Source organism: Prionailurus viverrinus, chromosome D3 (assembly GCF_022837055.1).
Source record: "Prionailurus viverrinus isolate Anna chromosome D3, UM_Priviv_1.0, whole genome shotgun sequence".
NCBI classification, from domain to species: Eukaryota; Metazoa; Chordata; class Mammalia; order Carnivora; family Felidae; genus Prionailurus; species Prionailurus viverrinus.
Genome location: NC_062572.1, coordinates 22,090,907 through 22,206,508, shown reverse-complemented (window position 1 = coordinate 22,206,508; position 115,602 = coordinate 22,090,907). Strand labels below are relative to the sequence as shown.

At 39.9% G+C, this 115,602-nt stretch overlaps 2 protein-coding genes across 3 annotated transcripts; both read left to right on the top strand.

Annotated features, from left to right (window-relative positions):
* The first annotated feature begins 17,306 nt into the window (after positions 1 to 17,306).
* Positions 17,307 to 91,866, top strand: SLC5A1 (solute carrier family 5 member 1). Of its 2 annotated transcripts, none has more exons than XM_047828784.1 (15): positions 17,307 to 17,606; positions 26,249 to 26,320; positions 44,970 to 45,074; positions 46,068 to 46,127; positions 46,747 to 46,851; positions 56,405 to 56,510; positions 59,108 to 59,188; positions 60,587 to 60,807; positions 61,049 to 61,184; positions 62,572 to 62,679; positions 67,876 to 68,026; positions 70,266 to 70,434; positions 76,810 to 77,025; positions 78,717 to 78,822; positions 89,634 to 91,866. In XM_047828784.1, exons 1-15 carry the CDS (start codon positions 17,475 to 17,477, stop codon positions 89,846 to 89,848), a joined length of 1,983 nt encoding a protein of 660 aa, XP_047684740.1. In that variant the 5' UTR covers positions 17,307 to 17,474; the 3' UTR covers positions 89,849 to 91,866. The 2 variants fall into 2 exon arrangements, with proteins under 2 accessions (XP_047684740.1, XP_047684739.1); XM_047828783.1 differs by having other exon boundaries at positions 89,631 to 91,866.
* LOC125149643 (non-histone chromosomal protein HMG-14-like) lies at positions 57,235 to 57,680 on the top strand. The gene has a single exon (XM_047828785.1). It carries the CDS (start codon positions 57,328 to 57,330, stop codon positions 57,619 to 57,621), a length of 294 nt encoding a protein of 97 aa, XP_047684741.1. The 5' UTR covers positions 57,235 to 57,327; the 3' UTR covers positions 57,622 to 57,680.
* Positions 91,867 to 115,602: the final 23,736 nt, after the last annotated feature.

The following is a 115,602-nucleotide window of genomic DNA, read 5'->3' as shown; positions in this document are numbered from 1 at the left end:
AGTCTGTTCTCTGTATCTATAGAGTCTTCTTTTTACATTCCACATATAAATGAGATCATATGGTATTTGTCTTTCTCTGTCTGACTTTTAAATAGGTATTTTTATGTTGCCTTCTCTGTAAAGCCTTTCTTGATTCCTCAAAGATACTAATAGATCTGTGTTAAACTCAGAATTGAAAATCACCTGGTAGGATCATCTTTTGCCACACCTGTACTTATGTAGACGTACTTATGTTAAACCTTTCTCTATATAAGGCATTATAAAAAAGAGGTGAGAAAGTGCTCTGTAAATAGGAAAGAGTGATATACATATACATATAACGGCTTGTTTTTCCCTTTTTTAATTAACTCTTTTAAGGTACAATTTACATACAATGAAATACACAGATTTTAAGTATACAAATTTGATGAATTTAAAAAATATATAATTTTTATCTAAATATAATTAACACAATGTTATACTAGTTTCAGGTGTATAATACATTGAGTCAACAATTCTATACATTACTTAATGCTTACCATGCCAAGTGTAGTCATCATCTGTAACCATAGTTTGGTGAATTTTGACAAATGTTTATACCCATGTAACTACCATCTCAATCAAGTTATGGAACATTGACAATACCCCCAAAGTTCTCTCATACCCCTCTGCAGCCGTTCATCCCTTTCCTGTCCCAGACAACTATGTACTATTTTCTTTTTTTTTAATGATTAGCTTTAAAATGTTTTATTTATTTTTGAGAGAGAGAGAGAGAGAGAGAGAGAGAGAGAGAGAGAGAGAGAAAAGATATGAAGTAGGCTCCAGGCTCCTGCTCAAGCCCAATGCAGGGCTTGAACTCATGAACTGTGAGAACACGACCTGAGCTGAAGTCAGTTGCTTAACTGACTGAGCCACCCAGGTGCCCCTGTTCTATTTTCTATCACCGTAGAGCATGCTCTAGAACTATGTACAAATGGAATAATACAATAGGTAATTTTATGTTCGTCCTCTTTTCTCAATTCATTGTCTATGAGATTCATCTATGTTGCTCTCTGGATTGGTAGTTTGTTTCTTTTTATTGATGAGTAGCATTTCATTGAATAAATATACCACAAATTGTTTATCCATTTACCTCTTTTTTAAAGTTAAAAGATTTTTTTTAATGTTTATTTTTTTTTGAGAGAGACAGCAGAGTGCAAGCAGGGGAGGGGAAGAGAGAGAGGGAGCCAGAATCTGAAGCAGACTCCAGGCTCAGAGTTGTCAGCACAGAGCCTGATGCGGGGCTCAAACTCACAAACCATGATATCATGACCTGAGCCAAGGTCAGTTGCTCAACTAACTGTGCCACCCAGGTACCCCTCTGTTTTAAAGTTTTTTTTTAAGTTTATTTATTTGTTTTGAGAGAGACAGAGATAGCACAAATGGGGGAGGGGCAGAGAAAGAGAGAGAGAGAGAGAGACAGAGAGAGAGAGAGAGAGAGAGAGAGAGAGAGAGACAGAGAGAAAGCGAAAGCGAAAGCGAAAGCGAAAGCGAATCCCAAGCAGGCTCCACACTGCCAACGCAGAGCCTGGTGCTGGGCTCAAATTCATGAAACTGCGAGATCATGACCTGAGCTGAAATTAAGAGTCAGATGCTTAACTGACTGAGCCACCCAGGTGCTGCCATTTACCTTTTAATGGATTTTTGGGTTGTTTCTACTTTCTGGCTATTATAGATAAAGCTGCTGTGAACATTCATATACTAGACTTCTTGTGGATATATGTTGCCTTAGTTGGACCAGGCTGCTATAACACAACACCACTGATGTTGTAGCTTATAAACAGCAGAAATTTATTTCTTATGGTTTCAGAGATGAGAATGTTCAACACCAAAGAGCCAGCATGGTCAAGTTTTGGTGAGTGCCCTCATCTGGGTTCATAGCTCATGACTTCTCACTGTGTCTTCACCTGGTAGAAGGGGCTAGAGAGCTCTTTGGGGCCTCTTTTTTAGGGCAATAATCTCATTTGTGAGGCTCCACCCTCATGACCTAATCACCTCCCAAAGACTCCACTTTCAATACTATTGCCTTTGGGTTTTAGGAGTCAACATATGAACTTTGGTGGGGACACATTCAGAGCATAGCATATGCTTTCACTTCTCTTGAATAAATATTTAAAAGTGAAATTACAAGGTATGGCTTTAACTTTATAAGAAATTATAAGTTTGTTTTGAACAATGTTTTTGGAGAAGACAGAGCATTGGATTAGGAATTCAGAGACCATGCTGTGGCTTTGGACAATAACCTTCCTCTTTGGGTCTCAATTTCCACTATAGAATGAGGGGGTCAGTTGAATGCTCTTAACTCTTTTCAGTCAAAGAGTCTATCATTTAAATTGAAAACCTGACACATGACTGATTCAGGCATTACAAAACTGGCTCTTCAGGCTACTCACCAGCAGAATCCTATGCTCCAGAAGGCACAAAGAGTCTTCCCATATCAGGGTTATGTGGGTGTAATCATGTTAATGACAGTTGTATTCAAAGAGGTCTTTGTCCCAAAGAGCTCACAGCTCTTCCACATGGGGCCATGACTTTGGTGAATACTTAAGGAAGCCCTCCCAGCCCAGGTGCTTTCCCAAGGAGTGGAAGTGGGAAACAAGTAGGGTGTGACTCAGAATGAGTCAAAGTAAGACACTAACACTGGGACCTGGAATGACAACTACTTGCCAGAGAGCAGCGCAAATGGACTTTATAGTGGCTCTCCATTAAAAATGAGGCCCTGTGCTTGGGTCCACAGCCTACATTAGGATATTCAGTGATTCTAGTGTAGTATTTATTCTCTTCCTCTCTCTCGTCTTCCTTCCCTCCCTTCCTTCCTCCTGCTATCTATTGATTTAGTAAACAATACCTTTCCATGGTTCATAAAGTACATAAGTGTATATAGAGAAAGCTTCCCTGCCATCGAAATTTTCTTCCTGAAGCCAACCAATTTTTCCAGTTTCCTGTGTATACAAGAGATTTTTTTTTTAAAGTTTGTTTGTTTGTTTGTTTATTTTCGAGGGGGGCAGAGAGCCAGAGGGAGAGAGAGCAAAACCAAAGCAGGCTCCACATTGTCAGTGCAGGGCCTTCCTTGGGGCTCAAACTCATGAACTGTGAGATCATGACCTGAGCCAAAGTCAAACATTCAACTGACTGAACCACCTAGGCACCCCCAAGAGATTTTTAATGTACACATAAGCAGACCTGTGTGTATATTCTTTTCCTACCCCCCATTTTACACTAATGGTAGCATACTATATATTGTTCTGCACATTTTGATTTTTTTTTCACAGTTTATTTATTTTTGAAAGAGAGAGTGAAGGAGGGGCAGAGAGAGAGGGAGAGGAAGAGAATCTCAAGCAGGCTCTGCACTATCAGTGCGGAGCCCAATGCAGGGCTTATACTCTCGAACTGTGAGATCATGACCTGAGCCAAAACCAAGAGTCTGATGCTTAAATTGAGCCACCCAGGTGTCCCACTTTGATTTTTTAACCTAACAAAATCACCTTGAGATCAACCCATATTTATACTCAAGAGTTTTCTTTTCTTTTTTTTTAATGGCTGCATTAAGTGGATAAAACATAATATATTTAACCAGTTGTTTATGAATGGGCTTTTAGGTTGCTTCTAGTCTTTTTCTATTATAAATAGTGCTGCAATAAATAACTTTGAACATAGATCATTTACCTTTATGTAAGTCTATTTGTAGCATAAATCCTTAGAAGTAAAATTATTGGGTCAAAAGTTATAATGTGTATAACTTTATATATATATATTATATTTATGTGTATTTGGACTGTTTATATTTTTTGTTCATTTTTCTGTTGGGGTTGGCTCCTACAGTTGTTATTAATGGTGAGATTATGGATGAGCAAATCCTGTAGGCCAGTTCAGAGCAGTGTTAGGTTACAGAAAAACTGAATAGATTTCCCATATTACCACCCACTACCCCTATTCTCATCCTCTGTCACCATCAATATCCTCCACAAGAGTGGTACGTTTGTTATAATTGATGGATATACCTCATTATCATCCAAAGTCTATAATTTACATTAGGGTTCACTCTTGGTGTTGTACGTTCTATGAGTTTTGACCAATGTATAATGGACACAAATATTTCCATCATTATAATATCATACAGAATAATTTCACTACTCTAAACATTCTCTGTGTTCATGTATTCATCTCCTTTTCCTCTCTAACTCCTGGCAACCATGAATCATTTTACTGCTTCCATAGTTTTGCCTTTTATGAAATGTCTTATAGTTAGAATTATACAGTATATAGCTTTTTCAGATTGGCTTTTTTCACTTACTAATGTCTCTTTAACATTCCTCCATGTCTTTTCATGACTTGATAGCTTACTTCCTTTCATCATCAAATAATATTCCATTTTCTGCATGTACACAGTTTATTTATTCATTCACCTACCGGTGGATATCTTGGTTGCTTCCAAGTTTTGGCAATTATGAATAAAGCTGCTATAGACATCTGTATGCATGTTTTTGTGCAAACATGGTTTCAACTCCTTTGAGTAAATACTATAGAGCACGACTGCTGGATCATATGGTAGGAAGGAATATGTTTAATTTCATAAGAAACTGCCTGTCTTCCAAAGTGGCTGTACTTTTTGTTTGCATCGGCAATGAATGGGAGTCCCTATTGTTCCACATCCTTGCCAGCATCTGGTGTTGTCAGTGCTTTGGATTTTGGTTATTCTAATAGGTATGTAGTGACATCTTGTTGTTGTTTTAATTTGTAATTCTCTAATGGCATATGATGTGGAATATCTTTTCATATGCTTATTTGCATATCTTTTGCATATCAAAAGATATCTGTATGTCTTTGATGAGGTGTCTGTTCAGATCTTGTGCCTACTTTTTAGTTGGATTACTCATTTTCTTATTGTTGAGTTTTAAGAGTTCTTTGATAGTTTGGTTAACAGTCCTTTATCAGATTTGTCTTTTGTAAGTATTTTCTCTCATTCTGCAGCTTGTCTTCTCATTCTCTTGATATAATTTTGATGGATGTTCTCAAATTACTCTCTTAGAGGTGGTACCAATTTATGCTTCCACCAGTAATGTGTGAGTACCTGTTTTCTCTTATAACATGATATATTATCAATTTGTGATCTTTTCCAGTCTGATAGGTAAAAAAATAGTATCTCACTGTAGTTTTGCATTTGCCATATTAGAGAGAGATTGGACATCTTTTAATATGTTTATATGTCATTAGTATTTCCTTTTATATAGACTGTTTATAATAATTATATTTATATATATTTGGACTATCTATTTTTTTTGTTCATTTTTTTCTTGGGGTTGTTTCTTACAGTTGCCATGGATGGTGAGATCATGGATGAGCAAATCCTGTGGGCCAGTTCAGAGCAGAGCTCAATATCTTCAAAATCTCCTCTCTCTGTACCTTTCATTTATACACATTTCTTTGGCATTTGAATCTGTTTGCTGCCAGTATCTTTTGGCTCAAGGTCCTGAATTTTTGGTGACTCTGATTTTGCTGTTTTGACTCATGTTATGCTTGTTTCATATTTGATACTAAATGTGATTTTTTACCCAGCTGGAATCACTACCTTTCTTCTCAGGGTTACCACTCTGGGAAACCCCATTCTTCATAGTCTGTAACACCTTTAAATCTAGTACATAATCCTTTTACTGACGCATTACAACTGTGATCATGAAATAGCACAGAGTTACTCATCTTTATGAATATTTTGAAATTCCCGTTAATACTGCTGCCATTGTTACAATGGGCATAAGTGTTACTTCATAGTATCCCTGATGTCTGGTGTGTCATGTAGATGGGAAATGTCATAGTTAGGACAGTAAACAGATCTCCTGACTCTCAGTTCAGGTGTTTTAATGTATCTATCCATCCACCCATCCATCCATCCATCCATCCATCCATCATTATCCATTCATCCACTCACCCATCCTGTGACTACTCTTATTTCAAAAAGGACTAAGAAAATACATACACATCATGTTCATAACAGCATTATTCACAATGGCTAAAAGGTGGAAACAATCTAAGTGTCCATCACTGAGTGAATGAATGAACAAAATATGATATACAAAGTGGAATTGTTTAGCCTTAAAAAGGAAATTATAAGACATATTACAACATGGATGAACTTTGAGGACATTATGCTAAGTGAAATAAGCCAGTCACAAAAGGACACCGATTCTATGATTCCACTTATATTAGGTACCTGGAGTAGTCAATGTCATAGGGACAGAAAGTAGAATGATGGTTGCCAGGGGCTGAGGAGTTATTATTTAATGGGTATAAAGAGTTTTAGTTTTGCAAGGTGAAAGGAATTCTGTAGATGGATGGGGGTGATGGCTGTACAACAATGTGAATGTATTTAATGCCACTAAACCACACACTTAAAAATAGTTAAGATGGTAAATTTTATATTATGTTTATATTATATATTATATATTGTTTTACCACAGTTAAAAAAACACCTACAGTTAGATTTACTTAGTCAACAGATATTTATTGAGCTATCTATGTTCCAGGCCATGTATGATAGGCACTGGAGATAGAACCTTGAACAATACAAATTCCCTGCTCTGTCAGAGGAGAAATAGGCAGTAAGCAAGTAGCAAAGAAATTAACAAGATACTTACATTTTGTTATAACTACTATGAAAGTCAGTAAACTGGGGTGGGGGTACGGGGGCTGTTTTAGTTAGGGTGGTCAGGGAAGGTGGTGGTTCTTAAACTTTTTTGGAGTCATGGATCTTTCCGAGAATCTGATGAAAACTGAAATCACAAATCTGACCACAATTGTACATACAATTTTAGAATCCTTGGATGTTCAAAACCCACCTCTGAGGGGCCTATGAGTCTAAGGTCAGGAACCCCTGTTTACTGGCTTTCCAGTGTTCTATGGGATGAATTCCAGGATGCTTAGTATGTCACACAAGATCTCCTGTGGGCTAATTTCTGCCCACATCTCTGGTCTTATCTCCTGCTGTTCCATCCAGTCATGCAGACCACAACCACTTACTGTCTCTGAATATGCATACTGTGTGCTCTCATATCTCAAAAGCTCATCTCAGCTGTGTTACCTCAGGAACTTGTATTAACCCTAAAGATTCAGTGCAAATATCCCCTCTTAATGATTATTTCTTTTGCCCCTCTCTCTCTATTCCTCAGAGAGATGAAGTAAGGCATGTTTTGTCTCATCTTCCCTCACTGTTAGAGCATCTATCACATCATAATTGTTTGTGTTCATTATTTAAATTTTTTAAAATGTATATTTTAGAGAGAGAGAGAGAGAGACAGAGCATGAGCAGGGGAGGGGTAGAAAGAGAGACACACACAAAATCCGAAACAGACTCCAGGCTCTGAGCTGTCAGCATGGGGGCTGAACTAATGAACCACGAGATCATTACCTGAGCTGAAGTCGGATGCTTAACCAACTGAGCCACCCACGCGTCCCTGTGTTCATTATTTTGATTCATTTATGCACCCATATAATATTTATTGAGCATCTACTATATGCCAGCCTCAGTACTAGGCATAGTGATGGCCAAGAGACACTGGCACTTCTCTCATGATGCTTATAGTCCAGTGGGGTCCATAGGCATTAAATATAACTATGCAACTAGATGTGAATTAAAAAACGAGACAGGAAAGGAGTTGGGTGCAGTTCAGAAATCTTCTTGGAAAAAATTAAGTTGACAGGATTATGATAGTTAGCCAGGCAAAGAGCAGGGGAGAAAGTGTCCTTGCATAGGGAACAGCACGTGCATATCAGATGTAAACTTTCCTTGATGAACTGGAAGGGCCCCAAGGCAGAGAATGTGTCTTTTTTTTTTTGGCTAGTGTGTATTTTATTCTTTCCTCCCCTTTTGCTTTATTGATATATAATTGACAAAATTACATGTATTTAAGGTATATAATGTGATGATTATATATATATATATTTAATATATATGATATATATTAAAATGACTACTACAGTCAAGTTAATACATTCATCAATTCACATAGTTACCTTTTTTTAATATACAAAAAATATAAGGAACTCATACAATATATGAAAAGTCAACAGATACACAAAGAGTGATTGACATCACTAATCATTGTAGAAATCAGAAGAACACAATGAAATATTATCTCATGCTTTTTAAAATGGCTATTATCACAAAGACAAGAGAGAAGTGTTGGTGAGGATATGAAAAAAAAGGAACCTTGGGAACTGTTGGTGGGAATGTAAATTGGTGCAACCACTATGAAAGACATGGAGTTTCCTCAAAAAATTAAGAATAGATTACACACACACACACACACACACACACAGGAAGCATAGATTCCACACATGAGTGAAATAATATAGTATTTATCCTTCTCAGTTTGGCTTATTTCACTTAGCATAATACTCTCTAGGTCCATCCATGTTGTTGCAAATGGCAAGATCTCATCCTTTTTTTATGGCTGTGTAATATTCCTCTCTCTCTCTCTCTCTCTCTCTGTGTGTGTGTGTGTGTGTGTGTGTGTGTGTGCGTGTACGTGCGTACCACATATTCCTTATCTATTTGTCTATCTATGGACATTTAGGTTGTTTCCATATCTAAGAAACAAAACAAATGAATAAACAAACAAACAAAAAGCAGAATCAGATCTACAAACTGATGGTTGCCAGGGGGAAGGAGGGTGGGAAGGTGGCAAAATGAGTGATGAAGAGTTGGAGGTACAGGCTTCCATTTATGGAACGAGTAAGTCACAAGAATAAAAATCACAGCATAGGGTATACAGTCAATAATATTGTAACATATCAGGACAGATGATAGCTACACTGTGGTAAGCATAGCATAAGGAATAGAGATACTGAATCACTATGTTGTACACCTGAAACTGTGTTAACTATACCCAAATGGAAGTATTTTTAAAAAGATAAAAAATAATAAAAGTAGAACTATATGATCTGGCAATCCCACTTTTGAGTATATATACCAAGGAATTGAAATCTTGAAGTATCTTGAAGAGATAGCTGCACTTTTATATTCATTGCAAAGATTGTGTCTTATTCAAGTTTGTAACCCCAGTACCTGGTGTAGAATGGATACTCTAAATGAATGAACGAGTGACATTTCTTAATATAGAATTATCAGGACCAGCCATTACATGGGAGAAGATATTCTTTTGATGGTGAAACAAATTCACCTTTTCATTCTCCTCAAATGATTAGTTGAACAAATGAATGAAACTCATGAAATTTTAAGATCAGTCAACAAGTTGGGAAGAAATCATCTGGGTGAGAATTAAATTTTTATTGTCTCCAGGCCTGATGCCTTATGCATGGTTATGGTTTTTATTTTTTATTTTTTTAATTGAGGTGAAATTCACATAATATAAATTAATCATTTTAAAGTGAACAATTTCGTGGGATTAAGTGCATGCAACTGTTACTTCTATTTAGTTCCAAAACATTGTCATCATCCCAAAAGGAAACCCCATACCCATTAAGCACATGCATGAGTTTTAGGTTCCTCAAAGAAAGGGGCTACATTTATCTTGTTCACTTTGTACCCCTAAAGCCTTGACAGATGCACAACTGATATTTGTTGAATATATGAATGACTTGCCATTCCCACTGTTACCTTCATGGGTTTTTCAGTTGCCCAAGGATTTTTGAGCTTGGTTTTCTCAGTGTGGGTTGATGGATTGGTGGCATTGGCTATGTGGGGATAAGATTCACAGGTGAGAGCTCTGATGAGTTCCTTAGCCAATCCCAGCAGGCCTCTGGCTACTTCCTGTCAGGAACTGCTTCTCTGTCTCATCTCACAGAGGGAGTTAGAACACATGGGGTGACAGTTACAATGTCAGGACTTGAGTGACAGTTAACTTTGCTACTTCACCTACTCTAATCCTGAGCTGTGGGTTATCAAAAAACCAGGGTGTTTGGCAGAAGATAGTAATGCTGCGGACTCTTGCCTGCATCTGTTATAATTAGTGACTCAGTGAAATGTCTCACACCTACAGGTAGCTGGGCCCAAATGCCAACCCAGGGATGAGGCAGGGGAGGAATACAGGGATGCTGGCTGGGGAGTAGGCTTAGAATCAGGGCTAGAGCTTCACTCTTTCTTCATCTCTCCTTCTCTCCCTACCCTCTTTTCAGTAGTTAAAATACAGGCTTTGGTATTAGACATGCATGACTTTGAGCGCCAGCATGGCCATTTACCAGTTTGGACAAGTTACTTAACAACTGTTTCAGTGATCCATCCATAAAATGGAAAAACAATAGGACCATTGTGAAGATTAAAGTTGTACCATTTGTCTCAACACACAGTATAGGTTTTCTTTTTCATATCTGTCTTCTGCTGTTTGAGGGCAGGGCCCCAGGCCCCATGACTTTGAGTCTAGATAGGAGATGAAGATGAAGATTAAAGTTAACATTTTATTGAAAACTGAATATGTGCTTGGCAGTGTGCTGAAGTGTTTTACATATGAGGCACAATTCCAACCAGGTCTGCTTCCCACACTGCTTTAGAGCTGCTGAGCTCATTGGGTGAGGACTGTGTAGGGAGGGTCATAGGCACCCTTTCCAATTTTAGAAATGGTGGTGAGCAGTAGAAAATGTGAGCCCTGGGGCCAGCAGACATAGTGAGGGGTGAGATTTAGGATGAAGTGGAATTGACATGCTTGTGACATGCAACTGTCCAGGGCTTAATGTCCCCAGTTTATAAATGAGAGATAGAGGATCAGGGAAATTCAGGGACCTGATTAGAGTCATAGAATTGGTACCAGCATCTTTCTTAAGGGACCAGTTGGTCAAATTCTGCCAATTTGGTAGGTGAGAAAACAGTATTAAAAGGGAAAAGTGACTTATCTAAGGCCACTTGGCAGAGTAACCAGTACCTGAACTCAGGTCTCTTGATTCTGGGCCATCCATCATCCATGTGTTATTCCTGTTGCCCCAGCCTAAGGCCTGGGGCTGAGGCAATACCCTGTGAAGAGCTCTAGGGGAGGTAGGCTAAGACATCTTGCAGCATCTCACCCTGAAGCTTCTTCCTGAAGCCTGTCTGGGATTTGGAATGTAGAGGAAAGAGCTACAGCCTACCATTAAGCAACCTGGGTTTTGGTCCCAGCCCAAAACTGATATGCATGGTGGGTACTCAGCAAGTCTTTGTTAGTTCAAATTCAATCCCCACTGTAGAGGTGGTTCTCAGTGAACATAAGGGGCTTGCCCAAGGTGACCCAGGATGACAGAGGCCTAGCTAGGGTTCAGATGATTGCATAGAGACCACCAAGGGTCAACTACTATTGACTTCAGCTTTAGAGGGAGGGCCAGGAGCATTTTGCTCTTCTTAGCTTTCTGTCCTTTCCTTTACTCCTTTCATGCCCAGATACCAGCTTGGGGCTTGGGGAGGAAGGGCAGGCAGCCTGGGGCCAACTCATTGTTTCCCTCTCCTGGCCCTTCTCACTTATTCTCACTTCCTCTTTGCCTGGGAGCTTTTGGGCTTTTACCCAAAAAAAGCCCAGGGGCCTAGGGGCCTAGACTCACCCCCTCCAGCAGTGTCTTATTCCCCATTCCACCTTTCCCAAAGCCGCTCCAATCCTGATTCTTCCAACAAATCCTTCCATATTCGGACTCCTTCACCATCACTGCAGTAGCTGAATAATGGCCATCTGATATCAGGTCCTAATTGTTGGAACCTGTAAGTGCTACCTTATTTATAAGAAGGGTCTTTGCACATGTTATTAAGTTAAGGATCTTAAGATGACGATAGATGATCCTGGATTATCCTGGTGGACCCTAAATACCATCACAAATGTCCTTAGTGACAGAGGAAGATTTGACAGACAGAAGAGAAAGCATTGTGAAGACAGAGTAGATTGTATGATTCCTCTTGGCTAAAGGTACCTAGAATAGTCAAATTCATATAGATGGAAAGCTGAATGATGGTTTCCAGGGGAACATAAGAAGTTAGTGTTTCAGGGATAGAGAGTGTGTGGGATGATGAAAAAGTCTTGGGATATAGATAGTAGTGATGGTAGCACAATATTGTGAATATATTAATGCCACTGAATTGTGCACTTAAAAATAATTAATATGGGAACTTTTATGTTATGTATATTTTACCATACACACACAGAAAGATAGAGGCAGAGATTGGAGTGATGTGACCACAAGCCAAGGACTGTTGGCACCACCAGAAGCTGGAAGAGGCAGGGAAGGATCCTGCTTAAAACTGGAGCAATGCAGCCCTGCTGAAACCTGGATTTCAGCCCATTGAAACCAATTTTGGACTTCTGCCTTCCAGAACCACGAGAGGATACATTTATGTTCTTTTGAGTTGTCAAATTTGTGATAATTTGTTAATAGCACCCTCAGGAAACAAATACACTGATCAACAGTCTGCTTCCCACAACTGAGCTTGCAACAAGGGAAAGGAAAAAAGAGAAAATCATAGCAGTACCTCACCTTTGCCTTTTTTATTGTCAGTGAGGCTCCTTTGCATTTTCATCTCATTTGGACCTCACAGGTTGACAAGACAGTCCTTGTCTATGCCATTTTACAGATGTTCAAATGGAGGATCACGGATGTCAAATGAACTATCCACGGTCTGCTGCTGGATGATGGCTGTGCTATGATTCAAACTAGTTATGTGGTTTCCCCTCCCCAGACAACTTCCCAAACTCACAGCCTCTGCACCTAGGCTGTTTAATTTCACGGTGTGACAAGAGTTTAGGAGCACAGTTTGGCCAGTAAGAGGTGGACACTGCACATTCGAGGCCTGCTGGGGAAGAGCTCCTGGGCTGGTAGAAGCAGGTAGGACTCCTGTGGGACCTAGACAACTGAGTAGTGTGGAAGGAAGGCAGAGAAGAGGCAACAGGAGAATTCCCACATAGTGGTGAGGCATTACACTCCAAATCTGGGTTCCTCCCCTGCCATCTGTAGATATTAGCTTAGTGACTTCAGAGTTATTTGAATAGTATTCTCTGAACAGTCAGGTTTAGCTGTGAATCTGTGGGCATCTGGGTTTTCAAACTTAGGATCCCAATCTGACCTGAGATTGTGAACTCAGATGGGGTCTGCTTCTTGGTTTTATGTCTGTCTTTCCTCATCAGCCCCATCTTCCCCCTGGTCTGGCTGTTTGGGCAGCTTTTTTATTTCCCTTGGGGTTCTGGTAAGAAGATTCTTTTTTGTGACCAGAGCCTGATTTTGGTTGGCACCAGGGAGGGCAGGAGAGAGGCCAACAGGATCTTTACCAATGAGCAGTGGTCCAGCAGCTCTGGCCAGCTGTGGGGGGCAGGTGGTGTATCATACTGTGTTTCCTGGAAGCATCTGTGTAGAGAAAATAATTCTTTTTTTAAAAAACCTGGGTTGTACAGCATGATTTTTTAGAAGGTGTACAATGTGATGATTTAATTAATATATGCATACAGTGGGATTGAATTACCACAATTGAGTTAACTAACACATCCAGCACCCAGCACCTTACATAGTTACCATTGTGTGTGTGTGTGTGTGTGTGTGTGTGTGTGTGTGTGTGTGTGTTTGTGGTGAGAACACTTAAAATCTAATCTCTTAGCAACTTTCAAGTATAAATACAATGTTGTTTACTATAGTCATTATATACTGCATTAGATCTAGTCATCATACACTGCATCTTATAACTTGAAGTTTGTAACCTTTGCCCAACATTTCCCCATTTCTCCCACCCCCTCCCTAGCCCTTGGAAATCATCATTCTGTTTTCTGGTTCTATGAGTTTGGCTTTTTTATTTTTTTATTTTTAATTTTCTAAAATTCACATCCAAATTAGTTAGCATATAGTGCAACAATGATTTCAGGAATATATTTTTTAGTGCCCCTTACCCATTAGCCCATCCTCCCTCCCACAACCCCTCCAGCAACCCTCAGTTTGTTCTCCATATTTATGAGTCTCTTCTGTTTTGTCCCCCTCCTTGTTTTTATATTATTTTTGTTTCCCTTCCCTTATGTTCATCTGTTTTGTCTCTTAAGTCCTCATATGAGTGAAGTCATATGATTTTTCTCTTTCTCTGACTCACTAATTTCACTTAGCATAATAGCCTCCAGTTCCATCCACGTAGTTGCAAATGGCAAGATTTCATTCTTTTTGATTGCCAACTAATACTCCATTGTATATATATATACCACATCTTCTTTATCCATTCATCCATTGATGGACATTTGGGCTCCTTCCATACTTTGGCTATTGTTGATAGTGCTGCTATAAACATGGGGGTGCATATGTCCCTTCAAAATAGCACCCCTGTATCCTGTGGATAAATGCCTAGTAGTTCAATTGCTGGGTCATAGGGTAGTTCTATTTTTAGTTTTTTGAGGAACCTCCATACTGTTTTCCAGAGTGGCTGCACCAGCTTGCATTCCCACCAACAATGCAAAAGTGTTCCTCTTTCTCCACATCCTCACCAACATCTGTTGTTACCTGAGTTGTTAATGTTAGCCATTCTGACTGGTGTGAGGTGGTATCTCATTGTGGTTTTGATTTGTATTTCCCTGATGATGAGTAAAGTTGGGCATTTTTTCATGTGTCAGTTGGCCATCTGGATGTCTTCTTTGGAGAAGTGTCTATTCATGTCTTTTGCCCATTTCTTCACCGGATTGTTTTTCAGTTGTTGAGTTTGATAAGTTCTTTATAGATTTTGGATACTAACCCTTTATCTGATATGTCATTTGCAAATATCTTCTCCCATTCTGTTGGCTGTCTTTTAGTTTTGCTGATTGTTTCCTTCACTGTGCAGAAGCTTTTTATTTTGATGAGGTCCCAGTAATTCATTTTGAGTTTGACTTTTTTAGACTGTGCATATAGATGAGATAAAACAGTATTTGTCTTTATCTGTCTGCATAATGTCCTTTAGATTCATCCATGGTGGTGCAAAGGGCAGGATTTCCTTTTTTACGGCTGAATAATACTCCATCACATAGACATATACATAAATGTGGTATGTATATATATACACCACATTTCCTTTATCCATTCATCTGCTCATGGACACTTTAAACTGTTTCCAACTTGGATATTGTGAATAATGCTTTAATGATCATGGGAGTGCTGATATCTCTTCAAGATACTGATTTCATTGTCTTTGGATATATAATCCAGAAATGGGATTCTTGGATCACAGAGTAATTCTATTTTTAATTTTTTGAGGAATCTCTGTGCTGTTTTCTTGGGTATAAATTGTCCTTTTAGAGGAGACCAGTGAGGAACAGAAATTGCAAAAGGGCCTCAGGTATCCTGGACTCTGCCTGCCACCCTGCCATGGTAGGGGGATACTTGGTACTGACATGTTTTTTAATTTATTTTTTATTTTTAGCCCCAGCTTGCCCTCTCCTGCTACATCCCTCACTCCCATCTTACCTTGCTTGTTCTTCTTTTAAGGTCCTGTTCAAACCAGACCTTCCGAGGCCTTCCCCCAGCTTTACCTCATCTCCATGTTAAAATCCTTGCTACACATTTGGAGCATTACTATGTCTCTTTCAAAGCACATATCACAATGCTAATTTTATAGGTATTTGTCTCATTTTTGATGATGGTCTATCTCTCCCACTGGGCTGGAAGCCTTGTGAGGGCAAGAACCCTGTGAATCTTGTGTACAGCTATATCCCCAGGGTTGGCACACATGACCTGGCACATAGAAGTAGTTCTTGTGTTGCAAGAATGAATGAATGTATAATGAATGAATGAATGAATGAATGAATGCATTTTCTGGTCTCTTCCAGGCTGCCATCCTTTCCTTCTCTAGCCATCCATGTTTTGCTATTTGAGAAAGATCAAAGAATGGTTTATTCCCTCCATTGAGGTCCTATAGTACTTCAGGTCCTTCCTCCTGCTCACTTTTCGGATTTGCTCATTGCCAGTCTTCACTTTTGGAAATTGGCACGGGCTGGATGCCTGCAGCTGGGGGTTCAGGGCTGAACTTTTGCTGTGGATGAGCTCATTTCCAGATCAGACTGGAAGTTTCCGGAGGGCAGGGGCTCTGCTTGGGCGGAGCCAGGTGAAAATGCTCTGCTGAATTTGGGAACAGATGGATATAGATGAAAGGTCAATTGCTCCAAGCTGTGGCTGATGGCTCAGCTTGAAATTTTGGAGGACATCCATGTTGAAGATCCCCTGCTTCTGGGTTCCCCAGAAGAGGAATTCCTGTTCCTGGTGGCCAGGCATTATGTTGGGCCCTGGGCATAACCTTAGTTTAGGGGAGTGGGTGGGGGGGAATGGGGAAGACCTACATGGATGCAGTCCAAATAATGATTCTTTGACTGCAACCTCAGTAGGAAGAGCAAGTGCTGATGAGGGAGGATGGGAGTGGACCTCAGAGACAGTGAGGTGCAAAGAAATCAGTTGTTGGCATTTGGGCAGTGGATGGTTGTCTGGTGGTGGGCAGGGAGGACCTGAGGCAGAACAGAGTCCGGGCAGGGTTTATGTGGTCCTTCCCCCTCCCTGTACCTCATCACTCCAGCAAAGCTCCCTAGTGCTATCACCTGAGAGCATCTCCAACCTTCCTCTGAACTAGGCCTACCCTGGTCTAGGTTGTAGGACCAGCTCTGTCATTAGCTCACTGTGTGACCTTGGGTGAGTCATGCCTCTTTTCTCAATCATCTCTGTGCTGAGCCCTGACTTTCAACTTAGACATGTGTCTCCAGATGGGCAGGCTGAATCCCCAGGAAGGGTCAACATATGATGAGCTCCATGGAAGGGATTCTCTAGTATCCTCGCTTCTATCTGCCCCAGAAGGGCCCCAGATCAATTACTGGGTGAGGCACAGGGCAAAGAAAAACTCCCAGTGGGATTCCTTCTCCTAGTCTCTCTTTTTTCCTCCTTACAGTGGCAGTAACAGTGCCTCTGGGGGCTGCAGGGGCGCCAGAAATGTAGGTAGGTGGGTGGCTGTCCCCATGGCCAAGAAATTGTTCTGAATTTCTTGCCAGCAATACCCAACAAGTGGTCTTCCCCAGAATTTTCTCCACAGAGACCAAGAACTTGGCTGAATCCTGGGAACAGTCTTGTACCGGTTTTACACATGGAGAACCGGAGTCTGTAGAAGCCTCAGTACTGGTCCAAGGGCAGGTGGCAGGCGACCTGAAGCCTCTAGGCCCCTGGCCTCAGGCAGCCTGGTTCCTCAATGGAGCCGCACCCTCTCTGCCCCTGGCAGAGCAGGCGAGGCTACCCTGCCGGGAACACAGCCGGCCTTTGTGCCAGGCGGGCACCACCCCCTGGATGGCCCCTCCCCACTCACGGAACAGCCCTTACCTGCCAGCCTGCCACCCTTTCTGCCAACAGCTCCACCTGGTCCTCCTTCAGCGCTCTCTGCGTCCAAAGCTGCTCCCCGACGGTGCAGCGCAGGAGCTGCACCGCTCGACTTCGCGGGCGCCCTCCCTCGGGCTGATTATTAACCCGGAGGCGGTATAAGGAGCGAGTGGCCTGGGCGGGAGGGACGCATCGCCACCGCCGCCATGGACACTACCACCTGGAGCCCCACGACCGACACTACCTCACCCCTTGCGCCACATGAGCGCATCCGCAATGCGGCCGACATCTCTGTCATCGTTGTCTACTTTGTGGTGGTGATGGCCGTCGGGCTGTGGGTATGTGAGGGCTCTGAGACGTGGGCTGAAGGGGCAAGAGCCACCAGCAGGGACAAGGGGGGCGGGGCTGCACAGGGGAGCCACTGCATCCGTGAGCTGTGAGGAGGAAAGGGTGGGTTTAAAGGTCTGTGGAGCCGAATGGAAATAACTTGGAAGCCCTTGAGAGGAATTCAGGGGGGCACAGTGTGAAGTGAGGGGGGCAAGCAAGGATGAGCAGAAGGGAGGGGGGTTCTGAGGGGAGCTGGCCAGGAAGGTCCAAGGAAAATACCCCTGCCTGTGAGCAGAGAAGGAGGCAGAGATTGGAGAGGCTGGAGGCTAGTGTGAGGGGCAGGAGAGGGACAGCTTAGGGCTTCAGGGAAGATCTCTGGGCTTGAAGATAAGCCCCAAGGAGGCTAGGACTGTCCTGTTTCTTCTTAGTCATACAGTTTTGGATGGAAAAGAAACAATTTAGAGCAGGAAGGACACAAAGCCTCTGCCAGGTGCAGGGGCTGTGGGGCAGCCCCAAATGGAGGGGTGCTGCTGGTGTCCCCCTGGGAAAGGCTGACCTGGAAGCCCAGGGACTGGAATGAGTGAGAGCTGAAAAAGCTTGGGTGGAGGAGGAGGAGGAGGAAGCCTTGGAGGGTGGCCTGGTGCTGGGGAAATGCACGTGGCTCCCCTTGGGGACTGGGGACACACCAAACCAGAGAAACTTGTTCTTCGCAGGCTTGGAACTTGGAACTTGGAAATTTCACTATGACAGACTCTGGCACACCCAGCAACTAGAAGATGAGGTGTTTTAAATGTGCACATATTGCAGACATTCTCAAAAGCTTTGGTTGTGGGTAGGGTTGGGCCAGGAGGCTGTGATGGCAGCAGGTGGTTGAACTCTTTCTTGATTTAGAGGGGAGTGTGTGTGTGTGGGGGGCAGGGTGGATATTAACCCTTCCATGGCCACAGAGTTTTTTATTTTGTTTTGTTTTGTTTTTTAGGGATAGAAGGAAGCTTTTTTTTTTTTTTTTTTTTTTTTTTTTGGTTTGTTAAGTAATCATAGAAACTAGATGTGACTGAAAGCTTTTCCAAGTGTCACAAGGGGTCAGTGTTACTAACTCTTCCCCAATATGCTCACCTTCCCAGAAGTGTCCAACCAGGGGCCAGGATTCTCAGGTTTACTACTGGCTTTGACATGGTTCTAGCTATGCAACCTCAGGCAACCTGTCTCAGCCTCAGTTTACTCAAGTGTGCACAGGTACAATCTTACCTATTCTTATGACTCCCGAAGATTGTTGTGAGGATCCGCAGACATGAATCTGAAAATTCTTTATGGAGTCTAGGAGTCTTTTTAAATAATATCGTCATTTGCCCTCCAAGGTATGAGCCATGCCCTGAATTGTTTTTGTCCTTTTAAGTAAAATGGGAAAATGCGGTCAACTGGATAGGGCATCTTCACAAAATGCCTCAACATAAGGAGGGCAGGAATACTAATCCCTATTTTACAGAAAAGGAAACTGAAGCCCCATGTTGTTGTGGTTTACCTAAGGTTGCAGTACATGAAATTTTCCTTGAACTCAGATCTTTTGACTCTTGGTTTTCCAGAGTACCAGGGGCTTTGCCACTTTGCCTGCCTTCCTCCCCACACCCTTCCCCAGCTTCTAAGTGCCTAGCACTTGGATGTGAATTCATCATTTGCTAGCTATGCCATACTGCTTATTTCCCAGAAAATCACCGATAATCTCTGTTCCCCTAACCAATCTTATTTTAGCCCCTGCCAGTCCTGCTGATTATGGTGTTTATGCTTTTCAAATATCTGTGAATCAGTATCACTTGTCCTGTTAAATGCTACTTAATGAGCCTGCTAATATTTGTCTACATTTAATTTTCCCCATTAGTCAGTGCCTCTGGACCCTGATTATTTAACGTGCTGGATTTCTTCCAGTTTACATTCCTTTTTTTTCTACTGGAGCATCAAGAGTGGCTTGGTTTGGGGATAGACATCCTGACTCCTGAGTGATCTCTGGGCTGCACAGACAGAGTGATCCTGGCTTATGGTGCTTCTTCATCTTAGAAAAGACACCCATAGCCAATGTCCCTCTATCACCATCCACATCTCTTCCAACATTATTTTGTTCTGTTTTACCCTCTTCCAATCATGTTTGGGTTTGAGCTTATTCTTCACTGTATATTTCCATTTTTCTTTCACCACCTCTCTGTTTCTTGGGGGATTTTGTATCATTTTAGGCTAAATCTCTAACTTTATTTTTTCTGGAAGATTTCATTTAAGCTATCCTGAACCCCCTTATGCTAGGGGTTGTTAAACTATAGTTCACAGGGCAAATATGGCCCACCGCCTGTTTTTGTATGGCCCACAAGTTACAAATGTGTTTTTACCCTTTTTTTTTTTTTTTTTTTTTTTTTTTTTAAATTTTTTTTTTCAACGTTTATTTATTTTTGGGACAGAGAGAGACAGAGCATGAGCAGGGGAGGGGCAGAGAGAGAGGGAGACACAGAATCGGAAACAGGCTCCAGGCTCTGAGCCATCAGCCCAGAGCCCGACGCGGGGCTCGAACTCACGGACCGCGAGATCGTGACCTGGCTGAAGTCGGACGCTTAACCGACTGCGCCACCCAGGCGCCCCTGTGTTTTTACACTTTTAAGGAGTTGTAAAAAATAAAAGAGGAAGAATGTCCAGTGGAGATCATGTGTGTCCCACAAAACCTAAATAACTTATGATATGGACATTTTTCTTTACAGGAAAAATTTACTGATCCCTGCCTTATGCAATCATTTACACTAATAGCATCATTGGATGCCTGAGTAGCAATTGCCCCTGGGGAAGCTCAGCCTTTCAATTTTACAGGTGAGGGTCAGATGGTGACAAGAAGTCAGTCAGATGAATCTGTGCCAGAGCTGGGATTAGATACCAAAGGCATGTTTTTTCTACTGTCTCACCTTCCCTTCCCTAAGACAACATCCTTTCTGGCAATACTCTCTCCATGATCCTTACCACCATTTGCATTGCTGTGACAGTGTCCTGGTGGTGTGGAATTCCTTCTTTCCTGACATATTTTCATAAAGTGAAGGCCTAAAGTTTATTCAGTTTTAACCCTCTTCATCCTGTGCTAGAGTCTATTCTTAAACCACTTGACCAAAATATCTTGAACAATTGTCCACCCTTCACTTGAATATTTCTGGCCAAGACTCTCCCCAGTGGCACCACTTCCATCTCTACACAGCTCTGATAGTGAGGAAAATCTTCCTGGTATGGAGCCCAGATCTGATGTCCTGGAGCTTCTCCATTGTATTTGGTTGTGCCTTATGCAGACCATGCTGTCTCACTTTACCTCAGAAGATGGTAGGCCACACTGGAGTCTTCTCTACTCCAGGCCCAACATCCCCAGTTTCTTAAGCTTTAAGCAAAGGTCTGAAGCGCCTTCCGTTTGTTCAGTGATATTTTTAATCCATTAAGAAAAAAAAATATGGGTCAGTACTTGTGTTTCTTTTGCTCCTCTGGCTTGCACTTGTGAAATCATTCTCTTCTAGTTGCAGGGTGGACAGGCAAATTTAATGCCATGTTTTACAAAGTGGTGTTAGAACCTTAGAGCTTTCCTTTGAGCATCCTTTGCTCATGGAGACAATGTCTTTCCATTGTAGGGAATAAACAGCAGGGAAGAAGGAGGCAGGGTACACGAGTTATAGTAATAACACCTACTGGTAGCACCTACTGAATGTTGCTGGCAGTCTGCAAAATGCCTGCCTGGAAGGGCGTTGCTCATTTCCAGAAGGAGTGTTCGGGGGTGGGATATGGGGGAAGAGTGGAGGCAGAAGGCACTGAGAAACCCCTTTATCCAACATTTTATTGAATGTGTACCATGCACTAGGCATTATACTAAGCATTACAGGGGATTAAAAACTTGTAAAATGGTTACCACAATCAAGTTAATGAACATATCCATTATCTCACACAGTTACAATGTTTTTTGTGTGTGGTGAGAGCACTTAAGATCTACTTTTTCAGCAAACTTAACTATACAATACAGTATTATGGGCTATGGTCACCATGATGTAAATTAGATCTCCAGAAATCATCTTACAATTTTACCCTTGTACCTTTTGAGCAGCATCTCTCCATTTCTCCCACCAGGCAGCCCTTGGCAATGAATATGTATTTCAAAATATCACATTGTATCCCCTAAATATAAACAATTTTTAATTTGTCCATATACCTCAATAAAGCTGGAAAAAAATTATAATATGGCAACATAAAGGAAAAAAGTGTAAGGGCTGTGAATGAGGTATAGAAACATAGAACATCTATAGAAAATCTCTAGATGTTCACAGGAGAGAGAGATTATTTTTTGTTTGTGAAGGGGAGAGGCCATAGTAGAGAAGGAAGTTTCTGTGGTGGAGTGTCAGGTAAAGTTTCATGGGGAAAATAACATTTGAGGAGCCTTGAAGGATGGGTCTGCTGGGTCTGGGCTTGTGGAGATGAGGGGATAAACATTCCAGAGAAGAGAAGGCCTGGTGTAGATACACCTGTCCTTGCCTTTTATCCATTCCCAACATCTTTCCTCAATTATCCAGTTCCCCACTCTAGTCTTGACTGTCACATCCTTCCTCTAAGCTCTTCGTTTCTGAGACCAACTTGGAAATGTTGTATCTGGGCCCCAAACCCACTTTTTGTCCCTCCAATACCAACTGGGGCATATCAACCTGCTTTGACATCGGAATCACTTTCAGAATGGCCTTTCCCTGGAAAACTACTAGAATCTGCGTCCTTGGACCATAGTTTTGTTCAGCCCTGACTACCTTCTTTGCTCCTTGTGTTTGTTAGTCCTCTTGCTATTCCTAGAAAAAACCACCACAGAATCCCTAAGAGTATGTCCTATGGGAGGGAGGACCCTGCCACGAGTCCAGAAAGATCTGAGCTGTGCTCTCCCTGGAACTGCCTGGCACACAACAATCAATTTATGTTGATTGTTGGATGTATGAATGACACTGCTTCCTAAAGGACTGAGTCTGGTCAGTCTCTGGATTCTGAGCACTTAGCAATATGCTATCAATAGTAGGCATGTTTGCTGAATAAACTGAATTTCTAAGCGTCTGAAATGTCACCATCTGAGGTTAATTCCTTTGCACCAGTGATGCTCTTAAGCCTCAGGGGTCACGATGCAACAAGCTTTAACAGGGCTCAGTCATTATCAGTTATCAGTATTTTCAGAGACATTAGCAAGCCATCAGCTAAGGGAAGGCCATTGACATAGAGGGAGGGAGGAGGAGAACACTAGCAGAGACACTGTCCCAGTTTTGAGCTGGAGGACTGGACCTGGGCCTGAGCTGGACCAGGAATCAGCTGAAGGTTCAGAGGCAACATTCCAAGGGTTCTGTAAGAAGGAGGGTCTGGTGGTCATTTACTGAAAATGCACTCATAAACCTTCAGTGGCTCCCTACTGCCTATGGAATAAAGCCTATATGTTTTAGCTTGGCATTTGATGGTCTGCAGTCTGTTCCCACTTCTCACCATTCTCCTCATTGATATGCCTCAGCCAGGTTCTCCAGGTAATGCTATTCACCGTTCCCTTCCTCCCCACACTGCAGTTCTATCTCTGGGTTATTGCTCATGTTGTTCCCACAGTCTGAAATGTCCTTTCCTTCTTTTCTTTCACTAATAAATCCCACTCTATCTTCAAGACTTGCTGAAGTGCTGCTCCCTCTGTGAAGCCTTTCCTGACACCCCAGTCAGAAGGAATCTCCTCCTTCTGTATTCATAACAATAATCATTCTGCAGTACTCATAATATGTTGAAAAGTAATGTTTCCAGCAAGCTTCTACCTACATCTCAGAAAGTTTTGAACTGAGTTTGAATGGTCCATCTTTAATGTATTTAATAAGAACACCATGCATTCCTCTAGCATTTTTCATTTTTTTGTTTTGATAATAACATTACTGAAATATAATTCAAATACTGTATAGTGCTTATTATGTATGTATATTTGTATGTATGTTTGTATGTATGTATTTACTTATTTTAATTTACATCCAAGTTAGTTAGCATATAGTGCAATAATGATTTCAGGAATAGAATCCAGTGATTCATCTCCTACATAGAACACCCAGTGCTCATCCCAACAAGTGTCCTCCTTAATGCCCCTTGTATAGTGCTTTCATTTATTTAGTAATTTTTTTTGAGTTTATTTATTTATTTATTTATTTATAGCACAAGCAGAGGAGGGGCAGAGAGAAGGAGAGACAGAATCCTAAGTAGGCTCCGCACCATTAGCACAGAGCCCAATGTGGGGCTCGAACTTACCAACTGCAAGGTCATGACCTGAGCTGAGATTAAGAGTCTGACTCTTGGGGCGCCTGGGTGGCTCAGTTGGTTAAGCATTCGGCTCAGGTCATGATCTCATGGTTCGTGAGTTCCAACCCTGCGTCAGGCTGTGTGCTGACAGCTCAGAGCCTGGAGCCTGCTTCAGATTCTGTGTCTCCTCTCTCTCTGCCCCTCCCCAGCTTGCTCTCTCTCTCTCTCTCTCTCTCAAAAATAAATAAATATTAAAAAAAAAAGAGTCTGACACTTAATAAACTGAGTCACCCAGGTGCACCACTGTATAATGCTTTTATTTTTTATTTTTTTTAAATTTCTTATTTATTTATTTATTTATTTTTTTTTTTATATATATATATGAAATTTATTGACCAATTGGTTTCCATACAACACCCAGTGCTCATCCCAAAAGGTGCCCTCCTCAATACCCATCACCCACCCTCCCCTCCCTCCCACCCCCCATCAACCCTCAGTTTGTTCTCAGTTTTTAACAGTCTCTTATGCTTTGGCTCTCTCCCACTCTAACCTCTTTTTTTTTTTTTCCCTTCCCCTCCCCCATGGATTCCTGTTAAGTTTCTCAGGATCCACATAAGAGTGAAACCATATGGTATCTGTCTTTCTCTGTATGGCTTATTTCACTTAGCATCACACTCTCCAGTTCCATCCACGTTGCTACAAAAGGCCATATTTCATTTTTTCTCCTTGCCACATAATATTCCATTGTGTATATAAACCACAATTTCTTTATCCATTCATCAGTTGATGGACATTTAGGCTCTTTCCATAATTTGGCTATTGTTGAGAGTGCTGCTATGAACATTGGGGTACAAGTGCCCCTATGCATCAGTACTCTTGTATCCCTTGGATAAATTCCTAGCAGTGCTATTGCTGGGTCATAGGGTAGGTCTATTTTTAATTTTCTGAGGAACCTCCACACTGCTTTCCAGAGTGGCTGCACCAATTTGCATTCCCACCAACAGTGCAAGAGGGTTCCCGTTTCTCCACATCCTCTCCAGCATCTATAGTCTCCTGATTTGTTCATTTTGGCCACTCTGACTGGCATGAGGTGATACCTGAGTGTGGTTTTGATTTGTATTTCCCTGATAAGGAGCGACGCTGAACATCTTTTCATGTGCCTGTTGGCCATCTGGATGTCTTCTTTAGAGAAGTGCCTATTCATGTTTTCTGCCCATTTCTTCACTGGATTATTTGTTTTTCGGGTGTGGAGTTTGGTGGGCTCTTTATAGATTTTAGATACTAGCCCTTTGTCTGATATGTCATTTGCAAATATCTTTTCCCATTCCATTGGTTGCCTTTTAGTTTTGCTGGTTGTTTCCTTTGCTGTGCAGAAGCTTTTTATCTTCATAAGGTCCCAGTAATTCACTTTTGCTTTTAATTCCCTTGCCTTTGGGGATGTGTCAAGTAAGAGATTGCTACGGCTGAGGTCAGAGAGGTCTTTTCCTGCTTTCTCCTCTAAGGTTTTGATGGTTTCCTGTCTCACATTTAGGTCCTTGATCCATTTTGAGTTTATTTTTGTGAATGGTGTGAGAAAGTGGTCTATTTTCAACCTTCTGCATGTTGCTGTCCAGTTCTCCCAGCACCATTTGTTAAAGAGGCTGTCTTTTTTCCATTGGATGTTCTTTCCTGCTTTGTCAAAGATGAGTTGGCCATACGTTTGTGGGTCTAGTTCTGGGGTTTCTATTCTATTCCATTGGTCTATGTGTCTGTTTTTGTGCCATGTATAATGCTTTTAAAAAGAATATTTCTTAAAATTTTTTTAAGTTTATTTACTTATTTGAAGAGAGAAAGAGTGAGCACGTGTGCAGGGGAGGAGCACAGAGAGAATCCTGAGCAGGCTCTGTGCTGTCAGCACACAGACTGGTGCAGGGCTTGAATTCACGAACTGTGAGATCATGACCTGAGCTGAAACCAAGAGCCAGATGCTTATCCTACTGATCCAGCCAGGCATCCCAAAAAGAATGATATTTCATTAGGCACCTTGAGTATGCTTGTAAAAATGGCATGAAAAGTTCCATTTTCCTTATTTAACAAACATTCAGGTGGAGTGACTTGCTTGAAGCCACACTGTGAACTCATTGCAGAGCTGCACCAGGGAAAGGTTTTTAAACCTGAGCTTCAGTCTTCTTGTCTGTCATATGTAGGTCCCTGCCTCCTTCATCTAAGTACAGTGGAGTTCTAGGGGAGTAAGGAATGTGGAAGTGCCTCAGAAATAAAGACAGTAAAAGAAAGTACAAGTATATGGGAGTGGGAGAGGTATGTCCTTTTGGCAGGCAAAGTTGCTCTGTTCTAGTTTTATACTAAATTTTTGACCTTTCCTCTTCAGGCTATGTTTTCCACTAATCGTGGGACTGTTGGAGGCTTCTTCCTGGCAGGACGAAGTATGGTGTGGTGGCCGGTAAGTTTTGTCTGAAAACTATTTGCTTAACTACAAAATTCCCCATAGAAGGCCCTATTCTTCTTGGCTTTGGGTGGCAGTGATTCTTCCTTCCTGCCTTTCTCTGATAATGGGTCTTCTGCTCACCAGGTCTTAATCTGGATAAACTTAATCTCTTGTGGTAAGGGAATAGCCTTTAAAGAAATGTGCTTGAAATCCTTTACTGTATAAGTAGAGGAAGAGACTACACAAGCAGACGGTGTGGAGAAGCAGAAAGAACACACAGACTGAAGTGATCTTGGGAAAACCTGCACTTCTACCTTTGTATCTATAAAATGGGGATGATAGTATTTATCTTCCAGGAGTGTTATGAGAAATGGGTACCTCTTATGGGGTGGAAGCTCAATAAATAATAACTCTTTTACTACCTTTTTGTTATGTTAAGTCCCATGAAAGAGAGACTTTATTTGTCTTACCTTGGGAGCTGAAAGCAATGCCTGATACACAAAGGAACCTCAATAAGTACTCATAGAACAGATGGAGAGGAGCCCCTACTCTTCCTAGTTTTTTTCAACTCTTGGAGGATTTTGTATGTTGTATATTTGTTGTATATTTGAGAGGTATTTTTCCTGATATTCGTACATGGGTGGAACTATCCCAGTTAAAGGACACGTGTGTGGGTGGAAGAGAAACTAGGAGGACCCTTCCATCCTATCAGCACAGGGCTCTGGCTGTCTTATCAGTTAAGTCCAATGACCATCTCAACCCAGAGTTCTCACCAAAATGACTGGTTGACTAAATTAGCCAAGTTGTGCAGGTTTTTTTTGGACTAAAGATATAAGCAAGACTAGCTGGTGAAAGAGGTGGCTAATGAAGCATAGAAACAATGAAAAGAAAGTGACAGCACTGAGTTGATTGGAGGAAGAGAAACAAGAAAGTAAAAATTGTCACTGTCATATGCAGAGCATAAGAGAAATTGCAAGGAAATCACATCACACCCTGAAGTTGGCCTTTGATCAGCTATTTTGGGATGGATTTTAATGACTGGCATCTTCACAGTTGCTTGGGCTATCCCTGAAGTCATTTCAGCCTTACCCCTAAGGTGGCTAAAAATATTGGGCAGATGCTGATTTCTGTGGTGGCCCCATCATGGTGCTCCCTCCTGACATATTTTATCTTCTGGAGCATTGTACTTTGGTGCTTTCCTAAAAGCTGGTGTTGAATAGGCAGCTCTGATCACAAAGTTCAAGATGAGGCTGGGTCAGTCCCTCTAGAACTGCACTGCCTAGTATGGTAGCCACTAATAACATGGGCTATTTTTAATTTTTATTTATTTTTGTTTTTTTATTGTTTATTATTTTTGAGAGAGAGAAAGACAGCAAGCAGGGAAGGGGCAGAGAGAGAAGGAGACACAGAATTGGAAGCAGGCTCCAGGCTCTGAGCTCTCAGGACAGAGCCTGACACGGGGCTCAAACTCACAGACCGCAAGATCATGACCTGAGCTGTAGTTGGTCGCCCAACTGACTGAGCCACCCAGGCACCCTCACATGGGCTATTTAAATTGAAATTAAAGTTAGATAAAATTTAAAAATTAAAAATTTCTTCCCTTAGCCACACTAGCCATATTCCAAGTGCTTAATAGCTACATGTGGATAGTGTCTGCCATATTACATAGTATAGATCTAGAATGTTTCTCCCATTGTAGAAAGTTCTATTGGACAGTGTGCTGTACAGATTTCAGAGCCAAGACTGGATGAAATCTTAGTGGACTTGAGATTTGTTGAATTAGAGAGCTGAATAGGAGGTTTATTTATTTTGGAAGCAGTGCACCTTCCACCCCATCTAATGCTTCACTGCTCCCTACAGTATGCCTGCCAAGTGCTTATTTGCCTTCGGTTTGCATCCAGACCTCCTCCCCCTACTATGATAGGAAATTCTCATACCTCTTCATGTAAAATTTCTAGGGATGCTTTATTGAGGATAAGACCTCAACTTCTAATCTCTGGGTCATGGAGAAGCCAATGAGAGTAGTGAGGGGGTGGTTTGGGGAAGAACCATTCTTACGAGATATTCATTTTGGGCTAGGCCTGGGAACACATCACATCCTAACTAGCAATGATGTCTTTCTTCCTGATAGCACCTGGGAGTGGGTCTGGGCTGAGATTTGGTTGGTAAAAGGATTTAGCCCACCCAAAACATGTAGGGTTCAATGGTTCATGTGGAGTTTCCTGTGGGTATTGTTTACCTTACTCATGTCTCGGTGTTGGATTATTCTAACCAATAGAGAAGCATGGCATCGTTCTTCTTTTGTGCAGAAGTCACTACTTCCTTGATGGGGCTGATATTCAACTTCTTCTCCCAACAATGGTTTCTACCTAAGACTTTGTGAGATTATATTAATGGTTTGTAAACTTGCTTCATCAGAATCACCTGGATATGCTTTCCAAACATACAGATTTCTAGGCCTCACTCAAGACCTCTTAAAGAAAAAAAACCTTGGAAGAGAGTCCCAGGAACTTGCTTTTAATTTATTTTTATTTTTATTTGGAGAGAGAGAGAGAGAGAGAGAGAGAGAGAGGCAGGGAGAGGGGCGGAGGGCGAAAGAATCTCAAGCAGGCTCCACACTCAGCACAGAGCCTGATGTGGGGCTTGATCCCATGACCCTGGAATCATGGCCTGAGCTGAAATCGAGAGTCATATGCTCAACTGACTGAGCCAGTCAGGTGCTCCAGGAATTTGCATTTATAAAAAGCTTCCCAGATGCTTTTGATTATCAGGCAGGTTTGATAATTACTGGCTTGGATAGATGCTTATCTATCTGGTCAGATATATTGAAACTATCACTATCTGTTAGGGATGCTGGAGAAGGAGATTCTTGAATGGAGGAGCAATGACTTCTAAGTCCCTTTCAACTTTGAGAATGCTTTTATGCTAGAACATTCTAGCTTTGAAGTCAGCATATCTGATCTGCCACATTTACTAATTGTGTGACTTTGGTCAAGTCACTGAACCTCCCAGAGCTTCAATTTCTACCTCTATAAGTTGGAGAATAGTACCTGCTTTGGAGTGTTCTTGACAGGATTCAATGAGATTATTCATGTACTGCACTCAGCACTTGGGAAGTACTCAGTAAATGAAAATATTAAGAAGTATAAGGAAGATAGGAGTGACAAGGCAACCTCCCAGTTGACACTTGTCTGGGGCATAGGACTTAGTAGCGCCTAGTAAATGAAAACTAATATTTATGTGAAGCTAGTACTGCCACTTCACTTAAATTTAACTTCCAGATCAACCATGTGAATAAATGAACATGGTTTATATGTATATTTATTTATACTGCTATAAATCATCAATGATTTATAGGACCACAATGACCACATTTTAACAACTCTGAGATTGGCTTATGTGTTATAATCAATCAGTGGCATGCCACAGTTTAAATGCTAATGTTTTTTCTTTCTTTGTGCTACATGGTATGTCTTACAGTAGTTGGTGTCTTAGATTCAATAAAGTATGGTTATATTCTAAAATAGTGAGTTTTAAAAATATGTTGACTGTAGGGGCACGTGGGTGGCTCAGTCGGTTAAGTGTCCAACTTCAACTCAGGCCATGATTTTACTGCTTGTGGGTTAGAGCCCCGTGTCAGGCTCTGTGCTGACAGCTCAGAGCCTGGACCTGCTTCAGATTCTGTCTCCATCTCTTTGCCCCTTCCCTGCTCACGCACACACTCTCTCTCAAATATAAAATAAAACATAAAAAAAAGTTAAAAAAAATATTTTCACTGTAGAAATACCTCAGTGTCTGCCCTCCCATTCCTTCCCAGCAACCTTTTATTTATTTTATATAAGAGGAATCTGCTATGATTTTGTTTGAGAACAAATTTCTGTTTTTTTATAAAATTTAAAAACTATTAATTTAGAAGAAAAATAGGCATGATAATTTTTATTATAAAATTTAAAATAGTTTGTTTTTATTTTTATTTTGAGAGAGAGAGAGAGAGAGAGAGAGAGAGAGAGAGCGCACAGGGGAGGGGCAGGGAGAAGGGGAGGGAGAGAATCCCAAGCAGGCTCCATAATGTCAGTGTGCAGAGCCTGATGTAGGGTTCTATCTTATGAACTATGAGATCATGACCTGAACCGAAATCAAGAGTCAGACGTTTAACTGTGTCACCCAGGTGCCCTTAAAATGGTTTTAAAGCACTATTGCAATACACACTTGAAAGAAGGAGTAAAGGAAAATATAGCATGTGAGAAAATGCAAATCTAAGTATTTTTCCTCCAAAACTGAAAAAGAGTTTAAACTATATTAAACCTATACATCTAAATTTCTCTTTGTATTAAAATACAAAGCCAATTTAATCCTGTCTTTCGGGCCTGGAAGTTCATAATTGGAATATCGATTCTCAAATGTGCAGGCCCAAGGAGAACATCACAGGGCTACAGTCTTTCTGGAGCTCACATCTCTGTCAGAAACCCCCTAATGGGACACTTTTGCCTCTCCATCTGCCTTTAGCCCTGTCGCTTTGTGCTGTAGGAGGAGTGAGCAACAAGAGAAGCTCTGGGAAGAGTCCTCGGGTATTTTAGGAGGAAGGACCTTGGATCAATACATCAGAGACTTGGGGGACTTGAGTATTCACCCTCAAAAAAAATAGGAGGAAACTGGATCTTGAAAAGTCCAAAAGGAGATTGAACAGAGAGGCCAGTTGGGGACATTCCTGGGTCTTAGGGGACTTTGAAAGGAGCAGTTATGACCTGTAACAGGTGAAAATTTAGGAGCCCTGGTAAACGACTCCATTCCTAAAAAGTTAATGAGGCTGAGAGAGAGAGAAATCATATGCACCTTGGCCTGGATGTAGAAGTGACAGATAATTAAAAAGGAAGAGCAAGGATTCCAGGGCTGGGTTACAGAGGAGACAGATTACACAGGGAGCCAGGCAGGGAGGCCCCCAGAAGTCTGAGTCATGGGTGAGCAAGCCAAGCCAACTGAGTAACATGAAACCATGATATTACCTTTTGTAACTGTGGGTTGGTTCGTGGCCCAGGATTCCCTTCTGTATTTGGAAGCTTTAACAAACAGCTGTGTGCTATGTTGTAATGGTTTGTGGGTGTGTGGGAGATGGGAAAGCAGGAATGTGAGCATTGAAGGGGAAACTCCCCACTCCTTGTCTATTGGTAGCAGAAATTACTCAGAGAGGCTGGGCCCCAGATACACAGCCCAGTGGAGAATTCTTTTTTGGAGGAGAGTTTGGTCACACTTACTGGAGTCAGCTCCAAGAAAATGGGTGGGGTACAATGGGGTTGAGTCAACCCTTTGAAAACCCCCTTAAATGAAGAAGTAAACATTCCAGAGGGAATAGGAACCTCACAAAGAACCAAAGGACTTGGGTTGTCCCAGGTTTGTGACATTGGGCAAATCATTAACTTCTCTGGGTCTCAGTCTCCTCTGTAATGAGGAACAGTCAGATTGAGCATCTCAAAGGTCTTCCAGGACTAAAATTTCTTCCACAGAGGAAACAAGAATGGGTGTGGGCATGCTAGCCAGTCTATTGCCAACGAGGGTCTTGAAAGTTGAATGGCTGTGTGTCTGTCAATAGCCACAGTTCCTTTCCTTCTTTTATTATTAGAGAATCATCAGAGAGGTGTATGTCACAGTGACTTAGGGCAAGGGTTGACAAAATTTCTCTTTACAGGGCAAGATAGCAAATATTTTTGCTTTGTAGGCTATATGATCTCTGTCACAACTACTCAACTCTGCTGTTGTATCATGAAATCAGCCATGGGCAGTACATAAATGGATGGGCCTGGCTGTATTCCAATAAAACTTTATTTACTAAAAGAGGCTGAGGACCAGATTTGGTTTGTAGGTCCTAGTTCACTGACACCTTGTTCAGGCCTAGGCTCTGGAGTCAGGCTGCTTGGGTTCAAATCCAGCTTCTGCCCATTACTAGCTGTGTGAGTTACTAAACATCTCTGTGTCTTACCTTTGTTATCTCTATAATGGGGATAACAGTACTTCCTTGAGATTGTTGTGTGGACATATGCACAGTCTCAGAACAGTGCCTGGCACTCAGCAAATTCTCAGGTTTAGCTCTTGTTTTTCTTTTTTCAGCTGAAAACTTTTGAAGGACTATTATATCCTGTATTTGATTGGATCCTTAGTGATCCAGCAAAAATGGAGATTAACCCCATGGGTTGCCCAACTTCACACAAGATAATGACAGAGCTAGGACTCTCTCTATTTTTCTGTTATTCAGGTCTCTTTCTTCTTATCTTTTGAGATGGAAATTTGTGAGATCAATAGATGTAGTCTAGAGGTTTACCTGACAACCAAGAAATTCTTTCAGTTAGGGCTAACCAGAGACCCCTTTGAATATTTTCCCCAAGGAAAGAAGATAGCTCTTCATACTTACTAAACTTTCTTGAGTAAACTATATCTGATTTGATATTTAAGTCTGTAAATCCCAATGATCAAATCAAAGTTCATCCACTAAGGATACTACTGGGGTGCATCCTGGAAGAGTCTGGTAGATCTAAGACCTGGGAACATAAGACCTGAGAGAGAAAGAGCATGAACTAGGGGAATGGACACAGAAGAGGTAGAAAGGTCACCAAGGGAACAAAGCTCAGGAAAATGTGAGATGAAGGACCAACAAGTACTTGACTTTCATAAGGTTGAGTGGAAGTGACTGCCAAGTTCAGTTGACCCTTTATTCCTGCTGGTTGTCTTCTACTTGCATATGGCTATGTGTGCTTTCATTTATCCCAGGGCAGAGCCTATGTTTTTCTTAATCTTTTTTTTCTTCCAATACCTAGTCCAGGACCTTGCATCTACTGGGCATTTGAGAAATACGTGCTAAATTAAAGAAAAGGGAGGGAGGAAAGGGATATGTCCTCAGACTCTCATGCTGGATCCCCTTGTTGATGTCACCTAAGACCTCAGCCTGCATTCTGCTCTCTGGAGCAGTGGCCACAGAATGTAGGCAGTGGTAAGAATTCAGGAGGTTAGGAAGGTGCTGGGTCCAAGTCAAAGCCTTTCTCTAGCAGTGTTCCACATTTCTGTTTCTATGTACAGAGAACTTTTTTTTTTCCTTTAGACTTCTTTTTTTTAAGGTTCATGGTAATAAAACTGGAAAAGCAATCCTGGCCCCAATCAGAGTGCCTGATTTTAGCGCTCATTGGATCCCTTGGGGGAAAAAAAGGCTGGTGTGACTATGCTTCCTTACTATCTAAAACATTTTTTTTAAAGGCTGAGACAAGATTTTGCAAAACTTGGCTATTCCCATAGATATGTATCTCTTTTGTGGTGAGAGTTTTTTGCTTAACATGCCAGTTGCTGCCTTGCTCTTGAATGTCCTCTCCTCTCTCTTCTCCTTTTCCTCTTCCTCTATCACCACCTCCTCCTTCCCCTATTTCTTCTCTTCCTTCCCTCACCCTCTCTCCCTTGTCCTTCTTGCCCTCTCTCTTTTTGTCAGGGCTATTTCCCTGCCACTCTTCATGGCTTAGTCTCCTCTGAAGAGTTTCATTGATTAATGCACAGCCACTCACCACCCCATGTATTCTTTGTGTTCTTAGGCATAAGTTGATGGGTGTGTAGCCAATTTCCTGTCATCTACTTGGTGTATAAGCTCCTGCTTTCTTCTTTCACTCTGGATACCTTCCCAATATTTTCTAACATGTTAGCGCTTCCCCAGACAGAGAAAGGAAAAAGTAAACTATAATCAACATTTCTAGTTGGTTGAAGTCAGAAGAATGCTGAAACTATCAGCTATGATGAAGTCTTTGGATTATTCATGTTAGAAATGTATCTGGGTTGGGGCACCTGGGTGGCATCTGACTTCGGCTCAGGTCATGATCTCACGGTATGTGGGTTCGAGCTCTGCATCGGGCTCTGTGCTGACAGCTCAGAGCCTGGAATCTGCTTCAGATTCTGTGTCACCTTCTCTCTCTGTCCCTCCCCAACTTGCACTCTGTCTGTCTCTCTCTCAAAAAGAAATAAGCATTACCAAAAAAACCCTAAAAAAGTAAATGTGTCTGGGCTTTTCCTTTCTATGATTTGCGTGGCACATTTTGAGTCACTGAGACCTATATGTTTTAGTTTGGGTAAATTTTATATTAGGGAGCTGATTTAGAGTTAGGGTTAAGACCAGAGACTCTGAAGTCACTCTGCCTTGTTTAGAACCCCAGGTCCCCCTTCCTAGCTTTGTGGCCTTGGGTGAGTTATTCAACCTTTCTGTGTTTCAGTTTCCTCAACTCTATCATAGCACCTATCTCTATCATAGCACCTATCTTTTTTTAAATTTTGTTTTAAGTTTATTTATTTTTGACAGAGACAGAGTGCGAGCATGATCTGGGAAGGGGCAGAGAGAGAGGGAGACACAGAATCCAAAGCAGGCTCCAGGCTCGGAGCTGTCAGCACAGAGCCTGACATGGGGCTCAAACTCACAAACCATGAGATCATGACCTGGGCGGAAGTTGGCCGCTTAACTGACTGAGCCACCCAGGCGTCCCCATAGCACCTATCTTAGAGAGTTGTTTTGAGGATTCAATTAGATAAATATGTAAGTCATTTACAATAGTATGTAATTAGTCCTATCCAAACTGGCTATTCTTAATATCATTATCATCATCATCATCATCACTTTTTTATTAAAGTAATCTCTACACTCAATGTAGGGCTCAAACTCATGACCCTGTGATCAAGAGTCTTATGCTCTACTGACTGAGTCAGCCAGGTGCTCCCATCATCATCATTATTATTGTATCTCATCTTTAGCTCCTCCTTCTTAAACTGTGAATTCAATCATTTATCCATTGATGCATTGCTATTACTTTATTCTACATTTACATGTTGATTACTTATTATATGCCACATTCTGTGTTAGGTGCTGGCATATATTAGTGTGTGTGTATGTGTCTGAGAGAGAGACACACACACATTCTTACAAAATTATATAATCCAAAATTATATATATATATCCAAAATTACAAATAGTGGTCTTAAGAAAGTGTATTTGAGTCAAGGGTGGGAGGGAAGAAAAGGGGTGTTTCTCAAACTACATAAGAGAATCAGGAAAGATCTTTCTGAGAATTGAGCATTTAGGCTGAGATGTGAGGAATCAGAAAGAGGCAGCCATTTGAAGATTGGGGGAAGAGCAATCCAAGCAGAAGGGACAGAATAGTCAAAGGCCTGAGGAGGGAAGGATCTTGGGATATTTGAGGAACTGAAAGGAGGCCAGTGTAGGGGTAGATAATGCACTTCACTCAGCCCCTGAGTGAGGGACTGCAAGTTGATGATCCCAAGGATGAACCTATCTGAATTGGTGAGAGGGTTGGTTGGTCTCTAACCTCCTTGACCTATAAATGCCAAGAGAAGACCTCACCTGTGTTTTGTGCCAACAACCTGTGGGAAAATGCCAGCCTTGGCAGTGGTTTCCTGATTTCCTGCCCTTTTGGCTCTTGGAGCAAGGAGAGAGATTTGTGAAGATAATGAGTGAAAGGCCACCATTGTTTATGGAGTACACGAGCTAATGTAAACAGAGATTATGATGGCTCTGGAGCAAGATCTGTGTCTAAACATTTACCAGAATCTCAGAAATAAAATGGTCTGAATATATGAGTCCCACCTTCTTTTCTGTCCCAGTCCAGGAATTGTGATCTTCAAGAGATGGCAAAAGTCAAAGGTTAAATCTCTCCAAATCTCCCCTATGAAAAGATATCTTACGAATGAAATCAAAATAGTAATTCAGGTTAAAGACCAGTTCCTCAGAGGATGAGGGAAGAATCTGAAATACAAACATGATGCAGATATATACATGCTGTTCCTAAGTTTACAATGAGATGGGTAGGGAGGCCTGACCCGACTGTGCCCCTTCAGGGAAGTTGAGAAAGAAATGTCTGAGGAAGGAGGAAGAAAGTCAGAGTGGCACTGTGGCCTCCCTTTCTGTCCCTTGGACATTGGTCATGTTAGACTGTAGGACTGTAGGCAAATCACTGCTCTGGTCTTCAGTCTTCTTACCTGTAAAATGAAAATGAGAATAATCCCTACCTCACAGACTGTAGTAAGCACGATGTAAGATGAAGTGAATGAAGTGCCTGTCCTGACACTTGGCCAACAGGAGGCACTGTAAAAGTCATCCCCTCTCCCTTTCTTATTTTCCCAGGACAGGCCTCTCAAAGTGTACCCACCCAGCAGCACCAGCAAGACCTGGGCTCTAGTTAGAAAGGCAAAATTTCCAGCCTCAACCCAAACATATTGAATCAGAAAGTTGAAGGAATGCGGTTCAAACATCTGTGGTTTAACAAATCTAGGTGATTGTAATTAGTGTTGCCAGATTCAGCAAATAAAAATAAAGGATGGCCAGTTAAATCTGAATTTCAGACAAACAATGAATACTTTTGTATTGTTTGTATGTTTCATGCAATATTTGAACATAATTTTATTAAAACTGAATGTGTTTATCATTCAGATTTTGCTGGTTTTTGTGTATTTTTACTGTAGATTCTGATGCATGCTATAGTTTGAGAACCATTGTCTGAGGAAGACATACACAGGTAGTTGTCCACTGCCTTAGGCAATTCTTGACTCTTGGGTTAATGGTTCAGAGTGTACGCATACTATTTTACTTTCCTAAGGGTGTGGAAGTAAAGATAGAATTAATATATAAATTTGAATCACTTTCTTCCTTTGGGCTATAATTTTGTTTTCATTTGAAAATGACAAGGTCAACCTTAATCATTTCCAAGTTAATTCTAGCTCCAATATCAGATGACTGGATATTGGTAAATAAATAGGCTGTACCATATATTTCCTATTTCCTTTTTCCTGTCACACAAAACATAATTTTTAGGTAGCATTCAATGACATTTCATGTCTTTTTCTATATTGCCCCCAACAAACACATGACTTCCTTACATACTTTGTTCTTAGGCTCTGCAAGTGAATCTGAGACAGCTCTGGAATGATTTCCCTTTATTGTTAAAGGTTTTGATGAATTGTGTTCTGCCTATAAAGTTACACAAATTCATTGTGGGAATATTGGAAAGGTATGAAAACATGCTCATTGTTTTCTCTTTCAAAGATAACCACTGTTAAATTTGGAGATATAACTCTATGTCTATGTCTATGTCTATAAAAAACTGTATATTATTTTTTTATTTGGGATTTTATCACTATCACCTTCCCACCATAACATATTTTTCAAAGCTATGATTTTAATGGCTGCATAATATTCGATCACAAGTATGTACCTTAATTTATCCAGTTGTCTTCCTGTGGTTGGGCACTTATGTTGATTCCAACTTTCCTGTATTGTAAATAACATGGCAATGAACATACTAATGAAACTCATGTATAAGACTTTGCATTTCTTTAAAAAAATTTTTTTTAACGTGTATTTATTTTTGAGACAGGGAGAGACAGAGCATGAACGGGGGAGGGTCAGAGAGAGAGGGAGACACAGAATCTGAAACAGGCTCCAGGCTCTGAGCAGTCAGCACAGAGCCCGACGTGGGGCTTGAACTCACAGACCACGAGATCATGACCTGAGCCGAAGTCGGCTGCTTAACCAACTGAGCCACCCAGGCGCCCCTGTCTGCATTTCTGATGATTTTCTTAAGGTACTAAAAAGTAGGATCATATGGTAGAAGGAGATGAGATTTTGATATGTACCAACAACTGCTTTCCAGAATTGCATTTCTATCAGAAATATATGGGAGAACGTATTTACTTGCCTGATGGACTAACCCAGGAGGTCAGATTCCACTTGAGGTCTTGTTCTTACTAACACTGATCTTTTAGGTCACCATATTAACATCTCAGAGTAGTGCATAATCCTAGCACACCCCATTATTCTGCTGGGCCCCATCTAGGCCTAGCAGGCCAAGTTTATTGGCCTCTTCCTCAAGAGAGAGCCATCCTTGACATGTCCCTGGGAAGAGTCTTAACTCTATGTAACCAGTGGAAATAAGTACAGCTCGAAGGCATTCAGTTGCTACCATCCAAGGATTTGATACACCAGCCCACTCACTCACTCAGCAGACTTTTACTGCATGCTTGTCATGTGCCAGAAAGGTCCTATGCTCAGCAGAAACAGAAATCCTCTTTGAGGGCTAGAAGGTTTGTGGGGAATAACACTGGGACAGAAGCAGTGTCATGCCCCTGGAGAGTACAACAGATGAGGATTGGAGGTGAGAGACCAGAAGGGTAAGAGATCAGCTCTGAATGGTGTCAGTGGAGAGATGAGACTGGGATTCCTTTTGAAGACTGGGTCAGTGTTTTAGGGGCATAAGAGTTGATGGAGAGGAGGTTCAAGCAGAGGGAAATGGCATAAATAAATTCAGAAGGCAGGAATGCCCAGAGCATATCTAGGAGACTGAGTTAGTATAATTTAGCTGGAGTGCAGGGGATGTGAAAGGGTATGGAGAGGCTGCTGGGAGTGGAGAAAGAGGAGGGGGCTGTATTGCAGAAAGCCTTGAAAGCCTGTAATTCCTCTTCCCAGTGTCATATCATGGCAGAGGAGTCTTCCAATCAGCAATGTTTGTTGCTTCTGGTGGTGGAGATTACCCTCTGGGAATTCTTATAACCCAATCTCTTGAGGAGAAAAATTGTAGGATTTCCCACAAAGCTTTTGAGTGGTATCTGTGGATTTCCATTTGAAATGTCTTGATAATTTTGCTGCAGTGTGAGGATATTCTGGAAATCTTTATTTGACTTAACCAGCTAGTTCTGAAGTTTTACCTGTGAGATTGGTAAAAATTCTTTCAGTCCAAATGCTTGTGTTGGCATGTGGTTGAAGAGACAGTGTCTCCCACTGGGAAGCATGAGTACCATGGTAACAGACCTTTGAAACTCTGGAGGTTAAGTAGAGAATTTTGGACAAAGTCCGTTTCACCCCAAAGTTTTTGTCCTTTACACCTTAGCATCCTAATTTTGTAGTTAGTCCCTGTGCTCTTGTTCCTGAAGAGAGGTCAAACAAGTTTGTGGAGATAACAGTGACATTTAGTACAGTGTAGGTAGGTTTCTCAAACTTTATTGTACATGTGAATCACTTGAAGAGCTTACTACTCTGATTCAATAGGTCTGGGGTGGGGGGCAGAGGATTTGTTGTTCTCATAAGCTCACAGGTGAAGCTGATGCTCCTGGCCCGTGGAACACTCTGTGAGTAGCATGGGTTCAGGAAGTCCATTTGTAGGGCTGTGATAAGAACTGAAGAAGTGATCATTGAAGAGACTAATGTCTGCCTTTTTTCGAGGAATAGATGCAATCCCTGCTAGCTTCCAACTTCTGACATTAATAGTTGGTAGGGAGAAATTAATTTGGTTAGATTATTTTCCTTTGTAGTTTAAGTGGTTTTCTCTTTAGGTAAGGCTTATGGGAGAACATCATATTTGTGCCAAACCCTGGAAGAATCGAAGTGAAAAAATTTTAAGTGTTAGAGCCACTGTATTGTTGAGGTAAACCAAACTGGTATTATCAGGAATCTAAACTGCAGTGAGAGGGAATCTGTTCTTGTTAAATGGTCCAAATAATTTAGAGGCAGGTTTTCTGACAGTGATGAGAATTAGAGGGACTGGCTTAGTCCTTACTACCACCAGGCACTCATGGCTGAGTGACAGATTTAAAAAAGGATTTGAAGCCATATAATGTTAAAACCGTATGGGAAGTCAGGAAGGGCAGCCTGTTTCACTCTGCATGGCCCATGTCTAAAGTGGTTCATTTGGGCCTGAGGCGCATCTGTGGACACTGTTAAAACTGAGGGCAGCAGATAGTAACACAGATGGTGAGATTCAATTCCATGGCCAGTGAGGAGCAGACACATGAGAAGGGGAAGCTTAGCCTGGAGAAGATTTGAGGGTGGGCACAATCCCTTTCCTTAGACCTTGGAAGAGCTAGCTTGTGGGAGAGAGATTTGACTTGTTCTGTATCACTCCAGAAGGCAGAAGTAGACCAATGTGCAGATTTCAGCTCAAGGTAAAGAAGGACTTTTTAACCATTAGAATTGTTCCTCAATGGATTCAGCTGCCTTGTAAATTGGGCAAGTTCTCTGTCACTAGAAGCATGGCATCCAGAAACCAACCATCACTTGGGGGGGGGGGTGGTATTGCAGAGGGGATTCAAACTGTGACATTTGTGGGTCCATATAACTCTTTAAGACTCTGTGATTCTATAATTTCTCCAAATATTTCCCATCCTGCCAACTTTCTAGGGTAAGAAGTTTAGGTAGTAAAGTGTGATTATGAATTCCTCCAAATTCAAAGGAAAATATAGTGGTTTTTTTTTTTTCCATTTGTGATGTCACATTATGTTATTTCCCTGATTACCATGCTATCAAACCTGTTGGGTGTTGTCTGACCCAGCTCATCTTGCACAGTTACAGTAAAGCCATCTAAATACTTATAATAGCTTCCTGAGCCCCATCAGGGGATAAGGAAGGCTTGGAAAGAAGTTAGTCAAAAGCAAGGTCAAGCTGGGGAAATTTTAGATGAAGTCTAAAACCCTGAACTCAGAGGGAATGTCGGAGGAGATTACAGAGAAGGACATGATGATTCATGTCACTGGATCACTCCCTGGATGGGGCATGATTCCCAAATGGGCATGAATGTGGGTGAGGGGTAGACAGAGGGAGTGTTTGGGAAATTAGAATGAGGAAAGCGTTGTTAATGAGCTTCAGTGAGAGGAAGGGCAGAATGAAAACCTGGCAGGGGAATGGAGGTGATAAAGCAATGGTGTCTGTATTAGCTTGCTTGGGCTTCCATAACACAATACCATAGACTGGGAGCCTTAAACAAGAGAGATTTATTTTTTCACAGTTCTGGAGGCTGGAAGCTCAAGATCAAGGTGCTGTCAGAGTTGGTTTCTGTCTCTCTTTCTGGATGGTAGATGACTGCCTTTTGTCTGTGCATTCATATGGTCTCTTTTCTGAGTAAAAAATGAGAGTGAGAGAGAGAGAATGAGAGAGGATGAGAGAGACGATGTCTTTTTCTTTTTCTTATAAGGAGCAGTCCTATCAAATAGATTAGGGCCCCACCCTTATGACCTAATTTAACCTTAATTACCTCCCTAAATACCCTATCTCCAAATAAGGTCACATTAGGAAGTTAGGACCACCACACATGAATTTTGGGGGCACACAATTCAGACTCCAACTGTGTCCATTGTAGCTCTTGTGAATTGTCTTTGAGGATGAAGTGATTATCCTCTTGGAGGAGAGAAAGGACTCTGTTTGAGGGTCAGTAAAATGTCAATCATTACTGATTCATAATCTCATTTGACTTCTGAACAACCTGTCATGAGGGAAGATTGAGGCTCACAGATGTTATGATCACCCAGATAGTAAGAGGTTAAAAAGTATTCAAACTCTAATTTTTATTTTCATACTTCCTTATCACTGGAGGGGACTCTAACCTGAAATCTTTCTGAATTCTTAGGACTATGTCTTTAAACCTGGAACTTCCAGGAAGACTACTTGGCAGCCCCATTTGGATGTTGAGGAGGTTCTCTGAATAGGGAAGTGGCTTGATCAGAGTTGTGCTTTGGGGAACTGGCCATGTGTGTAGGGGGAGACTGGAAATTATCTAGAAGCCTGTTGAGAGATAATCACAGCCTGTACAAGGGCAGTATAAGAAGTGCTAGATGCCTTTGACATTGTGGAGGCAGAGTCAGCGTTTTGGTAAATGATTGAGTGAAGGCCATGGGGTGAAGGGAGGGAGTCCAGAATGAGGCCAAGGCAAGTGACTTGGAGAAGAGTAGTGACTATGACAGAAATTAAGTAAATCTGTGCAAGGCAAAGCTCTCCTGGCCCCTATTCCATCAGACAGTAAAGGGGTACCTCAGGAAAGCCAGCAACTTCTTAAAGTTCAATGTTTCCCTTTGGAGGGATGTTGGAGAGGACTTCTTGAACTTAAGGTTAATCTAATGCAGTTAATCATTACTGGTAATTATGCCCTTAATAGTACAACATTAGGCTTAATAATTTATCAAGTGAGAGATGATAAATGGAAAGATAATGGATCATGGCAGGCAGGCTACATGACAAAGGTAATTCTGATTAAAAGTGGACTGTTATCTCCATCCAACTTTGAGGAGAAAGAGGTGAATATCTCTGAACAGCCTGCTTTCCTCCCAATTTCCCCTTCTTCTTTTTTTAAAATTTAAGTATAATTAACATACAGTGTTATATTAATTTTAGGTGTACAATATGATTCAACAATTATGTACAATTCTCAGTGCTCATCAGGATAAGTGTACTCTTAATCCCTTTTATCTATTTCACACCCCCCCTGCAACCTCCCCTCTGGTGATCACCAGTTTATTCTCTGCATTTGAGAGGTTTTTTTTATCTCTTTTTTCTTTGTTTGTTTTGTTTTGTTACTTAAATTCCACAGATGAGTGATATTGTATGGTATTTGTCTTTCTCTGATTGACCTACTTCACTTAGCATCATACCCTCTAGGTCTATTGTTGTTGCAAATGGCAAGATTTCATTCTTTTGTATGGCTAAGTAATATATGCCATTGTATATATATTACTGCATATTCTTTATTCACCCATCTTTGGATCCATTTCCCCCTTTTTAATAAGTGGCATCCACCTACTCAAGTCCTGAATCTAGGAGTTACCCTTGATTACTCTTTCTCTCATTTCCCACATCTGATCCTTCAAGGGTAACTCTTAGATTCAGGACTCCTGTCAACTTGCTTCTAAAACACACTCCAATCTCTACACTTGCCCTTGTCTTGACTGCTACCACCAGAGACCGAGCCACTGTCTTCTTATGTAGATACAGCAATAGCCTCCTCTACGTTTTTGTTTTCTCCCTTGCCCCCAACACTATCTTCTCCATGTACTTGAGAACAATCTTTAAAAAGCAAATTAAGTCCTTTCTCTCCACTGATTAACTGCCCCCCACTCCCAACTGTGTTTTCCCACACTTAGAATAAAATTCAAACCTCCTATCCTCCTTGCCTGCTAGGACCTTCCTGATATATCCCTGCCCAGCTTCCCAGCCTCATCTCATACCACCCTTCTCCTTGCCTACAACACTCCAGCCAGTCTGCCCTTCTTTTTGCTTCTTAACTACAACTACTTTCCTTCTGACTTGACACAGTGGACTTCTTTTATCACTTCAATCTTAACGTAGAGGGCATCTACACAGAGGGACCTTTCTTGACTCTCCAATTGGAACTAGTCACTCTATCACACCCTCTCTGTTCTCTTTACAGCACTGACCATTCTCTGATCTCTCTTTTAAAAAAAATTATTTATGTTTATTTATGTTGGTTAGAATATAAGATTCTGGAGAGTAGGGATTTTGTCTGTGCTATTCACATTGGAGTCCCCAGGGTCTAGAATAGTGCATGTTACATTGAGTTGATGCTAAATTAATATTCACTGAGTGAATGAATGAGTGTACTTTTATATCATTATTGCATCATTCCAGAGACTTTCTGACCTGGCCTTCAGGGAACTCCCTCCTCTCTGACTTAACTATTTGGTACTAAGCAACCATTACCTTATATTGGAGGTAGGAACTGATGTAGCTAGGACAGTTTCTTGGAGTAATTTGTCTTTTGTGAAATAATGTTCTTTGTTTTGTTCCAGATCTGGACAATCTTAGGGATAATAGACAAATAACTACCAGCTTTCCCCCATTGCTAAGCAATAATGGGGATAATTATACTAGTTTGATAATTATCAAATGGTGCTATGCCTCTCCTCCTGGGTACAGAAGGACTCTAAAACTTCCTGGGGTTCTCATGGAGCTTAGATGCAATTGAGTTGATGGCACAGTATTATGATTAGTTAGTGCAAGATCCTTCTCTTGTTTTACCTGATGTTTTGTCTTCCATCTCCCATTCACAGTCTCATTCTCCTTTTTCCTTCCAGGCTTCCAATCTTGGGTTTTTAATATATATCCTTCCAATCTGTCTTCTACCTATGTATTTAGACATATGTATGTCCTTGAAAAATGCATGTGTTTTGTGTACGTGCCATGGGGTCTATGAGACCTTTGTAAAAAATAAAAAATAAAAATACTATATTGATTTAGGGAGTTATTATTAGTAGCATCTCATGTTTCTTGGGAGCACATGGGATCATAGAATTTAATAGTTAAGAATCATTGGGAAGTATAGGCTCTACCCCCTGACTTCTCTGGTAAGTGAGAGGGCTGATGCCCAGAGGCTTCCTTTAAATGATTCCTTTTATCAAAACTGTCTGCATTTACTGAGAGCCAGTATTGGTCAAGGTCCTTGGTCAAGGTATTGGTCAACTGTTGGAGGACACAGGGATGAATGGCACAGGCCCTGCTTTTCAGCTGACAGCCTTTTGGAAGACTTATAAGGGAGGCTCAGTGAACTGTGGGGTTGCCCATATTTTCTTCACTCTTTGGCATTGGGCTGACCAAAAAACCCACAGGTTTGGATCAGATTTGATCTGATTTGGGGATACACATTGCCTTTTCTCCCATCCTCTCCTTTTCATCTTCACTATTACCCAAGACCCCACATCCATCTTGTGAACCTGTGGTCCCAACGAACACACAGTCAAGTTCCCAGCCTGCCTCTTCTATTTCTTGTCCTTCTCTTGGGTGACATGTCTCTTCTCTCTTTGGTCTACCTCTGAGTGTCCTGGACCACAGAGTTCTTACCAGATTTTCTCTTTGTGTTTCCAGGTTGGAGCATCTCTCTTTGCCAGTAACATTGGAAGTGGCCACTTTGTGGGGCTGGCGGGGACAGGAGCTGCAGCAGGCATCGCCACTGGGGGCTTTGAATGGAATGTGAGTAACATCAGAGACACTGTGTCCTGGAGCTGGAAGGAGTTTTAGCAGTCAGCCAGTCAGCCACTTCAGTCTATGTTTAGAGATGCTCTGAGTGTTAGGGAACCAACCAGGGCCACCCTTGGATGCAGATGGAAGAGGGGCACAGCTTCAGGACCCCCAGGGTCCTGCTGCTCTTCTACCAGAGCAACATGAGACAACTACAGATATGATGGCAGTAGTGTTTTTTTCTTTAAAAATCCAAGCCCTCCTATTAGGCTAAGCACAATTATTCAGAGAAAGGCAAATATCATATGACTTCACTCGTATGAGGAATTTAAGATACTAAACAGATGAACATAAGGAAAGGGAAGCAAAAAGAGTATAAAAACAGGGAGGGGGACAAAACAAAAGAGACTCTTAAATATAGAGAACAAAGAGAGGGTTGCTGGAGGGGTTGTAGGAGGGGGGATGGGCTAAAGGGACAAGAAGCATTAAGGAATCTACTCCTGAAATCATTGTTGTACTATATGCTAACTAACTTGGATGTAAATTAAACAATAAATAAATTTTAAAAAATTGTTTAAAAATTAAAAAAAAATCCAAGCCCTCCTGTACCCTTTTGGCCATATTGAAGGTTTGGAAATTCTTACCACCAGATTCCCATTATTTATTATTATTATTGTTATTATTAATTATTATTACTTAAAAGTTCTCTAAATGGTATTTTACTCCTTGTAATCAGAGAAGAGGCAAGAGGAGCTGGGATGTCTGTGGGCAGCCCCCTGGTGTCTCCTCCACTAATGCCCTACTGCTGTTCCCATGGGCCAACTGAGCAGCAAAAGCCTCTTTCAGTTTCTGATGGCCACTTAAGGGAGTTGTCCCCAGAACCCCAGGAGAAAATGCTTGCTGATTGTCCCATAGTAGTTGAGGGCCCTGCAGGCAGCAGGGTGAGCTAAGGTTCCTCCTGGTTTGACTTTACGTGCTTTTTTTTTTTTTTTTTGTCTGTTTCAGGCCCTGATTTGGGTGGTTGTCTTAGGCTGGGTGTTTGTTCCCATTTACATTAAGGCTGGGGTAAGTATCTGCTCTGTTATTCCATGTCTTGCTGATAATGTATATTTATATATGTTTACATATGTATACACATATATGCACACACACACATATATAATATGAGCTCCATCCTCCTGAAAGCAGAGGAGGCTTTATGGAATAAGTGGCAGAGAATGACTTGTGTTTTGGCTTTCTTTTCCAGGTTATAAACTTGTGACTACTTTTTAAAAAAATTTTTGACTACCTAAAAGCAATTTTTTTAATGTTTATTTATTTTGTTATAGTGTCTTGTTCATAGTAGGTATGTTATATAGGGATATATATCTATCACTTCCTCTTCCAGGGCAAAGATCTGCTTTCTTGGTTATGTACAGTCATGTGTTCATTTAAAAAAGTATTTATTGGGCACCTTAAATGTTCTGGGACAATACCCAGCTACCCCTGCAGTGGTAGGGCATGTGGGAAAGAGATGAGCAAATGGCTGGAGAATAGGGGCCATCTGGCTACATCACAGACCTCTCTGACCCACAAGGGTTAACTTTTGAGCATATATCTGATGCCATGTGGATGCCACTGCTCTGCTTGCTCTGGATCTTCTGGTCACTCTGACTGATGGCGACCTCCATTACATCCCATGCAGGTGGTGACAATGCCAGAGTACCTGAGGAAGCGATTTGGAGGCAAGAGGATCCAGATCTACCTCTCTATTCTGTCCCTGTTACTCTACATTTTCACCAAGATCTCGGTGAGTCTACTGCCCCGGGGACGGGCATTGGCTATCTTAGAACCCGCCCGCTCCCTCTTCTTAGTACATCCTGGCCCACCAAGGGACAACAATATTTGTTTCTATTAATTTGGTCCCTTAGTCTTCTTATTCTAAGGAGTAAAGTCCTATTTCATGCATCAAGAGCCAACACATGGAATTCCTTACCCTTCACCATGTGGAAGGTTAAAAACATAAACAGATTCAAGAAGTTTCAGTGAAAACTGTTCTTAATAGAAGACTGAAAGGAACTTCAGAATATCTAAGGGCTAGTTCTAACCTTAGAGTTAGCTGTGAGTCTTTGTGCCTGGAGGGATCAGAATTTGGCTCTAGGTGATGTTTCTAATACACTTAAACATGGGCAGTCAGTGGCAACTCTTTAAGTGACCTCAGAAATTCTCCCTCTTCTTTTATGGACAGGGAAGTGAAAACTGGGATTAGAGAAAACTTGCTCAGGATCCTGAATCAAAAGTAGAACCCAGACCTCTGGCTCCATCTCACTGTTCTTTTCATTGCATGAGGCTTCTTGTCTGTTTTTTTAGATCTGTTTTTTCTTATGTTGCTCATATTTTTGTGTCATTTCTAAGAATCCATTGCTAAATCCGGAGGTAGAGAGAGAAGTGGCATTTTCTGAGACCACATAGGGAGTGGCTGTAGCTTTTCCTGTTGGTCAGCAGTTACAAAGTGCTCACTGCTCTATCAGAGGAGTTTTCTCATTGGGTATGATCAGTTTTCCTCCTTTTTCTTGTCCTTCCCTATCCAGCACCAAAGGTAAGATTAGACCAATCTCAGCATCTTGCAAAAGACTTGTTGAAATTTGAGTCAGGTTGCATCTGAAATAAGCCTTCTGCTCTAGCTAGGTGGGGTGCTAAAAAAATAGCTGCTAGAGCTTTTATTTTCCTGGTTTCTTAAAGCCAAGATGACTACAATATTAAATCACATTTGTACTTTTTTTTTTTATTTTGGAAAATTTCAAACATACATACCCAGAGAAAGAATAGTACAATGAGCATTTGTGGAACTAAATCTCATCACTGTGCTTTAACAATGATAATAATTTTGCCATTCTTGTTCACCTATCTCTTCTAACTTTTTTTTCCAGAAGTATTTTAAGTCAAATCCTAGATATTATGTCATTTAACTGTGAATTCTTCAGAATATACCTTTGACTTTAAAAAATGTATTTATTTATTTATTTGTTTTTGAGACACGCACAGAGAAACAGAGAGAGAGAGAGGGAGGAGATAGAGAGATAGAGAGAGAGTGAGAGAGAGAGAGAGAGAGAGAGAGAGAGAGAGAGAGAGAATCCCAAGCAGGCTCTATTCTGTCAGCATAGAGCCTGACTCAGGGCTTAAACTTACGAACTGTGAGATCATGACCTGAACTGAAATCAAGAGTGGGAGGCTTAACTGATTGAGCAACCCAGGTGGCTCATCTTTGACTTAAAACAGACAAACAAACAAACAAACAAACAAAAACATAACCCTTGTGCTATTATCACACAAAAAATCCATAGGAATTTGTTAATTTAGGTAGTTTAATACCTGTCCATATTCAGATTTTCCTGATTATATAAAAATTTTCTTCTTACAGTTGATTTGTTTGAATCAGAATCCAAATGAAGTCTATACATTGTATTTGACTATACTTTCTTTAAAGGAAATACCTATATCTATATCTTCAGCTTACTGTAATTATTTTTCAGTTTTATATCATTACCCTCCAGCCCTAGTCCTGGCCTACATGAACACACTTTTTTTAAAAAATTGGATTGTTTGTCTTTTTCTTTTGTTGAGTTGAAAGAGTTCTTCAGAGGTTCTAGACCTTTATCAGATATAGGATTTGCAAATATCCCCCTTTCTGTAGGTTGTCTTTTCCTTTTCTTGATAATGTCCTTTGAGGCACAAAAGTTTTAAATCTTGATGAAGTTCAGTTTATCTATTTTTAGTTTATTTATTTGCTTATGCTTTTGCTGTAATTTCTAAGAATCCATTGTCAAATCCAAGATCATGAAGATTGATCCCTATGTTTTCTCTGAAGGATTTTATATTTTTAGCTCTTACATTAAGGTTTTTGATCCATTTTGAGTTATGTTTTTGTATATGATGTGAGGTGGGGGTTCAGCTTCACTTTTCTGCATGTGTATGTCCAAATCTTTCAGCACCATTTGTTGTAGAGACTATTATTTCCTAATTGAATGGTCTTGCACATACATTTTTATACAACTCAATGAAAACATGCTGTTGCCTATAGGGCTGATAGGGCTTGGTCTTGGAGTTAAGACTGATGCCCAGAACACTGTTCTTTCCCTGCCCAGCTTCCTGGCTCAAACTGCTATTGCCTTTGACTGGTCTCTTTGTGTTTTGCCACCATTGTGATGATTTCACCACCTTCACATTCTCCTCCTCTCCTCAGGGTTAGTTTTTAGTTATAAGATGAAGACCCTGGGCTTTTCAATCCTACATCGTTAGATATCAGTGCAGAGCCTAGACTGGAAATGCTGGGAGGGGTGGAGAAATCAGGCTTCCTAAGGGAGGGAAGAGCAGATATAGGAGGAGAAAAAGGAATATAAGCAGGGAGGGAAAGGAGGTCACCCTGGAGCTGGGGGCGGGGTTGACAAAGGAACTGCTCCTTAGTTTAGCTTGTGAGGTGGCACCTGTCTAATGAGCATTGAGAGGAGGGCACTGGGATTCTCCATCTTGGAACCAAACCTTCAAGTCCACAGTTCAAGCGGGTAAAAGTCTGTTGACTGTGGTTGCCATGGAAAGGGTACTCTTTGCCCTTGGAGCTGGTGTGCGGTAGTCAAATAAATAAACTAGATGCCCAACCTCTCTCCTTGCCTTCCAAACACTTACTGTTCAGGTTACTGATTAAACTCTTTTGACTTGGGAGCCCCCGGGTAGCTGAGGGGCAGTCTAACTCAGCTCAAGTCCTGATGGAACCTATTCCCCAGCAGTCAGCTTTTTCTGATTTTTGCTTTTGAATAGTACTTGGTATAGGCTGCTCCCTCTCTGTATGATTTCTGGGGCTTCTTGCTGGAGGCCTTGCCCAACATCCTACCTGCTCCTCCTGCTGCCCAGAGGCAGTAATTCCTTGAATAATATGTAGGAAGGATGAGGGTTGCCCTTTATTTAGTGTCAGTCTCTTGCTTAGATTCCAATAGGGGCTTTACTTATTCCATCTCCAGTTCACATAACAGTGCTGCATGGGTAAGGATTTCTGTTTTATTTTCCACTTTGTAGGAGTGATAACCGAGTTTCAGAGAAGTTAGGTAATTTATCTCAAATCACATAGGAAGTGTATGGCAAAACCAAGATTGGCACCCAGGTCTCTCTAGTTTCAGAGTCTGTGTTCTCACAGTTCTACTCTGTGCTGGGATGGAATGAAAGCATAGTGTGATGGAATGGGATAGATCATCTAGTTCTATGTCCTATGCTCTCATTTTATAGATGGGGGAACAGTTCTCAAGAAGGGAAGGGACTCTGTGGAGTTAAAAAGTAGCAGAATTTTAGGATGAGCAATAGGATCCCTGTTATTGAATCCAAACCTTTGGCATTATGTAGTTCCTGCCTTTTTTTTTTAAGTTTATTTATTTATTTTGAGAGAGAGAGAGAGAGAGAGAGAGAGAGAGAGAGAGAGAGAGAGAGAATCCCAAGCAGACTCTGCTGACAGTGCAGAGCCCGATGTAGGGCTCTGTCTCACGACTGTGAGCCAAAATCAAGAGTTGGATGCTTAACTGACTGAGCCACCCAGGCACCCCTGGTCCCTGCCTTCTAAGTCTTTCATTTCTTCTGTACAGAGTCAGCTAAAATTCAAAACCTTGGGAAAAATTAAGATAGCCTGTTAAATAACTATGAACAAGTTTCCAAGAGTAGGATTTCAGAGGACTATGAGGAGAGAACATTGACTACACACTGGTACGAAGGGTCTGAAGGAAGGACATTTAGGCAGAGTGGAGGGGCGGGGAAGGGTCAGACAGATGAGACTTTGTCTCTATACATTTGGCTGACTTCAGGTTCACCATGAATCATAGAACATGAAATCATTAAAATAATTATGCTGATGTTGAATGTACCTTCTAGGAGTTCACATTAAGATACACATGAGTTTCAAGTTCATGGACAAAAGAAAAGAATTGTTAGTTAATAAAGTAAGATAGGTGTTTATTTACATTACACACAAAGATTAATCAATTTTGTTGTGTGTGTGTAGAGGCATTTTGTGTGATGGGTGAGAAGAGAAGGGGTCTTGTGAGATCCAAGTCCACATAGAGAACAACTAGGGACATGCCAGGAAGGCTTGGGGAGGACATAGGGATCCAGTGAGTATGTAATTGATAGGAGAGAAAAAGCATTTCAGGTGCAGGGTCCAGTTGTGATCCAGGCCACTGAGTAGCAGTAGTGTGGAATCTTGACTATGGCTACTGTCTTGTGGCCAGATTTTGGGCTTTGAGACCCGGATTTGATTATTCCTCCATGCACTCCACTGAATTGTATTGGCTCCCCGCTGTCCCCCTCCCGAGCACCCTGACTTATCAAGTTCTGAGAAGTGTTCTGCTCTGTAAAATTTCCTAGTATCACATACCTTATTCACGTGTGTGCAATCATTTGAGATAAGCCTCAGACTTTATGCATTACATATGATGACTGAATGTCCCTATTTATGTTTCCTGGGGCTATTAACATGACTGCAGTAAACTTTTACAGCAACTCCACTGGCCACTTTGGATCCTTGAGTGAAAATAAGAGCTTTGGCTTTTGCTTAAAGTTTGAATACTTACTACCTGAGCCATTCACTTTCACAAATGAAAAGAGAAATTTGAGCAATGGGGCTTTTGATCTCAAATGTCGTTGCCAGGCAGGATTTATTGGGGGCTCAGATACAACTCGGACCAGAATGGGCAGCAAAAGCACACATATAGAATCACAGGATCTCAAAGCATCTGAGCTGAGATGAAGTAATATGCCCAAGGCTCATGGTCAGAGACTCATAGGTTTTCCTATGAAAAAACTCCTATGAAAAAAACTCAAGAGGTTTTCCCAACTGAATCTGTAATTTTATTATTCCCCATGAATCCCATGGATGTGGTTCAGTCAAATTTTCAAAGCGACAGGAACAAAGCTTTTGAGCTGAATCTAACTACTTGTTTTTGTAAATATAGTTTTATTGGATCATGGCTAATATTGTGTTGTCCATAGCTGCTTTCATGCTTTGACTGCAGAGTTGAGCAGGTTAGACAGATACTGTATGGCCTACAAAACATGAAACACTTATTACCTGATCCTTTACAGAAAAAGTTTGCTGACCCCTGGTCTAGAGTGTGATAGTTTTTTATTTTACTTCAATTTGGTTTTGCTTAGCAGCATTGGGGAAATTTGCTTTTTTCCTTCCTTTCTTCTATTTTCTCCCCCCCTTTATTAAGGGCTAAGAGTAGTTTAGAGAAGGAGCAATCTGGGAAGAGCTGAGAAACAAATGATCCCATAGGATTACAGGAGAGTTCTTTTCTATTAGTGCTGGTGGTATATTTACCTATTCATTCCCCTACTTTTATAAATTAAAAAAGTATGTTTGAAATACTTCAAACATACAAAAGAGTAAAAAGACTAATATAGCAAAGACCACCACTCAGATTCTATAGATCTCAAAAAATCAGTCATTTTTACAGAAAAGAAATAAAACCCAGATATTATGGAAGTCTTATCTCTATCTTTCTTGACTCTGTTTTCTTCCTTCTGAAAAGTTGTATATGTTTTAAACTTGGTATGTTTTCTTTTGGTCTGTTTTAATATTTTTACTACATATATATGTACATTTATATATCCCATAAAGAATATAATGTGTTTTTAAATTTCTGCTCCCCCTACTTTTGAACTGTAAGAAAAATGAAACAATGGTATTTAAGAAAATCTGGAGGAGAAAGCACCCATAATCCCATGGCTTTAATACAGATATTTCATATTGTGGCCTCACCCATATGTGTGCTATCCTTTACAGAATTGCAGTTGGAATGTGCATAGCATTTTGTCATCTTTCTTCTCCATCTTATTATCAAACTGTATACATTTTTCATGTTTCAATCCTCATAATTATTATTAAAAAATTTTTTAACATTTATTTATTTTTGAGACAGAGAGAGACAGAGCATGAACGGGGGAGGGTCAGAGAGAGGGAGACACAGAATCTGAAACAGGCTCCAGGCTCTGAGCTGTCAGCACAGAGCCCGACGCAGGGCTTGAACTCACGGACCATGAAATCATGATCCGAGCCGAAGCCGGCCGCCTAACCGACTGAGCCACCCAGGTGCCCCATTCATAATTATTATTTTGGGGACTGTGGAACATAACTGTTGACATATAGTTTTCAGCAAGCTATTTGGAAATCCTCTGGTGGACCAAAAGCTCTTGACAGTGGTCACCTTTGGTCCAAATCATGGAAGTAGGGACATTTTTACTTTTCAGTGTATAGCTTTCTGTGCTGTTTTTTCCCAACCATACCCATAAATTATTTTACCTTAAAAGTAGGTAAAACCATTTTTTAAATGATAAAATATCTTGCTCTCTGCAGAAAATAATCTAGAAAAAAGAGCCCTTACCTTTTAATGTTGTGGCAAAGTCACTGAACTTGGAGACAGAAAACTGGATTTTAGCTCTTGAGCATGTCATAAATTTGGTCTCTCTTATCTATAAAGTGGAGCCAATATATTGTCCTATTACCTTGTTTTGGAGATTAAAACAATGAATGTATCTGAAAGCACTTGGTAAACTATAAAATTCCCTAGATATGGAGAAAAAAAAACCCTAGTAAAGCACATAAAATTTGGGTACCTAGGATTCAAAGACTAATGTCAGAGTGCCTGGACTAACGTGAGCTCAGGTATGGCATGGCATCTGGAGGCACTCCTGCTGGCTTTCAGGGTTCAAAGGGCAGAATTCATTTCTGAAATTAGGAGTGACTCATGGGAGATAGAATTTGTCTTAGGTTTCTTCAATTCATGAGGAATGTGTTCTTGGAATTCTTTATCTGCCCTGTTAGCTGGAAATAGAGTATCATAAAGACAAGATTTCCATTAGCCTAACACTTCCCATAAGTCTTTGTAGACTTTAGTTATAGCATTATCTTAGGAGTTGTGTGTTACTTATTTGTGACTGAAGATAGGAAGGCACATATTAATGAGGGTAACACAGTCTTCTATGGCATGTTGTCATAAAGCATTACAAATGAACTACTCTGAAAAACAAACCAACCAAAGGCATTTTTAAGGCAGTAACAGCCTTGGAATCTTTTTATTGCTCACGTATGCTTATTAGCTAATTCACCAAACAAAAATGTATGCACTTACTAGCACTCCTATGTAATCAATGAATGGGGCCCCTTCAACTGGTATAACTTTGTGTAATGATATAGAGGCATGGGAGGGGAGGGTCCAGCATTATGAATACTCATCATAATTCCAGTGGGTTAATGTGTAGGGTCAGGAAGAAGTGGCCGTTTCACCTTTAGCTAGGCTGACGTGCAGCCAGGGGCTCTTTCTTCCTCTTTGGCATTAGAGGACCGGGTGGAACAGGTCCAGGACCTGGGAGGGGAATGCTTTCTTTGGTTGCAGGACTTTCCCACTTCCAGCCACTGTGAATCATAAACCTTCAGAGTCAGAGCTTACTTTAAAAATGAGAACACAGAGACATGGAGAGGTGAAATGTTTTATCCAAAGTCACTCAGGCCTACAATGGCAGCACTGGTGTTAAAACCCAGGTCCTCTGACCACCAGCCTTTGTTTATGTGGGATTTCTGACTCTACTTCTCCTCATCCACCAGGAATGACAATGATATTAGGTCCCCTGGGGCTAGAGAATCTGCAGGGGAGCTAAGGCACCAGTACTCAGGAGACCCATCTTGGGAGGGAGAGTTGCACATAAGCTTGGAGTTGGTGTGAGACAAGCTCTCTGCCAAGTAATAGAGGCAGGGACTAGGAGATTTGGTTGGCAGGGAGATGAACTGCTGGAGCTGTGAGGAGGTGGAAGTGGGGAAACCAAGAATGGAGAGGAGACGTAAGGGCACCATTTCCAGGGTTGTGACTGGGTGGCCCTTTACACACCCTGAAATACATCAGGTTTTATGCAATGAAACAGCTCATGCATTGCTTCTAAGGGAGGTCTAATTTCATTCACACCGAGGGATTTGAAAAAAAGGTTCACTAAGAAATCCCTTAATCCTACCCTTCCTGGTAGTATTTTGGAGCTGCCATGAAAAATTCATTTTGGGTGACTCCAGTGCTCTCTGTTGGTTAAAATTAGGAATTGCACCATACAGCCAGGTAGAAGATTCTTTATGGGGCTAAATGAGGCAGGGAGGAGAAAGAGAACAGCATCAAGAACATAACTGGTGAATTTGGGGGTGAAGAGGGAACACTTTTCCCTAAAGCTACATGAGATAATCTAGATAAAACCACCTAGAAGCAAGCCTGCCATGCAAGAGATTCTTGGTGATGTTCTGGTTGTGTTTGAGTCAAGGTGGACTCCATCTGGGTTGAGAAGATAAAATTATGATATTGCTAAAGTTTCTCTCTGCTCCAGAGTGTGGGTGGGGTTTCCCTCTCATGGACTCTCTAGCACTCAAACTTGCTTTTGGGAATAGATTTGATAAGCCTTTGCACACTGAGGTGTAAATGATGGATAATAGCTTAGAGCAGCAGTCCACAGGTGGGTTAGGCGAACCTCAAGGTGTTAATAGTTATTCCTTGGCAAACAGAGTTCCATAGTTAATTAAGTTTGTGAAGGGTCATTTCCCATGGTCCTCTCCTGGGGATTCACAGTACATGCTGTATTTTAAAGGCTTAGAGAAATTGTGTAGTAAAGAAACTGCCTTAATTTGTTTAATCCAGCATTTCATAGACTTTTTTGACCAGGGAATCTTTTCTTCCCGTGGGATATCTACTATCATCTTGAATAAAGCTTGTCGAGAAACCTAGAAATATAGTATGATCCTGAAGTGTTAATATTTTTTTATTTTTTATTTTGTTGTGTTAAGAACACTTAACATGCCATCTATCTTTTTGACAAATTTTAAGTGTAAAATACATTATTGTTGACTATAGGCACAATGTTGTATGGCAGATCTCTAGAACTTATTCATCTTACTTAACTGAAACTTTGTGCCCATTGATTAATAACTCCCCATTTCCCTGTCCCCCAACCCCCCTTCGTGGTAATCACTATTCTAGTCTTTGATTTTATAAATTTGCATATTTTAGATATCGTATATATGTGGAAATGTGCAGTACTTGTCTTTTATATTCTGAACCAGGGATAAAAACATGAACCTCTAATTGGGGGATTTTAGCCAAAGGGCAAGGGATATGTGGTCTAACATTGGGCTGCAGAAATCACAAGCATTGACATTACTAAGGAAACACTTTCTGCTACCCCTTTCAAGTTTGCCTCTCTGTCCCTGCAGCTGAAGTGCCTCAGTCAGACCCTGGGTGCAACTTGCGGCCAGCTGGCTTCCCTCATTCCTAACTCTGTCTCTCCTCTCCTTCCAGGCAGACATCTTCTCTGGGGCCATATTCATCAACATGGCCTTGGGTCTGGATTTGTATTTGGCCATCTTTCTTTTATTGGCAATCACTGGTCTTTATACGATCACAGGTGAGTCCTACAAATGACTCAACTGAAGCCCAGGAAAGGAGGAGGACCTAGGAGACATAACTTCTTCTCTCAATAAAGAGAGATACACCCAGGAAACAGTTTTAGGATGGAGTGTTTGCTTAGTCCCCACTCTCAGGCCCTAACAAGTTATACGGGGCCCCCAGAAAACTCCAGTGTTGGGTGGAATAGTCAGGACAGCTTCTAGGAAATGGGGCAGGGCCTGGCCTTCCAGGTTGTGGATAGAAGTTGGGAGAATTAGAGAGGGAGTGCCAGGTGCAGGGATAGGGGAGAGCAGGGAATGGAGTCAGGAATGGGCATGGCATGGGTTTGGACCAGTGTGAGCAAGTAGATGTGTTTGGCTGGAGATGGGTGGTCAATGGGAGGTACCTGGGGTATGTGTGTGGGTGATAAGTCCTGATAGTTCAAATGAGGCCACAGTGCAAGGGTCCTGGAAGCCAGAAGGAGGCTTTGGGTTTGATGTGACAGCCACTGGGAGGCACTGTAGGCAGGAAGGGAGGGAGTGACACATACAGAGATTTTAGAAGAAGACTCAAGAGATGAATGGAGAAGCTAGTGACAGGAAGAGCAATTGGGGACACCTTTTCGGAAGTGTTACTCTGTTCTAGGTTGGGGAGGGGGCTGGGTCAGTAATGAAGTTTGCTGTGTAGCTGGAGTCCCACAGCTTTTGGGACAAGAAATTACTTAGAGCAGCTCGGGCGGCGGGAGGAGTGGTAGCGGCCAGGCAGGCCAGCTTCGCGAAGGCTCTCGGTGCGCGGAGGCCCCCAGGCAGCCGGCACGTGCCCGCCCCGCCGCCACGATGCCCAAGAGGAAGGTCAGCTCCGCCGAGGGGGCGGCGAAGAAGGAGCCCAAGAGGAGGTCAGCTAAACCTGCTCTTGCAAAAGTGGAAGCGAAGCCAAAAAAGGCGGCGGGAAAGGAGAAATCTTCAGACAAAAGAGTGCAAACAAAGGGGAAAAGGGGAGCAAAGGGAAAACAGACTGAAGTGGCTAACCAAGAAACAAAAGAAGACTTACCTGCAGAAGACGGAGAAACTAAAAACGAGGAGAGTCCAGCCTCTGATGAAGTAGGAGAGAAAGAAGCCAAGTCTGATTAGTATCATATCCCATGTCTTACCAGTGGTCCCTGTCTCCCTTCTTGTACAATCCAGAGGAATATTTTTATCAACTATTTTGTAAATGCAAGGTTTTTAGTAGCTCTAGAAACATTTTTAAGAAGGAGGAAATCCCACCTCATCCCATTTTTTAAGTGTAAATGCTTTTTTTTTTAAGAGGTGAAATCATTTGCCGCTGTTTATTTTTTGGCACAACCAGAAAATAGTGGGATATTGAATATGGGAGGCTTTGATCGTCTTGGGTGTCAGCTTAACATTCATAGATGGGGTAGTTTTTATATCCTATAATACCAAGCATACTAAATGGCAACTTGGAGTCAGTTGTGCATTTAATATGTCTTGGACATTTTAAATTACTTCTATTCCCATGTTGTTTATGCTAGAATTGTTTCCTAAAGAAAACCACTCCTTGATCTTGCTTGGCTCTCCCTGTCAGAATTTTGTGCATTCTGTAACATGTTGGTTGTGGTAGTCCAGTTTCCTAGTAACCTTGTTAATGTCTTGTGCAAGATTGAAAATTTGAGTATGTAGTGTATATGACATTAAATAGTGAATTAATGGGACTTAACAGTGTAACAGCATATCAACATTTGAAGATACCAGTACTTGATATACTGTTAAGGGAAATTTGCCTCCAATTTTAAGCTGGAAATTCACTGTAATAACTTTGAGAAAAGAACCACAGCTACATGGTTTTTTTTAGGTTTTCGGTACGTACGTTAAGAATTGTGTACAAATTGAATTGTCTGTACTAATCCTCAGAACAACAAATAAAAACTCAATTATGAAAGAAAAAAAAAGTTACTTAGATGGTCTGAGTAAAGAGAGAGCAGACATGCTAGTGGCCCTTTGAAATGTGTTGATTCAGTAAAGTCCCCAGATACCTTGTAGAGATGTCTACTCCTTGCTCTTCCCTGTCTTCGTTTGTGGAAGACATGTTTTTTTAATGTTTATTTATTTTTCAGAGACAGAGAGAGCACAAGCGGGGATGGGCAGAGAGAGAGGGAGACACAGAATCCAAAGCAGGCTCCAGGCTCTGAGCTGTCAGCACAGAGCCCGATAAAGGGTCTGAACTCAGGAGTGGTGAGATCATGACCTGAGCTGAAGTCAGACACTTAATGGACTGAGCCACCCAGGCGCCCCTGTGGAAGACGCTTCTTACCACAACCATCTCCTTTGAGCCATCTCCTACCTTCAAATGGTTGCATCAAACTCTTCCTCCTCAAGCAGGGAGAAATATTCAATTTCCAAGGCCTTCCCAGCGTTGTGAAAAGTGGAGGTGTGGGAACATGCTGGGTAGCAGACTACTGTAAAAGAACAAGAGAGGGAAGGAAAGTTAGGCAGGTGACTGAGGGGTGTGCTCAGAGGGTGTGCAGAGGGAGAGGGGCAGGCAGTGGGCAAAGGAGGTAGGCTGACAGGTTGTCCTCCTATATGAGGTCCAGACATATTGTCTCCTTTGCCTGCTTAGGGGGCCTGGCAGCTGTGATTTACACGGACACCTTGCAGACAGTGATCATGCTGGTGGGGTCTTTTATCTTGACCGGGTTTGGTAAGTGGGGCTGGGGCAGACTGGGGAGGTGGGGTGGCAGAGTAAGAGGCCCAGGGAAAGAAAAGCAAGCCTAGCCTCCCAGCCTGTTGCTGGTCCGGGAAGTAAGCCTGATACCCTCTGCCCTCTCTAGGGGAGTGGTCCAGCCTAGATTGGCCATCACTGTGGGTGTACAGGGGGCACCTTCCTCAGCCCTGGAGATCTCAGACTAGGCCTGGCCCAGACAATACCTGGATTCCCTACTGCTCTCTCTAGATGGACTGAGCCAGTGGTTCCCAATGTGGGCCTCTGATGTCATGGTCTGCTCTCCACAGAAAAACTGGACAAAAAAAAAAAAAAAAAAAAAAAAAAGGATAAGGCTAAATATCCAGCAGGCTAAATATATTCAAATGTTAAATATCCTTTCTTTTATGAATTAATGACAATAAGTGATCATTTTCTTATGTCCTTATTTGATAAAATTTTAAAAATTAGCCATTGTGTGTTGTCCCCTGACTCCAATTTTGAAATTTTATTTGTCTGTGAAATCCTAAAGACAAAACTGGAGACCCTAGATACAGAGGTACTTGTTATGGGAGAATATACATGCATTTTGTTTTTAAGAGGGCCTGTACTCTCTGTGTGTCCTGTGAAGCCTCTTATCCACTCTCTGTTCTCTTCTTTCCAAGAGCTTCTATTTGGTTTCCCCCCAGTGGTCCATGGGGTTCAGCAGGGAAGAGGCTGGAATACCTTATTCAAGGACACACAGCCAAGAGGTGGTAGGGCTCCTTACCCTTTCTCCATACTCCTTACCCTTTCTCTGTCTGTCTTACCACATTGCTGTGACCAGGAGTGGTATGACTGAGTCTGTGTGTCTCTAGGTCTCTGTGCAGGATTTTAAAGGCTGCTGCTGACAGCAAAAGGGAGGGGAAAAGAGGCCTTGAATCTTCAAAACCAAGGTCTTTCTTTTAATAATTCAAGTCTTTTCCCTTTTTTAATTAAAAAAAATTTTAATGTTTATTTATTTATATTTGAGAGACAGAGAGAGAGAGGCAGAGAAAGAGGTAGACAGAGAATCCCAGGCAGGCTCTGCACTAGCAAAACTCATGAGCCATGAGATCATGACCTGAGCCGAAATTAAGAGTCAGACGTTTAACCCAGGTGCCCCAAATCCTTTCTCTTTTTAAAAAGGTTTATGGTTGAAATACTTTTACAGGTTATTGTTTTGGACCCTCAGAGTAGCCCCGCAAGGAGGTTGGGCAGGGTTAATAATCCCATTCTGTGGATGAGAAGGTTGAGGCCCAGGTTGGGGAAATGACTTGCCCAAGACCACACTGCGAGGGTGATTTCTCAGGCATTCACAGGAAGAAACTTGAATTAAGAGTTGAGAGTTTCAGGATGTTTGTTGCTGATGTTTTCCAGCTTTTCACGAAGTGGGAGGGTATGATACCTTCATGATAAAGTACATGAAAGCCATTCCAACTGTGATTTCTGATGGAAACATCACCATCAAGAAAGAATGTTATACACCGAGAGCTGACTCTTTCCACATCTTCCGAGACCCCCTCACTGGAGACCTGCCATGGCCTGGGCTCACCTTTGGGTTGTCCATCCTTGCCCTGTGGTACTGGTGCACAGATCAGGTACCTATGCTGGATGTGTGGAGTGGACGGGGTGTTCCCAGGTCTCTACAGGGACTCCTGTCTGTGGCTTGTGGTAGTGGGTAAGGTAGAACAGGGCTCATGTGGTCTGGGGTCACTGAGCCTTACTGACAAGGAGGTGCCAGGCCAAGGGCCGAGGACATGTAAGAGTGTTGCTAGGAGTAGCCAGAGGGCATTGAGGGGTCTCTGGCCTGCACCCCACTCTCACTGCTTTCTCTGTCAGGTCATTGTGCAACGCTGCCTCTCAGCCAAAAACATGTCTCATGTGAAGGCCGGCTGTGTCATGTGTGGGTACCTGAAGCTGCTGCCTATGTTCCTCATGGTGATGCCGGGAATGATCAGCCGCATCCTGTACACAGGTGATGCCTTTTGCTAGACTCAGCAGCCACTCTCTTCCATTTTCCAGGCTCTGTGTAACTTCTAAAGCCCTGTAGCTCTCTGCTCTTTCTTTTCTGCCATCTTCTGTTTTTTCTTGCCACAATTACCAGGTATTATTATTCCCCCTTTAGATAGTAAACAACTTAAGGTCACAGAGCCTGTGGGGTTGTCTTTCTGGTTCCTTACATTGACAATTACTTTCTTCCCTTTTCCAAATTCTCTGAAGTCATGATACACCTCTAGCTGTAGCTTCTTCCAGCTAATATTTGCTGACTTTTTGCTCAGTCTTACTCAGGCCGTGGTGGTGTGTCTTTAATGGCAAAGAACCCTGCCCAGTCTCTAATTGCTTGGTGCTCAGAGCCCTGTTTCTTGGACCATTTCCTTGAAGAGCCCCGAGTCTTGTACTTTGCTATCTAGGGTGATAGAGTCTTTCTTGGCCCTTTTGAGGCTTCTCCAGATTTCCATTTGCTTTTTCGGGTCAGCCATAATAGGTCAAAACTGTTTCCTGGAATATGAAATAATGGCAAAAAAGAGGGCACCATGGAGCGAAACTTTGGTAAGCTCTCTCCAAAATGAAGACAGGACAGTCTGGGGGTACTTGCTGCAATTGGCTGTTAATCATGCTCCTAATAGTGATCTCATACTCCTATACTAGCTCACCTGTCATGAGAGTAATATTCTTAACTGAATAATTTATGATATAATAGATATAACACACTTAATATTTGAGGCAGTGCTATAATGAATCAGTGCTCTACGGAACAGCACTAAAGGATATACCTATAGTAGGTACATAATAAATGTTTGTTGTTTTAATTTTAAAGAAGTTACTAAAATTTTCCCTAAGCCTCTAAATCATGTCCCCTTCCCTTTCCAGACTACCTCCTGTCTCTCTCCACTCCAGATTTTTCACATCTTAGAAGTACTACCCAACAGCATTCCTAGTGGGGAATTCCCTCAGTCATCTGGTGTTCAATCCTACTTGTAAAAGCTACTTCAAATAAACTTCAAAATTAGGAGCCATAGTTTCATTGTGATTTTCAGGAGAAACAAGACAATAGTTACTGCTAAGCTGTAGAGAGTTCCAAGCTAAAGATTGTGCCCCTTCCCTTCCTACTCTGAGCATTGCTTTGCTTCCCCCTTCCTCTGCCTAAGAACCTTTTTCTCCCCAGTAAGATCTTAGAGACAGGCATACCAGCGGGGCAGGGGCATGGCATAGAAGGGCTCAATTTGGAGCTGCACTCTCTGTGGAACCAATTCAGGACCATGGGCAGGAATGTCTTGTTTGAAGCCTTGTTTTAAGAAAGCGAATCTTGGAAGTATTTCCCCAATGTCTACTTACTGACCTGGCTTTTCATCTTTCTCCAGAAAAAGTTGCCTGCACCGTCCCCTCAGAATGTAAGAAATATTGTGGCACTGAAGTTGGCTGTACCAACATGGCTTACCCGACCTTGGTGGTGGAGCTCATGCCCAATGGTGAGAGTCACCTTGCTGTCAGGGTATTTCTTTGGAGGCTGATTGGACTTATACTTTATGTAGATTTCTGCAGCCCTCTGGGGAAAAGCCATTTCTGAGCCTTGGGGCTGAGTAGGGAAAACCTCCCTCTGGGTGTCCTCAGGTTTTGAACATGTCTTCCCTCAGTGGAAGTCAGCTTATGACTTGGTTGAGCTCTATGAGACCTGGCATGTGTCCATCAGTCAATCTTGGAAAAGAGGTGACCTGAAAATGGGCTAGCGAAAATCACGACTTTTCCATGCTATCTAGAAGGTCTTTCTAGCTCTCCAACAGACATTAACATGAAAGCTTGAACTAAGTGGAGTTTTTCCTGTGGAATGAATTGATGTTCTAAGAAAAAACCTGGAAAGAAATGCAGAGTGATTTTTAGCTTTAAATGAGGAAGTTGGAGGCAGTAGATGGATGCGCCACCAGGGGGCTTCTCACTACAGAGAAATGTGTTATACTAAAAGATTGAGTACTTGGAGTCCAGAATAGTTAGAGTTTTGGTGTAGACCTGTAGGACTACTGTTCATATTTCATGTTAAGAAAAATATATTTCTGGCTCAAGGGATGCAAATCTTGTTAGGTTAGCGGGTTTCAGGAGACCAGAAATTCAAAGGTATTGATCAGGTTTTAGAAGAAACTTAAAAATTTTGTTACTGAGAGGAAACCTAGAGACTATTTAGTCAAACCTTTTCATTTTATAGTTGAGGAAACTGAGGCCTACAGAAGGAAAATGATTTTTTCCAAGGCCACACAGCAACTCAGTGTCTGGCTTGCTTAACTCTGCTCAAGGCTTGAATTGAATAATTTTTTTAAATCACATACTGGATGTATGATTGGGTAAACCATTTGCATTAAAATTATAAAAAAATGGGGGTAATCATTAACTATTCAACTGAGCCAGGCTGCTTATTAATTAAGGTTGCAATTAGAAGAGTCACATGGCTGGCTCTTTTAGAGTTCTGATTTGGATTACATTGGCCTATGTGGGGGGTGTTTATGTTATTTCTTTTCTTTTTTTTAAGGCTAAAAAACTTTTTTTTAAAAGTAATCTCTACACCCAATGTGCTTGAACTCCCAACCCTGAGATCAAGAGTCACATGTTCCACCAACAGAGACAGCCAGGCACCCCTGTTTATGTTATTTCTTTAGATTGGCAGATCCTTGGTGAGGACTGTAGGTATTTCTGAACACTGTGTTCGAATGAATTGTACATGACAGAAAGATGCATGGCATGCAAGACAACAAAATTCTGTGTTTACATGTATCATTGCCATTCCTTCACCTTCAGCTGGAATCTGGCTTCTGTAAACACCGAAATCGACAATGACCTCCCTGTACTAGATTAAATAGATATTTTTCATTCTTTATCTTATTTGACCCCTGAGTAGCATTCAGCATTATTGATCACTCATCTTTCTTATGTTATTCTCTTCTCTTGGATGCCATAATACTATGTTCTCCTATTTGTCTTTTTACCCCTATCCTTTAGGCTGCAACTTTTTGTCTCATTTGAAGATTCAGTCTCCTCCACTTGGCCAGTAAATGTTGTCCCACCAGTCTGTCACTAAATTCTATCCATTTTGCTGCCTAAATATCTCTTATATTCATCTATCTCTTTCCAGTGTAGTATCACCCTACACTGATATACCATTATTTCATGCCCAGACCACTGTAAAATTATGTTCAACAAATATTTATTGAGTGAAAAAGAGTACAAAGGGGAGAGCTCTATCCCAGCTTAACAATTAACTGGTGAAGAAACCCTGAACAAATGGCAGAACTAGGCTTGAAACCCTACCTACTAACTCCTTGAAAGGGACCTTTGTTTAAATGTTTTTACTTATGTCTTTTGAGAGACACAGAGAGAGAAAACGTGTGTGCACATGTGCATGCAAATGGGGGAAGAGCAGAGAGAGAGGGAGAGAGAATCCCAAGCAGACTTCACACTGTCAGCATGGAGCCTGATGTGAGGCTCTATCCCACAAACTGTAAAATCATGACCTGAGCTGAAATTAAGCATCAGATGCTTAACTGACTGAGCCACCCAGGTGCCCCGAAATGCACTTTTGTTTTACCAACTGAAAAGTGAGGGAATTAGACTAGACGATCTTTATAACTCCTTCTATAGCTCCAATAGTCTGTGGTCTATGTGGTACAAACTCAGGAAGGACGATTAAAAAATTCCCAACAAATGACAAAATAATTGAAGGAGATAGCCTTTATTTAAAATTATTTATAGAGGGGCGCCTGGGTGGCGCAGTCGGTTAAGCGTCTGACTTCAGCCAGGTCACGATCTCGCGGTCTGTGAGTTCGAGCCCCGCGTCGGGCTCTGGGCTGATGGCTCAGAGCCTGGAGCCTGTTTCCGATTCTGTGTCTCCCTCTCTCTCTGACCCTCCCCCGTTCATGCTCTGTCTCTCTCTGTCCCCCAAAAAATAAATAAACGTTAAAATTATTTATAGATACAAATCTAGAGGAATGGTAGAATCATTTCCAAAAAGATCTCAAGAGGCAGGGATGTTGACTCAAATGTAATAAGCTAAAGTTTAATAGAGGTAATATGTCAAGTTCTGTATATTTGGGTCCCCCAAAACCAATTATAAAGAGTATTATAAGAAACTGAGGATCTTTAGTGTGGAGAAGAGAGAGTTCAAGAAGATACGAGTTATCTTTGAATATATGAAAGATGGTAAAGTGGATGAAAGATAAGACCTCTCTGGTTGGGTAGCATAAGGACTGTGTTTAAGGCCACAAAGAGGCAGATAACAGCCTGGTTAGGACTGCCCAAGAGGGAGCAGACTCCCTGTGGGGTAGTAGATCTCCTAATGCTAGAGAGTTTGGGCAGATAGAATGTAGAAGGGATTCTACCAATGGATGATAGGCCTAGGTGACCTCTAAGGTTACTTTTACTTCTAAGACTGTACTCTTTATGCTCTCCTTGGTATGGAAGTAGTAATAGAGATTATAGCCAACCATGCTTGCCATGATTGGGAAAAATTTAAGAACAATCTCTTATTCTGATTTGGGCAAGTGTAGTATTATCCCCATTTAACATATTAGGAGATGAGGCCTAGAGGTTGGCATAACTTGCTTGGGGTCAGAGTTGGAAACACACCCTTGTCTTTTTTTTTTTGATGACAGTTTTACTGAATATTTACAGTTTTACTGGTATAATTCACATACCACATAATTAACCACTTAAGGTATACAATTCAGTGGTTTTTTTAGTATATTCACAGAGTTGTACAACCATCACCACAATTACAGACAATTTTTATCATCTCTAAAAGAAATCCTGTACCTATTAGCAATCATTCCATATTTCACCCCAAACTCCTTAGCCCTAGGCAATCACTGGTATACTCCCTGTCTCTATGAATTTGCTTACTCTGAGCATTTCATATAAGTGGGATTATACAATAGTTGTCCTTTTTGTCTTGCTTCTGTCACTTAGCATAATGTTTTCAAGGTTCATCCATGTCATAGCATGTGTAAATACTTCATTCCTTTTTATTGATAAATAATATTCCATTGCATGGACATATAACATTTTGTTTATCCATTTATCAGTTGATGGACATTGTATTGTTTCTACTTGGCTATTATAAATAATACCACTATGAACATTCATGTTCAAGTTTTTATGTGGACATATGTTTTTATTTCTTTTGGGCAGACACCTAGGAGTGAAATTAATGAGTCATATGGTAACTGCATGTTTATTTTGAGAAACTGCAAGATTATTTGCACAGTGGCTATGCCCTTTTACCTTACTGCCAACAATGTATGAGGCTCCTATTTCTTCATATCTCCACCCACACTTGTTATTATCTGTCCTTTTTAAAAATTATTATTACAGCCACCCTAGTAGATACAGAGTAGTATCTTATTGTGGTTTTGATTTGAACTTCCCTGATGTTGAGCATCTTTTCATGTGATTATTAGCTACTTGTTTATCTTCTTTGGAGAAATTTCTTTCTTTCTTTTTTTAAAATATAATTTATTGTCAAATTGGCTAACATACAGTGTATACAGTGTGCTCTTGGTTTGGGGGGTAGATTCCCATGATTCATCGCTTACATACAACACCCAGTGTTCATCGCAACAAGTGCCCTCCTCAATGCCCATCACCCATTTCCCCCCTCTTTCCCACCCCCCTCCCTATCAACCCTCTGTTTGTTCTCTGTATTTAGGAGTCTCTTATGGTTTGCCTCCCTCTCTGTTTGAAACTATTTTTTCCCCTTCCCTTCTCCCATGGTCTTCTGTTAAGTTTCTCAAGTTCCACATATGAGTGAAAACATATGATATCTGTCTTTCTCTGACTGACTTATTTCACTTTGCATAATACCCTTCAGTTCCATCCACATTGCTGCAAATGGCCAGATTTCATTCTTTCTTGTTGCCAAGTAGTATTCCATTGTATATATAGACCACATCTTCTTTATCCATTCAGCAGTTGGTGGACATTTAGGCTCTTTCCATAATTTGGCTATTGTTGAAAGTGCTGTTATAAACATTGGGGTACATGTGTCCCTATGAATCAGTACTCCTGTATCCTTTGGATAAATTCCTAGTAGTGCTATTGCTGGTCATAAGATAGTTCTATTTTTAATTTTTTGAGAAACTCTTTGGAGAAATTTCTATTCAAGTCCTTTGCCCATTTTTAATTGGATTTTTTGTCTTTTTATTATTCAGTTACACATTTTATGCATATATTCTGCATACTAGACCCTTATTAGATATATGAATTGCAATATTTCCTTCTATTCTACGTGCTTTTCACTTTCTCAAAAACCTCATTTTTGGAATCCTAGTTTGAATCTTTCTGCCATGCCATGAATTTTTTGAGTAAAAGACCTTATAAAAGTCCTCTTAGATGGAAACACACACACATACCATCATCATCATCACCGTTAACCACTATCATCATCATTCATTTGCAAACTATTTACCTCATATATATTTTGCCCCTATCTCTTTGTTGATTGCTTTGGGCTAACAATATAATTTAAAGCCATTGTCCATTCCTTAAAATGTCTAGCCTTTCTGGAGAGATAAATCAAAGAATATGGCATGGTTTCAGAAGGCAAACAAATCTTGAGTCCTCACAATTTCCAAGTACAAAAGAGCTGAGGTACTGTGTGTACCACTCAGAACCTCCTTCTCTTCCAGGACTGCGAGGCCTGATGCTGTCAGTCATGTTGGCTTCTCTCATGAGCTCCCTAACTTCCATCTTCAATAGTGCCAGCACCCTCTTTACCATGGACATCTACACCAAGATCCGAAAACGAGCATCTGAAAAAGAACTCATGATTGCAGGAAGGTAAGTGCAGCTTCTTCTTGTCACCCACCATGAAAGCTTGAATGTACCCGCCCCCCGCCTCCCATGCTAGGGAAGATTGGTAGATATCTGGGTAGAATGAGAGTAACCTCTGTAGCTAGTTATATTTGCATGTCAGTGGGATTTAATTTTAAATTGAAGATCATCAAACAATGCCTGTTTGGAGTAAGATGTGGCATCAGAAATCATCTAGTCTAACCCTCAGTTTATCAACAAAAAAATGAGGCTCATCTTGCCTAAATCCAGGCAGTCTGGACAGTGGCAGAGCCAGGATTGGAACTCAGACCAACTGAGTCCTTGTCCAAGGCTCATTATCCGTTCCCATGTGACCCCCCCCTCAGTCCTACACTATAGCTTTTCATATGGGCCATCTCTGAGGCCCAGATGCCTCTGATGCCTTGACTCTTTGCTGCAACATTTTGCTAGACCATTATGAAGGTCAAGTGATAGTATGCTTGAGAACATGCTCTGTAAAGTCTAAAGCACAATACTATGTGTACATTTGTTATTGCCAAATGGGATAATGGACACAATAGGATACTGAAAGCCAGAAGAGTTGGTACATGGGTTGGAGGTGCTCATAATTCATAGAGTGATGAATAGAGTAATTTATAGAGTGGATGCTCTGGATAGAGTACTAACCAAACCTCTGCAATGCCTCTTTGTGGGGCTATGGCAGGTCAACTTCTTCAGATCAGGAGGATCAAGTCTGTGTGATATCAGTCAAGGGAAAGTTTCACAGTGAGTGCAGAAGGGGTATGGGCTGCCACCTCATAGGTCTCATCAGTAAGATTAGGGCAAAGGAAGGAAAGGGAAAATGACAGGCCACTCTCAGGTGATGAAATACCTGGCACCCAGGGGAGATCTGACCAGGCCAGAGTCTACTACTTTGCTTCACAGAAGGCAGCACCATCACCCTGAATGGTTTTTCCCTTAGAAACGACTTCATAATTTTTTTCCTGTTATCTATAAGGCTCAAGATGAACATGGAAAGAGAACCTTTTTTTTTGTTTTGTTTTGTTTTGGGTTTGCTCAGGGCTGGCCTGCTTGGCTCTGAGATTGTTGGAGCTCACATTTTTGTGTATTCTATGAATGCTGCCCTGGGGCTTATCCTTGCCCTAGACAGGTTTACAGGAAACAATCCCAAACTTTGCTATGGGGACTGTAAGAGCAATCAAGAGCTCAGAGAAGGGAGAGGTAAGCATGGCATGCAGTACTTGAGGAAATCTCCTGGAGGAGGGAGACCTGAACTAAGTCCAAAATGGTGGGTAGTGGGTAAATGGGGGGCAGTGGAAGGACATTCCAGAGGGAGAAATATATGAGTGAAAACACTGCTTTACGAAGGTTAGTTTAAGACTCTTGCCTTAAATTCATGTAAGTAAGAGAAGGGAATCATAGCCCTCTTTCTAATTAAATCAAGAGCACAAGTAAGAGGAGCTTTTAAGGGAATCCTTCAATCTCTTCAAGACTTGAAGTGAAACTCAAGGAGAGGAGAATCGGAAATACTTGGTAGCGTCCATTCCTTTATAAAATTCTTTTTGGCTTGTGGTTTTCACTTTATTACAAAGAAGAGGAGGAAAAGGAGAAGGAGGAGAAGAAGAAAATAAAAATTATAGTCTTTACTATTTATTGAGTGGTTACTGTTTGCTAGGTGTTTTACTATAGTTGATCCTTATTCCAAAATAGCAAGGTCAGTCATATTATTCCAAATTCACAAATGGAGAAATTGAGACTCAGAGAGGTTAAGCAAGGTGTCCTTTGTTGCAGAGAGAAAAACATGTGAATCCAGGATTGTCTGGCTCCAAAATCCATACATTTATTCCTATACACTACTACTTGTCGAAGTGTGATTCTTTTATGTCAGTGACTGGTTTAGGTTACTATTGAAAGTCAAGTACATTTCAGTTATTCATAGGCACAGATGACTTTCCCAAGGAGGCAGCATACAGAGGAAAAAAGCCTCAAGAATGAATTTGCTAATTATTTTTCCTTGCCATGGTCATATTACACACACACACACACACACACACACACACCATGTATATATGATATATAATAAATGAAATTACATATACACACATATAAATATATACATTTATCTATCTATCTGTCTCCCTATATATCTGTGTATACACACACACACACACCTGATACATAGAGATATATATTTATTCACACAGAGCCATTTATTGACATTCTGTTGTGGGGGCTTTGATTTCAGGTTGTTCATCTTGGTGCTGACTGGCATCAGCATTGCCTGGGTGCCCATTGTGCAGTCAGCGCAAAGTGGGCAGCTCTTTGATTACATCCAGTCCATTACCAGTTACTTGGGACCGCCCATTGCAGCTGTCTTCCTGCTTGCTATTTTCTGCAAGAGAGTCAATGAACAGGTAGGTATCATTTATGCATGCCCCGAAAAACCACTCTGACACAGAAATTCCCACCCAGATCGATATATTCTCTGTGAGAGGGATTCTATTTCCCACAGATCTCAAGCAGGAAGATGTGCTGCTGAGGGTTTGTATGGGAAAGGCTTCAGGGACTCTCCTAGGTTCACATTCTTTTGGACTCCCACTCCTCCTTGCTGCAGCTTCCAAACTCATTCCCAACTAATGATGTACATTTTCCATGTAATCTTGGTGATTTTGACCTGACAACATGACACTCCCTAGGAAGTTTGTAGCCCCTGGGTAAGCAGCTCAGGAGCAAGTCTTAACATAGGCTACCTTCAGTGGTTCTTCAGTGAGCTTGGCTTTCCAGCTGGTAATTCTCAGGGCCCAGTGAAGGATGAAGTCCTGGTGCTCAAGCAGTTTATATGCAAAATAGCATAAGGTAGATAGTAATTGAGGGATAAAATATGGCATAGAACATAAGAAAGGATTCTCAGGCTGTATCAACATGAACTGAAACTGAGAGGGAAGAGAGGGCATTCAAAGCAGAGAGAACAGCACCTTCCTGAGGCTCAGAGGTGGAAGTGCAAAGGTAAGAGTGAGGGTCAGGGGCTTGAAAGGAATCTCACCTGGCTTGAGAGAAAGTTTGTGTGTATGGATAATGGAAGACATGCTAGAAAGACAGGTTAGAGTTAAATTAGGAATGGCTCCTTTGAGTACCCAAATAAATTCACAAATGAAAGAGGAGAGATCACAACAAACACCATAGAAATACAAGCAGTTATAAGAGAATATTATGAAAAATTATATGCCAGCAAACTGGGCAATCTGGAAAAAATGGACAAATTCCTAGAAACATACAAACTACCAAAACTGAAACAGGAAGAAATGGAAAATTGAACAGACCCATAACCAGCAAAGAAATGAATCAGTAATTAAAAGTCTCCAACAAACAAAAGTCCAGGGTCAGATGGCTTCCTAAGGGAATTTGACCAGACATTTAAGGAAGAGTTAATACCTATTCTTCTCAAACTGTTCCAAAAAAAAAAAAAAAAATAGAAATGGAAGGAAAACCTCCAGACTTATTCTATGAGGCCAACATCACCTTGATTCCAAAGCCAGGCAAAGTCCCACTAAAATGGAAAATTATAGGCCAATATCCCTGATGAACATGGATGCAAAAATTCTTAACAGGATACTAGCAAATCTAATCCAAAAGTACATTATTCATGATGATCAAGTGGGTTTTATTCTTGGGCTGCAGGGGTGGTTCAATATTTGCAAATCAGTCAACATGATATACCACATTAATAAAACAAAGGGTAAGAACCATATGATCCTCTCAATAGATGCAGAAAAGGATTTGACAAAAATTAAAATTATTGATAAAACCCTCAACAAAGTAGGGATAGATGGAACATACCTCAACATCATTAGGGCCATATATGAAAGACCCACAGCTAATATAATCCTCAATGGGGGAAAACTGAGAGCTTTTCCTTTATGATCAGGAACCAGACAGGGATGCCCACTCTCACTATTACTATTTAACAGTGTTGGAAGTCCTAGCTTCAGCAATCAGACAACAAAAAGAAATAAAAGATATCCAAATTGGTAAGGAAGAAGTCAAACTTTCACTATTTGCAAATGACATGATACTCTATGTAGAAAATTGTAAAGACCCCACCAAAAAATTGCTAGAACTAATACATGAATTCAGAAAAATCACAAGATATAGCATCAATGTACAGAAATCTGTTGAATTTCTATATACCAATAATGAAGCAGCAGAAAATAGAAATCAATAAATCAATCCCATTTACAATTGCACCACAAACAGTGAGATACCTAGGAATAAACCTAACCAAAGAGGTAAAAGATCTGTACTCTGAAAACTATAGAACACTTATGAAAGAAATTGAAGAAGACACACACAAAAAAATGGGAAAAAATTCCATGCTCATGCACTGGAAGAACAAATGTTAAAATGTTTAAACTACCCAAATAAATCTACATATTCAATACAATACCTATCAAAATGCCACCAGCATTTTTCACAGAGCTAAACAAACAATCCTAAAATTTGTATGGAACCACAATAGCCAAAGTAATGTTGAAAAAGAAGATCAATGCTGGAGGCATCACAATTCTGGACTTCAAGCTATGTTACAGATCTGTAGTCATCAAGACAGTATGGTACTGGCACAAAAACAGACACACAGATCAATGGAACAAAACAGAAAACCCATAAATGGACCCACAACTATATGGTAAACTAATCTCTGAAAAGCAGGAAAGAATATGCAATGGGAAAAAGACAGTCCTTTCAACAAATGGTTTTGGGAAAACTGGACAGCAACATGGAGAATGAACATGGACCACTTTCTTGCACCATACACAAAAATAAATTCAAAATGGATGAAAGACCTAAATGTGAAACAGGAAACCATCAAAATCCTACAGGAGAAAAAAGCAGCAACCTCTTTGACCTCGGCTGCAGCAACTTCTTACTAGACATGTTGCCAGAGACAAGGGAAATGAAAGCAAAAATGAACTACTGGGACTTCATCAAGATAAAAAGCTTATGCACAAAACTGAAGGTAGCCTGTGGAATGGGAGAAGATATTTGCAAATGACATATCTGATAAAGAGTTAGTATCCAAAATCTATAAAGAACTTATCAGACTCAACACTCAAAAACCAAACAACCCAGTTAAGAAAAGGGGCAAAAGACATGAATAGTCACTTTTCCAAAGAAGACATCCAGATAGCTAACAGACACATGAAAAGATGCTCAACATCATACATCATCAGGAAATACAAATAAAAACCATGACGAGATTCTACTGCACACCTGTCAGAATGGCTAAAATTAACAACACAAGAAACAACAGTTGTTGGTGAGGATGTGGAGAAATGGGAACCTTCCTACACTGTTGATGGGAATGAAACTAGTTGCAAACACTCTAGAAAACAGTATGGAGGTTCCTTAAAAATCCCAACATAGAAATTCCCTGTGACTCAGCAATTACATTACTAGGTATTTACCCAAAGGATACAAAAATACAGATATGAAGGAGTACATGTAACCAAATGTTTATAACAGCATTATCAACAATATCCAAACTATAAAAAGAGCAGAGCCCAGGTGTCCATTGACTGAAGAATATATATATATATATATATATATATATATATATATATGTAGTATATATACACACACAATGAAATATTAGTTAGCTATAAAAAATAGTGAAATCTTGCCATTTGTAACAATGTGGATGGAGCTAGAGTGTATTATGCTAAATGAAATAAGTCAATCAGATAAAGACAAATACCATGTAATTTCACTCATGTGGAATTTAGGAAACAAAACAGATGAACATATGGGAAGGAAAAAAAGAGGGAAGCAAACCATAACAGATGCTTAATGATAGAGAACAAACTGAGGGTTGATGGAGGCAGGTGAGTGGGGATGGTGGTGAGTGATGAGTATTAAGGAGGGCACTTGTTATGAGCACTGGGTGTTGTATGTAAGTGATGAATCACTGAATTCTATTCCTGAAACCGATATTATACTATATGTTAACTAACTAGAATTTAAGTAAAAATTTGGGGGGTGCCTGGATGGCTCCAGTTGGTTAAACATTCAATTCGTGGTTTCAGTTCAGGTCATGATCTCATAATTTGAGCCCTGTGTCAGGCTCTGTGCTGGACAGCATGGAGCCTGCTTGGGATTCGCCCTCTCTCTCTCTCTCTCTCTGCCTCTTCCCTGCTCAAACACGCACTCTCTCTCTCTCTCTCTCTCTCTCTCTCTCTCTCTCTTTCTCTCTCTCTGTCTCTCTCTCTCTCTCTCTCTCTCTCAAAAAAAAAAAAAAAGAACAACCTTTAAATAAAAGTTTTTGGGGAAAAAAGGAATGGCTCCTTTGAAAGCCAGGCTAAAGAGTTTGGATTTTCAGTGGAGTGCTGTCACAGGTATTCAACCATGAAAAGGATGTCTTTGGATATGCCTTCTGACTGAAGTGTTGCTCAGCTCTCTCTGTATCAAACCACCTACATGTCTGAGGAAGGCTGGGATGGAATGGGGTGTTGACTATGTAGCTTATTGTCTGAAGCAGTATAAATGATGATATATTTTTGGTTAGAGATAAATTCTTTCTCCCAATAGGACAGAAACAAATACCTCACTGGAGTGACCCAGATATGAAGTATAAAATTACCACATGTGCCTCTCTTCCTTCAACATTTGCCATTAGGAACATAGTCCAGATTTGCTGGTATCACAAAACTGCATGCACAGATAAACACCCTTGAAAAATAAGAAAAAAACCTGCAAGTTATGACAGGTTAGAAAAATGGGTACAATCTTAGGATATATTTCAATAGATATTGGCAGAAGCTGAGAGATTTCTAAAATGTAAGTTAGTAAAGTATGGCTAAAAGCCCAGTTGGGTATTGCCACGAACCAAAAACAGATTCAATTCAACAAAGGACTGGGGCATTCAAAAAAGAAGGCTAAGAATTGGGATACAGTGTAATGGTTCTCAACTGGGGGTGATTTTGCCCTTTCCCCAGGGGATATTTGGCAATGTCTGGCAACAGTTTTGATTGCTATGATTTGGGTGGATTGCTATGATTTGGGTTGCTGTCTAGTGAGTGGAGGCCAGGGATGCCGCTAAACTTTCTACAGTGAACAACACAGCTTCTCCCAGGCTCACCTCCCACCCCCAAAAGAATTTTCAAGCCCAAATGTCACAGTGATGAGGGTGAAAAACCCTTGCCTAGAGTCTCTGGAGAGTAACATGTAGAGACTGCAAAGTGATTCTCAGGACAGGTCAGAGATTGTGTTTGATGAGGGTGACTCTAAATCTTGAGGAAAATGTCAAAGATTTCCAAGATTTTTCAAGGGCCTCTTGCAAATAAGACTAAAAGAACAGGAACAGGCAAATTGCCAAGAGAGAAGGAAAGCTCTAGAGCAGATTTTATCAATATTATTTATACAAACTAAAGTAAAAACATATTTTTTGAATGAATAAGTGTATGGGGGGTTAATGGGGAATGCCTTTTTCTTTTTCCTTATCATCTATCTATTATCTATCTATCTATCTATCTATCTATCTATCTATCTATCAGATACTTCCAGATGCCAGACATAGAAATAGGCACTAGCAACACAAAGGGAATAAGTTCTGTTTCCTTCTCTGGGCAACTTCCCATTCAGATGGGGAGAAAGAGAAGTAAGTGAATGAATGATTCCATAGCAGTGGGATCAGTGTTGGCATGGAGGTGTGCCTGCAGTGCAGTCACAGCAAGGAGGATGGGCCTGCCCAATTCTGTCTTGGGAGGGTGAGAGGGGACATTTAAGTGAGAACAAGGTTACTAGGAAGGGAAGAGCCTGTGCTTTCCCAGATATAATGACCTGTGCAAAGACCCAGGACGTAAATACTCATGACATGATAATGCAGAACATCTGGGATATAAAGTGCAGGGGTACCTGTGGCTAGCAGAGTTCAAGAATCAACATTTGACATGAAGTCTCTTTCTTCCCACCCTTCTATGAATTCACTCTACTTTGTCACTGCTCCTTTTAAAATGTGGGTCTCTAGATTCAGACTTGGTTCTCTAGGTGAGGACTGACCAAAAAAAAGGGGGAGTGGGTAGAGGGAAGGAAGGAAGGTAAGAGAGAAGGAAGGAAGGAAGGGTGGAAAGGGTTAAAAAAAACCCTGAGAAATTGTCCCCCAATAATTCTAGTCTCTTAAAGTTTTCCATATTTCTAATATGAAAACCCAAAGCTTAATGTAAAAACACATAGTATAGTTTTATGTTCTCAAATTAAAAACAGTGACTTTGGATCTTAAAAGAGGTTAATGAAGAAAGTAGTATTTATATCTTGATGGAAACATTCCTTTCTCTTCCATCTTCAAAAGACCCATTTTTTTTTTCAGTGTATTCAAGGAATACGTATTACTTCACAAGTAATTACATTGCATCTGAACATGGCTAAATCTGGAAGCTGATGGTGGTAGTAGCTACAGGGAAAGAGATTCAAATTACTTTTAAAATTAAAGGGAATTTTTGGAATTAAATCTTTGGATTGACATTCAACACCAGTTATTAGACACTGTACCCCATTATATTATGAATCCTCATTTTAAGACCCAGGTAAAATCACATCACTGAAACATGATAAACACACCTGCTGAAGGCTTAGGCCTGACATCACACTCCTAGCCATATTCTGAACTCCAGTGTTCTGGCTTCAGATGGCCTGAAGATATCATTTGTTTCATTTTTGTTCCTTTGCCTCTGTCCCCCTAGGAATGCCCAGCTGTTTTGTGTGTTCGGTATTGGTTAACCCAGGGTTTTCTTTCACAGGGAGCCTTTTGGGGACTGATCATAGGATTTCTGATTGGGGTGTCCCGTATGGTGGCTGAATTTTCCTATGGAACTGGGAGCTGCATGAAGCCTAGCAACTGTCCCAAAATTATCTGTGGTGTGCACTACCTGTATTTTGCCATCATCCTTTTTGTCATTTCTATCATCATCATTGTGGTTGTGTCTCTCTTCACCAAGCCCATTCCAGATGTGCATGTGAGTATCCATTTTGGGGAGGTGTCCTGCCCTTGTTTCATGTTCATGCTGCAACACCCACCTTGGTTGCTCTTTGCTCAGTTAGACATTTGCACTCATATGACTAAAATAGCCCATGCTTGCAATTTGTTTTACGTAGAAAGACACAGAACAGAAAACATGGTGTGCCAGCAAAGCAGTATCAAGCATGTGTCTTTGGCAGAAGTTTTCATAGTAGTTCAAATTTCAGTTGAAAGGGTATTCTCTGGATCCTTCACCCTGAGTTACAGCACAACACAAGGGCATGAGATCACATGGGTGAGCACAGGGGCTACCCTGGCTGAGATGCTCATATCTCAAATAGGAACTTAGATTTTTTCTAATAGTCCCATGGCATGACTTCCAGGGGTCCCAGCAAGGGATATACTTAGTTACAAAAATCACCACACTCAGGGAAATTTGAAGTACGGTATTCCCTTAATTTTTGTCCAATTAAGCTTCCAAACAATTACCCGTATAGTTTGAGAAATTTCAAACAATATCAAAGTCCAATTGATTCAAGACTCCAAAAATAGTAAATACTCTCCTTTAACTCTAGATGTCACCCTTGGTTTAAGATTTATTCACAGCCCTCCCAATGCAGATGAAGATTTCCCATTATGGGTCATTTTTACCATAAGCAATATAGTCTGGTAGCTCAGTACAGCTGACATTTTACCTTTTTAAGGTTTCTTAGGAACAGAGCTAGAGAGTTAGCCAAGGTCATTTTTGCCCATAGAGAAAGAGAAAGTGACTTTTTAGTCACAGGGACTTACGGAATCCCTAAGAGACCTTCAACCTCATTATGAATTTTTCAAAGCTGTGACCAATCTTGATGTAAAACAAAGTGCCTTTATAGCAGAAGAACTGCCATTATGTTTTTTTGCTGAATCTGTCAACTGGCTTTCTTTGTGTTGTTTTTAATGCTTCCTGATGTCTCAGTGTTTGCAAGTATTGCAGCCCCAAGCACATTTAGCTCCATGATTCCTCTTGAAGTAGAGAAAGGAAGGTAGTTACCAAAAGAGGTCATGGGTGGAATGAACACATTAAATTGATTTTCAGACTTCTACGAGTTTCTGGTTTCATGTCCATAGAAGCTGTGTCTCCAGCTCTATTCTATTCTAATATGGCTCATAATTCTACAGATTATGTCCTTATAAGGTAACAAACACATAGTATAAAACTCTACTCTTATACTGTTGGTCTAGACAAATAAGTGTAAAGGAACAAATTTGGTTATCATGTGTGAGAAGAGTTCATTCATTCAACAAAAATTTCTTTATTCAAGGCAGTCTCTTAGTCTCTGAATATAATATCACACAATGTGAATTCATGTGTATAATTCACATTGAAGTATCCATATTTAGAAATAATGTTGTAGACGGAACTGTTAATCTATGTTTTTGTTGGTACTGAGAGACTACGATACCTCTTTTTTTGTTGTTGTTTTCATTTTTTATTGAGTTTCATTGAGCAAACACTGGCAAAGTGAATGTCTCACTGTGAGTGCCTCCAATGCCCACTGTATTCTAGAGCAATGGCTAGCTATCCACTGACACCTTTCAGGAAGTGATGTACCTTTTCCTTTCTTGAGCACATATCTTTGTTCTCCAACTTCTTGACCCAAGACACTATTTGGATCTTTCTGCTAACCTGTTTTGCTTTCTCCATAGCTCTATCGTCTGTGTTGGAGCCTGCGCAACAGCAAAGAGGAACGTATTGACTTGGATGCAGGAGAGGAGGACATCCAAGAAACCCCAGAGGAGACCATTGAAATAGGTGATTTGTGATTCAGAACCTAGTTCCAAGCCCTAAAAAGTTACTCCTCCAATAGCAAGGCCACTGTACTGAAGCATTTATGAAATGTCTTCATCAAAGCTCAGATCTCTCTTCTGGAAGGGAGTAGGGAGTGAGGTGGGGAATGAGATGGAATGGATGGGAAATTCACTCTGAGGCCTGGTCAAGGGGAAGAGAGAGGTGCAGAACAATCCCAGCCTCATTATGTCTCATAGTTCACAGTGTGAACTATGTAAGTATGAGTTGGGTATTTGCCACCCTGACTTGATTTGAGGCATGGCCAAGGACAAGGGAAGAATCAGAGCTTGTGAACTGAAAGCAGTTGCAACCTAAGCTATGGTTAGTTCTAGTGACATCAGGAAGATGGGTGAGAGGCTCTTGGGGTCTTATGTCTCATCAGCTTACCACATCAGATTTAGAAAATCAAATTTCCCTGAAGTCCAGTAAGATAATGCATAGTCAGTGTTTAGAGACTTATCCTGATCATGGGGAAATGCTTTCCTCAGCTTATATATTGGAGTTTTTTCTCCCTACTCGGGAGTGGTGCACACATTTAGGATGGTTGTGGAGATGTATTGTATGTAGAGGTGTGGGAGTGCAAGATCATATGTGCTTTATCTGGTGCTGGACTGGAAGTCACATCACTCCATCTGAAGGGGAGCACAGATGCAGCAGAATAAGTTCTGAATATGCATCAGAAATATATAACCCTAGCTCTGGAAAGGGCTCTAGATATCATTTGGTCTTATGGCCTTATTTTATGGACATGTGAATTGGGAGTCAGGAAGGAAGTGGCTTTGCCTATTATCCCAGCTCTGATACAATCTTCTCTTGGTCTCTAAAGACCTTTTAGTTTTGAAACCTGTGACTCTGCATGTACTGGAAAGAATCTAGAGCCACAAGCAGTTGACCATGTTGTTGAAAAAGGTAGACATTTTCTGCTTCCTTGGAGCAGGGAGACATGGACATGCTACCTGCTTCTCCCACTTCCAAAAATGTCTCCACACTGAGTGAGAATATCATAGATTTAAAAGGGACATGGATGAGAAGTCTTTTGCATGTTTTAATGTAGAAGAAGAGGTTAGTTATGTACCAGAGGGCAAATTTAAGACTGATGAGTGGAATCTTATTTTATTTTATTTTATTTTTATTTTTATTTTTTATATGATTATCCAGTTGCCCTAGCACCATTTTATTTTTATTTTTTATTTTAATCCCAGTGTGGTTAGCATACAGTGTTACATTAGTTTCATGTGTATAATATAGTGATTTAACAATTCTATACTTTATTCAGTGCTCCTTCAGGTAAGTGTGCTCTTAATCCCCGTCACCTAATTTATTATCACCCCACCTCTCCTCTGGTAACCATCAGTGTATTCTATATAATTAAGAGTCTTTTTTTGTCTGTTTGTTTTGTTGCTTAAATTCCACATATGAGTGAAATCATATGGTATTTGTCTTTCTCTGACCGACTTATTCACTTAGAAGTACCTCTAGGTCCATCCCTGTTGTTGCAAATGGCAAGATTTTATTCTTTTTTATGGCTAAGTAATATTCTATTGTATCTATATACCACATCTTCTTTATCCATTCATCTATTGATGGACACTTGGGCTACTTCAATAAATTGGCTATTGTAAGTAATGCTGCAATAAACATAAGGGTCATATATCTTTATGAATTAGTGTTTTCTTTCTTAAAATTTTTAAATGTTTATTTATTTTTGAGAGATAGAGAGAGACAGAGTGTGTGCAGGGGAGGGGCAGAGAAAGAGGGAGACACAGAATCCAAAGCAGGCTCCAGGCTCTGAGCTGTCAGCACAGAGCCTAATGTAAGGCCTGAGCCCATGACACATGAGATCATGACATGAGCTGAAGTCGGATGCCTAGCTGACTGAGCTACCCAGGTACCCCTATGAATTAGTGTTTTCATATTTTGGGGTAGATACCCAGTAGTGCGATTACTGTATCATATGGTAATTTGATTTTTAATTTTTTGAGGAGCCTCTGTACTGTTTTTCACAGTGGCTGCACCAGTTTGCATTCCCACCAACAGTGCACAAGAGTTCCTTTTTTTCCACATCTTCACCAATGCTATTTGTTTCTCGTGTTTTTGATTTTAGCCACTGTTACAAGTGTTAAGGAGTCATTGTAGTTTTGATATGCATTTCCCTGACGACGAATGATATTGAACATCTTCTCATGTCTGTTGGCCATCTGGATGTCTTCTTTGGAGAAATGTCTGTTCATGTCTTCTGTCTGTTTTTAAATTGGATTATTTGGGGTTTTTTTTGTGTGTGTGTGTTCAGTTGTATAAATTTTTAGTATATTCTAGATACTAACCCTTTATCAGATATGTCATTTGCAAATATCTTCTCCCATTCCATAGGTTGCCTTTTAGTTTCATTGATTGTTTCCTTTGCTGTGCAGAAGTTTTTATTTTGATGAAGTCCCAATAGTTTATTTTTGCTTTTGTTTTCCTTGTCTCAGGAGACGTAATCTAGAAAAATATTGGTATGGCTGATGTCAGAGAAATGACTGCCTGTACTTTCCTAGGATTTTTATAGTTTCAGGTCTCACAGTTAGGTCCTTAATCCGTTTTGAGTTTATTTTTGTGTATGGTGTAAGAAAGTAATCTAGTTTCATTCTTTTGCTCAGTTTTCCCAACACCATTTTTTGAAGAGACTCTTTCCCATTGCATATTCTTGTATTTTTGTGTCAATACCATGTTTTGATTACGACAGCTTTGTAGTATATCTTAAAATATGGGGTTGTGATGCCTTCAGTTTTATTCTTTTTCAAAATTGCTTTGGCTATTTGAGGTCTTTTGTGGTTCCATACAAATTTTAAGATTATTTTTTCTAGTTCTGTGAAACATGCTGTTGGTATTTTTGATAGGGATTGCATTAAATCTGTGGATTGCTTTAGGTAGTATGGATGAGTTTAGACTGTCTTTACATTTCTTTGTGTTGTCTTCAATTTCTTTCATCAATGTTTTATAGTTTTCAGAGTACAGGTCTTTCACCTCCTTGGTTAGGTTTATTCCTAGTATTTTATTACTTTTGGTGAAATTGAAATGTTTTCTTGATTTCTCTTTTTGCTACTTCATTATTAGTGTATAGAAATGCAATGGATTTCTGTATATTGATTTTACATCCCACAACTTTACTGAATTCATTTATCAGTTCTAGTAGTTTTTTGGTGGAGTCTTTTAGGGTTTTCTGTATATAGTACCATGTAATCTGTGAATAGTAAACGTTTTACTTCTTCCTTACCAATTTGGATGCCTTTTTAATCTTTTCATGATCTAATTTCTGTGACTAGGACTTCCTGTACCATGTTGAATAAAAGTGGTGAGAGTGGACATCCTGTCTTGTTCCTGACCTTAGGGGGAAAGGTCTCAGTTTTTCCCCACTGAGTGTGATGTCCACTGTGGGGGTTTTTCATATATGGCTTTTATTCTGTTGAGGTATGTTCCCTCTAAACCTACTTTATTGAGGTTTTTTTGTTGTTGTTTTTTGTTTTTTTTAATTAAAGAATGGATGCTGTACTTTGTCAAATGCTTTTTCTGTATCTATTGATATATTGAAATGATCATATGGTTTTTGTGTTTTCTCTTATTGATATGATGTATTATGTTGATTGATTTGTGAATAATGAACCACCCTTGCACCCCAGGAATAAATCCCACTTGATTGTGTTGAATGCTTTTTTTCATGTATTGTTGGATTTGGTTTGCTAATATTTTGTTGAGGATTTTTGCATCTGTGTTCATCAGGGATATTGCCCTGTAGTTCTCTTTTTTTTTTGTATTTTTTTTTAATGTTTTTGGTGTCAGGATGAGTGGTCTCATAGAATGAGTTTGGACGCTTTCCTTCCTCTTTTATATATTTGGGAATAGTTTGAGAAGAATAGGTATTAACTCTTTAAATGTTTGGTAGAATTCATCTGTGAAGAAATATGTTCCTCAACTTTTGTTTGTTGGCAGTTTTTAAAAATTTTTTTTTTAATTTTATTTTTTCTTTTTAAATTTTACATCCAAATTAGTTAGCATATAGTGCAACAATGATTTCAGGAGTAGATTCCTTAGTGCCCCTTACCCATTTTGCCCACCCCCCCCTCCCACAACCCCTCCAGTAACCTTCAGTTTGTTCTCCATATTTATGAGTCTCTTCTGTTTTGTCCCCCTCCCTGTTTTTACATTATTTTTGTTTCCCTTCCCTTATGTTCATCTGTTTTGTCTCTTAAAGTCCTCATATGAGTGAAGTCATATGATTTTTGTCTTTCTCTGACTAATTTCACTTAGCATAATACCCTCCAGTTCCATCCACCTAGTTGCAAATGGCAAGATTTCATTCTTTTTGATTGCCAACTAATACTCCATTGTATATATATGCCACATCTTCTTTATCCATTCATTCATCATTGGACATTTGGGCTCTTTCCATACTTTGGCCATTGTTGATAGTGCTTCTATAAACATGGGGGTGCATATGTCCCTTCGAAACAGCACCCCTGTATCCTGTGGATAAATGCCTAGTAGTGCAATTGCCGGGGTGTAGGGTAGTTCTATTTTTAGTTTTTTGAGGAACCTCCATACTGTTTTCCAGAGTAGCCGCACCAGCTTGCATTCCCAGGGAGGTTTTTTTTTTTTTTTATTATTACTAATTCAGTTTCATTACTGGTCATTGGTCTGTTCAAATTTTCTATTTCTCCTTGATTCAGTTTTGGAAATTTATGTTTCTAGAAATTTATCCACTTCTTATAGGTTGTTCAATTTGCTGGCATAGATTTTTTCATAATATTCTTTTATAATTCTTTGTATTTCTGTGGTGTTGGTTGTTATTTTTCCTCTTTTATTTCTGATTTTCTTTACTTGAGTCTTCTCTCTAACTCTTTCCCTCTTTTTGATGAGTCTGGCTAAAGGAATTTGGTCTTTTCAACAAACCTCATTTCAACAAACCTGGCTCCTGGTTTCATTGATCTGTTCCACTGTGTGTGTGTGTGTATGTGTGTGTGTGTGTGTGTGTGTGTGTGTGTGTGTGTTTAGTATTTATTTTGTTTGTTTCTTCTCTAATCATTTTTCTTTCCTTCTGCTGGTTTTGGGTTTTGTTTGTTCTTTTTCTAGTTCCTTTAGGTGCATGGTTAGGTTGTTTATTTGAGATTTTTCTTGCTTCTTGAGGTAGGACTATATTGCTATATAATTCCATCTTAGAACAACTGTTGCTACATCACAAAGCTTTTGGACCATTGTATTTTTTGTTTGTTTGTTTGTTTGTCTCCATTTATTTTTTGATTTCCTCCTTGATTTCTTGGTTGACCCACTCATTGTTTAGTAGCATGTTATTTAACCTCCATGTATTTGTGTTTTATCTAGATTTTTTCTTATGATTGATTTCCAGTTTCATAGCATTGTGTTTAAAAAGATGCAGAATATGACTTGGATCTTTTAGAATTTGTTGAGGCTTGTTTTGTGGCTTAATATGTGAATCTATTCTGTAGAATGTTCAATTGTACTTGAGAAGAATGTGTATTCTGCTGTTTTAGGATGAATATTTTGAATATATCTGTTAGGTCCATTTGGTCTAATGTGTCTTCAAAGCCACTGTTTATTTGTTGATTTTTCTGTTTAAGTGATCTATACATTGATGTAAATGGGGTGTTAAAGTCCTCTACTATTATTGTATTACTATTGATTACTTCCTTTATGTTTGTTATTAGCTGCTTTATGTATTTGGGTGTCTCCAAGTTGGGGGCATAAATATAACTCTTATATCTTCTTGTTTGTGCCCTTTATGATTATATAGTGTCCTTCTTTGTCTCTTGTTACAAGTATTTATTTATTTATTTATTTATTTATTTATTATCTATCTATGGTCTTTGGTTTAAAGTCAGTTTTGTCTGATTGCTACCCTGGCTTTCTTTTTACTTCCATTTGCATGATAAATCTTTTCCATCCCTTTACTTTTTTTTTCTTCAAATTTTTGTTAAATTCTGGTTAGTTAACATATAGTGTAGTATTGGTTTCAGGAGTAGAATTTAGTGATTCATCACTTACATATAACACGCTGTGCTCAGCCCAAGTGCCCTCCTTAAAACTCATCACCCATTTAGCTCATCCCCCCCATCCACTTCCCCAGCAACCTTCAGTTTGTTCTCTATAATTAAGACTCTATAATTAAGACTTTGCTTCCCTCTCTTTTTTCCCATTCCCTATGTTCATTTGTTTTGTTTCTTTTTTTTTTATTAAAAAAAATTTTTTTAACGTTTATTTATTTTTGAGACAGAGAGAGACAGAGCATGAACGGGGGAGGGGCAGAGAGAGAGGGAGACACAGAATCCGAAGCAGGCTCCAGGCTCTGAGCCATCAGCCCAAAGCCCGACGCAGGGCTTGAACTCACGGCCCGCGAGATCGTGACCTGAGTTGAAGTCGGACACTTAACTGACTGAGCCATGCAGGCGCCCCTGTTTTGTTTCTTAAATATCACATATGAGTGAAATCATATGGTATTTGTCTTTTTCTAATTTATTTCCATTATATATATATAATGCTTATTTCCACTATATATATATATATATATATATATATATATATACATATATATGTATATGTATATGTGTATGTATATGTATATATATATATATATATATATATATATTACTTAACTGGGTCGCTTATATATCTTTTTTATCCATTCATCAGTTGCCCACTTCACTTTCAATCTGCATGTGTCTTTAGGTCTGAAATAAGTCTCTTGTAGGCAGTGTATAGATGGGTCTTGCTTTTTTTTGGGGGGGGGGTCTTGCCTTTTAATCCATTATGTCACCCTATGTCTTTTTATTGGAACACTTAATCCATTTACATTCAGAGTAATTATTGATAAGAATGTACTTATTGCCATTTTGTTATTTATTTTATGGTTGTTTTTGTAGTTCTTCTGTTTCTTCTCTTGCTCTCTTCTTCCATGGTTTTCTTTAGTGATATATTTGGATTCCTTTCTCTTATTTTTTGCATATCTATTACTGGTTTTTCATTCACGGTTACCATTAGGTTTATATATAATATCTTATGCATATAGCAGTCTATATTAAGTGATGGTCGCTTAAACTTGAACCCATTCCTTACTCCTCTCTCCTCATGTTTTAGGTAAATGGTGTCATACTTTACATCCTTTTATTTTGTGACTCTCTTGACTAATATTCATAAATATATTTGTTTTTTACTGCTTTCGTGTTTCTTATTTTTCTTACTCCTACTTTCCTTTCCACTCAAGGAGTCCCCTTTAACAGCTTTAACCAGCTTGTAGGGCTGGTTTCATGGACATTAATTCCTTTAATTTTTGTTTGTCTGGGAAACTCTTTATCCCTCCTTATATTCTGAATGATGGCCTTGCTGAATAGAATAGTCTTGGCTTCAGGTTTGTTTGTTTGTTTGTTTGTTTGTTTTTCCTTTCAGCACTTTGAGTATATCATGCCACTCCCTTTTGGCCTGCAAAGTTTCTGCTGAAAATCAGCTGATAGCCTTATGCGGTTTCCCTTGTATGTAACCATTTTCTTTTCTTTTTCTTTCTGCTTTAAAAATTCTTTATCACTACTTTTTGCCATTTTATAATTTTGTAAAAGGTTTATTTATTTATTTGAGAGAGACAGAGACAGTGCCAGTGGGGGAGAGGCAGAAAGAGAGGGAGAGAGAGAATCTCAAGTGAGCTCTGTGCTGCCACTGCAAAGCCTGATGCAGGGCTTGAACTCATGAAACTTCAAGATCATGAACTGAACTGAAAACAAGAGTTGGACGCTTAACCTACGGAGCCACCCAGGTGCCACTTTTTTTACCATCTTAAGTACTATGTGTCTTGATGTGGACCTCCTTGGGTTGATTTTTGGGGGCTTGCTGTGTCTCCTGGATCTAAATTTCTGTTTCCTTCCCCAGATTTGGGGACTCTCAGTTATTATTTCTTTGAATATTTTTTCTTTTTTTAATATTGCAGAAATATATTTATTATTTTTAAAAATATAATTTATTGTCAAATTGGCTTACATACAACATGCAGTGCTCATACCAACAAGTGCTGAATAAATTTTCTGCCCCATTTCCTTTCTTCCCCTTCTGGGATCCTTATAATGCAAATGTTATTATGCTTGAGAGTATTGCTGAGTTTCCTAAGTCTATTTTCATTTATAATTATTATTTTTCCTCTCTCCTGTTCAGTTTGATTGCTTTCCATTACACTGTCCTCCAGGTTGCTGATCTGTTCTTCTGCTTTCTCTAGTCTACTATTTATTCCATCCAGGGTACTTTTAACTTCAGTTATTGAGTTCTTCATTTCTGATTGGCTCTTTTTCATTTTTTCTGTCTCTTTGTTAAGGGTCTTACTGAGGTCCTCCACTTTTTTCTTAAGTCCAGTGAGTATCTTTATGACCATTACCTTAAATTCTCTATCAGGCATATTACTTGTCTCTTTTGCTTAGACCTCTTGCTGTTTTTTTTTTTTTTGTCTTTTTTGGGACATATTCCTCTGTCTCCTCATTTTGTCTCTCTGTCTCAAAATGTTTTAAATGCTTATTTATTTATTTTGAGTGAGGGAGAGAGAGAGAGAGAGACAGAGAGAACAAGTGGGGCAGAGAGAAGGAGAGACAGAATCCCAAGCAGGCTCTGCATCATTAGTGCAGAGTCTAGTGCAGGGCTTGAACACAAGAACTGCAAGATCACAACCTGAGCTGAGATCAAGAGTCGGATGTTTAACCAAATGAGCCATGCAGGCACTCCTCTGTCTGTTTCTATGTGTTAGGAAAGTCAGCTACGTCTCCTGTTCTTGAAAGTATGAAGAAGAGGTCCTGTAGTGCCCTGCAGTGCAATGTCCCCTGTTCACCAGAGTAGAACTCATCCAATTTTAACTCAAAGTGAGGAGGCCGTATAGTGCAGAGACATAGTGTGGGCTTTGGATTCAATAAGAACTGGGGTTGAATTCTTACCTCTCTACTTACTCCTTGTGCAAGTGATTACATTTTTTCTAAAGCTTATATTCTTTATATAAAAGTATTCTAAATGATAGACTATACCTTATATCATTGTTGGAAACACTGAATGAGATAATGCTCCATTATAAGAATTGGCTATAGGTATCACCATCTTGATTTCTGCTAAGGAAGAATTTTCTAACTGAATTGGTCTAGAAAGGGGTAAGCAGAAAGTGTGCATCTATCAAGAATTCCATAGTGGAGACTCCCACACTGCCTAGAGAATTGGCTTAATGACTTCTAAGGTTCATGGCAACCTTGAATTCTGTTCTTTCTTGAAGAACTCGTGGTGAAAACACATGACCCTGACTTATTGTAATAAAATAAATTAAGATCTCTTGAGGGCTTTTATAGATAATATATATCACTGTCACCATTCTCTGAGCAACAGCAGCATGAACCTATCTTGTCATCATCACCATTATTGTCATCATGACTGATAATATGATCATGACATATTTAAATTATGAATACCTTACTCTAGATTCATTTTAGCACCATATCATACTTTTAATAAGATAATAAAAATATAATTCTTCCAACTTTACAGATAAGGAAAATGAGATATAGAGATTTTCTCAAGGCTGCCCAACTTTTTATTGATCCAGATCACCATGAATTTCTTACTTGGGCTGGTCAGTGAGCCCAACTTTTGTTACTCCCTCTCCATTCTCCTATTTTGGTGGAGTGAACCAAAGAATGGGTGCAAGGAGACTGGAATCTTTCTTATACGCATGAGAGAAAAGAATAGAAGGAGACTATTACTTCTTGATATCAACTACACTCTGGGCATTCTCTTATAAAATCTTATAATGAAGGTGTTATTTATCCAATTTTACATGCACTTGAAGATAAGACAGGTGAATTAGCAAAACCATAAACCCGAGTTTTGGTTCCAGTTCTGACACATGTATGTGCTTAATCACTAAGGTTATTTGCAATTCTAAAAGTTTGTAACTCTTAAAAAATGAGAGAGTGGAGAGGAGTAGTCTCTGACCATCATGTTGAAAACACAGTGTGCTTGATTTCATATCTAGTGAGCCATGGATCTGGGATTCTAATCCAGGTCTGTATATCTTCAGTGTCACACACTGGCTCAGAGGAGAGAATCAGTTCCCTTGGTGGGCATCTGCTTTGAATGACAGGGCCAGTTGGGTGGTTTGATTCAGCAGTGTTTATATGCAAGAGCAGACATTAAGCCCTGGAAGTGTTGATTGTTGCTGCCCTGTATCACGGAGTATTCAGACCAATTATTACCACATGGCTGGATATGTTGTAAAACTTTGGAACTTTCAGGTGTAGCCAATATGCTCCTGACTCATGCCAGTCTCACTGCTTTCCAGTGATGTGGTAAACAGATATGAGCTTATGTGTTTCAGAGGTGGGTTTTCCATGTTGTTCATATGTCATATTTCCAAGCCCATTGTTAACACTTTTTCTCGCAAAGTATTATTTCCTGCTTGATTATGACTTACCTAAATCAAAATTTATTTTAATTGGCCTGATAGAGATAAAACATAATTTATTTGATCATAAAGATGTAGAATTCATCTATTACCATCATCTTATAATTAATAAGTTCACTTAAACATTTGTACCATTTCCTTTCCTGCAAACAAGAAAATTGGGAAATGTCTGTAGAATGGTAGATGTTCCATTTCATGACATCTCCCCTGAAACCTTTCCCTGTGCCTCCTGCTTCTATATCCAATCATCTCTCTCTCTCTCTCTCTCTCTCTCTCTTTCTCTCTCTTTATCTTTCCCCTGACACAGAAGTTCCTGAGGAGAAAAAAGGATGTTTCAGGCGAGCCTATGACCTGTTTTGTGGCCTGGACCAACAGAAGGGCCCCAAGATGACAAAGGAAGAGGAGGCGGCAATGAAGCTGAAGATGACAGACACCTCTGAGAAGCCTTTGTGGAGAACAATAGTTAATATCAATGGCATCATCCTGCTTGCCGTGGCTGTTTTCTGCCATGCATTTTTTGCCTGAGCCTTGCCTTCTGCTATAGGCTGTGTTTGGGAAGGCCAGACTTTTACTCTGCCTCCTTTAGTACCATTCTGTGGTATTAAAGTAAACCAGCCAGTTGTAAATTTTGCCCAAATGATAAATGTGTACAGGTGTAATTGCAGGTTAGCTGAAGAAAAATCATTAATTTGCTCTCATCTTATGTATTTGAGGCCAGTGTGATATTGTCAGCTGTACATATTAGAGCTGCAGAAGGAAAGTCCAACTCAGTCATGTCCAGGAAAAGATGGACTAAGAAAGAGAAGCTCTGCAATGTCTGATGCAAATTTGTCTCAGGTAGATTCAGTGTGTCAATGTTGTAATCCTTGAATATTATTACTTTAAGAGCTGTGGTCTCCCTGGTTCATGCCACTTTCCCTATATGACCTTCCCCTCATTTTTTTTCCTTTTTTTTCCCCTCATTTTTTTTAAGAGAAAAATTTGCCCTCTCACATCCCTGTCAAGTTTTTTCTTGGCACAAGGAAATCAATCTGATAAACTGATGAATGCATGGAAGGTGAAGCTGGGAGCTTGATCAAGTCCCTGCCCTTGGTGTTTTCTCTTTGAAGGGAAAGCTTAGGGATGGCAGGACTTACCCCAAAGGGAAGGACCCAGGAACTAGTCTCAGACATGTGGGGAAAGTGGATAATCTTGAGTCAAGGGATTTTCTGTTTTTTTTTTTTTTTTTTTAAGATGTCCATTGCAAGTTCCTCATGTTTGAGATTTGACTTATTTTGTCATTTCCTGTATCTGGAATGTCTTAGACACTCAGTAATGCTTATGGACTGAATGGATGATTTGGGAATTTATTTATAAACACTTGCTTTATTTTTACGTAAGCCTGGCCCTTGGTTAAACATTGTGTGTGTGTGTGTGTGTGTGTGTGTGTGTGTGTGGCTGCACAAAGTACACACTCTGATGACTTTCATCAATTAGAATGCATTTTCCAGAGGCCACTCTTCCTTATGGTGCAGATGTTGACATATGAGCTTAGAAGCTGATCTATGTCACAGAATAGAGCAATTATACCTTTTGGGACATCCGTCATCTCAAATAAGCCACAGTCTCTTGAAACATGTAAACAATTAACCCAATATTCTCTTCCCCATGAGTAAATGTGACCACAGCCCTTCTTTTTTGGGGTGTCTTGGTTGGTGATCATCCACTGACCAAAGTTAGGGTAGGTGGTCTCTGTCCTGAGTGGTAGCACTCAACACTTTTAGCTGACAGGAGTGTATTTCTTGTTGAACCTGTTTCCTAGGGAGAAGTGTTTAAAATGTAATTTAAATATAATTAATTAAATTTAATTCTTTTAGTCTCACCTGTGAAATCTCAATTATGTTGTAGTATGTACTCTTTGAAGTTAAGAAAAAGTCATGATGTTAGTATTGCCTGATTTCAAACTAGCTTAGGAAAGAGCTGGGATCTGAGGTGCTGTGGAACTGAGGTGCTGTGGAACAGCTCCTAGGTGTAAAAATGGTTCAACAGGCAAAGGGATATCTTGTTCTTGTGGAAGGAAGGGCACTATTTGATACACCCTCATATTGCCTTTAAGTGAGGCAGAGAAGAGGGGAACTTGGGGAATTTCACATGTCTGGCATTACTCAGCAGACTCAGTTTCATATGGAGTTTGTGGTATGATGATAAAGGGATGATAAAGGGAGAGGATTGGGATGATAAAGGGAGAGGATTGAAAGCTAGTGGATGAAGTGGGTACAACGTATCTAGTTTGTCCTAGATTCAGTTTCTGGCATTGTCAATGATTCACTGTGTATATTGTGATAAATTATTTTGTCTTAACTGTGTATTTTTCTGTTTGAAAAATGGGGACCTTGGTGCTTATAGCATCTACCTACTTCCTCTGGGTGTGACTAGGTCACTTTGTAAAGGGGATGACAGATACATACATGAAAGATAACAAGCAGATGTTATATTAAACAGCATTTGTCCCATAAATTAAAATGTATTACTTTGATAATAATAAAAACATAAAAAAACTGTAACATCAGGTTTTCTGCTTTCTAGATATTCTAAAGAAATACTACGTGGAGAGCTTTAGTTGGCACAAGATGTGGATTAGGAAAAAGGAGCCAAGACAGTTGAAAATAGAATCTAGCAACTTGAATAAAAGGTAGCAAAGGAGATGATTTCAACTTCAAAACATCTAGTAAACATGAGGTAACTACTTTCAATACATAATGTCTTTTTAGGACAGACTAAATCGTGTGGGTAACGAAGGGCCAGTAAGTGATAAATTGTGCTAGAATAATTTCAGGAGTATAGACAACTATTTTTTATTTCAATTGAAAGATGAGTATTTGGGGACAGAGTGACTTCTTGTTATGGTCAGTTTATAGAACTGGAAAATCAGGTCCAACCAGGCAAAAAAAGATTCTTTAAATTTAGATCACTATTTTAAAAAGAATATCCCCAAATGAAATGACAGGCCTCCTTCCCTGCAGAGTGAATTTAGGCTGGGGTCCTTTGATTTACCTGGGAGCATTGCTTACTTTTATGTAATTGAGTCAGGCATTGGTGTTCACTTAGAGAAATTTCTACCTTTGGAAGTCACTGGAACCTACTCTTCCCTGATGTGGGAATCACCATCTCCTAAAAGATGCATTGCAGCTTGTCCTTCTTTACAAAAGAAAACCATGGGAGAGAAACATGTGCAGTTAGTTGGTGAAGAGAAGTTTCTTAACTTTCCTCCCAGTCTAGCCCCAAGAAAACTCCTTCTAACCTTCGAATTGAATTTTGGTAAATGAAATTATTTGAACGAGGTACCATTGCCTTAATGTATTGGTAATATGGAATTAGATAGCTGTGGATGAGGTTAATGGCACTATTGTTGCTTGGCTGGCACTGGGAGGTTCAGGTGAGTGTTGCTTAGTTTCAGAGCTCCATATTGAATTCCTGACCAAGTCAGCTTTTGTAATCCTAAGAGCAATTCAAAGAATATGTAATTTATACAATTCATCCCCTGCTTGAAAAACTGGTGGCAATTGCCCACCTGATATAAGTTCTGGCAGCATGTACATAGGCATTTAGGAATCAGATAAAGAGTTTAGAGCAGTGATTATCAAAATAGCTTATATAAGAATCCCCGGGAGGGTTCGTTAAAACACAGATTATTGGGGCTACTTCCAGAGTTTCTGATTTAGTAGGTCTGAAGTGGGGCCTGAGAATTTGCATTTCTAACAAGTTCCCAGATGATTTTGATGCTACTGGTCTGTGGACCACATTTTGAAAACAGTTTACTTAGAGTTAATTCCAACTTAGAGTTAATTTCTAAAGGGGATTCATTTCATCAGCAAGGTAGAACTGAAAAAGCCTCTTTCCCAGGCTTTATTTTGAGATTTTTATTGATGTATTAGGGCAAAAACTCTTTTCTGAAACCAAAGTTGTGTGGGTATGGCTGAGGCACATTACAATGCCAAGGTACAGAAACCACTCTTTCTTACCTTTAAGACCTACCTGCTTAATTCTTGTCTCCTCCCTAGGTGCCAAGGCTTGACGCTTTACCAGCTTGATTTTTATTTTATTTTATATTTCACACTCATCATGTACCATATACATGTTGTCCCTGAAACTTATTTTCACAGGTAGAATATTTTGCAGATGGTGGGGAGAGGCATGAGGGGAAAAAGCACTAACATTTATTGGGCATCTTGTATGGGCCAGACCTTGCAGGTAGTATCAAATGACCCCACCTAATCTTTACAACAGTTCCATGAAGTAATTTGAAGGAAACTGCAGTTTAGAGACTTAGGGACTTATCCAGGGACCTTCAATGGACCTTGGTGGTCACGGCTTAGGGGTTGACAGTCTCCTCTCCCTGCCACAGAATTTCCCAAGGCAACCTTCCAATGGTAATACTATTTTTCTCCTTGAATTCTGAATATCCTGGAATGGGGTGGGATGTGGACAAGTCAGGGCACCAACATCTATTGAGCACATACTTATTTATATTAACAAATGTTATAAATTTATAACACTTGAACCTGTGAGTTAAGCATTTCTATTTCTGTTTTCAGATGAACAGTGAAGGTTCAGGGAAGTTGATTGTTTTGTTCATGATGGGTCTGTCTCTAGAACCTGTACTCCTAGTTTTGGTTTAGATGGATATCTCCTCCTGACCAAATAGTGACAGGAATATATCTTTTCTGTCAAAGTGGCTTCTGTTCTTCCATGAGGGCTCTTTCAAGACTCTCAGGATATGGATAATGATGTTTTCTAGTTGTTAGGCACCAAGTAAAGTAGAGAGTGTGTATAAAGGGATTAATAGTCAGGCTGGTTTAAGAAGCAGATCCAGAGTTCCTGTTATCTCAAAAATTCAAAATTAAGAGAAATATGGAATGCTATGTCTAAAAACCCCTTATCTAAAGCTCAGCATCTTGGTTAGAAACTGAAGCTGCTTCTCTGTCAGTGAACCACATGACTCAGAGCATCCAGGGATGAGTGAGATATTTTATTCTCACTTATATAATTTCAAATAGCCAAGTTTCTCAGTCTATAATTATAAAAAAGGCATTTTCAGCACCATATCCTTGATGTGAGTTAACACAAGCTCTTTTTACAGGTTCACACTCCTTGTCTCTCATTTTCATATGCCAACTCTGACCACTTAAGGGCCAGTGTCCTCACTCCAGAGTTCTAGTTCTTAAATACTGCACTATACTGTCTACCCAAAGATGTTGAAAAGGAAATTTTAACCTGTGGAAATAGAATACTTGGAGGATGGGCTAAATGGCAGAATGGGCAGAACTGAACTTAGTGGATAGAAATATGAAGCCCAGGAATTATCCTAAAATGTATTAAAAAGAGGCAAAGTGATAGAAACAGTGAAATAAAACTTGAAAGATATGACCTGGGCAGTCTAACATCCATCTCATCAAAGGGCCAGAAAAAGAGAAAGGTAGAACATGAAGAGAGAAAGTGATACAAAGAAAGCCAGAAATTGATAGTCAGACTATTCAAGGGATTTATGTGAATCAACAGAAAAAGACAGGAGGAAACCATTAGGAGAAAGATGGACAAAGAATATAAAAAGTCTTCAAAGAGAAATAAATCAGGATGACATCATAAAAATGGTGACACCAGCAAAATTGTGGAGTGGGTCACTCTAAGCTTTCACCTCCATTGAACAATGAACAGAAACTGTCAGAACCAATTTTTGGAGAACTCAGGAAAATAGTCAAAAGTTTATAGCAACCAAACAAGCACTGAATCAAGAAAAAGACATTACCAAATGTTGACTATAAACAAAATAATGACTGTCGCTCTCTCTCTTGTGTGGTGACAGTCTTAAAGGAGCAGCAGTCATAAAGTGTCACTCTTAAAGTGGGGGCAGCTGTGTTCCCCGTGTAAAACCATTTTCTTGGTTCCAGGGGAGCAGAGAAGACCACATTCACAAATAATTGTGTATGCCTGTTCTAACCTGTCTGGGGGATACCTGAAGAACTGACACAATGTGCTCCCCTCTATTTCACCTAACTCTGAACTCAGACTGGAAAAGCTTGAAAACACTGCAAGCCAAATTAACAAGCTTCAGACACCTAAGATTATAGTCAAAACCTACAATAGACTGCCTTAGACAAAATCTAGAGTAAGTGTCTTTGGGAAATCAGAACATCTGAAAGCAACTATATATACTGGGGAATTTGGAAAGTGATGTGCATGACCAGGTCAAGACACATGCTCAGAAAAGACCTGAGAAGACTCTGGGCTTTCATCTTGGTCTGATTCCCAGGCTTAGTGCAAATCTAGCTAGGTGTTAAAGGAGGGCCCCAGGACAGAGTTAGTTTGCAAAGACTGAGAGCGCTTCTGGAATTCAAGGAAATTTCTATCAAAACAGCAGCTGAACAAAAGCTAAGGATTAGAGACTCCTGTGACTACATTGACAATGTAGTCTTTCCAGTTATAGTTCAGAAAGGTCACTACTACAACCTTTAACAACCAATAAATGAGCAAAGCCAGGGAAGGGGAAGAATCTGATTTCCAGAGTTACCATATTATAGTAGTCAAATGTTTAGTTTTCGCAAAAGAAGCCATAAGACATACAAAAGAACCTTGGAAAGTGTGACCCATTCAAAGGAAAAAAATAAATGCCTTCTGTGAGGAAGTCCAGATGTCAGAATTATATCATCTATAAGCTTTAAAACAACTGCCTTAAATATACTCAAAGAACTAAAGGAAGACATGAACAACAACAAAAAATACCTAAAGGAAATCAGGAAAACAATGTGTGAACAAAATAAGAAGATCAATTAAGGAATAGGAATTATAAAAAGAAACTAAATGGAAATTCTGAAAATCACAGTAGCCAAACCGAAATCTTTTCCAGCCTTTGGGGCACTGCGTGAAGGACCCATTTTGGTTTCATCCTATCTAAAGACCCACAAAACTGAGAGGTGTAGAGATAGCTAAGAACAAGGAACAAAAGCAAAAGCTGCCAGTATCAAGCATGCTGTTGTAGCAACCGTGGTACCCAGTGACCTTGCTGCATAGAACCTCAGCAGCTTTTCCCATTGCATGGCCAGCACAGCTACCATGGACTTCCTGCAGATTTCACCAGTTTTTGCCCTGCTGGTATTCATGTTTGCTGATGCCAGCCACCCGGGTCTCTCCTGGCTCCCTCCACCCACCCACCTCACCCCCACTGGAGTCCAGGACTCACACTGGGCAGCCAGCATAGTCCTCTGTGACTCCATACAAGTGCAAGCTGTCAGTCTAGACCCTTTCAGATGATCCTTACTACCATGTGTGCACTTGGGGCTAACTCCTCCCTTCCCCAGCTGTGTATCTGCATGCCATTGGCCTGACACCCATCACCTGCCTCCACTGCTGTGTACACATCTGTGGGAAGATCCTGGAGCCACAGAATGGCTTGCTAATAGCCAGGACTCTCTCAGCTGATCGCAGGCCTGAATCAGGTCCTGTCTTCTATCACTGGCCTGCAGGAGTGGGCTTACCAACTGCTTACCTAATGGCAGCTAACCCCTCCATCTGTGCACCTGCCCACCCCCAGTTTGACTTGACACCAGCTTTCACTTGCATGTGACCATGATAAAACCTAGCAGTCACAGTAGAATAAGTGAGTAACTAGGGCTTTCACAGCTGCCAGTGTGTTTATGCTTTTTGCTTTTAATATAAATGGATTAAATTCTCCAATCAAAAGACATAGAGTGTCTAACTGGATAAAGACCAAGACCTAAATATATTCTGCCTATAAGAGACACACTTCAACTTGAAGGGCACACATAGGTTCAAAGTGAAGGGAAAAACCATTCTATCAAGTGGAAACCAAAAGAAAGCAGGGGTAGCTATACTCATATCAAATAGACTTTAAGTCAAAAACTGTAATAAGAGACAAAGAAATTCATTATATAAAGATAAACAAGTCAATTTATCAAAAGAATACAAAAATTGTAGATCTAAAGGGAAGATGGCAGTGGAGTAGGAGGACCCTAGGATTGTCTTGTCCCACAAACACAACTAGATAACTATCAAATCATCCTAAATACCCCATTAATCAACCTGAAGACTGACAGAACAAACTCCACAACTGAAGGGAGAGAAGAGGCCACATTGAAGAAAATAGGAAGTACAGATACATGGTTTAGGGAGAAATAGGTCATGGGTGCTGCAGAGGTGAGGGAGCCATGGTTCATGGAGAACGGTGAGAGAGAGTAGAGCACTCAGGGGGCTGCACAAGGAGAATATTTCTCCAAAGCCATTGGATTTGAAAATAAGAGGGGCTGAGTTTTGTAAGTTCTTGCAACCAGTGGGGCTTAAACCCTGGGGTTTTAAAGGTCAATAAGTTTGTCTAGGACAGAGAGAGGGCAGGCAAAAAACAGGGGCAAATGATGTGGAAACAGGGATTTGAAGAATGCCTAGGGCACACAGGAGTTAGATTATTTTCTCTTCTTGAAGTGCTTCCATGAGAGGCAGCATTCATGGAGGGACACCTCTCTGGGAACAAAGGAGCTGGCCAGCACCATTTCCCTCCCCTGGCCCTCGGAATAAACACAGAGCCACCTGTGGGAAGCAGCACAGCCCCAACACAGGTTGCCTAACTTGCTTAAACAAAGCCCCCCTCACCCTCCACTGCCCATACTCTGGCCTGACTGCCCTTCTCAGTCAAGCTTGCCTCAATCTCAGTCAAACTTTCCTCAGTCTCAGCGTGGTGGCCCCTCCCCCAGAAAACCAGCACAAACCCTTGCCAACACCATGTCTTCCAACCAGAGAGTTCTGCAGGGCTTCAGTTCTAGTGGAGGTTGTAGCAGGTCTCATTTCACAAGCAGACCAGAGCACATCTAGTTAAAACTCACTACATTCAGTCCAGAGACAAAACAATGCCCACAGCAGGCAAGGAGAGTCTCTTAGAAAAGTAACCTGAAGGATAAAGTAACCAAAACACAACAGCAGAGTGCACACAGCACACAGTACAGACATTTACTGAAGCACCAGGCCCTGAACACTACATGATCTCTCCTTCATAAAGCCATTACCTTCAGGACCAGGAAACATAACTGGCTTTTCTAACACACAGAAGGCAGAAACTTAGACAAGATGAAAAAACAATATATGACCATAGCCAGAGATCTAAGCAAAGCAGATATAAGTAACATACATGATGGAGAATTTAAAGCAAAAATCATAAGGATACTCACTGGGCTTGAGACAATAGAAGACATCAGGGAGGCCCTCACCACAGAGATAAAAGTGTTAAAAATAAGAATCAGTCAGAGATGAAGAATGCAATAAATGAGATTGGAAGCAGGATTAATGTAATGAACATTAGACTGGAAGAAGCAGAGGAATGAATTATTTATTTAGAAGACAAAATAATAGAAAATAATAAAGCTGAACAAAAGAGAAAAAGAAGAATTATGCAAGATGAGAATAGACTTAAGGAACTCAGTGACTCCATTGACTATGATAACATTCATATTATAGAGATCACAGAAGAGAGAAAAGGGGACAGAAAAGTTATTTGAAGAAATGATAGCTGAAAACTTCCTTATCTGGGGAAGAAAACAGACATCCAGATCCAGGAGGCGCAGAGAACTCCTATCAAAATCAACAAAAGCAAGATAACACCAAGACATTGTGATTAAATTTGCAAAAAGTAGTGATAAAGAAAAAAATCTTAAAAGTGGCAAGACAAAAGAAATCCTTCACTTACAAAGAAGACCCATAAGTCTAGCAGGAGATTTTCAACAGAAACTTGGCAGGCCAGAGGGAGTGGCATGGTATATTCAAAGTGCTGAATGGGGAAAATCCATAGGCAATAATACTCTATCCAGCAAGGCTATCATTCAGAATGGAAGGAAAGATAAAGAGTTTCCCCAACAAACAAAAACTAAAGGAGTTCATGACCGCTAAATCAGCCCTGCAAGAAATATTAAAGGGGACTCTGAGTAGAAAGGAAAGAGCAAAAGTGACAAAGACAAGGAAGGATCAGAGAAAATATCCAGAAACAACAATAGAATGATAATAAAGTCGGTCAGAGAAAAAAATACCATATTATTTCACTCTTATGTGGAATTCAAGAAACAAACAAGTAAAGGGCAAAAAGACAGAGAGGCAAATGAATAAACAGACTCTTAACTATAGAGAAACAAACTGATGGTTACCAGAGGGGAAGTAGGCAAGGGGATGGGTTAAATAGGTGATGGGGAATAAGGAGTGCACTTTTTGTGATGAGCAACAAATGTATTAAAGTGTCAAATCACTTTATTGTACACCTGACACTAATATTATACTGTATGTTAACTAACTAGAATTTAAATAAAAATGTAAAAATAAGAGAGAATATAATAACTGTAAATATACACACACCCAACATTGGAACACATAAATATATTAAGCAAATACTAACAGATCTGAGGGAATAATCAACAAAAATACAATAATAGTAGAGGACTTCAATACCCCACTTCCAACAATGGATAGATCATCTAGACTAAAAATCAATAAGGAAACATGGGACTTAAATAACAGTTTAGACCAAATGGACTTAAGAGACATATATAGAGGACTTTGGCAAGATGGCGGGTAGGAGGATGCTGGGCTCACCGCGCGTCCTGCTGATCACTTAGATTCCACCTACACCTGCCTAAATAACCCAGAAAAACGCCAGAGGATTAGCAGAACGGAGTCGCCGGAGCCAAGCGCGGACAAGAGGCCCACGGAAGAGGGTAGGAAGGGCGGCGAGGCGGTGCGCGCTCCACGGACTGGCAGGAGGGAGCCGGGGCGGAGGGGCGGCTCACCGGCCAAGCAGAGCCCCTGAGTCTGGCTTGCAAAAGCGGAGGGGCCGGGCGGACTGTGTTCCGACAGCAAGCGTGACTTAGCGTCTGGGAGGACATAAGTTAGCAGCTCTGCTCGGAAAGCGGGAAGGCTGGAGGACAAAGGGAGGGAGAGCTGCTGAGCCCCCTGACGACAGAGCTCAATTTGGAGGGGAACAAAGGCACTCGCCAGCGCCATCTCCCCCGCCCATCCCCCAGCCAAAATCCCAAAGGGAACCAGTTCCTGCCAGGGAACTTGCTCGCTCCGCGCAAACACCCAACTCTGTGCTTCTGCGGAGCCAAACTTCCGGCAGCAGATCTGACTCCCTCCTGCTGCCACAGGGCCCCTCCTGAAGTGGATCACCTAAGGAGAATCTAGCTAAGCCTGCCCCTCCTGCCCCCGAGCACCTTGCCTACCCACCCCAGCTAATACACCAGATCCCCAGCATCACAAGCCTGGCAGTGTGCAAGTAGCCCAGACGGGCCACACCACCCCACAGTGAATCCCGCCCCTAGGAGAGGGGAAGAGAAGGCACACACCAGTCTGACTGTGGCCCCAGCGGTGGGTTGGGGGCAGACATCAGGTCTGACTGCGGCCCCGCCCACCAACTCCAGTTATACACCACAGCACAGGGGAAGTGCCCTGCAGGTCCTCACCACGCCAGGGACTATCCAAAATGACCAAGCGGAAGAATTCCCCTCAGAAGAATCTCCAGGAAATAACAACAGCTAATGAGCTGATCAAAAAGGATTTAAATAATATAACAGAAAGTGAATTTAGAATAATAGTCATAAAATTAATCGCTGGGCTTGAGAACAGTATACAGGACAGCAGAGAATCTCTTGCTACAGAGATCAAGGGCCTAAGGAACAGTCATGAGGAGCTGAAAAACACTTTAAATGAAATGCAAAACAAAATGGAAACCACCACGGCTCGGATTGAAGAGGCAGAGGAGAGAATAGGTGAACTAGAAGATAAAGTTATGGAAAAAGAGGAAGCTGAGAAAAAGAGAGATAAAAAAATCCAGGAGTATGAGGGGAAAATTAGAGAACTAAGTGATACACTAAAAAGAAATAATATACGCATAATTGGTATCCCAGAGGAGGAAGAGAGAGGGAAAGGTGCTGAAGGGGTACTTGAAGAAATCATAGCTGAGAACTTCCCTGAACTGGGGAAGGAAAAAGGCATTGAAATCCAAGAGGCACAGAGAACTCCCTTCAGACGTAACTTGAATCGATCTTCTGCACGACATATCATAGTGAAACTGGCAAAATACAAGGATAAAGAGAAAATTCTGAAGGCAGCAAGGGGTAAACGTGCCCTCACATATAAAGGGAGACCTATAAGACTCGTGACTGATCTCTCTTTTGAAACTTGGCAGGCCAGAAAGAATTGGCACGAGATTTTCAGGGTGCTAGACAGAAAAAATATGCAGCCGAGAATCCTTTATCCAGCAAGTCTGTCATTTAGAATAGAAGGAGAGATAAAGGTCTTCCCAAACAAACAAAAACTGAAGGAATTTGTCACCACTAAACCAGCCCTACAAGAGATCCTAAGGGGGACCCTGTGAGACAAAGTCCCAGAGGCATCACTACAAGCATAAAACATACAGACATCACAATGACTCTAAACCCGTATCTTTCTATAATAACACTGAATGTAAATGGATTAAATGCGCCAACCAAAAGACATAGGGTATCAGAATGGATAAAAAAACAAGACCCATCTATTTGCTGTCTACAAGAGACTCATTTTAGACCTGAGGACACCTTTAGATTGAGAGTGAGGGGATGGAGAACTATTTATCATGCGACTGGAAGCCAAAAGAAAGCTGGAGTAGCCATACTTATATCAGACAAACTAGACTTTAAATTAAAGGCTGTAACAAGAGATGAAGAAGGACATTATATAATAGTTACAGGGTCTATCCATCAGGAAGAGCTAACAATTATAAATGTCTATGTGCCGAATACCGGAGCCCCCAAATATATAAAACAATTACTCATAAACATAAGCAACCTTATTGATAAGAATGTGGTAATTGCAGGGGACTTTAACACCCCACTTACAGAAATGGATAGATCATCTAGACACACGGTCAATAAAGAAACAAGGGCCCTGAATGAGACATTGGATCAGATGGACTTGACAGATATATTTAGAACTCTGCATCCCAAAGCAACAGAATATACTTTCTTCTCGAGTGCACATGGAACATTCTCCAAGATAGATCATATACTGGGTCACAAAACAGCCCTTCATAAGTTACAAGAATTGAAATTATACCATGCATACTTTCAGACCACAATGCTATGAAGCTTGAAATCAACCACAGAAAAAAGTCTGGAAAGCCTCCAAAAGCATGGAGGTTAAAGAACACCCTACTAACGAATGAGTGGGTCAACCAGGCAATTAGAGAAGAAATTAAAAAATATATGGAAACAAACGAAAATGAAAATAAAACAATCCAAACGCTTTGGGACGCAGCGAAGGCAGTCCTGAGAGGAAAATACATTGCAATCCAGGCCTATCTCAAGAAACAAGAAAAATCCCAAATACAAAATCTAACAGCACACCTAAAGGAACTAGAAGCAGAACAGCAAAGGCAGCCTAAACCCAGCAGCAGAAGAAAAATAATAAAGATCAGAGCAGAAATAAACAATATAGAATCTAAAAAAACTGTAGAGCAGATCAACGAAACCAAGAGTTGGTTTTTTGAAAAAATAAACAAAATTGACAAACCTCTAGCCAGGCTTCTCAAAAAGAAAAGGGAGATGACCCAAATAGATAAAATCATGAATGAAAATGGAATTATTACAACCAATCCCTCAGAGATACAAACAATTATCAGGGGATACTATGAAAAATTATATGCCAACAAATTGGACAACCTGGAAGAAATGGACAAATTCCTGAACACCCACACTCTTCCAAAACTCAATCAGGAGGAAATAGAAAGCTTGAACAGACCCATAACCAGCGAAGAAATTGAATCGGTTATCAAAAATCTCCCAACAAATAAGAGTCCAGGACCAGATGGCTTCCCAGGGGAGTTCTACCAGACGTTTAAAGCAGAGATAATACCTATCCTTCTCAAGCTATTACAAGAAATAGAAAGGGAAGGAAAACTTCCAGACTCATTCTACGAAGCCAGTATTACTTTGATTCCTAAACCAGACAGAGACCCAGTAAAAAAAGAGAACTACAGGCCAATATCCCTGATGAATATGGATGCAAAAATTCTCAATAAGATACTAGCAAATCGAATTCAACAGCATATAAAAAGAATTATTCACCATGATCAAGTGGGATTCATTCCTGGGATGCAGGGCTGGTTCAACATTCGCAAATCAATCAACGTGATACATCACATTAACAAAAAAAAAGAGAAGAACCATATGATCCTGTCAATCGATGCAGAAAAGGCCTTTGACAAAATCCAGCACCCTTTCTTAATAAAAACCCTTGAGAAAGTCGGGATAGAAGGAACATACTTAAAGATCATAAAAGCCATTTATGAAAAGCCCACAGCTAACATCATCCTCAACGGGGAAAAACTGAGAGCTTTTTCCCTGAGATCAGGAACACGACAGGGATGCCCACTCTCACCGCTGTTGTTTAACATAGTGCTGGAAGTTCTAGCATCAGCAATCAGACAACAAAAGGAAATCAAAGGCATCAAAATTGGCAAAGATGAAGTCAAGCTTTCGCTTTTTGCAGATGACATGATATTATACATGGAAAATCCAATAGACTCCAGCAAAAGTCTGCTAGAACTGATACAGGAATTCAGCAAGGTTGCAGGATACAAAATCAATGTACAGAAATCAGTTGCATTCTTATACACTAACAATGAAGCAACAGAAAGACAAATAAAGAAACTGATCCCATTCACAATTGCACCAAGAAGCATAAAATACCTAGGAATAAATCTAACCAAAGATGTAAAGGATCTGTATGCTGAAAACTATAGAAAGCTTATGAAGGTAATTGAAGAAGATTTAAAGAAATGGAAAGACATTCCCTGCTCATGGATTGGAAAAATGAATATTGTCAAAATGTCAATACTACCCAAAGCTATCTACACATTCAATGCAATCCCAATCAAAATTGCACCAGCATTCTTCTCGAAAGTAGAACAAGCAATCCTAAAATTCATATGGAATCACAAAAGGCCCCGAATAGCCAAAGGAATTTTGAAGAAGAAGACCAAAGCAGGAGGCATCACAATCCCAGACTTTAGCCTCTACTACAAAGCTGTCATCATCAAGACAGCATGGTATTGGCACAAAAACAGACACATAGACCAATGGAATAGAATAGAAACCCCAGAACTAGACCCACAAACGTATGGCCAACTCATCTTTGACAAAGCAGGAAAGAACATCCAATGGAAAAAAGACAGTCTCTTTAACAAATGGTGCTGGGAGAACTGGACAGCAACATGCAGAAGGTTGAAACTAGACCACTTTCTCACACCATTCACAAAAATAAACTCAAAATGGATAAAGGACCTGAATGTGAGACAGGAAACCATCAAAACCTTAGAGGAGAAAGCAGGAAAAGACCTCTCTGACCTCAGCCGTAGCAATCTCTTACTGGACACATCCCCAAAGGCAAGGGAATTAAAAGCAAAAGTGAATTACTGGGACCTTATGAAGATAAAAAGCTTCTGCACAGCCAAGGAAACAACCAACAAAACTAAAAGGCAACCAACGGAATGGGAAAAGATATTCGCAAATGACATATCGGACAAAGGGCTAGTATCCAAAATCTATAAAGAGCTCACCAAACTCCACACCTGAAAAACAAATAACCCAGTGAAGAAATGGGCAGAAAACATGAATAGATACTTCTCTAAAGAAGACATCCGGATGGCCAACAGGCACATGAAAAGATGTTCAGCGTCGCTCCTTATCAGGGAAATACAAATCAAAACCACACTCAGGTATCACCTCACGCCAGTCAGAGTGGCCAAAATGAACAAATCAGGAGACTATAGATGCTGGAGAGGATGTGGAGAAACGGGAACCCTCTTGCACTGTTGGTGGGAATGCAAATTGGTGCAGCCACTCTGGAAAGCAGTGTGGAGGTTCCTCAGAAAATTAAAAATAGACCTACCCTATGACCCAGCAATAGCACTGCTAGGAATTTATCCAAGGGATACAGGAGTACTGATGCATAGGGCCACTTGTACCCCAATGTTCATAGCAGCACTCTCAACAATAGCCAAATTATGGAAAGAGCCTAAATGTCCATCAACTGATGAATGGATAAAGAAATTGTGGTTTATATACACAATGGAGTACTACGTGGCAATGAGAAAAAATGAAATATGGCCTTTTGTAGCAACGTGGATGGAACTGGAGAGTGTGATGGTAAGTGAAATAAGCCATACAGAGAAAGACAGATACCATATGGTTTCACTCTTATGTGGATCCTGAGAAACTCAACAGAAACCCATGGAGGAGGGGAAGGAAAAAAAAAAAGAGGTTAGAGTGGGAGACAGCCAAAGCATAAAATACTGTTAAAAACTGAGAACTGAGGGTTGATGGGGGGTGGGAGGGAGGGGAGGGTGGGTGATGGGTATTGAGGAGGGCACCTTTTGGGATGAGCACTGGGTGTTGTATGGAAACCAATTTGTCAATAAATTTCATATAAAAAAAAAGAGACATATATAGAACACCATCCAACAGCAGCAGAATATACATTCTTCTCAAGTGCACATGAAACATTCTCTGGGATAAATCACATGTTAAGTCACAAAAATGAGTTGTAGCTATTTTAAAAAGATTGAAATTATTGAATCACTATCTTTTCCTACCAAAATGGAATGAAACTAGAAATCAGTAACAGGAGGAAAATTGGAAAATTCACAAATAGGAGGAAATGAAACAACACATTCCTGAACTACCAATGGATCAAAGATATAATCAAAGGGAAATTAAAAAAAATCTTAAATGAAAATGGAAACACAATATACCAAAACTTATGGGATGCAGCAAAAGCAGGGCAAAGAGGAAAGTTTATAAATGCCTACAATAAGAAAAAAGAAATATCTCAAATAATCTAATTTTACACCCCAAAGAACCAGAAAAACACGAACAAAGTTAGTAGAAGGATGGAGGTCAGAGGAGAAATAAATGAAATAGAGAATAGAAAAACAATAGAAAAGATCAATAAAATTAAGTGTTGATTTTTTGAAGAGAAAGCAAAACTGACAAACCTTTAGCTAGACTTACAAAGAAAAAAAGAGATAACTCAAATAAAATAATAACAGAAATAGGAGATACTAAAATTTATACCACAGAAATACAAAGGATCATAAGCCGCTACTATGAACAATTATATGCCAATGAATTTGACAGCCTAGAAGAAATTAATAAACTCCTAGAAATATACAACCTGCTAAGTCTGAATCATAAAGAGTAATTTACTTGTTATAGGTAACAAGTAAGGAGATTGAGCAATAACAAGGAGATTTAATCAGTAACCAAAAACCTTCCAACAAAGAAAAGTTCAGAACCAGATGGCTTCCTGTGTGAATTCTACCAAATATTTAAAAAATAATTAATGCCAATTCTTCTCAAACTCTTGCAAGAAGTCGAAGAGGAGGGAACACTCCTACATAAGGCCGGCATTATCCTGATGCCAAAGCCAAATAAAGATACTACAAGAAAAGCAAACTACAGGCCAACATCACTGATGAATATAGTTTCAAAAATTCTCAGCAAAATACTAGCAAATTGAACTCAATAGTACACTAAAAAGATCATATCCTTTTAGTGGGATTTATTCCTGGATGCAAGGATGGTTCAACACACATAAGCCTATAAATGTGATACATTACATTAATAGAATGAAGACAAAAATCATATGATCATCTCAATATGCATAGAAAATGCATTTAACAAAATTCAACATTATTTCATGAAAAAAATCTCTCAGAGTATAAAGCACCATCTATGACAAGCCCATAGCTAACAGTATACTGAGTGGTGAAAGTTTGAAGCTTTTTCTCTAAGATCAGGGACAAAATAAGGGTTCCTCCCCTCACCACTCCTATTGAACATAGTACTGAAAGTTCTAGCGAGAGTATTTAGGTGAGAAATAGAAATAAAAGTCATGCAGATTGGAAAGGAAGAGATAAATATATTTTTGTTTGCTGATGACATGATTTTGTATTATAGAAAATTTGAAAGACTCCTCCAAAATACTCTTAGGCCTAATAAAAAATCTAGTAAAAGTTTAAGGATAGAAAATCAAGATACAAAATCAGTTGTATTTGTACACAGTAACAATAAACTGTGTACAATAAACAATAAATCTGAAAAAGAAATAAATAAAATAATATCATTTATGACAGCATCAAAACAATATACTAGGGATAAATTTAACCAAAAAGTGAAAAATCTATCCACCAAAAACTGTATGACACTGATGAAATAAATTGAAAAAGATGCAAATAAGTGGAAAGATATCTTATGCCCATAGATCAGAAAAATTAATATTTTACTCAAAATTTTACCCAAAATATTATACTACCAAAGCAACCTATGTTTCACCGCAATCTCTATCATAGTTCCAATGGCATTTTTCTTTCTTTTTTAAATATATTTTATTTATTTTTAAATTCACATCAAAGTTAGTTAGCATATAGTATAACAATGATTTCAGGAGTAGATTCCAGTGATTTATCTCCTATGTATAATACCCAGTGCTCATCCCAACAAGTGTCTTCCTTAATGCCCCTTGCCCATTTAGCCCATCCTCCCCTCCCAAAACCCTCCAGCAACCCTCTGTTTGTTCTCTATATTTGAGTCTCTTATGTTTTGTCTCCCTCTCTGTTTTTATATTATTTTTGCTTCCCTTCCCTTATATTCATCTGTTTTGCATCTTAAATTCCTCATATGAGTGAAGTCATATATTTATCTTTCACTGACTAATTTCACGTAGCATAGTACCCTCTAGTTCCATCCATGTAGTTGCAAATGGCAAGACTTCATTCTTTTTGATTGTCAAGTAATACTCCATTGTGCATGTGTGTGTACACACACACACACACACACACACACTCACACACACATACCACATCTTCTTTATCCATTCATCTATCAATGGATATTTAGGCTCTTTCCATACTTTGGCTATTGTTGATAGCACTACTATAAACATTGGGGTGCATGTGCCCCTTTGAAACAGCACGCCTGTATCCCTTGGATAAATACCTAGTAGTGCAATTGCTGGGTCATAGGGAGTTCTATTTTTAATTTTTTGAGAAACCTCCATACTGTTTTCCGGAGTGGCTGCACCACTTGGCATTTCCACTAGCAGTGCAAAAGAGATCCTCTTTCTTTGCATCCTCACCAACATCTGTTGTTCCCTGAGTTGTTAATTGTAGCCATTCTGACTGGTGTGAGGTGGTATCTCATTGTGGTTTTAATTTGTATTTCCCTGATGATGAGTGATTGAGCATTTTTTCATGTGTCTGTTCATAATCTGGGTGTATTTTTTGAAGAAGTGTCTATTCATGTCTTTTGCCCATTTCTTCACTGGATTATTTGTTTTTTGGGTGTTGAGTTTGTAAGTTCTCTGTAGATTTTGGATACTAACCCTTTATCTGATATGTCATTTGCAAATATCTTCTCCCATTCAGTTGGTTGTCTTTTAGTTTTGCTGATTGTTTCCTTCACTGTGCAGTTTTTTTTAATCTTGATGAGGTCTCAGTAGTTCATTTTTGCTTTTGTTTCCCTTGCCTCCTGAGACGTATTGAGTAAGAAGTTGCTGCGGCTGAAGTCAAAGAGGTTTTTGCCTGCTTTCTCCTCGAGGATTTTGATGGCTTCCTCTCTTACATTTATGTCTTTCATCCATTTTGAGTTTATTTTTGTGCATGGTGTAAGAAAGTGGTCCAGGTTCATTTTTCTGCATGTTGCTGTCCAGTTTTCCCAGCACCATTGCTGAAGAGACTGTCTTTATTCCACTGGATATCTTTGTCAAAGATACATTTGTCGGTCAATTTCTGGGTTTTCTATTCTGTTCCATTGATCTGAGTGTCTGTTTTTTGTGCCATATTGTCTTGATGGTTACAGCTTTGTAATATAGCTTGAAGTCCAGGATTGTGATGCCTCCTGCTTTGGTTTTCTTTTTCAAGATTGCTCTGTCTATTTGGGGTATTTTATGGTTGCATACAAATTTTAGGATTGTTTGTTCTAGCTCTGTGAAGAATGCTGGTGTTATTTTGACAGGGATTGCATTGAATATGTAGATTGCTTTGGGTAGTATTGACATTTTAACAATATTTGTTCTTCCAATCCAGGAGCATGGAATCTTTTTCCATTTTTTTTGTGTCTTCTTCAATTTCTCTCACAAGCTTTCTATAGTTTTCAGTGTATGGACTTTTTACCTCTCTGGTTAGATTTATCCCTAAGTATTTTATGTTTTTTTGTGTATATGGGGTCGATTCCTTGATTTCTCTTTCTGTCGCTTCATTATTGGTGTATAGGAATGCAACAAATTTCTGTGCATTGATTTTACATCCCGTGACTTTGCTGAATTCATGGATCAGTTCTAGCAGTTTTTGGTAGAACCTTTTGGGTTTTCCACATAGAGTATCATGTCATCTGCGAAGAGTGAAAGTTTGACTACCTCTTTGCCAATTTGGATGCCTTTTATTACTTTGCGTTGCCTGATTGCTGAGGCTAAGACTTCCAATACTATGTTGAATAACAGTGGTGAGAGTGGACATCCCTGTCTTGTTCCTGACCTTAGGGGGAAAGCTCTCAGTTTTTCCCCAGTTGAGGATGATATTAGCAGTGGGTCTTTCATATATGGCTTTTATGATCTTAAGGTATATCTTTATATCCCTACTTTCTTGAGGGTTTTTATCACGGAAGGATGCTGTATTTTGTCAAATTCTTTCTGTGCATCTATTGAGAGGATCATATGGTTCTTGTCCTTTCTTTTATTGATGTGATGTATCACATTGATTATTTTGTAGATATGGAACAAGCCCTACATTCCAGGTATGAATCCCACTTGGTTGTGGTGAATAATTATTATTTTTAAAAATTTTTTAATGTTTATTTTATTTTTTGAGACAGAGAGAGAGCATGAACGGGGGAGGGTCAGAGAGAGAGGGAGACACAGAATCTGAAACAGGCTCCAGGCTCTGAGTTGTCAACACAGAGCCCAATGCGGGGCTCAAACTCATGGACCACAATCATGACCTGAGCCGAAGCTGGATGCTCAACCGACTGGCCACCCAGGCGCCCCAGTAATTCTTTTAATGTATTGTTGGATCCGGTTGGCTAGTGTCTTGTTGAGGATTTTTGCATCCATGTTCATCAGGGAAGTTGGTTTGTATTTCTCTTTTTTAGTGAGGTCTTTGTCTGGTTTTGGAATCAAGGTAATGCTGGCTTCATAGAATGTGCTTGGATGTTTTCCTTCCATTTCTATTTTCTGGAACAGCTTCAAAAGAATAGGTGTTAACTCTTCTTTAAATGTATTGTAGAATTCCCCTGGAATGTCATCTGGCCCTGGACTCTTGTTTTTTGGGAGATTTTTGATTACTAATTCTATTTCTTTACTGATTATGGGTCTGTTCAAATTTTCTATTTCTTTTTATTTCAGTTTTTGTAGTTTATATGTTTCTAGGAATTTGTCCATTTCTTTCATATTGCCCAATTGCATATAATTGCTCATACTGTTCTCTTATTATTATTTGCATTTCTGCTGTGTTGGTTGTGATCTCTCCTCTTTCATTCTTGATTTTATTTATTTGGGTTCTTGATTTCATTCTTGATTTTATTTATTTCCTTTTTCTTTTTTTTTTTATCAAACTGGCTATTGGTTTATCAATTTTGTTAATTCTTTCAAAGAACCACTTCCTGGTTTCATTGATCTATTCTACTGTTTTTGTTGTTGTTGTTTGTTTGTTTGTTTTGATAGCATTGATTTCTGCTCTAGTCTTTATTATTTCCTGTTTTCAGCTGTTTTTGGGTTTTATTTGCTGTCCTTTTTCCATCTCTTTAAGGTTTAAGGTTAGGTTGTGTATCTGAGACCTTTCTTCCTTCTTTAGGAAGGCCTGGATAGCTATATACTTACCTCTTATGACTGCCTTTGCTGCTATCCTCAAATCAGTTTTCTAGGTGTGCAAGATGACAAGATGGTTTGATGTTGATCTGGCTGCATTTCAGGGATGAGAGATGCAAGAAAAACTTCCATGATGTTCCACCATCTTGGCCCCCTCCCCAATGGCATTTTTTCATACAAATAGAGTAAATAATGCTAAAATTCACATGGAAACACAAAAGACCCTGAATAGCCAAAGAAACTTTGAGCAAGAAGAACAAAGCTAGAAACTTCACACTTCCTGATTTCAAGCTACCATAAAACTATAGTAATCAGAACAGTATGGTACTAGTATAAACACAGAACAGAGATAAATTAAACAGGATTGAGAGCCCAGAAATAAACCGATGCATAAATAGTCAACTAATATTTGTTGAGGGAGCCAAGAATATTCACTTGGGGAAAAATTGTCTTTTCAATAAATGGTGCTGGGAAAATTGGATATCCACATGCAAAAGATTGAAATTTGACTCTTGTTACAGCACTCACAAAAACTAACTCAAAATGGATTAAGGACTTAAATATAAGGCCTAAAACCATAGAACTCCTAGAAGAAAACAGGAAAAACCTCCTTGACATTGATCTTGGAAATGATATTTTGGATATGATACCTAAAGCACAAGAAAAAAGCCAAAACCCAGTGGGACCACATTAAACTAAAACTGTTTACTTTTGCACAGCAAGAGAAACAATAAACAAAATGAAAAGACAGCCTGTGGAATGAAAGAAAATTTTATAAATCTTTTGTCTGATTAGCGGTTAACATTCCAAAATACAAGGAACTCATACAACTCACTAGCAAAAACCCAAATAATCCAGTTAAAAAAAAATAGCAGAGGACTTGAACAGACATTTTTCCAAAGAACACATACATATGGCCAACACGTACGTGAAGTTACCCAACAACACTAATCATCAAGGAAAAACAAGTCAAAACCACAATGAGATATTGGTCAAGACTGTTAGAATGGCTATGAAAGAGATGAGATAATAAATTCTGGCAATGATACAGGGAAAATGGAACCCTTGTGCACTGCTAGTGGGAATATAAATTGGTCCAGCCACATGGAAAATATATGGAGGTTCCTAAAAAAATTAAAAATAGAATTATCATATGACCCCAAAATCCCACTTCTGAGTATATATCTGAAGAAGATGAAATCACTATCTTGAGGGGCACTTGGGTGGCTCAGTTGGTTGAGTAGTTGACTTCAGTTCAGGTCACGATCTCATGATACACTTTACATCTTAAACTTACACAATATTATATATTGTTTTTATCTGAATAAAGCTGGAAAAAAGTTTTTAATTTTGTTGTAGTCTAATGTATCAGTTTTTCTCTTATGTTCAGTATTTCAATGTCCTCTCTATAAAGACATTATCTGTTCCAAGGACACAAAAATATTCTTTTATACTTTTTTAGATTTCTTATGATTTTAGTTTTTATATTTAGGACTGTGATTTGAATGAAATTACTTTTTGCATGTAGTGTGAAGCAGTTGTCAGTGTTCTTTATTTCAAGACAGTAATTCAATGATTCATTTAAAGAAAGAAAACCCATTATTAACTCAATACGTTTTTGTTAAAGTTCAACACCTGTTTGTGATTTTAAAACAACCTCTTAGCAAATTGGGAATTAAAAAGAACTTCCTTAATATAATAAGATAAAATTTTATAAACCTAAATAATTCTTATTGATTTCACATTAGAAGAGCTCCATTTAAATCAAGGATAAACAAACATCGCTCACCAAAGGAGTAAATCTCTTGGAATAATTTGTGAAAATAGCTTCCTTGGGCATGTACTTATTGACCATTGTAGACTGCTTTCTAGACTATCAGAATTACATGACATGCAGAGAAGCCCAACTCTGTATCTTTCCTTCCAGATGCAGTGCCACAATCAGGCTTGTTAGCTGTCTTCTCATTTATTTATGGGAGTTCTTTCTTTTTCTTGTGTTGCAATGTCCCTTTGGCTCCATATGTTAACTTCTGTTTGGACTACCTTCTGATATAAAAAATTCAACGATTTGTTTAGTTAAATATGTATTTTCATCTCTTGTGGTTTCTAGGTTTCCTGTTTTGCTTTAGAATGTTTCCCATCAAAAACCACCAGATAGAAAACCAGAAAAAGGTTATAAATAGGCAACTCACTGAAGTGAAAATATATGATTAATTAGACCTTCTATAAGATTTTTTACCAGCCGGACTGATCAGCAATTTTTCAAAAAGCAACAACTTTTTGCACTACTTAGCCTACTCATTCCCTGTTGTTGATAGGAATGTGAATTGCTTCAAAATTTGAAAGTTATTTGCCAATAATTATTAAAATATAAATAACTATCTCAATTGCTCAATTATACTACTTTGAGGATTCTGTCTTATAAAATCATCAGTGGGGATCTATGTATAAGGGTAATTATTGCAACATTATTTGTGGTGGAAAAGATATTTAGAATATTTAGGATACCCATCCAAAGGGGACATTGTTAAGGAAATAGAATGCATTTAATGTAATGTTACTAGGCAGAAATTAAAAATGAATTCTTGTGATTTACATTAGTTGGGTTTAATTAAGTCCACCACATATTATAAAGAGAGAAAAATAAATTGCAAAATAGAGTAGGGTGCGACAACATTCTTTACAGCATAACAAAACAGTGACAAAAAACTCCCAAAGGACAAAGTAAGCCACTGAGAATAAGCCACAAAAGCCAGAAGCTATAAGGAAAAGATGAATATATCTCACTAAATAAAAATTAGAGCTTCTGTATACTCAAGAACAGCATAAAATTAAAAGGCAAGACTTCAAGAAAAAATATTTGCAATTCAAATGCAAATAATAAGTATATAGACTAAAGAATATCTATAAATGAATTAGAAAATTGGTAAAATATATCAAGAAATTCACAGAAGAAAAAACCACAAATAGCTAACAAATATGTGTAAATACATAAAATCTCATTAAGTGGAGAAACATAAATTTAAAAAATTAAATTATTTTTCACTCATCAAATTGACAAAAATGAATTAAGATTGATAACATACTCTGTAATTAAGGGTGTGAATAAATAGGAATTTTCATACACTGATGGTGAGAATATAAATTGGTGATTCATTTTTGGAACATAACTTTTGAATATTTATCAAATTATTAAATGTTCATACCCCTTGTTCCAGTATTCCTTTCCTAAGAATCAATTATTAAAGAAAACAAAGCTGTTAATGTACCAAAAGATGAATATACAGGTACATATGGTAGAGTATCATTGATAATAGCATATAATTGAAAACAATATGCATGGTTTTCAGTAGAAAAATGGTCAAGTTGTGGCAAATGATTTCATGGAATAATGTGCAACTATTAAAAAGGAGCTGTACCCATATGTATTAACAGGCAAAGATCTCCAAGATAAATTTTATATGGCAAAGCCAGTCACAGTACAACATATAGAATAAGACTGCAGAGTGTGAAAATATGTGTAAAAATAGAAAAATTACTTTAACATATGCTCTAAACTATTAACAGTTATTCTTCTGTAAAGTTAGTGGGAGTAGATGGGAGTGATAGATTGTCAGTGGAGAGTATTATATTTAATTCTACAGAACAAAGAATTGTTTGAATTTTGTAGCAATATGATAGATCTTTCTTTTTTTTCAATATATGAAGTTTATTGTCAAACTGGTTTCCATACAACACCCAGTGCTCATCCCAAAAGGTGCCCTCCTCAATACCCATCACCCACCCTCCGCTCCCTCCCACCCCCCATCAACCCTCAGTTTGTTCTCAGTTTTTAAGAGTCTCTTATCCTTTGGCTCTCTTCCACTCAAACCTATGATAGATGTTTCTTATGCAATTTTTTAAAAACATTTTAATGTGCTGATTTACTTCTAAAAAGGTGTGTTTTAAAACTACATATAATCCTACAAAAAGATAACTGTCATTCAGAATGTCAAAATAACACAGAAATACAGAGAAATATATATTCCCAAATAACAATGTCAATAAACAAATTAATGTTAGTATATGAAATTAGACTGTGGTAATTGTTGAATAACTCTGTGAATATTCTAAAATACACTGAATTGTACACTGTAAGTAGGTGCATTTGATGGTATGTGAATTATATTTTTATAAAGTAGCTTAAGAAATCAATGGCTTAATATGCTAACATTTACTGGGATGGTTTTATTTAAGACATAAGGTAATAATTTCCAGTAAATTCATAAAAATATTTACAACAGACATTTCTAGCTCACCTCCCCTCAACTCTTAGGAAATATTCCTATTTTCCTTGAGGTCAGTGAAGTGAAGTTGAG

What these genes read in the sequence shown, in the direction of transcription:
- LOC125149643 (XM_047828785.1), top strand. Translation starts at nt 57,328, where the DNA reads ATGCCCAAGAGGAAGGTCAGCTCCGCCGAGGGGGCGGCGAAGAAGGAG.
- SLC5A1 (XM_047828783.1), top strand. Translation starts at nt 17,475, where the DNA reads ATGGACACTACCACCTGGAGCCCCACGACCGACACTACCTCACCCCTT. An exon ending in CCATTTACATTAAGGCTGGG is followed by an intron (nt 46,128 to 46,746) that starts GTAAGTATCTGC and finishes CATCCCATGCAG; the next exon opens with GTGGTGACAATGCCAGAGTA. An exon ending in ACATTTTCACCAAGATCTCG is followed by an intron (nt 46,852 to 56,404) that starts GTGAGTCTACTG and finishes CTCTCCTTCCAG; the next exon opens with GCAGACATCTTCTCTGGGGC.